Source organism: Lissotriton vulgaris, chromosome 7, assembly GCF_964263255.1.
Source record: "Lissotriton vulgaris chromosome 7, aLisVul1.2, whole genome shotgun sequence".
Classification (NCBI taxonomy): domain Eukaryota; kingdom Metazoa; phylum Chordata; class Amphibia; order Caudata; family Salamandridae; genus Lissotriton; species Lissotriton vulgaris.
This window is the reverse complement of record NC_141695.1, coordinates 318,937,881-319,082,059: the sequence shown is the minus strand read 5'-3', so window position 1 is coordinate 319,082,059 and position 144,179 is coordinate 318,937,881.

Below are 144,179 nucleotides of genomic sequence, written 5' to 3'. Positions count from 1 at the left end.
CCTGCAGCATCCCTTCTCCATACTCACACAGTCCTATGAGGAAGCTCACTCTTCCTGTCCCACCCAGCACTATCCACTCAGCATCCCCTTCTACACAGGGCCATCCCACAGCATCTCCGAGCCCCGCCAGTCTCCTCCTGCAGCATCCCTTCTCCATACTCACACGGTCCTATGAGGAAGGAAGCACACTCTACCTGTCCCAACCAGCACTATCCACTCAGCATCCCCTTCTACACAGGGCCATCCCACAGCATCTCCGAGCTCCGCCAGTCTCCTCCTGCAGCATCCCTTCTCCATACTCACACAGTCCTATGAGGAAGGAAGCACACTCTACCTGTCCCACCCAGCACTATCCACTCAGCATCCCCTTCTACACAGGGCCATCCCACAGCATCTCCGAGCTCCGCCAGTCTGCTCCTGCAGCATCCCTTCTCCATACTTACACGGTCCTATTAGGAAGGAAGCACACTCTACCTGTCCCACCCAGCACTATCCACTCAGCATCCCCTTCTACACAGGACCATCCCACAGCATCTCCGAGCTCCGCCAGTCTCCTCCTGCAGCATCCCTTCTCCATACTCACACAGTCCTATGAGGAAGCTCACTCTTCCTGTCCCACCCAGCACTATCCACTGAGCATCCCCTTCTACACAGTGCATCCCACAGCATCTCCGAGCTCCGCCAGTCTCCTCCTGCAGCATCCCTTCTCCATACTCACACAGTCCTATGAGGAAGCACACTCTACCTGTCCCACCCAGCACTATCCAATTAGCATCCCCTTCTACACAGGGCCATCCCATAGCATCTCCGAGCTCCGCCAGTCTCCTCCTGCAGCATCCCTTCTCCATACTCACACAGTCCTATGAGGAAGCACACTCTACCTGTCCCACCCAGCACTATCCACTCAGCATCCCCTTCTACACAGGGCCATCCCACAGCATCTCCGAGCTCCGCCAGTCTGCTCCTGCAGCATCCCTTCTCCATACTCACACAGTCCTATGAGGAAGCACACTCTACCTGTCCCACCCAGCACTATCCACTCAGCATCCCCTTCTACACAGGGCCATCCCACAGCATCTCCGAGCTCCGCCAGTCTCCTCCTGCAGCATCCCTTCTCCATACTCACACAGTCCTATGAGGAAGCACACTCTACCTGTCACTCCCAGCACTATCCACTCAGCAGCCCCTTCTACACAGTGCCATCCCACAGCATCTCCGAGCCCCGCCAGTCTCCTCCTGCAGCATCCCTTCTCCATACTCACACGGTCCTATGAGGAAGGAAGCACACTCTACCTGTCCCAACCAGCACTATCCACTCAGCATCCCCTTCTACACAGGGCCATCCCACAGCATCTCCGAGCTCCGCCAGTCTCCTCCTGCAGCATCCCTTCTCCATACTCACACGGTCCTATGAGGAAGGAAGCACACTCTACCTGTCACACCCAGCACTATCCACTCAGCATCCCCTTCTACACAGGGCCATCCCACAGCATCTCCGAGCTCCGCCAGTCTGCTCCTGCAGCATCCCTTCTCCATACTCACACGGTCCTATGAGGAAGGAAGCACACTCTACCTGTCCCACCCAGCACTATCCACTCAGCATCCCCTTCTACACAGGGCCATCCCACAGCATCTCCGAGCTCCGCCAGTCTGCTCCTGCAGCATCCCTTCTCCATACTCACACGGTCCTATGAGGAAGGAAGCACACTCTACCTGTCCCACCCAGCACTATCCACTCAGCATCCCCTTCTACACAGGGCCATCCCACAGCATCTCCGAGCTCCGCCAGTCTCCTCCTGCAGCATCCCTTCTCCATACTCACACAGTCCTATGAGGAAGCACACTCTACCTGTCCCACCCAGCACTATCCACTCAGCATCCCCTTCTACACAGGGCCATCCCACAGCATCTCCGAGCTCCGCCAGTCTCCTCCTGCAGCATCCCTTCTCCATACTCACACAGTCCTATGAGGAAGCACACTCTACCTGTCACTCCCAGCACTATCCACTCAGCAGCCCCTTCTACACAGTGCCATCCCACAGCATCTCCGAGCCCCGCCAGTCTCCTCCTGCAGCATCCCTTCTCCATACTCACACGGTCCTATGAGGAAGGAAGCACACTCTACCTGTCCCAACCAGCACTATCCACTCAGCATCCCCTTCTACACAGGGCCATCCCACAGCATCTCCGAGCTCCGCCAGTCTCCTCCTGCAGCATCCCTTCTCCATACTCACACGGTCCTATGAGGAAGGAAGCACACTCTACCTGTCCCAACCAGCACTATCCACTCAGCATCCCCTTCTACACAGGGCCATCCCACAGCATCTCCGAGCTCCGCCAGTCTCCTCCTGCAGCATCCCTTCTCCATACTCACACGGTCCTATGAGGAAGGAAGCACACTCTACCTGTCACACCCAGCACTATCCACTCAGCATCCCCTTCTACACAGGGCCATCCCACAGCATCTCCGAGCTCCGCCAGTCTGCTCCTGCAGCATCCCTTCTCCATACTCACACGGTCCTATGAGGAAGGAAGCACACTCTACCTGTCCCACCCAGCACTATCCACTCAGCATCCCCTTCTACACAGGGCCATCCCACAGCATCTCCGAGCTCCGCCAGTCTGCTCCTGCAGCATCCCTTCTCCATACTCACACGGTCCTATGAGGAAGGAAGCACACTCTACCTGTCCCACCCAGCACTATCCACTCAGCATCCCCTTCTACACAGGGCCATCCCACAGCATCTCCCAGCTCCGCCAGTCTCCTCCTGCAGCATCCCTTCTCCATACTCACACAGTCCTATGAGGAAGCACACTCTACCTGTCCCACCCAGCACTATCCACTCAGCATCCCCTTCCACACAGGGCCATCCCACAGCATCTCCGAGCTCCGCCAGTCTCATCCTGCAGCATCCCTTCTCCATACTCACACAGTCCTATGAGGAAGCACACTCTTCCTGTCACACCCAGCACTATCCACTCAGCATCCCCTTCCACACAGGGCCATCCCACAGCATCTCCGAGCTCCGCCAGTCTCACCCTGCAGCATCCCTTCTCCATACTCACACGGTCCTATGAGGAAGGAAGCACACTCTTCCTGTCCCACCCAGCACTATCCACTCAGCATCCCCTTCTACACAGGGCCATCCCACAGCATCTCCAAGCTTCGCCAGTCTGCTCCTGCAGCATCCCTTCTCCATACTCACACAGTCCTATGAGGAAGCACACTCTACCTGTCACACCCAGCACTATCCACTCAGCATCCCCTTCTACACATTGCATCCCACAGCATCTCCAAGCTTCGCCAGTCTGCTCCTGCAGCATCCCTTCTCCATACTCACACAGTCCTATGAGGAAGGAAGCACACTCTTCCTGTCCCACCCAGCACTATCCACTCAGCATCCCCTTCTACACAGGGCCATCCCACAGCATCTCCGAGCCCCGCCAGTCTCCTCCTGCAGCATCCCTTCTCCATACTCACACGGTCCTATGAAGAAGGAAGCACACTCTACCTGTCCCACCCAGCACTATCCACTCAGCATCCCCTTCTACACAGGGCCATCCCACAGCATCTCCGAGCTCCGCCAGTCTCCTCCTGCAGCATCCCTTCTCCATTCTCACACAGTCCTATGAGGAAGCACACTCTTCCTGTCCCACCCAGCACTATCCACTCAGCATCCCCTTCTACACAGGGCCATCCCACAGCATCTCCGAGCTCCGCCAGTCTCCTCCTGCAGCATCCCTTCTCCATACTCACACAGTCCTATGAGGAAGCACACTCTACCTGTCACACCCAGCACTATCCACTGAGCATCCCCTTCTACACAGTGCATCCCACAGCATCTCCGACCTCCTCCAGTCTCCTCCTGCAGCATCCCTTCTCCATACTCACACAGTCCTATGAGGAAGCACACTCTGCCTGTCCCACCCAGCACTATCCACTCAGCATCTCCTTCTACACAGGGCCATCCCACAGCATCTCCGAGCTCCGCCAGTCTCCTCCTGCAGCATCCCTTCTCCATACTCCCACAGTCCTATGAGGAAGCACACTCTACCTGTCACACCCAGCACCATCCACTCAGCATCTCCTTCTACACAGGGCCATCCCATAGCATCTCCGAGCTCCGCCAGTCTCCTCCTGCAGCATCCCTTCTCCATACTCACACGGTCCTATGAGGAAGGAAGCACACTCTACCTGTCACACCCAGCACTATCCACTCAGCATTCCCTTCTACACAGGGCCATCCCACAGCATCTCCGAGCTCCGCCAGTCTCCTCCTGCAGCATCCCTTCTCCATACTCACACAGTCCTATGAGGAAGCACACTCTACCTGTCCCACCCAGCACTATCCACTCAGCATCCCCTTCTACACAGGGCCATCCCACAGCATCTCCGAGCTCCGCCAGTCTCCTCCTGCAGCATCCCTTCTCCATACTCACACAGTCCTATGAGGAAGCACACTCTACCTGTCCCACCCAGCACTATCCACTCAGCATCCCCTTCTACACAGGGCCATCCCACAGCATCTCCGAGCTCCGCCAGTCTCCTCCTGCAGCATCCCTTCTCCATACTCACACAGTCCTATGAGGAAGCACACTCTACCTGTCACACCCAGCACTATCCAATCAGCATCCCCTTCTACCAGGGCCATCCCACAGCATCTCCGAGCTCCGCCAGTCTCATCCAGCAGCATCCCTTCTCCATACTCACACAGTCCTATGAGGAAGCACACTCTGCCTGTCCCACCCAGCACTATCCACTCAGCATCCCCTTCTACACAGGGCCATCCCACAGCATCTCCGAGCTCCGCCAGTCTCATCCTGCAGCATCCCTTCTCCATACTCACACGGTCCTATTAGGAAGGAAGCACACTCTACCTGTCCCACCCAGCACTATCCACTGAGCATCCCCTTCTACACAGGGCCATCCCACAGCATCTCCGAGCTCCTCCAGTCTCCTCCTGCAGCATCCCTTCTCCATACTCACACAGTCCTATGAGGAAGCACACTCTACCTGTCACACCCAGCACTATCCACTCAGCATCCCCTTCCACACAGGTCCATCCCACAGCATCTCCGAGCTCCGCCAGTCTCCTCCTGCAGCATCCCTTCTCCATACTCACACAGTCCTATGAGGAAGGAAGCACACTCTACCTGTCCCACCCAGCACCATCCACTCAGCATTCCCTTCTACACAGGGCCATCCCACAGCATCTCCGAGCTCCGCCAGTCTCCTCCTGCAGCATCCCTTCTCCATACTCACACAGTCCTATGAGGAAGCACACTCTACCTGTCCCACCCAGCACTATCCTCTCAGCATCCCCTTCTACACAGTGCATCCCACAGCATCTCCGAGCTCCGCCAGTCTCCTCCTGCAGCATCCCTTCTCCATACTCACACAGTCCTATGAGGAAGCACACTCTACCTGTCACACCCAGCACTATCCACTCAGCATCTCCTTCTACACAGGGCCATCCCACAGCATCTCCGAGCTCCGCCAGTCACCTCCTGCAGCATCCCTTCCATACTCACACAGTCCTATGAGGAAGCACACTCTACCTGTCACACCCAGCACTATCCACTCAGCATCTCCTTCTACACAGGGCCATCCCACAGCATCTCCGAGCTCCGCCAGTCACCTCCTGCAGCATCCCTTCTCCATACTCATACAGTCCTATGAGGAAGCACACTCTACCTGTCCCACCCAGCACTGTCCACTCAGCATCTCCTTCTACACAGGGCCATCCCACAGCATCTCCGAGCTCCGCCAGTCACCTCCTGCAGCATCCCTTCTCCATACTCACACAGTCCTATGAGGAAGCACACTCTACCTGTCCCACCCAGCACTATCCACTCAGCATCCCCTTGTACACAGGGCCATCCCACAGCATCTCCGAGCTCCGCCAGTCTCATCCTGCAGCATCCCTTCTCCATACTCACACAGTCCTATGAGGAAGCACACTCTTCCTGTCCCACCCAGCACTATCCACTCAGCATCTCCTTCTACACAGGGCCATCCCACAGCATCTCCGAGCTCCGCCAGTCACCTCCTGCAGCATCCCTTCTCCATACTCACACAGTCCTATGAGGAAGCACACTCTACCTGTCACACCCAGCACTATCCACTCAGCATCTCCTTCTACACAGGGCCATCCCACAGCATCTCCGAGCTCCGCCAGTCACCTCCTGCAGCATCCCTTCTCCATACTCACACAGTCCTATGAGGAAGCACACTCTTCCTGTCCCACCCAGCACTATCCACTCAGCATCCCCTTCTACACAGGGCCATCCCACAGCATCTCCGAGCTCCGCCAGTCTCCTCCTGCAGCATCCCTTCTCCATACTCACACAGTCCTATGAGGAAGCACACTCTACCTGTCACACCCAGCACTATCTACTCAGCATCCCCTTCCACACAGGGCCATCCCACGGCATCTCCGAGCTCCGCCAGTCTGCTCCTGCAGCATCCCTTCTCCATACTCACACAGTCCTATGAGGAAGCACACTCTACCTGCCACACCCAGCACTATCCACTCAGCATTCCCTTCTACACAGGGCCATCCCACAGCATCTCCGAGCTCCGCCAGTCTCCTCCTGCAGCATCCCTTCTCCATACTCACACAGTCCTACGAGGAAGCACACTCTACCTGTCCCACCCAGCACTATCCACTCAGCATTCACTTCTACACAGGGCCATCCCAGAGCATCTCCGAGCTCCGCCAGTCTCCTCCTGCAGCATCCCTTCTCCATACTCACACAGTCCTATGAGGAAGCACACTCTACCTGTCCCACCCAGCACTAGCCACTCAGCATCCCCTTCTACACAGGGCCATCCCACAGCATCTCCGAGCTCCGCCAGTCTCATCCTGCAGCATCCCTTCTCCATACTCACACGGTCCTATTAGGAAGGAAGCACACTCTACCTGTCCCACCCAGCACCATCCACTCAGCATCCCCTTCTACACAGGGCCATCCCACAGCATCTCCGAGCTCCGCCAGTCTCCTCCTGCAGCATCCCTTCTCCATACTCACACAGTCCTATGAGGAAGCACACTCTACCTGTCACACCCAGCACTATCCACTCAGCATCCCCTTCTACACAGGGCCATCCCACAGCATCTCCGAGCTCCGCCAGTCTCCTCCTGCAGCATCCCTTCTCCATACTCACACAGTCCTATGAGGAAGCACACTCTACCTGTCCCACCCAGCACTATCCACTCAGCATCCCCTTCTACACAGGGCCATCCCACAGCATCTCCGAGCTCCGCCAGTCTGCTCCTGCAGCATCCCTTCTCCATACTCACACAGTCCTATGAGGAAGCACACTCTACCTGTCCCACCCAGCACTATCCACTCAGCATCCCCTTCCACACAGGGCCATCCCACAGCATCTCCGAGCTCCGCCAGTCTCCTCCTGCAGCATCCCTTCTCCATACTCACACAGTCCTATGAGGAAGCACACTCTACCTGTCCCACCCAGCACTATCCACTCAGCATCCCCCTCTACACAGGGCCATCCCACAGCATCTCCGAGCTCCGCCAGTCTCCTCCTGCAGCATCCCTTCTCCATACTCACAGAGTCCTATGAGGAAGGACACTCTACCTGTCACACCCAGCACTATCCACTCAGCATCTCCTTCTACACAGGACCATCCCACAGCATCTCCGAGCTCCGCCAGTCTCCTCCTGCAGCATCCCTTCTCCATACTCACACGGTCCTATGAGGAAGCACACTCTACCTGTCACACCCAGCACTATCCAATCAGCATTCCCTTCTACACAGGGCCATCCCACAGCATCTCCGAGCTCCGCCAGTCTCCTCCTGCAGCATTTCTTCTCCATACTCACACGGTCCTATGAGGAAGGAAGCACACTCTACCTGTCCCAACCAGCACTATCCACTCAGCATCCCCTTCTACACAGGGCCATCCCACAGCATCTCCGAGCTCCGCCAGTCTCCTCCTGCAGCATCCCTTCTCCATACTCACACAGTCCTATGAGGAAGCTCACTCTACCTGTCACACCCAGCACTATCCACTCAGCATCTCCTTCTACACAGGGCCATCCCATAGCATCTCCGAGCTCCGCCAGTCTCCTCCTGCAGCATTTCTTCTCCATACTCACACAGTCCTATGAGGAAGCACACTCTACCTGTCACACCCAGCACTATCTACTCAGCATCCCCTTCCACACAGGGCCATCCCACGGCATCTCCGAGCTCCGCCAGTCTCCTCCTGCAGCATCCCTTCTCCATACTCACACAGTCCTATGAGGAAGCACACTCTACCTGTCACACCCAGCACTATCCACTCAGCATCCCCTTCTACACAGGGCCATCCCACAGCATCTCCGAGCTCCGCCAGTCTCCTCCTGCAGCATCCCTTCTCCATACTCACACAGTCCTATGAGGAAGGAAGCACACTCTACCTGTCCCACCCAGCACCATCCACTCAGCATCCCCTTCTACACAGGGCCATCCCACAGCATCTCCGAGCTCCTCCAGTCTCCTCCTGCAGCATCCCTTCTCCATACTCACACAGTCCTATGAGGAAGCACACTCTACCTGTCCCACCCAGCACTATCCACTTAGCATCCCCTTCCACACAGGGCCATCCCACAGCATCTCCGAGCTCCGCCAGTCCCCTCCTGCAGCATTCCTTCTCCATACTCACACAGTCCTATGAGGAAGCACACTCTTCCTGTCACACCCAGCACTATCCACTCAGCATCCCCTTCCACACAGGGCCATCCCACAGCATCTCTGAGCTCCGCCAGTCTCCTCCTGCAGCATCCCTTCTCCATACTCACACAGTCCTATGAGGAAGCACACTCTACCTGTCACACCCAGCACTATCCACTCAGCATCCCCTTCCACACAGGGCCATCCCACAGCATCTCCGAGCTCCGCCAGTCTCACCCTGCAGCATCCCTTCTCCATACTCACACAGTCCTATGAGGAAGCACACTCTACCTGTCACACCCAGCACTATCCACTCAGCATCCCCTTCTACACATTGCATCCCACAGCATCTCCAAGCTTCGCCAGTCTGCTCCTGCAGCATCCCTTCTCCATACTCACACAGTCCTATGAGGAAGGAAGCACACTCTTCCTGTCCCACCCAGCACTATCCACTCAGCATCCCCTTCTACACAGGGCCATCCCACAGCATCTCCGAGCTCCTCCAGTCTCCTCCTGCAGCATCCCTTCTCCATACTCACACAGTCCTATGAGGAAGCACACTCTTCCTGTCCCACCCAGCACTATCCACTCAGCATCCCCTTCTACACAGGGCCATCCCACAGCATCTCCGAGCTCCGCCAGTCTCCTCCTGCAGCATCCCTTCTCCATACTCACACAGTCCTATGAGGAAGCACACTCTTCCTGTCCCACCCAGCACTATCCACTCAGCATCCCCTTCTACACAGTGCCATCCCACAGCATCTCCGAGCTCCGCCAGTCTCCTCCTGCAGCATCCCTTCTCCATACTCACACAGTCCTATGAGGAAGCACACTCTTCCTGTCCCACCCAGCACTATCCACTCAGCATCCCCTTCTACACAGGGCCATCCCACAGCATCTCCGAGCCCCGCCAGTCTCATCCTGCAGCATCCCTTCTCCATACTCACACGGTCCTATTAGGAAGGAAGCACACTCTACCTGTCCCACCCAGCACTATCCACTCAGCATCCCCTTCTACACAGTGCATCCCACAGCATCTCCGACCTCCTCCAGTCTCCTCCTGCAGCATCCCTTCTCCATACTCACACAGTCCTATGAGGAAGCACACTCTGCCTGTCCCACCCAGCACTATCCACTCAGCATCTCCTTCTACACAGGGCCATCCCACAGCATCTCCGAGCTCCGCCAGTCTCCTCCTGCAGCATCCCTTCTCAATACTCCCACAGTCCTATGAGGAAGCACACTCTACCTGTCACACCCAGCACTATCCAATTAGCATCCCCTTCTACACAGGGCCATCCCACAGCATCTCCGAGCTCCGCCAGTCTCCTCCTGCAGCATCCCTTCTCCATACTCACACAGTTCTATGAGGAAGCACACTCTACCTGTCCCACCCAGCACTGTCCAATCAGCACTCCCCTTCTACACAGGGCCATCCCACAGCATCTCCGAGCTCCGCCAGTCTCCTCCTGCAGCATCCCTTCTCCATACTCACACAGTCCTATGAGGAAGCACACTCTACCTGTCCCACCCAGCACTATCCACTCAGCATCCCCTTCTACACAGGGCCATCCCACAGCATCTCCGAGCTCCGCCAGTCCCCTCCTGCAGCATCCCTTCTCCATACTCACACAGTCCTATGAGGAAGCACACTCTACCTGTCCCACCCAGCACTATCCACTGAGCATCCCCTTCTACACAGTGCATCCCACAGCATCTCCGACCTCCTCCAGTCTCCTCCTGCAGCATCCCTTCTCCATACTCACACAGTCCTATGAGGAAGCACACTCTACCTGTCACACCCAGCACTATCCACTCAGCATCTCCTTCTACACAGGGCCATCCCACAGCATCTGCGAGCTCCGCCAGTCTCCTCCTGCAGCATCCCTTCTCCATACTCACACAGTCCTATGAGGAAGCACACTCTACCTGTCACACCCAGCACTATCCACTCAGCATCCCCTTCCACACAGGGCCATCCCACAGCATCTCCGAGCTCCGCCAGTCTCCTCCTGCAGCATCCCTTCTCCATACTCACACAGTCCTATGAGGAAGCACACTCTACCTGTCCCACCCAGCACTATCCACTCAGCATCCCCTTCTACACAGTGCCATCCCACAGCATCTCCGAGCTCCGCCAGTCTCCTCCTGCAGCATCCCTTCTCCATACTCACACAGTCCTATGAGGAAGCACACTCTACCTGTCCCACCCAGCACTATCCACTGAGCATCCCCTTCTACACAGGGCCATCCCACAGCATCTCCGAGCTCCGCCAGTCTCATCCTGCAGCATCCCTTCTCCATACTCACACGGTCCTATGAGGAAGGAAGCACACTCTACCTGTCACACCCAGCACTATCCACTCAGCATCTCCTTCTACACAGGGCCATCCCACAGCATCTCCGAGCTCCGCCAGTCACCTCCTGCAGCATCCCTTCCATACTCACACAGTCCTATGAGGAAGCACACTCTACCTGTCACACCCAGCACTATCCACTCAGCATCTCCTTCTACACAGGACCATCCCACAGCATCTCCGAGCTCCGCCAGTCTCCTCCTGCAGCATCCCTTCTCCATACTCACACAGTCCTATGAGGAAGCACACTCTACCTGTCACACCCAGCACTATCCACTCAGCATCTCCTTCTACACAGGGCCATCCCACAGCATCTCCGAGCTCCGCCAGTCACCTCCTGCAGCATCCCTTCCATACTCACACAGTCCTATGAGGAAGGAAGCACACTCTTCCTGTCCCACCCAGCACTATCCACTCAGCATCTCCTTCTACACAGGGCCATCCCACAGCATCTCCGAGCTCCGCCAGTCACCTCCTGCAGCATCCCTTCCATACTCACACAGTCCTATGAGGAAGGAAGCACACTCTTCCTGTCCCACCCAGCACTATCCACTCAGCATTCCCTTCTACACAGGGCCATCCCACAGCATCTCCGAGCTCCGCCAGTCTGCTCCTGCAGCATCCCTTCTCCATACTCACACAGTCCTATGAGGAAGCACACTCTGCCTGTCACACCCAGCACTATCCACTCAGCATCCCCTTCTACACAGGGCCATCCCACAGCATCTCCGAGCTCCGCCAGTCTCCTCCTGCAGCATCCCTTCTCCATACTCACACAGTCCTATGAGGAAGCACACTCTACCTGTCACACCCAGCACTATCCACTCAGCATCTCCTTCTACACAGGGCCATCCCACAGCATCTCCGAGCTCCGCCAGTCACCTCCTGCAGCATCCCTTCCATACTCACACAGTCCTATGAGGAAGGAAGCACACTCTTCCTGTCCCACCCAGCACTATCCACTCAGCATTCCCTTCTACACAGGGCCATCCCACAGCATCTCCGAGCTCCGCCAGTCTGCTCCTGCAGCATCCCTTCTCCATACTCACACAGTCCTATGAGGAAGCACACTCTACCTGTCCCACCCAGCACTATCCACTCAGCATCCCCTTCTACACAGGGCCATCCCACAGCATCTCCGAGCCCCGCCAGTCTCCTCCTGCAGCATCCCTTCCATACTCACACAGTCCTATGAGGAAGGAAGCACACTCTACCTGTCACACCCAGCACTATCCACTCAGCATCCCCTTCTACACAGTGCATCCCACAGCATCTCCGAGCTCCGCCAGTCTCCTCCTGCAGCATTTCTTCTCCATACTCACACAGTCCTATGAGGAAGCACACTCTACCTGTCACACCCAGCACCATCCACTCAGCATCCCCTTCTGCACAGGGCCATCCCACAGCATCTCCGAGCTCCGCCAGTCTCCTCCTGCAGCATCCCTTCTCCATACTCACACAGTCCTATGAGGAAGCACACTCTACCTGTCACACCCAGCACTATCTACTCAGCATCCCCTTCCACACAGGGCCATCCCACGGCATCTCCGAGCTCCGCCAGTCTGCTCCTGCAGCATCCCTTCTCCATACTCACACAGTCCTATGAGGAAGCACACTCTGCCTGTCACACCCAGCACTATCCACTCAGCATCCCCTTCTACACAGGGCCATCCCACAGCATCTCCGAGCTCCGCCAGTCTCCTCCTGCAGCATCCCTTCTCCATACTCACACAGTACTATGAGGAAGCACACTCTACCTGCCACACCCAGCACTATCCACTCAGCATTCCCTTCTACACAGGGCCATCCCACAGCATCTCCGAGCTCCGCCAGTCTCCTCCTGCAGCATCCCTTCTCCATACTCACACAGTCCTATGAGGAAGCACACTCTACCTGCCACACCCAGCACTATCCACTCAGCATTCCCTTCTACACAGGGCCATCCCACAGCATCTCCGAGCTCCGCCAGTCTCCTCCTGCAGCATCCCTTCTCCATACTCACACAGTCCTATGAGGAAGCACACTCTACCTGTCCCACCCAGCACTATCCACTCAGCATCCCCTTCTACACAGGGCCGTCCCACAGCATCTCCGATCTCCGCCAGTCTCATCCTGCAGCATCCCTTCTCCATACTCACACGGTCCTATGAGGAAGGACACTCTACCTGTCACACCCAGCACTATCCACTCAGCATCTCCTTCTACACAGGGCCATCCCACAGCATCTCCGAGCTCCTCCAGTCTCCTCCTGCAGCATCCCTTCTCCATACTCACACAGTCCTACGAGGAAGCACACTCTACCTGTCCCACCCAGCACTAGCCACTCAGCATCCCCTTCTACACAATCAATCAATCAATCAGTGACACTTATAAAGCGCGCTACATACCCGTAGGGTCTCAAGGCGCTGGGGGGGGGGGTGCCGCTACTGCTCGAACAGCCAGGTCTTCAGCTTCTTCCTGAAGGAGAGGTGGTCTTGGGTCAGGCGCAGGTCGGACGGGAGGGAGTTCCAGGTCTTGGCGGCCAGGTAGGAGAAGGACCTTCCTCCTGTAGTCGCTCTTCGGATGCGGGGGACGGCGGCGAGGGCGTGGTTGGCTGATCGGAGGTGGCGTTTGGGAGCGTAGAAGTTGACTCGGCTGTTGAGGTAGCTCGGGCCTTGGTCGTGTAGGGCTTTGTGTGCGTGGGTGAGGAGGCGGAAGGTGATTCTCTTGTTGACGGGGAGCCAGTGAAGGTCTCTCAGATGTCCGGAGATGTGGCTGGATCGTGGGATGTCGAGGATGAGTCTGGCTGAGGCGTTTTGGATCCGCTGGAGTCTCTTCTGGAGCTTGGCGGTGGTCCCGGCGTAGAGGGCGTTGCCGTAGTCCAGTCGGCTGGTGACGAGGGCCTGGGTGACGGTCTTCCTGGTCTCTGTGGGGATCCACCAGAAGATCTTCCGTAGCATGCGTAGGATGTTGAAGCACGCCGAGGAGACGCTGTTGACTTGCCTGGTCATGGAGAGGGAGGAGTCCAGGATGAAGCCCAGGTTTCGTGCATGGTCTGTCGGTTTGGGTGCGGTGCCCAGGGCGGGAGGCCACCAGGAGTCGTCCCAGGCGGAGGGTGAGGAGCCCAGGATGAGGACCTCCGTCTTGTCCGAGTTCAGTTTCAGGCGGCTGGTCGTCATCCACTCGGCTACCTCTTTCATCCCTTCGTGCAGGTTGGCTCTGGCGGCGGCGGGGTCGTTGGTCAGGGAGAGGATAAGCTGGGTGTCGTCGGCGTAGGAGATTATGCTGAGGTGGTGTTTGCGTACGATGGCCGCGAGGGGGCTCATGTAGACGTTGAAAAGGGTGGGGCTCAGGGATGATCCTTGGGGGACGCCGCAGATGACTTCGGAGGCCTCTGACTTGTACGGTGGTAGGCGGACTCGCTGTGTTCTTCCGTCGAGGAAGGAGATGATCCATTCCAGCGCCTTGTCCTGGATTCCGATGTTGCTGAGGCGCCGTACTAGGGTGCGGTGGCAGACCGTGTCGAATGCCGCGGAGAGGTCTAGGAGGATGAGGGCCGCTGTTTCTCCATTGTCCATCAGGGCTCGGATGTCATCGGTGGCGGCGATGAGGGCGGTCTCGGTGCTGTGTTTGGCTCGGAAGCCGGACTGTGAGGGGTCGAGGGATCCGTTCGTCTCGAGGAAGGCGGCCATCTGCTTGTTGACGGTCTTCTCGATGACTTTGGCTGGAAACGGGAGAAGCGAGATGGGGCGGTAATTCTTGAGGTCGGTGGGGTCCGCTGTTGGTTTCTTGAGTCGAGCGCTGAGTTCGGCGTGTTTCCAGCTTTCAGGGAAGATGGCGGTGTCGAAGGAGGTGTTGATGATGTCTCGCAGGTGGGGTGCGATGACAGCGTCGGCCTTGTTGAAGACGTGGTGAGGGCAGGGGTCGGTCGGTGATCCGGAGTGGATGGAGTTCATCGTGCGGATGGTGTCTTCGGTGCTGATCGGGGTCCAGGCGTGGAGGGTGGTGGGGGGGGGGGGTGGCTGGTCGGTCGTGGTGTGCATTGGTTGGTTGTTGAAACTGCTGTGTATGTCCGTGATCTTGTTGTGGAAGTATGAGGCGAGGGAGTTGCAGAGGTCTTGCGATGGGGTGATGTCGTTGTTTCCTGCGCTGGGGTTGGAAAGCTCTTTCACGATGTTGAAGAGTTCCTTGCAGTTGTGTGCGTTGTTGTCCAACCGGTCCTTGAATGCTGTTTTCTTGGCGGCGCGGATCAGCTGGTGGTGTTTCCGGGTGGCAAGTTTGTAGGAGGTCCTGTTGTCCGGTGTCGGTTCCCTTTTCCAGACTTTCTCGAGGGCTCGGCAGTTCTTCTTGGAGCTCTTGAGTTCGTCGGTGAACCATGGGGCCTTCTTGCTGCCGGGTCTGCTAGGCGGGGTCCTCAGCGGGGCGAGTTCGTCCGCGCAGTTGCTGATCCACTTCGTGAGGTTGTCGGCGGCCTGGCTGGGGTTCGCTGAGCTGGCAGGAGGGTGTTGGCTCAGGGAGGTGGCGAGCTGGTCTGCTGTGATCTTGTTCCAGCTTCTGCGGGCGGTCTGTTGCTGGTGTTGGTGGGTCGTCGTTCTCTTGAAGGTGAAGTGGACGCAGCTGTGGTCCGTCCATTGAAGCTCTGTGGCGTGGCTGAAGTTGATGTCTGTGCTGGATGAGAAGACGGCGTCGAGTGTGTGTCCGGCGAGGTGGGTGGGGGTGGACACCAGTTGCTTGAGTCCCAGGTTGGCGAGGTTGTCGAGCAGGGTGCTGGTGTTGTGGTCGTTGTTGTTCTCCAGATGGAAGTTGAGGTCTCCCAGGAGGATGTAGTCAGCGGAGGGGAGGGCATGCGGGCTGATGAAGTCGGCGATGTCCTCGCTGAATTGCGTGCGTGGTCCAGGGGGTCGGTAGATCAGGGTGCCTCTGAGGGTGGTGTTCGGGTTGGTGTGGATCTGGAAATGCAGGTGTTCGGTGCTGGTCAGGGTGTTGTCGGTGCTGGTCGTGAGACGGATGGTGTTCCTGTGGATGATGGCGATGCCTCCTCCCATCTGGTTGGCGTTTCGGTCCCTCCGGACGATCTTGTAGCCCTCTGGGATAGCGATGGCGATGTCGGGAGCTGAAGAGGCGTTCATCCAGGTCTCCGTGAGGAAGGCAACGTCAGGGGCTGTGGCGTCTAGGAGGTTCCAGAGTTCGATGGCGTGTCTGTGGACGGAGCGGGTGTTGAGCAGGATGCACTTGAGGTGGGTGCTGCTGGAGTTCGACTTGGCGGGTGCTGGTGCGGGGCTGGTCCGGATGCAGGAGAACTTGCAGGCGTGGCAGCTGAAAGGTCCGTGGGTGCGTCTTGGAGTGGCTTGGTGGCATTCTGGGAGTCGGCCGGTGTTGAGAGCGATGAGGGTGGCGGCTGAGTACGTCAGGGGGGTAGGTCGAGGTCTTCGAGGTCCAGGGGTCCTGGCGCTGGTCGCGATCCGGTCGCGGACGGGCGCAGACGGGCTTACCTTTGGCGCGCCTTCGGCGCACAATCGGCGCGCCCGCTGCGCGTGACCGCTGCGCGTTCGCACGGTCGCCATTTAAGGCGAAGTGCGCGGGTGTGCGGAGCAGCTGGGAGGCGGGAGCGGGGAGGGTTACAGAAGACAAAAAAGGGGCGGGGACAAGCGGCGGTGGCGGGAAGGGAGGGCGGGGGGCGGCGCGGTAGGCGGACAACAAGGAAGGAGAGCAAACACGGGGAAAAATTCAAATACAATCAAACAGGCACAAATTAACGCAAAAACAGGGCAAAAAGAGAGTTAAACCAAGTTTACACAAGCAAGCACAAAAAACCGTCAAAACAAGGGCAAAAACACTCGCAGCGGCGGCAGCCGGCAAACGAGGCAGCAGCGAGGCAGAGGGCAGGCAAGGGGCACACGCAGCAGCTGGTGGCCGTGCGGCGCGGGGGTGTCCCACAAGTGGGTCACACTCACCTGCGTCGCACGGTCGCCATTTAAGGCCAAGTGCGCGGGTGTGCGGAGCAGCTGGGAGGCGGGAGCGGGGAGGGTTACAGAAGACAAAAAAGGGGCGGGGACAAGCGGCGGTGGCGGGAAGGGAGGGCGGGGGGGCGGCGCGGTAGGCGGACAACAAGGAAGGAGAGCAAACACGGGGAAAAATTCAAATACAATCAAACAGGCACAAATTAACGCAAAAACAGGGCAAAAAGAGAGTTAAACCAAGTTTACACAAGCAAGCACAAAAAACCGTCAAAACAAGGGCAAAAACACTCGCAGCGGCGGCAGCCGGCAAACGAGGCAGCAGCGAGGCAGAGGGCAGGCAAGGGGCACACGCAGCAGCTGGTGGCCGTGCGGCGCGGGGGTGTCCCACAAGTGGGTCACACTCACCTGCGTCGCACGGTCGCCATTTAAGGCCAAGTGCGCGGGTGTGCGGAGCAGCTGGGAGGCGGGAGCGGGGAGGGTTACAGAAGACAAAAAAGGGGCGGGGACAAGCGGCGGTGGCGGGAAGGGAGGGCGGGGGGCGGCGCGGTAGGCGGACAACAAGGAAGGAGAGCAAACACGGGGAAAAATTCAAATACAATCAAACAGGCACAAATTAACGCAAAAACAGGGCAAAAAGAGAGTTAAACCAAGTTTACACAAGCAAGCACAAAAAACCGTCAAAACAAGGGCAAAAACACTCGCAGCGGCGGCAGCCGGCAAACGAGGCAGCAGCGAGGCAGAGGGCAGGCAAGGGGCACACGCAGCAGCTGGTGGCCGTGCGGCGCGGGGGTGTCCCACAAGTGGGTCACACTCACCTGCGTCGCACGGTCGCCATCCCACAGCATCTCCGAGCTCCGCCAGTCTCCTCCTGCAGCATCCCTTCTCCATACTCACACAGTCCTATGAGGAAGCACACTCTACCTGTCCCACCCAGCACTATCCACTCAGCATCCCCTTCTACACATGTTCCAAGCAGCCCTGGTGGTTCGCATCCACGGTCGAACACAGTTAACACAATACTGCTCTGCAACATCCTTTGCTCAAAATATTCACACAATTCTGCAGCACCTTCTTTTCTACACAAGAGTTTCACTGCACAGCATACATTGTTGTAGATATTCACACAACCCTTCCATACATCATTCCCTCCAGTGCACACCCACACAGTGCTATCACTTCTCCACACTCCCACTCATAGCACCATCCTGCATCTTCCCTTTCTCTACACATCGTCCCATTCTGTGCCACTCCCTTCCCTACAGCTCACACAGTCCTGTCTACTTTGAAGAACTCACACAAACCCATCCTGTGACTTCCCCCATCTCTACACATGCAGTGCTATCCTGCATCACCACCTTTCACAGAGCTGTCCTGCATCATTGCCTTCTCTACACTTTTTACACAGCCCTATCATGGAGCAGCCCCTCCTCTACACACTCACACAGCCCCCACCCTGCAGCATCTCCAAATCTACCTATTGACAGTCTCAATCTGTAGCATCCGTTCTCTACACTCACACAGTCAAGATCCTGCATCATCCCCTTCTCCACACTCATAGTCAAGATCCTGCATCATCCCCTTCTCTACACTCATAGTCAAGATCCTGCATCATCCCCTTCTCTACACTCATAGTCAAGATCCTGCATCATCCCCTTCTCCACACCCACACAACCCCATCCTGCAGCATCTCCAAATCTACCTATTGACAGTCTCAATCTGCATCATCCCCTTCTCTACTCTCACACAGTCAAGATACTGCATCATCCCCTTCTCTACACTCACACAGACCCGCCCTGTATTATCCCTTTCTCTACACTCACACAGACCCCCTGCATATCCCCTTCTCTACACTCACGCAGCCCCCATCCTGCAGCATCTCCATATCTACCTATTGACAGTCTCAATCTGTAGCATCCCTTCTCTACACTCACACAGTCAAGATCCTGCATCATCCCCTTCTCTACACTCACACAGTCAAGATCCTGCATCATCCCCTTCTCTACACTCACACAGTCAAGATACTGCATCATCCCCTTCTCTACACTCACACAGACCCCATCCTGCAGCATCTCCATATCTACCTATTGACAGTCTCAATCTGCATCATCCCCTTCTCTACTCTCACACAGTCAAGATCCTGCATCATCCCCTTCTCTAGACTCACACAGACCCGCCCTGTATTATCCCTTTCTCTACACTCACACAGACCCCCTGCATATCCCCTTCTCTACACTCACACAGCCCCCACCCTGCAGCATCTCCATATCTACCTATTGACAGTCTCAATCTGCATCATCCCCTTCTCTACTCTCACACAGTCAAGATCCTGCATCATCCCCTTCTCTAGACTCACACAGCCCTATCAGGAAAGACACACTCCTTCACAAACCCAGCACAATCCTGACTGACGTCATTCCCTGTCATTCAGGTGTTAATCAGTCTTAGGGTTCCACGTCCCCTGCACAACACAACGAGGACCTTCCTGTCATGCAACATTCCTTGCCTGAAATATCCACAACAACCTTCCCCACACAGGCCCATCCTGCAGCACCTCCTTCTACAAACGTCTCTACACACACAGTCCAGGAGGATCAGATATTGAAACTCAACAATGGGACATTTCACAAACATAAAAGTAGCACGACAATATGCGTGGACTGAGCTGCGCAGCACAGAAAGATTGAACTGACCCCGCTCACCGACTAGGACAATGTGGCATTAAAGAGAATTCAATGCAAGTTTGAAACCCAATACTATCTGTGTTAACTAGATTGCTTTCCACTACAGGCTGCTCACCAAATCTGCACTAGGAGCCATGAAAGCCTGCCTCTTTCTGTGCTCAGTTGGCTGTCTCTGATTGCCGGGAAATGTACCAAATGTAGTGAAATTAGCTAGGACAAGTAGTAGAAAACAGAGACTGTCAAATCTGGGATGGTTGTTCACCCTGATGCAGCCTCACCCTGCAGCACTGCTTCCCCACACACTCACACATCTCTATCAGGAAGCACAGCCTGCCTCTCACCATTCCCTGTCATTCCTGTTGCTAAGTCTTGGCACTCAGCATCCTCTGCACCATAACACTTAGCACAATCCTGTCCTGTAGCCCTCCCTGCCCAAACATTCACACAGTGCCCTACTGCATTCCCTAATCCACACAGAGGCCACCTCTACCCTGCAGCAGCACCTGCCCTCATACACTCCATCAGAAGTCACTGCCATCCTCCACTCACCAGTATGGAGGGGCACAGAGGAGCTGTGACACCCTCAGTCCATGCCCTGTCTGTCTCATATTATACTGTGCCTATGCACATGAATACATGCGCGCTGCAAAGGGGTGCATGGCGGGACTTGTATCTTGCATATATTTATCTTGGAACAATAACACTTCCAATAGAAAGGTTGTACAAAAGGACATTACAAGTAGGTAGCAGGATGGGCAGGCTGGGTGGTTAACAAACACCAAGGTCAGCTTCTGAGGAAAGGAGCAAAGGTGGGTCTGGGTGACATTAACAGTGAATATAAACACTAACTACAGAATTATATATGTGTGGGAGGGTGACATCAGCAGTGCCAAGATTTTTGTTAATGCACTTAACAAGAATCACTTCAACTTATTTTTCACTTCTAGTGTTAGTGATCACACTGCTGAATTTCTTGATGTGTCTATCCGTATCACCAATGACCAAATTGTTACTGCTCTCCATAGAAAGTCCACGGCTGGAAATAGCATCCTCCATGCCAGCAGTGGTCACCCCAAACATGTTATCATGAGCATCCCGTTGGGAGAACTGCTACGCCTTAAACGTATATGTAACACCCAGGCGAAATTTGAGGAAGGGGCGTCTGCAATGCTTGCAAGATTAGAGGCAAGAGGATACAGCAAATCCTGTCTTGCCACTGCATTAAGAAAGAGCGAGGAAAGAACTAGAGACTCTTTATTAGTGCCTAAACCCCTTGAGAGTGACACAACCTCTAATTCTAGCAGACTCATAACAACTTACAGCCAACAGCACCGCAAAATTAAATCCATTGTAAACAAACACTGGCCAGTCCTAAAAACGGATGCAGTGCTGCGTGATTTAACCCCTGATAAGCCTACTATTACATTTAGGCGGGCGTTCAGTATGCGCAGCAAATTATCACGACCCAGCCCTGAATTACCGATAATTGATCAGTGGTTTGGGAGAAAGGGCTTTCACAAATGTTCCTCCTGTCGGGCGTGCAAGTTTGGACAGAACACCACTCATTACCGCACTCCGTTTTCTGATATCAATTTTCCTATTCAAGGCAATTACAACTGCCGCACGGAGTTTGCGGTATATGTCCTAACCTGCACATGTGGCCTACGTTACGTGGGCAGCACCGGAGCACAGGTGCATGTCAGGATACTGCAGCACCTTAGAGCTATAGTTAACCACGATGGAGCATATCCAGTGGCACGTCACTTTAACAGCAGACATAATAGGGATTTATCATGTCTAACCTATTATGTTATTGACGCGGTGGCTCCCCTGAGACGTGGAGGAGACCGCGAAAAAATATTGCGCCGGTTGGAAACACAATACATCATCAAGCTCGACAGCAAACAACCAAATGGGTTGAATGCAACGGAGGACTTGCACAACTTTCTGTAGGAGCATTCATTTTTGTACATATACTCTGCACAATAATGTATATAGTGGTTAGAACGTGAGCACATTAAATTGAATTGTATATAGTGTGTGTATATATATGAAATCCTGAATAACAGCACCTATTTTTAGGTATTCTGTAGTCCTGTCTTCTTAAAGGTCTGGCTGTTTTAGTTTTTCAAACAGCTCAGTTTTTTAAACAAACACTTGGAACTTTATCTTTTTCTCTTCATGGTGATTCATTTACACCGGTATTCAATTCAGCACTTTTATCAATTTTTTGGGATACACAAGATTTTGATGTAAATAGTTCCTATATACACATGATTTGGACATATGAATAATGTATAGATGTACATATACTTTGTCATATATAGGAATTCGGGACTATGCTATGTATATAATTGTATAGGACACTTGGGTGCTGTTTTTGGTATTTTAAGTCACTTATGTGATGATACAAACAACAAATGACAGTGCAAATGCCGTGATTTATATGAATTACTATATATTGCTTTGACTTGCATTTATATGAAATGAGATGTATCTTTATTTGCATTCATGCACATTATTAATTTTTGCTTAACCGTTAACCGTTAACAATGGTTAATATCGCATTCAGGCGGTTATTTTTTGATTCCGTTAACAAAGTGACACGGTTCAGACAATTAGCTGACTAATAATGAAATATAATTCATATCTCATTCCAATGGAAAGTACGGTTTACTGGATTTAAGGTTTTATGCATTTCGTGTTTGATTCACTAGCCGTAGCTGCAGATCTTTTAACCATTTCTGGGTGCTGGTTAGGCGGCAGGATGAGACTGGTCAGAGCTGGCAGAGACTCTGAGGTACAGCTAAGGCATAGAGAAGATACTAAACCCCTAATTCGTTAATACCCATTGGGGTGGGACCTTTGTAGTTGTGCCTCATACCAATGTGTTGTAGGTACCAGGAAATCGCCCCACTCCAGTTCGGTCCAGTGGTACCATGAACGCGACTCAGCAGACCGGCCAAACTCGTGCTCCACACACAGCAGTGCCTTGCTAAAATGTGGACATAAATGTGGCTTCCATTTTCAAAATGAGACTCAGGCAGCAGCAGGGTCTGCCTAGCCGAAAGGAAATGTTTTTGTCACTTAAAAGGCTAACCTTTCTTCATTGGCAAAATGTGTCCTAGTCTGTGTAGGTATAGCACCACTCCAGGCCTGCAGGATGCTGTGCTCAGTCCCTATCAACTCCTTGTAACCTGTGCATGTCTACACCTTCATGGTTGCAGGTTAGAGAAGGACATTTACTGAGGCATGTCAAGGTCCATTGACATAACTACTAATTATGGATTAGGTTTCCGAAAAGAAATATTGTCTAAAAATGATTTTGAATGCTCTTTAATATGTATATCATTTGTAGCCATTGCAGTATCAGCTACCTGCATTCCTGTTTAAATGCATATGTGATCTTCCAGTGATTACTCCCCCGTTATATTTGAGAGATAGTCATTTAGTTCCTAATCAGCCAGGATGGGTCTAGGTTTTGTCCCATGAACATATAAATATAGACAGGGCCATTTTAATGATTTTAGGGCCCTGGGTCAAACATATTTTCGGGGCTTCTGTTTGAAGCAGCTTTGAATTTAGGAACCATTTTCAGCTATTCCATTCACCTTTGGCCAGATCACTGACACACTGGTCCAAATTCTAAATGTGTTCACGTCTAGTGTAAAGGGATAGTGATATGTTTTCAATATTGTAACACTGAAGGTGTCCACTAATATTACTGCTAATAATCCATGTGACACCCTCCCATTTATCATATGTGCGGTCCTGTTTGATCTAAATTAAACTTTTTCCATGGAGGTTGCATGAAACATAAACTCATCATTTCTCTGCAAAATGTCTATAATAGACTCTCACACATCACCCACATTAAAAATAGAGTAAAGTAAAATGGTATTTAGAACAATCTGTGTAAGAATGATTCGAGGTCATTAGGGCAAAGCTGCAGAACAGAACTGGTTGTATCAGCACCCCCTGAAAGGCTGGGGCGCTGGGACAGAGACCCCTTTGCCCATGCCTTAAAACACCTCTGACAAATCCCAACAACTACCCACTCTGTTGCTCCCATCCCGGCTCACACTGGTGTAAGCATGACACGCAGACAAGCCAGAGGCTCCAGCATGCAATTTTAAATCATGGCTACACCATGACCTACCTGAGCACTGCCTACACGGTCACACACTAGGGCACTCAGTTATGCGAGTGCTGGATCCAACCATCACCAAGACATGTGGCTCCTGTCCTGAAAATTTTCAGGTGTTTTTTGATACCTAGCAGGCAAGAAGAGTGCATATAAATGCACATATAAGGATCAATCATTCTTCCACGTCCAAAGTAGATCCGTTTTCGAAGATGACTAGCTCACATCTTACTGGACCCTAGCATTCCAGGTTCTCATTCAAGAATACATTACAGGTATGCAGTAACACTTCTTTTTTTAAATCTTTTTTTTTTTTTTAATTTTGTATTGATTTATTTTTTTATATAAACAAGGCACAGCGTACAGGGGTACAGTTATCAAAGCCCCCGGGGGGGAGGTCTGGCATAGCGAAATACAACAAGAACTCGTGGGCCGGTTCGGTTACATGCGGCCTTTTGTGTAAACAGGGCGGCTGTTGTCTGTGTCCCCCTCGACGGTGAGAAAGGAAAGATAGAAAGGAGGAAGAAGAGGGTCTAGTGCTGGGTCGGTCACACTATTTGCATGAGTTCGGGTCGGGTCTCGGTCTTTTCCGCCTGCTGTGCGGGAGGGTATGGTTGGCCTCATGCTTGCCCTTCTAGGGTGGTTTGTGTGAGGACAGGTAGTTGTCTAGCCTGAGCCACATTTCGCTCTTTGTGTGCGTCAGCTCCTCGTAGGTAGGTTACCCAATTAAACCAGGCTTTGAAAGAGGCTTTCCCTGTGTCTTTCCAGTTGGTCAGGACCGTCTTGACCGCCGCAGTGAGTAGGAGGTCTAAGAGGTCCCTGTCTTCTCTAGTATGGATTGTTGGTGTCATGAAGGCCGTGGCTAGGCTGTGGAAGTCTAGTTGTAAGGGGATGTCTAGTGTTCTGTTTATGAAGTCAATTTTTCTGTTCCAGAATACTTTAACTCGGGGGCAGTGGAATATTAGGTGGGCTAGGTCTCCTTTCTGTTTATTACAATTCCAGCATGTGTCGCTGTCCCTTACTCCTATTGACGCCAGTCGTGAGGGGGTCCAGTATGGATTTTAGAGGTCCCTAGGGTGACCAAGAGAACTATTAGTGGCAGACTCATTCATGTCACAGTGGCTAGATTATTGCATGAACTCCATTTTGAAACTAAACCCCTCTGTGGGTTTGTCTGCTTTAACAAGAGATTAAAGATCTTTTTTTAAGAAGCTACTTTGTAGTTGTGTCATTGTTCCTGTGAATTTTGCAGAATATATGAATTGTAACAAATTGGTTGGAGGCACAGATCTTTTGCAAATGACTGGTTCTAGGAGTTTGTGAGCCTTCTTAATTGGGTTCTGCTTGTGAATATCTCTTTGGGCAGTGGACAGGCATGAGCAGATGCACTACCTGTTAAGCACAAGTTTTAATCCATTGCATGAGGGGGATGGTCTGCTCTGTTAGACGTTTTTGCGTGGTCTGGTTCAAAACATGATGCAAGGCCCAATGGATGTGTATTCCTTTTTAGGTCTCGCCTGGCATTGCAGCGAGCATGCGCTGCACGCTCTCCGCGCTCTGCGAGGGTTTCTTGGAATCAATGCGGTTTCAGAAGCGGACTTGAAGCCCCGCCAATCTTTTTCATTTGCAGGCGTCATCCTCCATGCTAAACGCTGGCTCACGATTAAAAAGGAGGCTTCTTAATACCTCCTTGTTACTGCCCTGTCCACTTTTGGCCCCACCCCCTGGACTGAATTGTGTATTCGCGGAGTTACACGCTCTCCTTTATAAGTCTGGAAGCACTCCTTCTGTGACATTTTGAGCGCTGTCTGCCTCGGCCAGGCTTGTTTTAATGTGCCTTGCTTTTTTTTCTGAGTGCTTATTTACTTTATTTCGAAGCACCGAGGGCCGCCTCGCAAGTGCTTGGTTTAATGTGCCTTGCCTTTATTTTTTCGAGCGTTTGTTTACTTTATTTTGGAGCGCGGCGCCCGCTTTAGGCACACCGCGCTCCGTTTATTTATTTATTTTTACTTTGATTCGGAGTGTGGTGCCCGCTTCAGGCACACCGCGCTCTTTCTTTTGTACAAAGCGACACCTAGAGCAGTGTCTCTTTTATTTTAACAAGAAGCCTTTTGTCCTACGATACTGTAAAAAGGCAATCTCTGCCTCCGGCTTCCACGTGTTCTAATCCAACCAAGTAGATGGGGATGAAATTCTAGTACTGTGAGATTTGTTGTTGGAGAAATTTCTCTTGTACGATTGGCTATGGGCTATTGTCATGTATTCATTGGCTTACAAACCCCGGATCCCGATCCTATACAAGGGTCTAGGAATGGCTGACGGCACTCTTGTTAGTTATTTTATTGGCTGCCAAAGCCCGAAATTCGTAGACTTGTCTAGGATAGATTGGAAGAAAACGTATTTGTTCATTGGCTGTAGAAAGCTCATGTATCCATCGAACAGTCTTTAGCTGCTGCACGTGCCCGCCTCTCGACTGTGGGTTGGCTAGAGCGAAGCAAGTGGGAAGCTGCTGTATATGTACTGAGCATTGTTCTCGATGGAAACTCAGGTGTTTATCGTCGACCTGGCTTCCTAGATTAAGGAAAAACGGAGCCACCCATGATTGAAATGGGATCCGTGTAGGTGAGTAGATTTGTTATCACCGCAGGCTTAGTCGGCTAGACCCAGTTGCACAACAGCCTCTGCGGTGCAGCCCAGGCGCCACCCGGGCCGTACTAGCGTCCCCTTCTTCTCTCTACTCACTACTCAGTCGATCCGCCCGAGCCCAGGTACTCCCTAGTCCCGGTCTGTGCGCCCCTGATACAGCTGAACTCTCCTAGTAGCTCCCAGTGCCAGGCAGCCTCTGCTGTTACCTTCCGAGACTCCTCAGCTGCGGTTCCCTTCTCTCACCTAGCTGCTGAGATCGCGGCCTCCCCCTTACCCAGAGACCACAAGCTTCCGTACTCCCGCTCATTTTAAGTGTTCCTCCTTATCCATACAACCTGTTATGCAGCCGCTCCCCTTGTCACCTTCGGTTTGCAGTTGGAAGCAATTTATAGTGCTCAGTTGTATTACTATGCATTGAAATGCATTAAAAAAAGTTTTCCTTAAAAGCAACGCTTCCTTAAAAGGTATTTGGTAGGTACGCACATTGTTAGGAAGACATGCATAGAAGCAGTAAGTACCCTTATTTTACGCGATGATAAAAACCCTGTCTGCAGACAACAGAATAACATTATTGCTGTACGAGGAAGAAGGGATTGATGTCATCGTCGTACATATTCTGTTATTCAGATTTTTTCAGGGGCCACCTGTTTGCCTGGGTTGTCTGCATCAGCTTATCATAAGTTTAGCAATCCACGCCTTACAGTAGCTAATGTGGACAAGTTAGACCAATTAACAATGAAAGCAAGTCCTAGACTCACTGCCGCAAGGAGGGTAGGTTTCACGGTGTTTGAGCGGTAACTTGTTGGTGAGGTGTCAAAGAATTTGGTTTTTTTTGGTTGTTGTGGGTGTGGAGACTACTCTCGACTGTAGATGAGGCTAGATTGATGCTAAATATGTTGATTTACTATTGTAAGGTAAATCGTGCGGTGGAATTTCCACCCTTGTGGTCGGAGTATGAGGAATGCAATGCACTATACGACTCATTGTTTTAAAGTGTAATCTTGCCTCCAGTTGTAAAAAAAAGTTTAATGGGTGTGTGTGTGGGGGAGGGAGGGGTGTGCCAGGGTTGAGAAGAGCTCCTTGAATGCCTATAAGGCATTGAACCTGTAAACCTTGATGTGGGGTTTAAAAAGTCCTTTTGATTTGCAACTCTAGAACTTTGTTGGCTGTAATTGACTGATTTTCATCTTCATCTTGCATCATACTTTCTCTCCACACTTTCCTTCATTCATAATAACGCTAATCTCCTCCACGCTTTCTTCCTTCTCCCTATGTGCTCTCCCCCCGCACCTTTCTTCTGCCTCATTAAATTCTACTCCTCACTATACTTCATTAACCCTCAAGCTATTGTTCTAATCATTCTCCTTTACAAATATTAAACACGGCTTGTCTCCTACTAACGATATGCTTTAAACTACTGCACAGCTAACAAAAACAATTCTAACAACATACACCCACAACATAACACAAACAAATGTAAATATTACACAACTATAATAATATATCTTTAGCAAAGCAAATGGCTTTAACTTAAACAAAGGCGAAACCTATTACATTTCCAATGCTTGTTTGATAGGTGTTGTAAGCACATTATTCCAGAAATAAACAAGCATTTACAATGCATTGGTTTTGCCTCTGACAATGTTAGAGCTATTGGCATTGTAAATGTTAAAATTTTCATCTATGCTTTTTTTGAGTAAACAGATAAATAAATGGTGTTGTTGTTTAGTAGTAAATAGCTTTATTTTTCGAAATTGTGAGACTTGCCATCCCAGAACAGACAGCACAGTATTAGTTTGTACTGCAAGACCAGGGTTTGCCATGGAAGTAGGTGACAGCCATTTTCCCAGAAGATGACCCAAAGCCAATTTTTACTGTCCTTTTATAGCACATCGTTGTAGTATTCTGTTAAGAATTATATTGGCTTCAGAGCGAAGGAAATCTTACACGCAAAGTATGGATACAGAACAGAAAGGCTGGGTAAGGTACCCCGCTCTCTCTATATACAACGCAGGAATAGCCATATTATGCCCCAAAGATTGGGCTAATGACTTGCTGATCAGAGCTATGAGGAGGCTAAAATGGACAACAACGCGGGTCAGGGGTGGGTATGACCAGCAAAAACGCATGCCATAATTCAGTCTCCCCGCATTGTACTAGGCAAAACAAAAAGAAAAACACACACGCTTCAGCCATTTTGTAACTATTTCCCATCTCCAAACTGAGAAAAATATTGTTAAACTATTCTCCTATCCACAGCAGATGACAGAATGTACCAACCAGGCAATGGAAAATTTGAAACCAACTCTAGTCTGGGAATCATCTGCCACGAATATCAGCTGAAGAGAGTCACACCTGGTCTAGCACTGTATTTGCGACCTGCAGCTCACAGACCACAGAGAGGAGAGTCAGAGGCCACACATCTAGCAGAGGATTAATTCGAAATGGGTAGAGTAGATTAATCCTCATTGCAGCAAAACACAATTATGTATAAGAAGTTAGACAGCAAGATAGTGTCAGAAACTAGCAACCACGATCTGAGAGTCACACTTGAGATCGTATCATCACCCCAGTTGTTTCTGAATCCCTACTTTCACCGACTCTCATTCTAGAGGGGCCAGTTATAATGCCCCTGCTATCTAGAACACTATTTTCCCTTACCACAAATTAGTATCATATTAAGGAAAAGTAGAGTCCAGGGTGCACCTACATGGTGTACATGCATGTTAATGTTAATGTGGGTGTACTTGTAAAGTGCACTGTGACTCCATGGAGTATCCTGGCGCTGAAGACCGCTGGGGAACCCGTCCTGGCTTTCCCTGTGAGATGGTCCCTTTCTGGGTATCTCCAAGGTGAAACCAGGCATCCCCGGCGTCTGTGGGGGGCCGTTGTAGAGATGAGGCAAGCTTAATGCCCAGAGTTTCCGAGTGTGATCCCTGGTTAGAGTAGGCACCGAGGCGAGAATTATCGAGTTTGTTGACCCTGGTCCACAACCCATGTATAAAAAGTGGAACTGCAGGTCCTGTGTTACAAACTTAAGCTATCTGTGCACTAGGAATTCTGGCAATTAGTCCTCTCCTTGAATGAATGTATATGCTTCAGAGTGAATGAGAACAAAAGTGAGTGAGAGAAGTGTCAGGGAACGCCCTTATAGGAAATCCTTCATCTTTCATCTACCAGCCCCTCAAAGCTATTTTGTTTACCTGTGCAGAAATTAACACATAGTTTGAGCAGCCATTACTTATCGAGGCAATTAATAGATGTTCCAAGAAACCCACACTGTAAATGTAAAACTCAATCATGAAGAATACATTTCCCATTCGAGTCACGGATTCAACAAAATGCAAGTAAAATTGTCGATTTTATGCTTTAACAATAAAATATATCCAAAAATATGTGTAATTTAAGGAAATCAATATCGTAGAAAAACCCATGTGCGACAAGTAAAAATCATATTGTCTGGATTCTGACATAACCTTAAAAGTGTCTTCTTACTGTAGTACAATGAAAACGATAAATCCTTGACATAATGACCAATAAAGGCTCATACTAAATGCAAAAGAGAAAATGGAGGTAGAGTGACATCAAGGTATTTGTAGGTTACTTAATGTGGTCAAGCAGAGATGGTACGACTGTGACCGTACTCCATGTTCCTCAGTTGACAATTAGGCAGTAGATTGCATAAATACTCCAGTTTACTTAGTGACATTTTAAAAAGTCATCACGCAACAGTAAATATGCTCTAGAAATGCACAATAAACACAGCACAATTAGAATCCTGAAATATCAAAAATCTGCTATAATCAGAAATACTCAATAATGAGAGAGCAGCATTCTCAAACGTCTACCATCATCAGAAAGCTGACCTAAGCATACACATTCAATGAATATCTGGGTCTGGTAGCTCAGTGAACTAATGCGTCCACTGCATGGGCCTGTGTTCGACCTAATCGTCATAGGTTCAAATCCAGGCGGGTCCGTGTCAGAAATATGAACTGATTGCTTTGCTTTTAATATAATAACTGTTTTAATGAAAAAGGACATAATGCACTTTTTGATAAAACTACAGTGGGCTTATAGTAATGTACCTCTCTTGTGTAGCAGCTTGACTACCGAATGTTATTTTTAGTACTGATATGGCCTGCCACTGCAGGGTGATGCGTGAAAAATTAGCCAAGGTTTTAAATATATGAAACATGCTTATATACGGATGTTGCGTTGGTTTTAATTAATTATTGCACTGATTAATCTCCAGCAGGTGCATTAGCCCCCTAAGCTATTGTACTAGTTTTATTCCCGGTGATCGATGGGTGCACAGATATCTCTGCGGTTTGTGATTTAAGTCCCTGGCTTTTTAGCTTGCTGTCGGTTTACTAAGGGTCAGAGTGTACAAATAGTGCACCTGCACTCTCAGATAGGCGGGTGTCCACAGACTCCCTGCTGCGCCTGACACCGCAGTCCCTCCTGACTGGGGGCCTCTGTGATTCCACCCCTTTTCAGACCACAAAGTTGTCGGTTCCCGGAGCATCATTTTTCCCATTTCCAGCACCGACGAGGAGAGGCAAACAACAATCAAAGAAAATGGTACTTAAGGGGAGAAAGGCGGGAGGGGGAAATATTAAAAGAAACCTTCAGGAGCATATGGAACGTGAGGAATAAGAAAGGAAGAAAGCAAATTAAGACCATGAAAGAGAAGCAAGCAGGAGGGTGGGAAAAGAAAGTAAGAGAAGGAGAAAATAAGCATTAAAAAACAGAAAAGAGGGAGAAAGAAGTAACATGCAGACAAGGACAGAAGAGAAAGAGGGGGGGTAAAGTGACAGAAAGTAACCACTGAAGCAGGCAGCAGGAGGAAGCGGCCTAACCTTGGGATGTTTGGACAACAGCGAGAAGACAAAAGCGCTCAGTGCGGGGACCATCATGTCCCAAACTAAGTGTCAAACCGCTCCGGGCGGGCGGGGGCGCTGGGCAAGCCGGGCGCAGAGGGGCCTGGAGCCCCGCGCCTCGAGGGAGGGCATCAGAGGAGCGGCCAGAGGCTGGCACTGCGCGCAGGGCCTCCATGGAGTGGCGTGAGAAGAGCGAGCCCCGCACCGGCAAGCTGGACACCGACATCACCTACGCCGAGCTCAACTTCCTGCGGGCCTCGCGGCTGAACGTGGGGAGCATGAGCACCGAGACCCCCGCCGTGCCGGCCAAGCCTACGATGTGAGTAGCCGTGGCGTGTGGGGGGGGGGCGGGCAGGCCTGCGTCACCGGGCATACAGGCATCGGTGGGCACTGCCGTCTGCAGGGGTAGGGGTCACAGTGCAGATGGGAAAGTTCAAAGTGCCTGCAGAGAACGAAGCGAAAAGTGCCTGTGGGGAGAGAAGTCAAAAGTGCCTGCAATGAGACGCTGGTTGCAAACGCTACAAGAGGCAACACGGCGAAAGGGGGAGGAGAGGCGAAGAGGAGACCACGGGTGCCATCAATGCCGGACCAGATTCGGGGGCGTTCCCGGCTTTTGGCTGACGTAGCGTGACGTAGCCAAAAGCCAAAAATTCTCGAGAACGCCCCCGAATCTGGTCCGAGATTGACGGACAGAGCCTTCTCCCAATGGCTAGCCTCCATTTATGGAGCTAGCCAATGGGAGAGTGGGGACGGTCCAGTCCCCACACACAGAAATCATCAGGTTTTTCCTAGCGCATGCGTACTTCGTACGCATTGGCTAGGCAAAACCTAAAAACCGGGACGTCTGGTCACCCTACCTTTGACCTATGAGGCCCGAAAATAGAGCCCCCTAGAGACCCCTTTCGAGGCAACCCTAAACAATGCAATGGTTTCGCCTTTGGAAAAGTTAGAGTTATTGGCATTGTAAATGACAAAATTTGTATTTATGTGTTGGTTTTGAAAACAGATAAATAAATGGCATTGTCATTTACATTGCCATTAGCTTAATCTCTGCAGTCACCACTCTGCACTCCCTAGTCACTCCCTAGTCACTCTCCACTCCCCAGTCACTCTCCACTCCCTAGTCACTCTCCACTCCCTAGTCACTCTCCACTCTCATTTTAAGCCTATATTTTCATGATGTCCACTTTATTGACTGGTCCGAAGTTACAATTAAAATGAGTACACAAGAATTACAAAGGTATGGAGAATTGTAGGCATCAGCAACAGGTACTGGATATCAGTTTGTGCATGAAGAATTCCGGAAAAGAGTAAGTTAAAACGCTACTCTACTGCCACTGAGAACTGTACCTAAACCAATAACGAGCACTGGCAAAGCCAAAGAGTCTGGCTTTATTATCCGGCCTTAGCGCTTTTGGCTTTTGCAATGATGGTTTTGTTTGATAGCACTTTATCAGTTTTCTAACCAGGTAAGCCAAAGAATTGTTTTCAACACGTCGGCCATCTAGGAACAGTAAAATAATTAAAGTACGGGGGAAAAAAACATTAGGAAAACCATGAAAAAAAGACCAATCCTGCATATGTACATACAGACAGCATGCTCTGAATACTTTGCTAACTTTACCATTCTTTACCCTTCCCAAGATGACTAACGTGTTATGGAGCCATGAGTGACCTATCCTAGAACGCAAAATAATTAGAAAGAATTTTAAAAAAAAGTATTCAAAGATAACACCCTATGTTTGCACACCGATGAACAGAGTCTTGATTGCCTGCAGGCTTTTCTTCAACAGTAAGCCTTGTCAGCCACTAACACATATGAAGTTGTAAGGCAGTGATCTATTTAACACTTTCCAATATGCCCGAACACATGTCTTTTCACTTTATGACTCACTACTGTGACGTATTAACTGGACCACTGCTGCTAACTCCAAGCTGTATTTCAACTAATATTGTAATCTTAAATGTAAATTAAGGAGTGAGGCCAAAAAAACGAACCAGTTATGAGGCTTGCAACCGTAGGATTATTGTGGATCGAGGACAGGACTGATGCAGCCTAGAAATCAGGCATGCTGCTTAATGGAGATGCTAGCATGGCAGTGAACAATCTGAAATTTAGAGACTGGAATGGAAATCCCGAATGCCATAGCTCTAAAACAAACACACAAAAACTATCCACTCGATCTATCAATGTTTTTGATTTGAGAAATAAGCTTTCAAGCGGCACCGATTTGGAAAAATGATACAGTGGTACCGTATTCCTTCTCAACTGTAACTCTCACCCCTCTGAAGAGTTAGTTCACTTTAGTCATGCCGACTATATAACGATGGCAAGGGCTGTACTGTGCGGGAACAGACATTCACTCTCATCAAGGTTCAAGGCTGCCCGCACAGCTTATGGGGTTTACTTGGACATGGGGGAGGGGTCCAATTTTTGTAAGCAAGGGGGTACAGATACCGGTGAGATGGTGCCAATCTTACAAGTGTGTCACTTTCGCGCCCTTAAATAAGTGTGTCTCATATGTGCCTAAAAATAGATTGGAACACCGAGGCTCAGTGTGTGTACAAACACAGGAAGAAACGCAGCACGCACAAGTGGCGCACAGAGGCAGCAAGCAAGCACGCCAGAACGCCCGAGGTGCGGAGAGTGACCACACGCCGGACAGCGCAGACACGGAAGAGGCGCCTGCACACCGTGGGAATAGGGGTCCGACGCCACAGAGACCAGGACTAAGTGATACCCTCCGTGCGTGAGCGCTGTAAACACAACACCGGGTTGTGACTGGCCTCTGAGCGGTTGCACCTTTGTTCATGCCGGGACCGTTTGACAACCACAACACAACACAACCCGCAAGGGCATAGACGAACTCCGCAGGGTCCTCCTCTCTGCCAGACAATTATTTATTATACCGAGCAATCTACCCTCTCATTCCCAACCCCCAAAATAATAAAACAGGGGGGGGGCAGGAAAGACACGGACAGCGGGAGGGGAGGGGGGGCGGGAAAGAAATGGATAGCGGGGGCGGGAAAGGACCGGACAGGAAAGGAAACACTCACCTGGACTTCCTCGGCCGGCCGCCAAATGGCCCAAACAAACCTCAACCAGCCAAAAAAAAGCCCGCCCACCGCCGCATGACGTGGCCAGAAGAGAAAAATTCTCGGGAACGCCCCCGAATCTGGTCCGGCCTTGACGGACAGATCCGGCACCCAATGGCTAGCCTCCATTTATGGAGCTAGCCAATGGGAGCCGGGGGACGTTCCTGAAGCACTTATAGTTAACAATGGATTTCGCCTGCGCCGAAAAGCTGCGCAGAGCGCAGCCTTCGGCAGGCAAAACCCAAAAATGTCCTCCAGGGAAAGAGGAACTATGGCTGCTAGGTATCCGTCACCATCTATGTAAGCTGCCTCGTTACTAAAGACAACAGTCTTGCTTTAACCCCTTCGATGCTGATGACGAGCTCAGCTCGTCATCAGCCACGGGGGGCGTGTGCGGATGACGAGCTGAGCTCGTCATCTAACGCAGCTTTTTGAAAAAAGCTGCGTAGCGTAAAAATTACCGCCGCAGCGATGAGGTTAAATTAGAAATCTATACATATATTTTCCTGCAGGAGCACAGGGCCCCGAAAAGCGTGCGCTGGTTCATAGTTCTCCTGACCTTCCTCCCTGTGACTGCCCTTGCCCTGACCCATAGCTGGCATTGTGTCTCTGAGTGGCAGTTGTGACACAGAGTTTACCCTGTATGTGTGTGTGTAGTAGCTTCAATACTGGCATGTGCGACAGGCTGATGCATATCTGATTGGTTTGTGCCGCTTGTGTTTCCTGTAAACAAGCCATTGCTTACATCAAGGTCGCACATAGCATTGTGTGTGAATGCACAGCTGCACACCCCACTGAGGTGCATGTCAAGAGGGTGACCAGAATTTTAAACCCAAAAACGGGGACATTTCACAAAAATAGAAGAAGGACTACCATTTTACTTCTATCGATGAGAGCACTCCTCAGCACAGAATTACAGAACAGGCAGTAAGAACATACATAAAAATGTATTTTTTAAACCCAGTAGCTTGCCTATTCATTAAATTGCTTTCTTGAAACAATTGCTAACTTTCCCTGCTTTGTAAAACATAAAAAACACCTCCCACCGTTTTCAGTCGACCCTCTCTAAAAACCGGGACATGAGCTAAATTTCTTGAAATTTGCTGGGACAGCTGGTTAAAAACGCGCCTTATTTATTTCCAGCATTCCTCCTGAACGTTTAGGAAACTACTCAATTAAACGATGTAGGGCCTCTCGGCTCATCGCACAGCTAGCTCTCTTCAACTGCAGCACTCTGAGTGGTGAAGGCGATGTCTGTCCCCCTCATATTTTTTTGCCCCACACACAGCTCTCATCAGCCGCCGAGTCCTGATGCCAGGGTACCAGCGGTTCATTTTCATGTTTGTGCACCCAGCAGTTCTGCACCCCAAGAACTCCTGCCCCTCCCCGGCTCTCCAGAACCCCCATCAGGGTGACCTGCCTCCTCCATCGTGCGCAGCACGGCCCTCTCGGCGAGCTTGCCTCAGTCCAGGCTGGTGCAGGGCCCACGGCCACCTCAGGCCTGGTCTCCGCACCACCCCCATTACAATCCTGCCTCTCTCCCCTCTGGCAGTCCGGCCCCCTCTCGCTCCCTCCACCCTGCAGCCCCGCAGCGCTCTGCCCCGCCCCCGCCGTGCCCTCTGCTGCTGCGGGTCAAGGTGTGGGCTCTCGGCTCCTTCTTCCCGGATCAGCAGTTTCTCTCTGCAGTCTTGTCGTCGCTATGTGATACTCTCACGGCTCTGCTGCGTCTGCAGCTTTCGTCTGCTGCAAAGGATGCGCCACCTGACCGGGTACCCGGCAGTGACGTCACTCTCTCCTCTTGTCACCAGCATCAGGGCCGGCCATTGGTGGGGTTGGGAGGAAACAGTAAAATAGCTCGCAGTTTGAGAAGTAACTGTGTTCGCGTGTATACTTCTAGCGAACGGTTTATCGAAATTAACTACATTTCGGGTAGTGGGGACCCGACAGGTGCAGCCCCGAGTTTGAGACTGCACAGTACCTAAGGCGCGTGTTCAAAACCTCTTCTAAGAGGTTGGCACCTGTGTGCCCGTCTGCAGCATGGTGACAGGCAGTGGCTGGGCTGATTTTAAAAAAGCAATGGCCTACAAGGGAATGGCTGCTTATGTGGAAGACCAAACAACACAAACAGATGGTCTCCGAGTGACACCGGAAGGACTTTCAGGATGCTGAGCCAGAGAATCCCCTAGGTGAGGTGGTCTCAGAACTTGCACCTTCACATACTCATCCACTTGTGCATTCATCTCAGTAAATCGAGCTACCCCTTCAGGGATCTTTCTCTAACATGCGTGTCACTTACTCCTTAACTATGCATGCTCTATGAGCGATGAAAGCTTGCATTTGTCTTCCCTGATGGATCTGTTCTGCCGGCTTGCGGGCAATGGAAGCTTGCACATGCTGCCTTCTCTGAGCTACCTGTTCTGTGAGGAAGCAAAGATGTTTGTGTACATGTCCTGTGGTGGGGGAAGATCCCACTGCCGTTGCCACCACCCTACCTGTCCTCTGAAGGATGGAAGCTTGTTCTGCTTCTCCACAAGGTGTATGTGTTGGGTGTTTTCACTGCTGTGTGACCCCAGCTTATAAAAAAACCAAAGGATTGATTGAGTCCACATACCCAAAAACATACCCTATGAACCAAGGACTGTTAGACAAAAATTGTATATTAGTCACTATTAGTGTAATAAAAACTAGAGCATCAGGTAAGTAAAAACTGTTTTTAAATGTATGTTGTGACATCCGTTGTACTGTGAGCCACCCAGACTGTACTCTCCACTCACCGATATCAAACGCTGGGCAGAGACAGGGCTCCCGAGGGCTTCAGAGCTTGGACACCGGAAATCACCAGCCCCCCCGAAACCGGCACTGGTAAATTGGAGGAGGGGGAGGCGTTGTGGTGCGGCCATGTTGTTTGCTAGGGCCGGTTTTGGCGATTTTGTTACAAGGCGGGTGTCGCCGGCACCAGTAAAAAAAACGACACCCACCCTGGCGGCCCACCAGGGAAACGCCTGTTGCTCGCTATGGCCAGTCCGGCCCTGGACCAGAGTTAGATTGAGCTCAGAACCAGGCGACATCAGGCGGGTCTGGTGAGTAGGCACAGCAGGGTCAGAAGGGCCGGGGTGAGACTGGCGGGGCGAGATTGGCAGCCCGGAAGTCAGGAGCGAACCGCCTGTGGTGTTCCTGTGGTGTGCTCGAGGACCCCCTGCCGCTTACCACCTGCACCTGAGGAGAAGCAAACTGTGGATCAGTAGTGAAAGGGGATCTGACCCTGGGGGCCTTGAGCCCTGGCCAAAGCCTGAACCAAAGCCCACCTTAAGCTCTACCGGAGGACCAGATCAACTTCAGTTGAGGGTAGGCCTGGTGACCTGTAGACAGTCACTGCAGAGTGAGTGCTCTGAGCCCCGTGCAGAAGCGACACAACTAAGTCTGGGTGGGGCATTTCTTTGAGCCCGCTCATCCCTCACTTCCAGCCCCCTGTCATTTGTCTGTGCCCTTTTTTAGCCACCTGCCTGGCCTCTGCTTTCAGGCTCAAGACCCAGCAGACCCCCTAGAACCCTGAGCACCACTAGCTGCAAAAGCTTAGCGGGCGCAGATTTTAGACACTAGCATCCAGTGGCCCGCATCACGCTCTACAGCAACCGGCAGCTTCAGCAAAGACAACTGCAGAAGTATTGGGGAGGTGGGCAAACTGTGTCACTGCAGGAGTTCCACTCGCCGTTTTCACCACTCCATCTCCTTGATTTGGAGTTAAATTGAAGGAGCTCCCCTGCATTGCTGTGGACCCCACAAAGCAAACAATGATTTCCACTGTGGGGTACGGCTGTGAGAGTGGGTGCACACGGAGGAAGCAGACCAACCAGCTCTGGGTGCAGTTCAGAAGGAGCTGGGGTGCCCCGCCCCACACTTGGACTCCTCAAACCTCAGAACACCTACATCTTAGCATCATATCATCTAACTGAAGTCACCATCCAAGTCCTTTCCCTAAGTCTAAACATACTGATTCTGTTTAGAAGGCAACCTTTTTATCAATAATGAGGTCTGGCAGAACAAGAGGAACGCCACTGCTGACACAGCGCCAAAAGAAGGATCAAAGCATCCCCAACCTCCCCTTTCAACTATCCAAGTCTGAGAACAGCTCACTGTGAGAAGTTGGCCTGATATATGATGTTCACTAGTTCTAGTGACCACCTTGTATCAGTCCAAACAACCCTTATGGTGATTGGTTGTAAGTCAACCGTATAGACCAGCTATCCTAGTGGTAGCGTGGACAAAGCAGTCTTAGGCTAAACTCTTTTGGCATGTGACGCCAGCTGTATTACCATATGTAACCCCCTTGAACACCAAGTGAAAGGACACCACACAGGATATGTATTCAAAATATATATGTATTTATTACTAAAAAGTGGCACAAATATGGATAGGCCCGGGTGGCCCCTAAAACCATATACTAAAGAAGTGGTATAAGTACCACGAGTCGAAAGGAAGTAAGGCCTAGGGCCTTGGGAATCGCTGGGTGCTATGCTGGACTAACTCAAGTTAGGAACTAGGAGGCCCACAGGATCTGGTTTGCAGTGTGCAAAGTTAGAAGCAGTTCACATTGAAGTCAATTGATGCGTAAAAGTTAAAAAGGTGAAGGTAGGAAGTCTTCCGGTCAGTCTGGAACTTAACCCTTTGGAATCTGGACACTAGGAGTGTTAAACTACTCGGGGACTCCGGAGTGCCAGCGTTACCTCACCCACAGGAAGCGGGTGCAGTGGAGCCAAAGTGTGTCAGGATTCTGCAGGAGTTCAGATGGAGGCTTGGAGTGTTGATGCTGCAGGCGACCTGATGTGAAGAGTTCCGGTGGATCCAAGGGTGGATCTGAAGAGGTGAATACCTGAAAGCAGAGGGGACAATGCTCGCAGTCACTAGCCAGTGACCGGCGTGGAACCAGGAAGGAACCAGGCGTTGTCGGGTGCCAACAGGTGATGTCTTGAAGTTTGTCTCTTCAGCAGCGTGGACTAGGCGATGATGACGATGACCAGGAGTCAATCACGAGCTGTCCCACGTAGGCTCTAGTTGATGGCGGAGTCGGCTTCTTGATTGGAGCAAACAGGCCTTGGCTAATGCAAGCCACGCAGGAAACAGAGAAGGCTTCTCACTCTGACCATCAGGGTCAGAGGGGTTGCTGCTTTTGGGAGCAGCAACGGCCAGTCTGGAGCAACCAGACCAGCATTGGAAAGTTGTCGTTTGGTCGCCAAAATGGCCACTAGCCAATGGACTAGTAACCGGATAGGCGCGTCGAGTGGAACAAAGCAGAAGGGCCCCACGCAGAGCTCGTGAGAGTTGGAGGGCTGGTCCTTGGTGCAAATGTAGCTCAGTGGTGGGGCTTCTCAAGACCCCAAGCACAGCGATGAGGGTGCCTCAGGTGCTGCGCAGTCAGCTTCTCGTGGACTTTTCAAGAGGTCCGGTCACACGTCTCAGTGCGCCTCCACTCGTCTCAGCTTAGCAGGGACTGTGGATCTGGCTGTTAAATGTCTGGGAGTCTGGTTCTTGTTTGGCTCTGGGCTCGGGCTCCGGCGGGAGGCGGCGGCAAAGCAGTCGTTGATCGCTGGATGGTGCCTGTGTTCACAGGGTGGCCACTCCTTGGCCACAAGGGAGATTCTTCAGTATTCTGAGCAGCAGAACGTCGAAGGTCCAGAGTTTCTTCTTCTTGTAGTCGAATTTCAGGATAATCTGCCGTCTTGGGACTCAGCTCCTACTTTTAAACCAATTCTAGGGGCTGGACTACCTACTAGGTCCCTCCTATGGGTGGGACCAGGAAGGGGGGTGGTTAAACCCCCTTTCCTTTGTCCAGTTTCGTGCCAGAGCTGGGGCTGGAGTGCCACAGCACCAGTTTGAACTGGTCTATGCACGGGGACACCTAGTGTGCCCCGGGCATGTCTGATTCTATTCAGCCCTACCTAACCAGATACACAAAATCCTGTCTGGGGTGGTGCTAGCACCTCCCAAGGCAGGAAACCCTTTGTCCAAGCCTCCCTCGCTGGAAGGACTCACAGCAGCAGGAGGTCAGACTTGTGTCTGTGGTGGCAGCATCCATTTTGTGATGCTGAGGCTCTGTTTAACTTTAACTGGGGTTCAGTTTCTGTACATGTCGTGTCCCTCTAGAAGGGTGGAATGCTACCCCCGTCGCCAGAATTGGCGAGGGGGTAGTATTCCAATTCGTATGACACCTTACTCGACATGTTTTGATAATGTCAAACCAGAGTTAGCATTTAACCCCGAGGTTCATAATGCACTTAAGAGTATATGGTATGACGCTATCAGGAAACAGCTAAAGGACATGCAGCCTGATTCATGAAGCAAAATTGCGCTCGCAATAGCTGCGAAAATGCTATCGCGGGCACAATTTCCCAAATCGGTATTCACCACGAACATAGCGAAATCGCAAACACAGAATTGCGAAATCGCAAAAAGATTAGCAGAATCCCGGCAGTATACCATTAGCGATTCGGAAATAGCGAGAAATCACGGAATCTGCGAAAATAATAGCGATTTCGCAATACAATCGCAATCGGGATTCATGAAATATCGCAATTAGTGAAAAACCCCAAAATCGCTGTTTGTGAGGCGCAATTTAAGGACAACCCAAAGCAGGTGGTAACCATCAAACCCATTGTAAAAAAAAATTCGAAACACCGTTGGCCAATCAGTAACTGGTGCAGGCCTGACCAAACACACTTAAGGAGAAGCAGCATCAGCATAAGGAGTGTCAGAATGCCAGGACTGTACATGGTGGTCAGGCGGCGAAGGCTACAGCGAGCAGCACGGAGGAGACGCAGAATCCAGGACAGGATATTCCGCCAGCGGGTCACCCTGCTGGGCCAAACCAGAGAGCAAATATACGCAAAGTACCGCCTGAATGGGGCAATGATCATCAAGCTAATTCAGGACCTTGACCCCCTGATGCAGCACCCAACAAGGCGGACCAATGCCGTGCCAACACATGTCCAGGTATTGTGTAGCCTGCACCTCCTGGCCTCCGGGAGCTTCCAGGGGATAGTTGCGGCTGCTGGGGGGATATCCCAGCCCACCATGTCCCGCTGCCTAGGGAGTTTCCTTGACGCAATGCTGACCCAGCTACACCACCACTTCAAATTTCCCACCAGCCAACAGGATTTGGATGAGACCAAGCTTCAATTACAATGTTGCCCATTTCCCACATGTGATAGGATGCATTGACTATACCCACATCCACATCTGCCCACCAGCTGCAACGGAGGACATGTACCGCAATCGCAAGTCCTACCACTCCCTCAACATCCAGATGGTCTGCAATGCTAAGACATACATCACGGACATAGTGGCACAGTACCCGGGGAGTACACATCACTCATTCATATTCCGGCACAGCGGCCTCCACACATGACTGGCCAGGGGAGACTTTGGGGAAGGACACCTACTTGGTAAGTACACTTTGCCCACAATGTCACACTGCGATGAAGTAGCTGCGCTGCACAGGCACTCACCCTCTGCTCCTCTCATTCAGGTGACAGTGGCTACGCCCTGAGTGAATACCTCCTCACCCCATACCTCAACCCTGCTACACCACAGCAACGGCGTTACAATGTAGCACACATACGCACAAGGAATTGCATTGAGAGGACTTTTGGGCTACTGAAGAGCAGATTCCGCATACTGCACAAGACAGGTGGGGCCATGTACTACAGTCCTGATGTGTGCTGCCGCATTGTGGCTGTGTGTGCAATACTACACAACATTGCTATCAAGCGCCAGATACCTGTAGACATCTCTGGAAGTGAGTCGGAAGGGGACGACCGGCCACCTGCACATGTGCGTCATGCACGCGGGGAGAACCCAGCTGAAGGCCACAGACGCCGCAACCACATCACAATGAACAGTTTCTAGTGCACCCACTCCCCTCACCCAACAATTCACAATTGCATGCAAATGGAAATAATGACAGGAGGCCGATGTATGATGCAAGAATAAATATTATTGTTGGATTCACAATAATAGTGTTAAGTTTCTATCCTTTCTATGCAATCAGTATTGCCCCATACTGCTGCCAACAAAACACAGGACGGGCTTGTAGTGTCAGCATGTCCCTGCAAAAGTACATGTAACTCAAGTGGGCCTCCGGCGCGCAGCACCCAAGCGCCTCTCCGGCTCCTCCTCTGCCTCGGCACGTGACCCTGCAGTGGGCCTGGTGCTGCGTCGTAACCTGAGGCAGACAGGCTGCTCACACTGGAGGTGCCCTCGCTGGTATCGTCCCCCCGACATTGCCTGGGCCAGTGGGATGGAGTGCCAGTACGGCAGTGGTGACCTGCTCCAACACTCTGGCCACATCCTCACAGCATTGGATCAACTACTGCTGCTGCGCCAGGGACCGTTGCGAGAGCTGGGACGTCGCATTCCCTATCACATAGTTCGAGCGGGTGTATGCGGATAGCCGCGTCAGTAGCTGCCGGTGGCGGCGGCGGGCGGTGTTGCGCTGCGATATGAGCACAGCAGTGTTGGCCTCCATGGCTGCCGTCATGCGGTCCATCCTCTCTGCCACATTTGCCACATTGCGGCCAATGTTATGGAGCTGCATTTGGATCGCCCCTTGCCATCGTGCCTGCAGTTGGTCTATGCGTAGCATCTGACGCTCAATGCTCAAGCCTGGCACGCGCACATCCATCCCCCTCCTGCCGCTGCGTGCATTGTTCTGCAGGCGAGCCCTGCCATGCCTGCTCTGCTGGCTGGCCACAGTGGGTGTGCGCAGTGTCACCGCAGTCGCTGGACCAGATGTAGAGGGTCCAGCTGCTGGTGGAGTTGAGGTAGGCAGAGGTGCTGCACCTGATGGTGGTGGCGCAGATGCTGTGGCCCTGGCTGGCGGGATAGGTGCTGCGCCTGATGGTGGTGGCGCAGATGCTGTGGCCCTGGCTGGCGGTATAGGTGCTGCGCCTGATGGTGGTGGCGCAGATGCTGTGGCCCTGGCTGGCGGGATAGGTGCTGCGCCTGATGGTGGTGGCGCAGATGCTGTGGCCCTGGCTGCGGGGGTAGGTGGTGCGCCTGTTGGTGCAGGATGTGTTGCTGACGGCACCTCCTCGGCCTCCCCTGGTTGCTCGTCGATGAGCAGCCTGTCACTGTCGCTGCTGTTGTCAGCACCACCTGTGAGGGGAAGTGGACGTTCATTAGTTGCATGTATCTGTCACACGTGCAGTTGCTTCATGCATGCAGGATGACATTCCCTGACTGGCTGTGGCATTGCGTACTTTGGGACATGTCTGGCTGCATTGGGGTACTTGTACATTGTGGGCAGACTACATGTCCCACAATGCTTTAGGGCATTACCTAATGTGCATGGATGGCATGACTTTGGAAGATTATGGGAGGCTATAGGGTCATGGCCATTTATAGGGGACAGGGTCGCAGTCGCATTCCACTTACCTTGGCTCTCTTGGGTGGGGCGGGATGAGTCCAATCTGATGACCCCAATGCACGCCTCTGGCTCTAACGTATCCTCAACGCGGTCCTCCATGGGGGTGTTGGGAGGGACTGTAGGTTCTCCCCCTCCAGTAGCCATGGTCTCGCCCAGCCTCTCTGCCACCCTCTCCTTGGCACGACCTCGGAGGTCGTACCACCTCTTCTTGAGCTCCTCCAGCGACCTGTGTGCCCCGCCCACAGAGTTGACTTGGGCCGCTATCCCAAGCCAGATTCGCCGTTTCTACGGCTCAGGCACCCTCCTGGATTCTCTCCCAAAAAGTTTTGGGTGGTTCTCAACCACCCCATCAATGAGGTGCTCCAACTCCTGTTCGGAGAATTTGATTTTCCTCTTGCGCCCGGTGTTGCTGGGCCCTGGTACAGCCTCCTCTGCCATTGCTGCAGTAAGATTAGGTGAGGATTAGCAAGTTTGCTGGTGTCCTGGTAGGAGCTCAGTAAATTGCAGCCTCGAGATCAGCCTCACTGTTTTGAATGGGGGTGGGAACTGGCTGCTTCCTGGTTGTGATGTCATCACTGTGCTCGAAATGCGACTTCCCGTTTTTCCGATCTCGCGATTTTGCGATCTCGCATTTAGCGATCTCGCAATTAGAGATATCGCAATTTGCGATATCGCAATTCCTACACGGATGTTGACGAAAATAGCGATTATTCTGCGATTTCCTCAAATCGCTAACGCTTTTTGCAGCCACGTGCAAATCACATTATTTTGTCGGTAAATTTGATGAATACCGATCTGCGATTTCTAAATTGCGATTCGCTGTAAATCGCAATTTGAAAATCGCAGATTATGGTTCCGAAAGCTGCAGACAGGCTCAGCTCATGCTAGAGCACCATCTCACACATAACCAAGCACTCTGCCCCCAGGATTGATAAGGCCTGCCATAGGAGTGACTTATAGGTTACTGTGTGTCCTTGTATGTGTTAGATATAGAGATACTATATCTAAAGCAAAGGGTGATTACACCACCTTGCCCCAGCTGAGTGATCAGCCAGTTGTGTCAAATAGTAAGGCCAGGCCAGGGGTGGCACAATACGTGCTGCAGCCCCTGGTAGGCCTTGGATGCACCTACGCCCTGGGTCCCTTGAGTACACTGAACAGGGGCTCACAAGGTGATCCATGTTCCAATTGGTAAGGCACCTAAAGTGCCTTGGCATAAATTTAGAGAGAGAACAGCAGGCTGTGGGTCTGATTGGCAGGCCCACAGCCACATTAAGTCATAAACCAGTGAAGCAAAAAGCAAAAATTTGGGGTGACCATAGGATAGCAGACCCTACTCTCCTACACAACCCCCCACCAAGTGCAGGGACAATAGACTAACCTTGACCAGTTGTGTCTTATTGTTCTAAGTGGAAGTACCTGGATAGACCATTTGCATTACCATGGTCAGTCCCTGGGCGGTGCTCCACTGTAAAGTCCATCCCCTGTAGGGAAATGGACCACCTGAGCAGCTTGGGGGTTTCACCCTTCATCTGATTTAGCCACAAGAGGGGCTTATGGTCGGTCTGAATCTTGAAGTGAGTTCCAAATAAGTATGGTCTCAACTTCTTCAGGGCCCACACCACAGCAAAGGCCTCCCTCTCATTGGCTGACCAACGTTTCTCTCTAGGGGTCAGTCTTCTGCTAATGAAAGCAATGGGCTGGTCTTGACCATCTACATTAAGTTGTGAAAGCACAGCTCCCACCACCAACTCAGAAGCATCTGTTTGGACAATGAACTCTCTGAAGTAGTCAGGACTCTTCAAGATAGGTGCAGTGGCCTGCTTCAGGTCATCAAATGCCTTTTGACAGTTTCCTGTCCACTGAACCTTTTTGGGCATCTTCTTGGATGTCAAGTCATTAAGAATAGTCACAATGGACCCATAGTTCTTAACAAACTTTCTGTAGTACCCAGTCAGGCCTAAGAAAGCTCTGACCTGAGTCTGGGTAGTTGGAGGAGCCCAGTCCTTGATGGATCTTACTCTCCAGTGGTTGAACCTGTCCTTCACCTACAAGGTGGCCCAGGTATACAACTTTACTCTGCCCTATCTGACACTTAGTAGCCTTGATAGTGAGGCCTGCCTTTTGCAGAGCCTCAAGTACTTTCCTCAGGTGGATCAGGTGATACTCCCAGGTGGAGCTAAAGGCAGCTATATCATCTAGATATGCTGCACAAAAGTCATCCAACCCAGTAAGGACTTGGTTCACCAACCTTTGAAAAGTGGCAAGTGCATTCTTCAGACCAAAGGGCATCACCACAAATTGGTAATGACCTCCTGGGGTTGAGAATGCAGTTTTGGCCTTAGACTCCTCAGCTAACCTGATTTGCCAATAGCCAGCTGTCAAATCAAATGTGCTCAAAAACTTGGCAGAAGCCAGTCTATCCATGAGCTCATCTGCCCTTGGAATTGGGTGTGCATCTGTCCTGGTGACAGCATTGAGTCCTCTGTAATCCACACAGAACCTCATCTCTCTCTTGCCATCTTGGGTGTGAGGTTTGGGGACCAGAACCACTGGGCTAGCCCAGGGGCTCTCTGAAGGCTCAATGACACCTAACTCCAGAATTTTCTGCACCTCAGTCTTTATACAGTCCCCGACGTGGTCCGGTTGTCTGTAAATCTTGCTTTTCACAGGAAGACTGTCACCAGTGTCCACCACATGGGTACACCAGTTAGTTTGACTGGGTGTCAATCAGAACATATGTCTGAATGACTGTAAGACTTATCTGCAGTAGGCATGGGCGGAAAATCCGTTCCGCTCGCGGATTTTGCGGATTTTCGGGAAATCCGCAATCCGCGAGATTTGCGAATTTCCTGCAAAATCCGCAAATCCGCGAGCAGCGGATTTTGCTCGCACTGCTCGCACTGTTCGCGTGAGTTCGCGCCCCGCGAATAAGTGCGAAATTGCAGAAATACGATCTAAGCAAAACTGAAAGTAACTACTTACCAGGTTCAAAAGTTCAGGCACATCATTAGTAGCCATTTCCTGTAGTGCTTCCTGAGGGGCCCCTCCAGAGTTCAGTTGCCAGTTGCAACTATTATGTGACCCTGCTCTGAACCTCAGAATAGTTACACATATGCCACAAAGGTCCTGAATTACAGCTAAGGGAGACAAGCAGGAGCCAGGCTGGAAGTTAAAATCCATTAATCAGCCCCTAATTCATTATTGTCAGTTGGGGCAGGGCAGGTGTTGTAACTAATTTTGCAACAATGAAAGCACTTAGCAAGTGCAAAAGATCACTAATCAGGGCGCACTAAGGAAGCAGGTGCCAGCTAAAAAAATATTCTGTGACACATTAATCAGCCCCAAATTAATTCAGGTCACTTGAGGCAGGGAAGGTGTGCTTTGCTTTGCCGAAAATAATGTACACTGGACAACCAGAGGGTGTGGTGATGAAACAGAGGGTGGCATGGGTGGGCCAGAGGGTGGCATGAGTAGTCAGAGAGTGGCAGTGGTGACAGAGAGTGGCAGTGATGAAGAAGAGTGTCCCAAACAGGTTGGACACGTAGAAACAACAAGTTCGCAAAACTTGCGACCCGACAGGTAAGTTCGCAAATTGCGAAATTGTAAAAACCCTCGCGAAATGGCAGAAACACGGGCGAACACAAAAAAAAAAAAAAATCCGCAAATTCGCGGGAATTCGCGGATTTTGCGGATTGCGAGTTTGCAAATCCGCAAATTCGCGGATTGCCAATCCGCAAAATCCGCTCATGTCATTTTGCTGTTGGTCAGTGAGGCTGCCACCTAAGGCCACACCATCAACTGACCCATTTCAGGGTTCTGAGACAACAGGTCTGGGAGAGGGTCACTCTCTTCCTCCTGCCCCTTATCTGTAGCCATGAGCAAGCCCATGTCTGCCCTGTCGACATATGCTTTTAGTCTGTTGACATGGAGCACCCTGAGGGGGCTCATGGGAGTGCCTAGGTCCACCAAGTACGTAACCTCTCCCTTCTTTTCAACAATTGTGTGGGGTCCAGACCATTTGTCTTAGTGTGCTGCTGGGGCCAATGGCTCCAGCACCCACACCTTCTGTCCTGGCTGATACTCAATCAAGACAGCCTTTTGGTCATGCCAGGCTTTTTGGAGTTCCTGGCTAGCCTCAAGTTTTTTAGTGGCCTTCTTCATGTACTCAGCCATCCTGCAGCGGAGACCAAGTACATAGTCCACTATATCTTGTTTAGGTTGTTTGAGAGGTAACTCCCATCCTTCCTTCACCAGACATAGGGGTCCCCTTACAGGATGCCCAAACAGAAGCTCAAAAGGGCTGTAGCCAACCCCCTTCTGTGGAACATCTCTGTAAGCAAACAGAAGGCAGAGTAGAAGGATGTCCCATCTTCGCCTAAGCTTCTCAGGTAACCCTTTGATCATACCCTTCATGGTCTTGTTAAACCTTTCAACAAGGCCATTACACTGTGAATGATAGGGAGTGGTGAATTTGTAGTTAACACCACACTCCTTCCACATTGCTGTTAAGTATCCTGACATGAAGTTTGCACCCCTGTCAGATACTACCTCCTTTGGAAAGCCCACTCTTGAGAATACTCCCAGGAGGGCTCTTGCCACAACAGGTGCTGTTGTGGTCCTTAGGGGAATAGCCTCTGGATACCTGGTGGCATGATCCACTACCACCAGTATAAATCTGTGCCCAGATGCTGTGGGAGGATCCATTGGTCTAACAATATAAATTCCCACTATTTCAAAGGATACCCCCACCACAGGTAGTGGTATCAGGGGGGCCTTTGTTGTTCCACCTGCTTTGCCACTGGCTTGGCAGGACACACAGGACCGACAAAACTACTTGGTATCTTCAGACATGTGAGGCCAGTGAAAGTGAGGGACAAGCCTGTCCCAAGTCTTGTTCTGGCCTAGGTGTCCTGCTAAAGGAATATCATGGGCCAAGGTAAGAAGGAAGCCCCTAAATTTCAGAGGTATGACCAACCTCCTGGCTGTACCAGGCTTGGGGTCTCTACCCTCTGAATAAAGGAGCCCATCATCCCAATATACTTTATGGGTACCTTGAGCATTCCCAGCAGCCTCAGCAGCAGCTTGCTGTCTGAGGGGTTCGAGAGAGGGGCAGTCTAACTGTGCCTGCCTCAAGTCTGCCCTTGAAGGTCCCCCTGACCCAAGAAACTCAACCTGGTCAGGTTCATGCTCTTCTGGGACAGTTCCTTCAGGGGTCTCACAAGCAGCTTCCTGTGAAGGCTGACCATCACTTGTAGGTAGGAGGGAAGGCACTGCCTTAACCCTACTGCTCTTTCTCTTGGTAGGCACTTGGTCCATTGTTCCAGGATCCGAGACCTGAGGTTCAGTGAGGCACTTTTTGGTGTGTGACCTGGTCACAGCAAGGACATGTGATGAAATCCCTAACATCTCAGCATGAGTCCTGTACTCCACGTCTGACCATATTGAGGATTCTATGTCATTGCCTAAGAAACATTCAACTGGGAGGTCTGCACTTACCACAACCCTTTTAAACCAATTCTAGGGGCTGGACTACCTACAAGGTCCCTCCTATGGGTGGGACCAGGAAGGGGGGTGGTTACACCCCCTTTCCTTTGTCCAGTTTCGCGCCAGAGCTGGGGCTGGAGTGCCCTAGCACCGGTTTGAACTGGCCTATGCACGGGGACACCTTGTGTGCCCCGGGCATGTCTGATTCTATTCAGCCCTACCTAACCAGATACACAAAATCCTGTCTGGGGTGGTGCTAGCACCTCCCAAGGCAGGAAACCCTTTGTCCAAGCCTCCCTCGCTGGAAGGACTCCCAGCAGCAGGAGGTCAGACTTTTGTCTGTGGTGGCAGCATCCATTTTGTGATGCCGAGGCTCTGTTTAACTTTAACCGGGGTTCAGGTTCTGCACATGTCGTGTCTCTCTAGAAGGGTGGAATGCTACCCCTGTCGCCAGAATTGGCGAGGGGGTAGTATTCCAATTCGTATGACACCTTACTCGACATGTTTTGATAATGTCAAACCTGAGTTAGCATTTAACCGCGAGGTTTATAATGCACTTAAGAGTATATGGTATGACGCTATCAGGAAACAGCTAAAGGACATGGTTCTGAAAGCTGCAGACAGGCTCAGCTCATGCTAGAGCACCATCTCACACATAACCAAGCACTCTGCCCCCAGGATTGATAAGGCCTGCCATAGGAGTGACTTATAGGTTACTGTGTGTCCTTGTATGTGTTAGATATAGAGATACTATATCTAGAGCAAAGGGTGATTACACCACCTTGCCCCAGCTGAGTGATCAGCCAGTTGTGTCAAATAGTAAGGCCAGGCCAGGGGTGGCACAATACGTGCTGCAGCCCCTGGTAGGCCTTGGATGCACCTATGCCCTGGGTACCTAGAGTACACTGTACAGGGGCTCACAAGGTGATCCATGTTCCAATTGGTAAGGCACCTAAAGTGCCTTGGCATAAATTTAGAGAGAGAACAGCAGGCTGTGGGTCTGATTGGCAGGCCCACAGCCACATTAAGTCATAAACCAGTGAAGCAAAAAGCAAACATTTGGGGTGACCATGGGATAGCAGACCCTACTCTCCTACACAACCCCCCACCAAGTGCAGGGACAATAGACTAACCTTGACCAGTTGTGTCTTATTGTTCTAAGTGGAAGTACCTGGATAGACCATTTGCATTACCATGGTCAGTCCCTGGGCGGTGCTCCACTGTAAAGTCCATCCCCTGTAGGGAAATGGACCACCTGAGCAGCTTGGGGGTTTCACCCTTCATCTGATTTAGCCACAAGAGGGGCTTATGGTCGGTCTGAATCTTGAAGTGAGTTCCAAATAAGTATGGTCTCAACTTCTTCAGGGCCCACACCACAGCAAAGGCCTCCCTCTCATTGGCTGACCAACGTTTCTCTCTAGGGGTCAGTCTTCTGCTAATGAAAGCAATGGGCTAGTCTTGACCATCTACATTAAGTTGTGAAAGCACAGCTCCCACCACCAACTCAGAAGCATCTGTTTGGACAATGAACTCTCTGAAGTAGTCAGGACTCTTCAAGATAGGTGCAGTGGCCTGCTTCAGGTCATCAAATGCCTTTTGACAGTTTCCTGTCCACTGAACCTTTTTGGGCATCTTCTTGGATGTCAAGTCATTAAGAATAGTCACAATGGACCCATAGTTCTTAACAAACTTTCTGTAGTACCCAGTCAGGCCTAAGAAAGCTCTGACCTGAGTCTGGGTAGTTGGAGGAGCCCAGTCCTTGATGGATCTTACTCTCCAGTGGTTGAACCTGTCCTTCACCTACAAGGTGGCCCAGGTATACAACTTTACTCTGCCCTATCTGGCACTTAGTAGCCTTGATAGTGAGGCCTGCCTTTTGCAGAGCCTCAAGTACTTTCCTCAGGTGGATCAGGTGATACTCCCAGGTGGAGCTAAAGGCAGCTATATCATCTAGATATGCTGCACAAAAGTCATCCAACCCAGTAAGGACTTGGTTCACCAACCTTTGAAAAGTGGCAAGTGCATTCTTCAGACCAAAGGGCATCACCACAAATTGGTAATGACCTCCTGGGGTTGAGAATGCAGTTTTGGCCTTAGACTCCTCAGCTAACCTGATTTGCCAATAGCCAGCTGTCAAATCAAATGTGCTCAAAAACTTGGCAGAAGCCAGTCTATCCATGAGCTCATCTGCCCTTGGAATTGGGTGTGCATCTGTCCTGGTGACAGCATTGAGTCCTCTGTAATCCACACAGAACCTCATCTCTCTCTTGCCATCTTGGGTGTGAGGTTTGGGGACCAGAACCACTGGGCTAGCCCAGGGGCTCTCTGAAGGCTCAATGACACCTAACTCCAGAATTTTCTGCACCTCAGTCTTTATACAGTCCCCGACGTGGTCCGGTTGTCTGTAAATCTTGCTTTTCACAGGAAGACTGTCACCAGTGTCCACCACATGGGTACACCAGTTAGTTTGACTGGGTGTCAATCAGAACATATGTCTGAATGACTGTAAGACTTATCTGCAGTCATTTTGCTGTTGGTCAGTGAGGCTGCCACCTAAGGCCACACCATCAACTGACCCATTTCAGGGTTCTGAGACAACAGGTCTGGGAGAGGGTCACTCTCTTCCTCCTGCCCCTTATCTGTAGCCATGTGCAAGCCCATGTCTGCCCTGTCGACATATGCTTTTAGTCTGTTGACATGGAGCACCCTGAGGGGGCTCATGGGAGTGCCTAGGTCCACCAAGTACGTAACCTCTCCCTTCTTTTCAACAATTGTGTGGGGTCCAGACCATTTGTCTTAGTGTGCTGCTGGGGCCAATGGCTCCAGCACCCACACCTTCTGTCCTGGCTGATACTCAATCAAGACAGCCTTTTGGTCATGCCAGGCTTTTTGGAGTTCCTGGCTAGCCTCAAGTTTTTTAGTGGCCTTCTTCATGTACTCAGCCATCCTGCAGCGGAGACCAAGTACATAGTCCACTATATCTTGTTTAGGTTGTTTGAGAGGTAACTCCCATCCTTCCTTCACCAGACATAGGGGTCCCCTTACAGGATGCCCAAACAGAAGCTCAAAAGGGCTGTAGCCAACCCCCTTCTGTGGAACATCTCTGTAAGCAAACAGAAGGCAGAGTAGAAGGATGTCCCATCTTCGCCTAAGCTTCTCAGGTAACCCTTTGATCATACCCTTCATGGTCTTGTTAAACCTTTCAACAAGGCCATTACACTGTGAATGATAGGGAGTGGTGAATTTGTAGTTAACACCACACTCCTTCCACATTGCTGTTAAGTATCCTGACATGAAGTTTGCACCCCTGTCAGATACTACCTCCTTTGGAAAGCCCACTCTTGAGAATACTCCCAGGAGGGCTCTTGCCACAACAGGTGCTGTTGTGGTCCTTAGGGGAATAGCCTCTGGATACCTGGTGGCATGATCCACTACCACCAGTATAAATCTGTGCCCAGATGCTGTGGGAGGATCCATTGGTCTAACAATATCAATTCCCACTATTTCAAAGGATACCCCCACCACAGGTAGTGGTATCAGGGGGGCCTTTGTTGTTCCACCTGCTTTGCCACTGGCTTGGCAGGACACACAGGACCGACAAAACTACTTGGTATCTTCAGACATGTGAGGCCAGTGAAAGTGAGGGACAAGCCTGTCCCAAGTCTTGTTCTGGCCTAGGTGTCCTGCTAAAGGAATATCATGGGCCAAGGTAAGAAGGAAGCCCCTAAATTTCAGAGGTATGACCAACCTCCTGGCTGTACCAGGCTTGGGGTCTCTACCCTCTGAATAAAGGAGCCCATCATCCCAATATACTTTATGGGTACCTTGAGCATTCCCAGCAGCCTCAGCAGCAGCTTGCTGTCTGAGGGGTTCGAGAGAGGGGCAGTCTAACTGTGCCTGCCTCAAGTCTGCCCTTGAAGGTCCCCCTGACCCAAGAAACTCAACCTGGTCAGGTTCATGCTCTTCTGGGACAGTTCCTTCAGGGGTCTCACAAGCAGCTTCCTGTGAAGGCTGACCATCACTTGTAGGTAGGAGGGAAGGCACTGCCTTAACCCTACTGCTCTTTCTCTTGGTAGGCACTTGGTCCATTGTTCCAGGATCCGAGACCTGAGGTTCAGTGAGGCACTTTTTGGTGTGTGACCTGGTCACAGCAAGGACATGTGATGAAATCCCTAACATCTCAGCATGAGTCCTGTACTCCACGTCTGACCATATTGAGGATTCTATGTCATTGCCTAAGAAACATTCAACTGGGAGGTCTGCACTTACCACAACCCTTTTAAACCAATTCTAGGGGCTGGACTACCTACAAGGTCCCTCCTATGGGTGGGACCAGGAAGGGGGGTGGTTACACCCCCTTTCCTTTGTCCAGTTTCGCGCCAGAGCTGGGGCTGGAGTGCCCTAGCACCGGTTTGAACTGGCCTATGCACGGGGACACCTTGTGTGCCCCGGGCATGTCTGATTCTATTCAGCCCTACCTAACCAGATACACAAAATCCTGTCTGGGGTGGTGCTAGCACCTCCCAAGGCAGGAAACCCTTTGTCCAAGCCTCCCTCGCTGGAAGGACTCCCAGCAGCAGGAGGTCAGACTTTTGTCTGTGGTGGCAGCATCCATTTTGTGATGCCGAGGCTCTGTTTAACTTTAACCGGGGTTCAGGTTCTGCACATGTCGTGTCTCTCTAGAAGGGTGGAATGCTACCCCTGTCGCCAGAATTGGCGAGGGGGTAGTATTCCAATTCGTATGACACCTTACTCGACATGTTTTGATAATGTCAAACCTGAGTTAGCATTTAACCGCGAGGTTTATAATGCACTTAAGAGTATATGGTATGACGCTATCAGGAAACAGCTAAAGGACATGGTTCTGAAAGCTGCAGACAGGCTCAGCTCATGCTAGAGCACCATCTCACACATAACCAAGCACTCTGCCCCCAGGATTGATAAGGCCTGCCATAGGAGTGACTTATAGGTTACTGTGTGTCCTTGTATGTGTTAGATATAGAGATACTATATCTAGAGCAAAGGGTGATTACACCACCTTGCCCCAGCTGAGTGATCAGCCAGTTGTGTCAAATAGTAAGGCCAGGCCAGGGGTGGCACAATACGTGCTGCAGCCCCTGGTAGGCCTTGGATGCACCTATGCCCTGGGTACCTAGAGTACACTGTACAGGGGCTCACAAGGTGATCCATGTTCCAATTGGTAAGGCACCTAAAGTGCCTTGGCATAAATTTAGAGAGAGAACAGCAGGCTGTGGGTCTGATTGGCAGGCCCACAGCCACATTAAGTCATAAACCAGTGAAGCAAAAAGCAAACATTTGGGGTGACCATAGGATAGCAGACCCTACTCTCCTACACTCACAATCAATACCTCTATCCCTATTGGCTAAGATTAATACATTAGTTTCACCTCTCACTGCATAAGCAACCAATGCGTTCGACTTATGGCCCAAAGTCCCAACAAACAACTTATCAAAATTCTCCTTCATGAAAGATGAGAGAGCCATTCTTTCTCCTTCTCCAGGGAAGGTTAGAAAGGTATTCCCTGTGCTAAAGCCCCCTATGACCTCTCAACCGGGCACATTAGATAAGGATATCAATTTTGTGCCACAGACACAAACAGTTAATCTAACAGACCAGTAGTCTTCGTCTTACCTCTCTCCACCTAACTCAAATGTATGTTCAGAGCATCAACCACCTAGGTTCTCACATGCTTCTCTAACTCCAGCATTAACTTCCCAACAAACCATCCCAGTATATCAACCAATTTTGCAATCAAGCCTCTATTTGATGACATCCAAAGCTTCAGAAGAACTAAAGCACAGTAATAAATATGACGCATCTGATGTTGTTCCTCCATCCCAACTTCTTTCCACGTGACTTGAAAAGGACCGCTTACAGTCAATCACAGCCATCCTTTTAAGTTCCAAGTTGATCGTAAACCAGCCTATCTCTTACCCCGTGAGGACTTTGCTCTTGCTTCTTTTTCACACTACTCAACATTTATCAGCGACTTTTGTGTTGAATCTCCAATTCAAAATTATAGATGGAACTCACCCTTCGACGCAAAGATTTGGCAACAACTTATCAACACACTTGAGACCACCGTTAGGGCACTGGAGTACAAATCAACCAAGTTTGATATACAAATCTCCTTGCTGGAGGCACTAGCTCAGTACACTTCATCCATTGATTCACACTTTGACCGTCTGAACGCACGGTCAGTAGTCTGGTATCAGACACCCACAACTCCATTGACCCACTCTCACATACTTTAACCAAGCATAGTTCCCAAGAATGCGCCTGCACATTTCAGTTAGATAAGTTATTCGCCATACCAGTCATAGTCAGTGACCTACTTCAGGAAGCCAAACTGATGGGTAAAGCCAAGACTCCGTCCCCTTGTTCCCAACTAGCTGTGCCACTAACAGACCACTCACATCGAGCCGCATCAACACAAACGCTGGCAACTACAGCACCATTACAAACAGCACCGTCCTTGAATAAGGCAGTAGAACTCATAGTGGAAGTTCACCTGATCTCTCAGAATTTTGAAACTTCAGATACAGTCAAAACATCACATAAACATAAATGTAAGCCAGCAATTCAATGCAGCAGTTTAGTTCTGAAAATGGCACCAGCAGCGCCCCTGGCTCCCCTGTAAGACAGTGGGTCTATATACACTGGACCAAAGCAAGGTACAGTGTGTATAGAGTCCGCAATACCCAGAGGATTAACGGAGGTCAAAGTCAGAGTTGACCTTACTCTCTATAGTGGTAGCTTGGTCGAGCAGTAAGGCAGTATCAGAGGACAGTGTAAATCATTTGTTGTACCCACTCAGTCAACAAAAGGTTTCACACACTCAAGAACTGAACTCTAGGCCAATTGTTTTTATATCAAAAGATATAGTTGTTTTATTTTAGAACCAACAGGTGTCAAAATATACTTTTCTCAATATGAGTAACTTTAGGTATTTACTTTGCAGAAAGGCAATAGACTTTGTAAGTACAATTGCTACAGTGGTTGCAAGTGGCAACACAGTTCTAAACACAATTAAACATTGAGCTCAATGGGTTTTTCTATAAAAATGCAATAGATTACTTTCAGGATTACTTTGCTAACCACAGGACTGGATCCTGGATTCAGTCCCGGGACCTAAGCTGAAACCTAAGTAAAAGCGTTTTAGTTACAGTTGTACTTTTTAAAGGACATAAATGTATTTCAAAGTTGACACTTAGACATTTTTCAGAGAAAAACTAGCAATGTTATCCTATGGAGGAAATTCAAGTCATAGGTAAAGTAGGTTCTCGTTTCTTTTGTAATCCTGTACTGGACTCCTAGATCCAGCACTGGGACCTCTACCTAAGGCAGGTAAGTATGTACGTTTCAGCAGTTGGTACGATTTTTAAGAAATATTTGTAATTTCCAAAAATGGACACTTTCAGAGAAAAACAGTCAATGGTTTCCTATGGAAGAAAATGAAGGTAACTGGTAAGTACAGTTAAGATTACTTTTGCGGTTCAGCACTGAACTAGAAAGTACAGCACTGGCTTCTCTCCTGATCCCAGGTGAGTATTTCGGAAATCGTTATTCGGCTGATTTTAGAGGAATATTTTAGAGTTGCAAATATCGACACAGAAGAAATTTCAGTGAAATCCAGTCAATGTTAGCCTATGGAAGGAAAGTAAGCTATCGGCTTTCAGGTGAGTACTCGACTGATGGAATTAAGGTTCTGGGCATAGACTCAGAGGTCTCCCAGGGTTGGAAAGTTACAGTTGTTACACCCTCAGCGGCACAGGGGCAGCCGGGTCCAGAGAGAATAGGCCCAATGCAACCCAATGGAGGGTTGGGGGCGCTTGGTTGGTGGCTGCAATCAAGCAGGCCACACGGCTGTGGGAGCTGAGCTCCTGGTCACTTACTCAGGGAAAGTGGGGAAGTAGTCTAGGGTAGTAGTGGCACTTCCAGCGGCACTCGGGCGGCTGGGTGCAGGGTGCTTTTGAGCCGTCGGGTGCTCAATGTTATCCAATAGGAAAGTTACAAAGTGAACAAAGGCTGCAGGCTCGGGGACTAAGATTTTTCAGGTGCGACCACCACTTCGAGAGGAAAGTTGGGATCTTGGAGAAGAGGTAGGTACCCCAAAGGAAGGCACAGGGGACCGTGGGGCGCCGGGAGCAGGGGTGTCTTTTGGCATCAGGAAATCTTACCCTCAGCTGGTCGCAGTCAGAGGGGTCCCTGGCTCTGAGGCTGCAGGCGTCGTCTGGGTCATTGAGGAGGGTCTTTGGGCACTGGACTTCGGGTCCCAGTCACCGGGGGGACGTCCTCATGGTCTTGGATCACTCGGGCACAGGCCGGGCTTAGCGGGAGCAGCGTGGGCTGGATTCGCGGTTCCTGGCTGACACCAGGGGTATTGCTGTTGGAGCAGAGCCTCTGCTCAGAGGAGTTCCAGTCTGTTAGAGGGTCAAGGCAGGCAGGTCCTCCGGGTTGTCCAAGGTTTCTGTCCGCAGGAGTCGCCGGGATTTAGCAGGAGCAGGTTCCAGGATCGACAGGCCGGTAGGGCTGGGGGCCAAGTCAGTTGGTGTCATCCTGTTGTTAGCAGATGCACGGCGGATCTTCTTCTTCTGGATCTTCTTTCGGGTTTTCTTATCGGGATCAGAGGAAGGAAGGTTCCAGATGCCCCTAAATACTGAATTTAGGGGCGTTACAGGCAGGTCAAGGGCAGGGACCAATAGGTCTCTGTCCTGGGGGGTACATCCCCTAGCCTGCTCCTCTCCTGTGGGAGGGGGGCAGGAGCCTAGCTGTGATTGGGCAGGGCTCCCTATCTTCAAGATGGCCGGAGCCCGGGGTCATGCTGCACCTCGCCTCTCCCACCTGAGGGGTGGGGTTGGCACAGGCTGGCACACCCCCCCTTCCTGACGTAGGATTTCCCACCAGTTTTCCTGGCAGAGTGGGGGTCAGAACTGGTGGGGGCCAGTTGCTGAGTACAGCAAGTGGCCTGAAGAAGCTCACAAGGACGGCAGGCCTTTAAAGCTTCCCCCTGCCCATCCTGGGGGAGGAGACCTAGCACCTCGCCCTGGATGTGCATTGTTGCAGGTCCAGGAGAGCGGGGGCTCTCCACCCAGGGGTCCTGCAACATGTCTGCTGTGTGGCAGCCTAGGCAACCTCTCAGTCCAGACGTGGATTGTAGGTTAGGTTTTCAGGAGGGCATCTCTAAGATGCCCTCTGGTGCATTTTACATTAAATCCCACACTGGCATCAGTGCGGGTTTAATGTGCTGAGAAGTTTGATACCAAACTTGTCAGTCTTCAGTGTAGCCATTATGGTGCAGTGGAGTTCGTAATGACGACCTCCCAGTACCATATACTCTTAATGTTATCACTGCACTTACAGTGCCCAGGAATGGCCCTGGGTACTTTGGGGGCACAGGACTCATGAACCTGTGCCCACACCACTGGCACAAGGCACCCAGCTAGAGGGGTGACGGAAGTATGCCAGGGCAGTGGGTTTTGTGGGCATGGCACACAGGGATGTGTGCCATGTCGACTCTCTGTTTAGTTCTGCACCTAGACACTCAGCCTGCAAAGGCAGTGTGTGGGTGTGAGGGTCCAGGGCCCTTAAGGGTGGCACAATAAGTGCTGCAGCCCTTAGGGGTCTTCTCTGGTCACCATGCCCTGGGTACCTAAGGTACCATTTACTAGGGACTGACAGGTGGCCAGAGATGCCAATTGGGTTTTGGTTTCACCACAGTTTTAGGGAAGGAACACAGGCCCTGGGCACCTGGTTGGCAGGAGCCCAGGGCACACTCAGTCAAAGCACATCAGCAGTTTAACAAAAAGTGGGGGCATACCAATGCAAGAAAGATGGCACTTTCTCACATCCCCCACTTCTCAACTAACGAAGCACAGGAGAAAGCGTCTTAGAAAACAAAACAAAAAACAGGACAAATTTCCAAAGGCGGCTGACCACACTTCCTAGATAAAGAGCTTCTTCCCCCTTTAAGGAAAGAGATCCATGCTGAATCAGACACGCCTATTACGAACGTGCAGAGCAGGAACATTGCAACAGCTCCCTGCCAAACCAACATTACTTCAAGCACCTGTCAAGACATGGCTTTTGGATAGCTCAGAGACCAAAGCTCTAATCACATCTACCTCGCAGGTCTTGCCAGACCGAGAACTTCAGCCCAAAAGCAATCCTCTATCAAGCAGGGCAATGGCTGCACTCCCCCCACTACAACAAACGTTGTCAATCCCCAAATGGGACTGACCCTTCGATCGCAACTGTAAGTTCCAACGCAAACCAACAATTGAATGATGGGACCATAAATGAGCAACTGCATCACTTAACAATGCCTTCGCCCCACTCTGTCATCATTCCCATTCAAAACAACTCACTGCCAACTGCCACTATTCTAACCACAATCTTGCAACTGGAGGATTCCTCTCAAAGACATAGGGCCAGATGTAGGTAATCTCGATTTACCTACTCTTAAATACCGAATCATACCGATTCGTTATTTAAGAGTAGGTAAATGGGATGTAGGTAATTTCACTTTTGAAATTACCGAATCGGAATGATTCGGTAATTACCAAATCGGTATTTACCGATTCGGTAATTGGCATTGATTCCTATGGGCCTTGAGGCCCATAGGAATCAATGCCAATTACCGAATCGGTAAATACTGATTCGGTAAAATTACTGAATTTGCAAGGGGGACAGGGTGTCACTTTGACACCCTGTTGCACCCCTCAATTGTGCATGGGTGCACATGTTGCTGACATACATGCCCTTAGGGCATGTATGTCTGCAACATGGCATGTTTTTTAAAGCAAAAAAAATGCGTTTTGAAGGGTTTTCATTATTTACCACCAGCTTCTAGTTGGTGGTAAATAACGAATTCTTAAACTCTTGTAGCACTGATTACAGTGCTACCTACATGTTGAATTACAGAATCGGTAATTTTACCAATTCGGTATTTTACCGAATCGGAAAAATTACAAATTCGGTAAAATTACTGATTCTGTAATTTAACATGCCCCTACATCTCAATATCCAAATACCGGTCGGAAACGGCAGAAAATCGGTATTTTCGGCCGTTTCCGACCGGTATTTAGATACCTACATCTGGCCCTAAATGACATATTGAATAGAGGAAAAGTTATTCATTTATTTATTTATGTGCTGGTTTATATCGCGCTTGAATCGACTCCCGGAGGAGTTATTAAACTCTTAGCTTCCCATTCTAAATTCCGGCATCTCAACTCCACCAAAATTGGGATAATTCAGTTCATCCTCTCACTGGGGCATATTAACAAGCTGAAGTATCGCCGCTTTCTCTGCACAATTCGCAGAGAAAGCGGCGATACTTCCAGCGCCCTATTAACAAGGGCATTGCAACGCCTGCCTGAAGCCCACTTTGCATGTCAGCTAGAAACATCGCTCATGACATGCAAAGTGGGCGTTCCCACGTCCAACCACATGTAAAATGTGGTTGGAGGTGGGAACACCCTATCACCAAGGCAGGCGTTGGGAGGAAAAGACCTGCAATAAACTTGTTTATTGCAGGTCTCCCAACGCCTCTCTGACCAGGCGTTAGGCATTGATAACATGGGGTGTGGATCATAAAGCTGAATCCACCCCCCCATATTATCAAGGCACACATTAGCGCGTGAAAACAACGCTTGTTTTCACGCGCTAATGTTCACTATCGATGGCTATTGCAGGATTTACTATCGCCTACGTGTTGTGCGTTGATAATAACGCGCTAACAAGGCAAAAAAATCCGGCGATAGCTGGCGATAGTGAAATGTGCGATGTGCGTTTTTTAACGCACATCTTGTTAATATGCCCCACTATTCTTCCAATGGACGCAACAGCCATGACTTGGACCACACAATCGGCAGCCAGCACCAGACACAAAAATTGCAAACTTTTAGAAGAATGAGGGATTCGGATAACATTGCCACCAAAGTATCGCTAACCTCCCGCCTCCATTCAGCAAGACTCAGAGTGCATTATTTCAGGTCTTTCCACTAGATGAGGGTGAAACTAAAAGCTGCAGTAAACTTGCCAGCCTGCCAAGAACTACATCTTTACTCAGAAACACAATAAGGCCTCTCCACTCAAGTGCCAGCAACAATAGGCACGCTTTAACCATCTCCACACACAATCTAGCAGGAAGACTGTGCAATTTCGCTGTACCATCACAGGAAAATCAGCACGAGGACTGGGGTTGGCCGACCGCCACTCTGGCGGGCACACCCTCAAACTCATTCCCAAGAGGCGCTTAACCTCATCCTCTGGCCCAAAGAATGAGCCCAACCCAATGAGTTTGCTATCCTTGAACATGGCTGGCCTCGAAAACATTTTAACAGATCCGGACACAAAGTCTTTCCTAATAACGCATGACATCCTTTGTATTCAGGAATCCTGATGTGAAGAGGGGTACATCACTAGAAGGATATTGTGAGTTCTTCATCCCTGCCTTGAGACAATCCACCAAGGGCCATGCGATGGGTGGTCTATCTATTTTTCTATCGCTACACTGGACCACACTACTGGTCAACACAACTTCCTATGCATCAAAATCAAGGGCAGACTAATTCTGCTAAATGTGTTCATTCACCCGGTAGCCCAGGAAAATAAGCAAAGCGTCAAGGACCTGGAGCTCTTGATCTCAGACTGACATTAGGTCCACCCATGACCATGACCATGACTGGCGACTTTAACTTAAACCTACTTCAAAAATCCTTTCACAACCTTTCCTCCACAACAGCGGACTTCTGGTGGTTGATCCCTTTGAAGATAACAACAGAAAGAACTGTCTCCGCAGGACAAGCTCTGCAAGCTGCTCCAGAGGGCATGTCTCTGGGTGCCCTGAACGGTCGCTATTCTGAGGAAATATGAATTTTTATGATCAATTGTGTCCCCTATCTTAGACCCCAACGACTCCGTGTACGCGTTACAAGTACATGTATGTTCCCTCCACTTCCAGTTATGAAGACGCAAATACATTTGCGTCCAACGTTAACATGTCCTCTTTCAGATCCACCATGAATGGGTCGGATATTCCGTTCCTAAGTATGCCTTGCCAACGTCTTTATGTGGTGTACTTTACACGTTTTCTTGCCCTGGCGAAGTAGGCCCTGAATTCTGCCATCGAGCCTTTTCCTGCCTCCTGACTCTGAATGCTTCAGCCTGGGCCTGCATCTGTACCCGTGACCTCTGCCTTACTCCCTGCACGGCTAACGGTGCTTGGTTCAGCCTGTTGCCTGCCAAGACTGTATTCAGCCTTCAAGTTATCTGCTCCACTCCTCGAAAATACATTCCTGTCTAGTAGTTCAAGTAAACGTCCTTCCAGCTGCATAGCAAAGGGCCCGGCCTCACTGTCTCCGTGCAAGTAATTCATGGCTCCTGTTACCATGGTAGGCCCATGCCCCCTCGCATCTCATGCAGACACGTAGACGCTTATACACGCACTCACAGTCAGTATAGACTAGCCTCTGTCCGAGAGACCTTCCCTTCCAGATAATACAGTTCCTTAAACACAAGATATTAGATACGATTTGGGATTAGGTTGTTCTGACATCCCAGACTTCTGTCTCCTCATGATGGGCTAAATGTCAAGTCCCCTTCACACTCCAGTTACACGTCAATCACACGTCATGCTGCCTGCGCGCGCATCCCTGCCATGTATTTTTGCTGACACTGCAGGATTCTCTTATGGATCCACCTACTTGTGACATCATGTTAATGACGTTTCTAGTACACGCCTTCATGCACGCCTATTGTAACGCCTTTTCATTACGTATGTGTATTCTTATCTCTCTTCTCAGCTGTTACGCCTTCTGCATATGCCTTTACTGTAATGCATTGACTATATATATGAATGATTGTCAATAAAGTATTGTCTGTCAGTCCCTTCCCGAACCTACGTGGTGACGGAATGGTATGCCACCTTGGCTCGAGCCAAATACCCAATTCCTTTTTAAGGAATAAAACCCCTTTTGAAAACCTCAAATATCACGGATTTTGCCTCTTATTTTTCTGAGTTATTCTTATTGAACTTTACCGCATAAATTAAGTATAGGTAATTTAAATTTACCACATAATTGGCGCCCGAATAGGGACCCCTCCCCCACCTCACGCGCCGGCGGTGCGTTGCAGGCCTGGCCCCCTGCCACAGCGCTGACGGACAACTACGCGTACCCGCAGGATTTCCTGTATCTCCCTCAGGCCAACGGAGGTGACTGAGGCTGCGATCGACACCCAGACGAGGCGGTGAGGAGTGCGGAGGATCCCGACCACAGCCTAGCTGAGAGAGCAAAGTCCGAGGTATCCGGAGGCCCACCAGTCCCGAAGTTCCGAAGTGCTTACGTCACGAGTCGAGTCCAGTCGAGTCCAGTTCAGTGTCAAGTTTTCCGAGGCCTTCTGTTCCGTGCTTCCCGGTGAGTACCGTTGCTGGGGACGCATCTAGACGAGCGCATTAATTTGTGCCGGTCAAGACGCGTTTGGGTACACAGACCTGGTCTGCACTGTTTAGCGGTGTATCTGTACTGTTTTAGCAGTATATCCTGTCTGCACTGTTTAGCGGCGTATCTGTACTGTTTAGCAGTACATTCAGTATCATGCCATTAGCTAGTTTTATTCTAATCATTATTGTTCGCTCTGAAATGTTTTAGTATGTTTTAATGTCGTGGTATGAGTGATTGTTGGATCTGCATTATTGTGTTTATTGTATTAGTTGTGTCCGAATTCGAGTAAGTATCAAGTCAAGTATCAAGTTCAGAGTAGCACGACTGAAAGATGCCGTTATTCTCCAAATTAAGACAGATAAAAACTAGAAAAGGGATACTCGAGGAAGCGGTTCCCATTCCGCCTAGGGACACTCCAGGGTACTTTATGTACCACAAACATGGCCTAGATGCCGTTTTATATCTCGATTTATGGGTGGACTACACCAAGGATCTAGCAGAGAATCAGAGATGGCCCGCTGCTGGGACATGGGATGCAGATTGCATCATGAGAGTAGAAGAAGCATTATGGAAAAAGAAAGCCAGACAGTCACAGAAAGATGCCATTGAATTATGGCGTAAAGAATCGCATAGGCGTACAGAAAAAGCACACAGAAAAGAAGAGAAAAGTAGAGAGGATTCAGAAAAGGCCCGAGAAAACGTGTTAGTTGAGGAAGGTACCCGAGTAAAATTAGAACAAGTAGATAGACAACGAATCACCCTTATGAATGGTATGTATCCTCTTCTGGCCGAGGGTTTACCTAAGGCCACCCCGGAAGTACCAAAAGATCTGCCACCCCCATTGCTCCCGACTAAAATGCACCAGAAAACTGCAAAGGACATTTTCCTCTCCTCCTATCTAGACGATGTAGCCCCCGAATATGTTAATACCGTACCGCCGCACACACCCCCTACTGGCGGCGCTCGACCCCGAGATAGTCAGCCCCCGCCTCCGCGACAAGCTACTCCTCCTCCCGTCCCAACCCTTCCAGCGGTCCTTCCATCACTGCCTGCACCTATTCCTCCTACTTTACACCCAAACAATCCTTTCGGAGCCGGCGCCTCGGAAGGCGCGTCCGGAGGGGCGACAGTTTTCCAAACCCCGCCACCAACACATCGGTGGACTTATAGAGAACTAGCACAACAACGTACACCTCGAGCAGCCGGTTTTGACATATATGGAGACCGTCTTGCAGACTGTAGATATGATCCAGTACCTGGTAAAAAGAATGACGAGGAAATGTTGCTCGCATCAGTACGATTGCGACGAGTCACAAACTTTTTGTTGACACTACCTGGAATGGTAGATCATCTAGATAAAATATATCATTTTGTTCAAACAGGGGCAGGGCCTGAAAGTATTAAGGAAGCATTGGCCTACCAGAAAGTTGATACTCAAGGCAAGATACTACGGTTTCTTATAAACTGTCTAATAAGAGAAGCGGATAGGCCGGGCACAAACCCGGAGGACATAAAAGCACTTCATAGATGGGGTCAGAAGATAGCAGATGGGAATCATGATAAACAGGCTTGCATAGAAAATATGTACCGAAGGATCAGGAATGTAGTAATAAAGATGCATGAAAGAAGACAGCCAGTACCAGAAATAGATTCAGACAAACTTGAATCCTCAGGGGAGGAGGACGAACCAGAAGAAGTAGCAGGACAAGTACATTTACCAGTTAGAGAAACGATAGCTTATGTAGGTAAAGGAAGACCTTTTAATAATTCAATGCGTCCAGTACGTCCAGAAAGTAAAAGAATTTTTCAGGAAGCCATGTGTAACCCGAGAACTCCTGAACACTTATTTCAAGCCACAGATAACAGACTTCGAGAACGAATGGGGTACCATGTACTCGATTCTATGGATGAACAGGAATTAGCTAGGTCAGCAGTACAATGGGCTGACAATCCTGAGAAATATAGTGATGATGCGTTAGCACACACATTTTTTAATATGACACCAAGCGAACAGCGTTTAGCTGGTACATACATGATACAACACCTACTCCTATTGTATAGAAGCCAACATTCCGATCCAGGTCCCCTGCCTGATATATTAGCAGAACTACTCATGAATAAATGGAGAGGTCTAGGTACCGATCTAATTAAAGTAATTCTAGAACATCGGCACCGATATAGTGCCTTTCTATGTCCACAATCTGATTCACCACACTCCTTGGAAAGAAAAACGTATTACATAGACAGACAGAATCCGTTACGAGAAGTGCACCCAGTTCAGAATACCGACAATACGCTTAGACGTGTGTTTGTGTACACGCCCCTAACTAAAATAGAATTATTGGAAATGAAAAAATTAGTACCTAGCCATGATAAAGATCCCGCAGGTTTTCACCGTGAAATAAAAGACATGTTACTCATGGGTGATTACACTTATCCAGACCTTATGAAAATATTGAAAGTACTACTGCCTGCTGGTATTTACGAGAAACTTAAAGAAAAAGAATGGGAAGTGGGAAATGCAAAGATTGATTGGACTGCATTAGAAAACGAAGAAAATACCTGAGTTCCAGGCCTAGGGCTTGGAGACAAAGTTAAAGCATTACTAGGATTGTTAGTACAAGTATTGCCACGTTTATTAAGTACGAAAAAGGAAGATTGGGGTGCAATCTCAGCCTGTAAACAGAAACCTGATGAAGACACTAGTGATTTTTATTCTCGATTTGAAAAATGTTTTGGTATTAATAGCGGCCTGAAAGCAAGTAGCGAGTCGTACCCACATCTTTTTGTAACGAAATTAGTCGAGAATTCCCTGCCCCAGGTTAAGAACAGAGTACTGAAAGTCGAAAGCACTTGGCAAGCTAACACCCCTTCACAAATGTTACAAATGTTACAGTACCACCAGAATAGAATTAGAGAAGAACAAGAACACGAACAAAGACGTATGAAAGACACAAAAATGAAAATGTTAGTTGCTCAGTCAGTTCCAGCTGACGGTCACAAGAAGGGTGCGACCCAGCCCAGTAATTCGACGGCTCCTGTTAAAGGAGTATGTAACTATTGTAAACAGCCAGGTCATTATATAAACGATTGTGCAGTTCTGAAACATAATATCTCCACGGGTAAGACCAAGGAGAGACCGCGTCCACCTAGACAAGATCAAGTCCAACAGCAAGTACCCCAGAATATACAGCATATACCACCTATACCAGCCTCACAGCAGACCGTAGCAGTACCACAGCAACAGCCTATTGCCGCAACACAAAACACGACACAACAGATGTACCAGTATGCACAAAATGACTACCCCGATTACCAGCGATACACATGAAACAGCCTAGAGAGGGAGGTTGGCTTGCCTCTTATTGAGGTCCCTGTAGATCAAGAGGGTCCTTATGTACACAGTCAAGTATTAGGGAAAGACAGAAAGTTTCTAATTGATACAGGGGCAAGCCGTACAACGATTAGTCATGATGAGGTCCCAGGGGCACCCCTCTCAGGCTCACAGAATGTTTCCCTTGGTTTTTCAGGAAAACCTATTATTAACGAAGTATCACAACCTCTTCCTCTTGCAGTCGGTCCTCTGACACGGACTACAGATTTATTGCTTACAAAATCATGTCCAGAAAACTTGCTAGGTATAAAGACACTGAAAGCTCTAGGAGCTATAATATGCTGTTCTCCGGAAGGAGTACGATTATTCTTGCGAGATTTTAAAGGTCACTATGTATTGAGAGACATGGATCACCGATTACAGAATGTCCCTGCACATTTGTGGGCACAAGGCCCCACTGATGTAGGTTGTATGCACATTACACCATACCGAGTCACACTCAAAGCAGGAGTGGTATTACCACGAATTCGCCAATACAAGTTACCCCCAGATGCGGTAGTGGCTTTACTGAAAATCATTGACGAGCTCATTGCACAAGGAGTGGTTGTGGAAACCGACTCCAATGTATGTAATTCTCCTATCATTCCAGTCCTTAAACGTACTGATCCAAAAGCACCACCAGTTTATCGATTAGTTATTGATCTGCGCGAATTAAATAAATGCATTGTACCACAGTATCCCGTGGTTCCAGATATCTCTTCATTACTGACAGCTATTGATCCAGAGGCAACGTTCTTTACTGTAATTGACCTCAAGAACGCCTTCTTTAGCGTCCCAATCGATCCGGAAAGCCAATACTTGTTCTGATTCTGTTTAAATGGACGAAGTTTCAAATTTGCACGCGCACCTCAAGGATTCACAGAAAGCCCCAGCATCTATAGCCAAGCGCTGAAATGACAACTCGACAGTATCCACATGCCTGTTAACACCGCCCTACTTCAGTATGTCGATGATCTGTTGATCACCGCCCGAAGTGAACACAAATGTGAGAAAGCATCACTGACGGTTTTAAATTTCCTGGCTGATAAGGGGCACAAGGTATCCCCTTCGAAGCTGCAATTCTGTGTTCAGCAAGTTGTGTACCTGGGTCACTTGCTGTCCAAAGTGGGGAGACAGCTCACACCTGATCGCATCCAGTTAATTGTAAACATGACACCACCCAAGACACAAAAGGAGGTGCGGGCCTTTATAGGCCTCACTTCGTACTGTAGACAATGGATTCCCCAATACGCATACCTAGCAAAGCCACTCATTCAGTTGACAACACAGGAGGCAGCAACATTGACTGTCCTCCCTTGGACTCAAGAACATACACAAGCTTTTGAAGACTTAAAGAAAGCCTTATGTCAAGCACCAGTTTTAGCAACACCATGTTACAGTAAGCCTTTTACACTTTTTGTCACAGAACGTGAAGGTACTGCCTTGTCAGTACTCACTCAGGAACAAGCAGGTTCACACAAACCGTGTGCTTACTTTTCTAGCACATTAGATCCAGTAGCCCAGGCTCTGCCTGCGTGCTTGAAATCAGTTGCAGCGACAGCTTTAGCAATCAGACAAAGCGATTCCATAGTACTAGGACATCAATTGACAGTGCAAGTTCCACATTCCGTGGAAGTACTTTTAAATCGTACACAGACCCAACACTTGACTATAGCAAGACTAACAGGTTATGAATTGACATTGTTTCAGCCACACATAGAAGTCAGACGCTGTAGTACGTTAAATCCTGCCACACTTTTGCCATTAAGTGGTGTAGACCCATTGTCACATGATTGTATTGAAGTCATTACTATTACGACGAAACCCAGACAAGACTTGACAGATGTTCCATTACCAGATCCAGGCCTGACACTTTATGTGGATGGTTCATGTATGAGAACAGGTACAGGTGAATTAGTGGCCGCCTACGCAGTCACGACAGACACCGAAGTTATTGAAACAAATTGTATCGACACCCTGTCAGCTCAAGCAGCAGAGCTCATCGCTCTGACACAAGCCTGTATTCAAGCCAAAAATAAGAAAGTTAACATATACACTGATTCACGTTATGCATTCGGAGTTGTTCACGACTTCGGAGTCCTCTGGCGAGAGAGAGGTTACTTAACTTCTCACGGTGCCAACATTCAACACGGTCCTCTCATTCAAGCCCTGTTAGATGCAATACATCTGCCTACTGTAATATCTATTATGAAGTGTAAAGCACATACAAAAGTCACCAATACCATTTCCCAGGGTAACGACCTGGCAGATCGAACAGCTAAGCAAACTGCTCAGAATCGAACTCATGTAACGAACTCGACAAAGACAATAGTTTCGACATCAACACACTGCATGACAGTTAGAGATCCCGCACATGATGTAATCGACATACAGACACATGCTACACCAGATGAAATCAAGAAATGGACTGAACTAGGAGGGATCCAAACAGATCAGGGATGGATGACGAAGGGAAAATCTATATGGTTTCTCCCCGACTCTATGGTTCAAGTCATCATTAACACGATACATAGCCCAGCGCACCTAGGAGAAAAAGCCATGCTAGACAGTATTCAACATATATGGTTCAATAAAAACTTACGAGCAGCAGCCAAACAAAAAGTGCGTACTTGCATGATATGTTGTCAGTTCAACCCAGGTAAAAGCATTCCCGTAGAGCAAGGTGGATTTCAGCCTCCCGATCACCCTTTTGAAGTCCTCCAGATGGATTATATCCAGATGGAACGTTGTCGAGGTTTCAAATATGTCCTCGTAGTCGTATGTGCACTTTCCCGATGGACAGAAGCATATCCAGTCCAAGATTACACTGCTCCGACCACTGCCAAGCAGCTGGTTCGTGAATTTTTCCCACGGTATGGTTTGCCCCGTATCGTGTACTCAGATAACGGTCAGCCATTCTCGTCCGAACTTGTGAAACACATTACACTTCTGTTAGGCTATCAGTGGAAATTCCACTGTGTCCGGCATCCCGAGGCAGCAGGTCTCGTGGAGCGTCATAATCAGACTCTGAAAATCCGACTTTCTAAAATCTGCAGAGAGAAAGGCGTTGACTGGATAGTAGCCTTGCCAGTTGCCCTTTTCTATATGAGGATGGTAGCGCATTCTCGAACCGGGCTATCCCCGTATGAAGTGGTCTTTGGTAGGCCGCCAAATATGTGGGGGACGCCTGGGAGTGGTGGACAGGGCAGTAACAGGCAAACAGCAAGGAGGGTGAGGGGCAGGGCTGGCAACTCAATTGGAAAGCAATGAAGCAAGGGGAGGACAAGCAGCGACAACAGGGAATCAACAAGTGAGGAGAGAAAATGAGGATTAGGGGGGAGCACTGAGGTGTGTTGGAAAAAAAGGGCTGTGAACCCAGGCAACACACAACAAAATGTAGACACCTAAATGACCAGGTTTGAATATTGAATTGCTGATTTTGAAATGAACCCTGGTGAGGACTTTTTTCATCCTCTGCATTTATTTAAAATCACATCTTCTCCCTCTGAGCTATCGGATTCGGTGTGTCGGTGCTTTACCTGATTCGTTGATTCATGTAGGACATGTCCATGGCCAAATTTTATTACCACTTTAAACTTTTGTGGTCAAATTTTACACAATCACGTGTACTGTTGAAATAGTTGTAAGCTTTGAGAAAGGTTTGGGAAGAGAATGCGAGGACTGGGGTAAGTGTACAAGGTTTGTAGCAGTGTGGTAAGAAGTGTTACACATCAGCAACATAAAGAAAAAATGCACAATTATGCATGTAAAAATTGTTCACTGTCTGGGTTAACAGTAAACCCCCTTCTGTCCTCTATACATTTCTTGAGCCCTTATAATGCTCGTTGTGGTGCTGTATCCAGCAGTAGACAGTACTGCCTGTCATATTAATGAATCAACTGCATTAACACCAACAATCGGTAAAAAAGAAAACAGCAAGCCACTCATGCCAGCACACACCTGATTGCATAGAACAAGCATTTGCAATGCAATAGGTCTCGCATTAGGAACGTTTGAGCTATTTGTCTTGTAAATGACAAATATTCTATTTATGTGTTGGTTTTGAAAATAGCGAAATTAATAGCTTTGTCATTTACAATGCCAATACTTTTAACTTTTGCAAATGTGACACCTATAGCATTTGTAATGCAACATGTTTTGTATGTACGTGACTTAGATGTATTGATATTACAAATAACAATGGCTTTTAATTTGTTTAAATAATTCATACTTAAAGTTATTGTAATTTATAATGGCAATAGCTTAAACTTTAGTAAATAACTTTTGTGAAGATTATGTTCAGTGTATTTTATTGTGACGATAATCCAAGTGAAGTGAAATATTAACATCTTTTTGTGACATTTGTAATAAAGCTTGAAACATTGAGAGAACACATTTGAACCAGTTACACAGATTGATGCTGTGGTGGCGACGAGTGATGTTGTGGTGGCGACGAGTGATGTTGTGGCGTTCAGTGATGCTGTAGTAGCGCATAGTGATGTTCTGGTGCCCCTGAGTAATGCTGTGGTGGTGCGATAGATAGATAGACTGAGGGCGATAGATATCTAGAGGGAGGGCGAAAGATTGATAGATAGAGTGAGGGCGATAGATAGATAAATAGAGTGAGGGCGATAGATAGATAGATAAATAGAGTGAGGGCGATAGATAGGGTGACGGCGATAGATAGATAGAGTGAGGGCGACAAATAGATAGAGTGAGGGCGACAGATAGATAGAGTGAGGGCGACAGATAGATAGATACAGTGAGGGCGACAGATATATAGATAGAGTGAGTGGAAGAGAGCAGCAGATCAGCACAGGAGAAGAGACCAGGGAGTTAAAGACTGAGGGGGGTGGAAGAGAGCAGCAGATCAGCACAGGAGAAGAGAAGAAAACTGGGAGCTAGAGAAGAAGGCAGTTGGAAGAGAGCATCAGTTCAGCTCGGGAGAAGAGACTAGGGAGTTGGAGAAGGAGGTGGGTGGCAGAGAGCAGCATAACATCACAGCAGAAGAGAACATGGAGTTAAAGAAGGAGGCGGGTGGAAGAGAGCAGCAGATCAGCACAGGAGAATAAAACAGTGAGTTAAAGAAGGAGGCAGGGTGGAAGAGAGCAGCAGATTAGCACAGGAGAAGAGAACAGTGAGTTAGAGAAGGAGGCAGAGTGGAAGAGAGCAGCAGATCAGCATGGGAGAAAAGAAGAGAACAGGGAGTTAGAGAAGGAGGTGGGTGGAAGATAGGAGCAGATCAGCACAGCAGAAGAGAACAGGGAGTTAAAGAAGGAGGTGGGGTGGAAGAGATCAGCAGATTAGCACAGGAGAAGAGAACAGTGAGTTAGAGAAGGATGTGATGTGGAAGAGAGCATCAGATCAGTGAGATTTAGAGGGTGGATTTGGAGGGTGGATTTTGAGGGTGGTGTTGGAGGGTGGATTTGGAGTGTTGAGTTGGAGGGTGGAGTTGGAGGGTGGAGTCGGAGGGTGGATTTGGAGGGTACTTGGATTGTGGTTTTGGAGGCTGTAGTTGGAGTGTGGAGTTGGAGGGTCATTTTGGAGGGTGGTGTTGGAGTTGGAGGGTGGATTTGGATCGAGTGGTGGGTGGTTCGAGTGGTGGGCGGATCGAGTGGTGGCACTAGAGTGGTGGTGCTAGAGTGGTGGCGCTAGAGTGGTGGGCTAAAGTGGTGGTGCATAGAGTGGTGGATAGGGTGGTGGCGGATAGAGTGGTAGAGTGTTGGTGGTAGAAGGCTGTACTGTGTGTGAGAGAGTGTGTGTGAGAGAGAGTGTGTGTGAGAGAGAGTGTGTGTGTGAGAGAGATAAAGAATGTGTGTGTGTGTGAGAGAGAGTGTGTGAGTGTGAGAGAGTGTGTGTGTGAGAGAGTGTGTGTGTGCGAGAGAGTGTGTGTGTATGTGTGAGAGAGAGAGAGTGTGTGTGTGTGTGTGAGAGAGAGAGAGTGAGAGTGTGAGAGAGAGTGTGAGAGAGAGAGTGTGGGAGAGAGTGTGAGAGAAAGAGTGTGAGAGAGAGTGTGTGAGAGAGTGAGTGTTTGTGTGAGAGAGAGAGTGTGAGAGAGAGAGTGAAAGAGAGAGTGAGTGTGAGAGAGTGTGTGAGAGAGAGTGTGTGAGAGAGAGTGTGTGAGGAGTAGAACTGGGGTACGATGTCGGTCACTGGTTTAAGTCAACGAGACCTAAAAAAACTTTACATACTCTTTTCACATGAAGATCAACAAAATACTATTAGGTTTCATGAACACAACCCACTTTAAATATTTCTGCCGCACTCGAGGTCCTAGGACAAAATCAAAGTCATGTTATAATCCCTGTAAACTTGAAATTTGACATCATGAGGATTGCCATCATTACACAGGGAGGTAAAATAAAAAGATTAATTGAATAACGTGATCGCCTGGAATGAGGAAACTGAGAATATTTTACATATTTTTTTCCTTATAGGAAATGGTGCACTGATTGTTCATATTAGCCGTATTTGAACAAGAAATACTTTATTTAGGTGCTTGAAGCAAATGGAGGACAAAGAACTAACTGTGACTCTCGAGGTGCATTTCCTTAGTGCGCACTGGGATCTTTTTGAGAGAAATATTTTGTCAAAAGTCTGTGATATTTTTAGCTGGAGGACAGTGATCGTAAACACTGGAATGTCGACAGAAATAGGCTTTACTAATTGCGTCTTTGGAGCGTGTGATAAAAGTATTCAAACGTACCATGCCCTCTCAAAGTAAAAGTGGCATAAGATCTAACAGCCCGCTAGAACCTGCTACCACAAAGCTGTTTTGCGCGATGCGAGCTATGTATATAAATAGTAAATGGGGCATGACATATTACATGTTTTCATTGTCTCCCTTCCGTATTTGTGTTTAAGGGTCCTAGTGATGCATGCTTCCATGGTTAAGGATTCCAGTAGCATGTTGTTACCCACGAGTCCTTTATCAGTGGTACAGGTGGCTAGCAGCCTGTGCAGTCTTCAGCAAATCCATCTCAATGTCGTGGGATCCCAGGTAGAGTCAGCTTCTCGAAGCAGTACATTGCTATGCTGTAAAACCCCAGCAATGGACTCTTCCACAGGCAATGTGTCCTCGGTGCTGTAGTCGCATGTACTCATAACAGCATGGAATTAATATTGTTGGGGATTAGGGGGTGGGATGGGTTGGGTTCATTCTTTGGAGGAAAGCAGCAACCGAAACCGAATTGCTTACAAGCAGTATAATTATAGTTACAGGCCCCAATAAACTTTACAAAATAAGAACAACCGAACGGTTTGGAATGAAATCGTGAAGCAGGAAAACACAGCGTAACTATCGATGGCTTGTAAACCACTGCTGTATCACAGAGAAGGCAATGCTGAAACAAGCAATGTCCTGAGCAAATGGTGGGGGCCTGAAGCAGTGGAGTGGGAGAGGTGAGGGGGGAATCACGGGGAGATTAAGGGACAGAAGGCAAGCAGATGAAGCGACAGGGCAGGGGCTGCGGCTGTGAATACGTGATGTGAATAATTAGGGGAGGAGAACTGGCAGGCTGATAGGCAGAAGGCTCAGGCAAGCTTGTGCACGAGGCGTGCACTTCCCAAAATCCGCTTTTGGGGAGAGCCCTTTGGTTTAGCTGCATTAGGGCTCTTTTTCCTATTCCTGCGGAATAGGAAAGGGGCGAGCCCTAAAAAAACGCAGACACACAGATAACACACCCACAGACACACAGAAAAACATACACAGAGCTAAACATATAGAAATATTTAAAAAGGAACACACACAAACCACACACAAAAACACAGAGGCATGACCATATACAACCAAATACACAGACACACAGAAATATGGAAATTTATATATATATATGCTAGCTTACCTGTCGCGCGTTGCTGTAATCTCAGAAGAAAGGAAATTTAAGGAAACTTGTTATGATAACATTCAATTTACATTGTGTCATTTTTATGGAAGCGTATTCATTTTAATATGGAAAACATTTTAAAGTGTTGTTTTAATTCTGTTTATTTATTCGAGTGCTTGTGGATACACTGTATTTTTTGTTTTTCTGTCTGGTGCGTACACAAATAAATCAGAAGGTTTTGCGACGTGCAAGCTGGCCACATACAGTTGTCCATGTGAGAAGCACGGATTCTCCAAATCTAGTCCACATACTTGCAGCGATTGTCCTTGTGCTTTGTTGATGGTCATTGCAAAAGCAAGTAGCACCGGAAACTGTAAACGTTCAGTATTGGAAAGATTATGAGGGCCCTGGGGCGCCGGGGGCTGATATTTAACAAATGTTTAAAAAAACATTTTTGCCAGAAACCTTCGCGGTAGTGTACTCAACAACTTCCCAAAGTTTCATGCCGATCGGATGAATGGTGTAGTAATGCATAAAGGACAAACAGCCTTCACCCTTTGGGGTTGTGTCCACGATATAAAACTACTAATGTATGAGGTAATGCCCAAGGCTTTGCGTGGGATGAAAAAACTGGGGGTCTCTCAAATGTGCGTGGCCAATGTAACTAAGTGCGTGGCTTAAAACACATAAACAAAAAATCTGTGCTTAGCATATTGTGCCGCCCGACTTGTATTTTTCTGTTTCGGTCACTGCATCCAGATACATGATACAACAAGTAACATCATACCTAAAACAAGTCAGGACTATTGGCTTTGTCAATGGTTGTTAGTTGCATAAGATAAATAAGCAGCAACTATGGCTTGGTAGGTATAATATTGAAAAAGCTTCCACTTAAAGCCCTGGTGATACCAGGACAATGTTGCTGCTCCTGAGTTTCAAACAGAGAGGGGAAATCCACAGAGAAAATGACTCTTTAAAGGATTTCCCTTCCCCTACAACGCTCACCTGGCATGATGTCATGCCGTAACTTCACTAGTGAGAAGTGAGCAGTGTAACTAGTGCACATCGATGTGCCTCCTGTCACTGCAGTCCACGAAAAAAACAGACTGCCTGTGCCAGGGCACAAAACAGAGCCCAATAGTGACCCGTTTTGAGGCCTCCCTAAAAAAAACTGCTGTTGCTCAGCACCAGTGAGACCCGGCACACTTAAAGCCATGGAAATGCCAGAGAAAGAAATATTATGTGCTCTAGGACAGTAACCCCTTCCCTCACACATGACATCGGTGCCTACTGATGAAGAACTCCAATTCAACGTTTCTCTTTTTCAAACAGGCCTTTTACATTTCATGTTGTAAATGCTTGCCCCTAAGTCTTCCACAGTCTTCACCCCATGTCAATTTCAAGTGTTATCAAACAGAAAATGACTGCTGTCTCAGCAGTCTGCAATATAGTTGGTTCTGGCTGCTGCTTCTGTGCTCTGAACAGACACCTTTAATAGCAATAATGTATTTAAAAGACAAACATGGCGGCACAGGTGTCTCTTGTTGGAGGTTTGGTAGGAAATGGTAAACCACACGTCATGAAGCTGACATTTTTTGTGCAATGTGATATGCGGCTTCCAGTGACGGACAGCGCGAGAGAAGCTGCGCACTGCATAGAAGGCCTCTTGTGAGCTGGTGCCGCTGGAGGCTGAGGTGAAGGGGGAGGTGGCAGTTATGTTCATGTTATATGATGAGCTCTACTGTAAACATTCAATGACAGAGTGAGGGGGCGGACAAGCAGCAACGTTTTGATCTGTCTTTAAGTTGGCCGCCGTGCGTGACTAAGTCACCATGCATGCGCAGTCCAGTTTGGCTGTCCAGTTTGAGGTCCTGTGCGTGAGGGTGCCAGTGTTTAACACCTGTTGATGACGTTGACGTACTGAGGTAAAGGAAACAAGCTTACCTAACAAAGACGCATGCTTTACCTGTGCCTTTGTTTTATCCCACTACATTGTCTATTCACTAATAAATGTTGTGCATAACATTCGGCTACAGGTTAAACCAGCAAATGTGCAGTTTAGAATGAGACTGACAGTCTTATATGTAGAAGAAGGGGAAGGCCGGTGTGCGATGGCATTTGTGAGAGTGTGTTTTGTAGCGCTGACATGGCAGCGCTCAGACGCACTTGTGTTCAGGGAGCTGTGCTGTAATCTGAGACTTGCCAGTCTGCTGAAAGGGCGAGTCACTTCTGTGACACAAGCGTCCCACAGAGGAGAAATGAAAAGTTACGCTGAAGTGTGACTCGGAGCCAGGCGGTCATGCATTAAAAGTGACGGCTGTTACGAGCTCCATTGGGTGGGGGATAATAAAGTACAGACGCATTGTAGAGTAAACAATGCAGCGCCATTTGGAGCACAGGAAATGAAAGTGCGCGATCTTGCCGGCCATCAGCTCGCTATTAGGCGCATGCACGCGCGCTTTTGTGCACGTTCTAGCAAGCTGGTCGCCGACAAAGAGCATTTCTCAGAGCACCTAAATGTCTCGGCCAGACCAGCGCATGATGCGCTGGATCAGGCCGAGACCTAAAAAAGCAGAGCTGACTGCGCCCCAAGTCCAAACAGCATCCCTTCTTGAGTCTACAAACAGGACATTGAGTTTTGGTCACAACTGATGGAAAAGCTGTTTATAACTTGCCTCACCACAAACACCGTCCCTCCATCCTGGTAATGGGTCAATCTTGCACCCTATCCACAAAAAAAGCCCAGTGGCATGTCCCGAGAGCTATCACCTCATAGCCCTCTTTGCTGTCGTACCAAATATTTTGCCTCTTTATTACTGGAAGATCTGGATGCATGAGTAAACTCAAAAACCTGATTCCCCCTTAATCAAACCAGCTTCTGGCCCATGCTTGGCACCACTGACAATCTAGTAGCAATCAGGATACTCGTAGCAAGCAGATAGAGAAAAAACAGCTTCTCTATAGCTGCTTTGTAGACTACAGCGAGGCCTTTGACCATGTTCATTGTGAGCTACTTTGGTCAAAACTCAAAGCCTGGTTTTTGGCCTGGTGTTCTACGGGCCAAGATGTTTTTGAATGTTAAAACCAGGTACTGTATGTCTTCTACACCATATGTAATGTTCTGGCAGGGCCTTGCCCACTTTGTACCTTTCAAAACGAAAAAATGTGTTGTGAAAAAAAACTCAAAGTCTGGGAGATTTGTGAGCCACTGTTCCAATGTATTCAATTACTCTATTCTAAAACATGGGCAAGAGTAAAACTAGATAACAACTCATCTGTGTTCGACAAATCTCAAGATAGAACAAGGAGTCAAGCAAGGATGTGTCTTAGCGCCAGCCCTCTTTAACCTATTATTGAGTTATTTGGTCCCAGCACTGGATACGGTAGTCGGCGACGCACCTAAATTAGGAAACCGTCCTATAACTTCCTTGCTTTACGCTGATGATGTTGTTCTCTAAAGTCAAAGAGCAAAGGGTTTACAAAGGCTGATCAAACGTCATACATCAACACAGCAGCATGAACAGAATGACCGTGAACTTTGAAATGACTAATGCCCACGTGCATCAAACTCCCGTTTTGCGTTTCCAAATTTGCGATTTTTACCGAATCGCAAATAAGGAATCGCAAAACGGGATGCATTATTGAAAGTGCATAATATTTGCGATTCGGTAAAAATCGCAATTTTTACCGAATCGCAAATATTATGCAAATTCAAATTTGCGATTTCGCAATTCCCATTGATTCCTATGGGCCAAAAGGCCCATAGGAATCAATGGTAATTGCGAATTCGCAAATTGGAATTCGCAAATGTTGATGCAATCCATGGGTGCAGGGGGGGTCCAAAGGACCCCCCTGCACCCCTGAAATGTATTTTAAAATGGATGTTTCACACACACATGTCCTAAGGACATGTGTGTCTGTAACATGACAGTGTTTAAAATGCAAATTAGAGCATTTTAAACATTTTTCGCAAATTACCACGAGGTTCTACCTCGTGGTAATTTGCACTTGCAATCTTCAAGATCGCAATTTTTTAAAGAATGATGCATTGCATTTAAGGAATCGCAAAATTGCGATTCCTTAAATGCAATCGCATTTTAGAAAATCGCAAAATTAGCGATTTTCAACTAAAACCAATGATGCATCTCAAAAAGCATTTTTGGAATCGCAAACGGCCGATTTTAAGGAATCGCATTGTTTGCGACTCCAAAAATGCTTGATGCATGTGGGCATAACATTGTTATTTTTTGGCTAAAAAGGAACAAACCTGGAACATGGCACCTCAACAAAAGTTGCTTGGCAAGAGCCCCCAGATACAAGTACCTCGGATGTTGGCTAAACGATAAGGTAGGGCACTAAACCCCCTTGAATTCTTTAAAACCTAAAGCCTCCTTACTGCAATTTGTTTTTCAAACTATCTTCAAACAAACAAAGCAGCCTACTATAGAGCGCTGCTTAAATTCCGGTAAAGAGCTGGGTTAAAGGGGAAATTATAGTTTTTAATTTGTTTAATTTGTTGCTGCTGTTTTAATTACTAGCTTACCAACCCTCCAGCTCCATAGGCTTGGCTGGGTTCCTGCAAGTTACAGCAGGGCCGCCATTATTGTCAGCATACTAGTTGTTTTTCCTGCACGCTATAACTGGACATGTTATCGCGACCGCGCAGCGCTGCTTAAATCCCGGTAAAGAGCTGTGTTAAAGCTCAGGGGGGAAATTATCGTTTTTAATTTGTTTACTTTGTTGCTGCTGTTTTAATTATTAGCTTGCTGATCCTCCAGTCCCGTGTGCTTGGCTGGCTTCCCACATGTTAGAGTGGGCCGCCATTTTGGTCAGCATACTAGTTGTTTTTCCTGCACGCTATAACTGGGCACGTTGTCGCAACCGCGCAGCGTTGCTTAAATCCCGGTAAAGAGCTGTGTTAAAGCTCAGGGGGGAAATTATCGTTTTTAATTTGTTTACTTTGTTGCTGCTGTTTTAATTATTAGCTTGCTGATCCTCCAGTCCCGTGTGCTTGGCTGGCTTCCCACATGTTAGAGTGGGCCGCCATTTTGGTCAGCATACTAGTTATTTTTCCTGCACGCTATAACTGGGCACGTTGTCGCAACCGCGCAGCGTTGCTTAAATCCCGGTAAAGAGCTGTGTTAAAGCTCAGGGGGGAAATTATCGTTTTTAATTTGTTTACTTTGTTGCTGCTGTTTTAATTATTAGCTTGCTGATCCTCCAGTCCCGTGTGCTTGGCTGGCTTCCCACATGTTAGAGTGGGCCGCCATTTTGGTCAGCATACTAGTTGTTTTTCCTGCACGCTATAAATGGGCACGCTGACGTGCATGCACAGTGCTGCTTAAATCCCGGTAAAGAAAGAGCTGTGTTAAAGCTGAGAGGGAAAATTATACTTTTTAATTTGTGTACTTTGTTGCTGCTGTTTTGATTACTAGCTTGCCGATCCTCTAGTCCCGTACGCTTGGATGGCTTCCCGCAAGTTAGAGCGGGGCTGCCATTTTGGTCAGCATACCAGTTGTTTTTTGCTGCACACGATAAATGGGCATGTTGACGTGTCTGAGCAGCGGTCCTGCACAGCAGGTGTGCCAAAGAAAAGACTGTCTACACCCGGCGGCAGCCGGAATGCACCATGCGCCAGAACCCCTGCTCAGTTTTCACTTTGAACCTACTCAAGAGATCCTCTGATGAATATCAGAAGACAAGTACTCAAAGGAAGTGCACACCATTGAATTCTCAAGAGCACACTTCCAAATGGCAATGCTCCACGTGCGACTATACTACCCATATCAATCAGACGGTTGCCTCAAATCTTGACACTATGGAGACAGATTCCCAAGCTGCTCACAGTTATAAACCATCGGTTCCCTCACTTACATGAGTGTTACTAAACACTAGGTCACTCCCTAAACACAAATACGAATTCTCTGAATTCCTAGACCATTATCCCCCTGATCTAATTTTTAACAGAAACATGTACCAATAACGCCTCTGAACCAGATTTAAAAATTTCCATCCCAGAAGGATATGAGCTCTTCCGATTTGACAGGGAAGGGCAACAGGGAGGTGGGATTGCTATCGTCCATCGCAACAATATCTAGGCCAAATTCGCAGCTATCCCTCAGTTAGTGGAAGAAGCTAGTATGTTTCATCTTAAAATTAACAACAAGGTAACATTCAACGGGGCTCTAATCTACTGTACTCATGAGTTTCATTTCCTCAATACAGACCTTCCTGGAATCCTGTATGGAATTCCCCGATTTCACAGTAATGGGTGATTTTAATTTCCATTTGGCGTCCAGAGTTTGCAGAGACTCAATTAACCTAACTGACTGTTTTTTTAACTTTGACCTGGGCCAGATTGTCACCGAGCCAATCAACAAAGGCAAGCATACTCTTGACGGTATCTTCACTAACAATCCCTGGATCTCTTTCAAGAGAGTTCTACCCCTGACATGGACTGATAACAGTGCAGTGCTCTTTGAGTTAATCACCCCTGGTGAGACCCCTAAAGTACGATCTAGGGAGAATGCGGTCACAATACGCCCTTGACGAATGATAAATACACCAATCTGGATATAGCCTTACACTCTCATAAGCCATGCCTGGATACATACTCTGATTGAGCTGCCTGCAATTTTTCCGGCTTGATCAAATCAGCGGTTACTAACCTTGCTCCTGAAAAACACATACGTAATCGTAGGAATTAATTATCAGCTCCGTGGTACGCAGTTGAGCTGAAGGATCTAAAAAATAAATGTAGAGTGCAGGAAAGAAGATGGAGGAAAGATTACTCCATTTTTTTGTAAAACAATTTTTATTGCAGATATCAATGTAAGCATTACAGTACATCCGTAAGTGTATTTAACGCGGGACATCTGATACTCACATTTCTTCGAGGTAGGACATACACAGCCTCACAACCCGCATCCCTGAGGCCGGGTGGCGACTATCACGATCAGTGCTTCCCCCTCCTTACTAAAGGTCGGCATGTCCAGTGGTCAACCGATATCTGCTTTTAACTTTTATCAACAAGTCCCCCCCCTCCAGCATCCAATCATTGCATACAGTACTTCCTGGTATCATTGGGACGCTACATCCCCTTCCCCCAACGTGTGTCCCTCCCCCCTCCCCTCTGGTGTTCTGTGGTGTCCAGTGCCTGTGTCAAGGAAAGATTACTCCATAGGAGAAAAAAAAACTACAAGATAAATATTGAAGAATATAAACAGGTAATCGTCCTAGCACAATCCTATCTCTTTACCCAATAAAATTAGTTCACCAAAAAACTGAGTTAGAGAACTTTTCAAAACAGTTAGCTCATTATCTAACTTTGATGAAAGAAAAAAATCCTCCTGACAGCCGTTCTATAATAAACTGGCAGATTTCCTCTACAACAAAGTAAACACTGTAAATGAAGAGTTTTCTAACCATTATAAGGACTCTAGTTAAGACGAGCAGGCGTGCTTTGAGAATAGCTCATCCTCTTCCTCACCAAAGAACCACACACCGCCAAAACCAACCTCCACAAGGGAATGAAGGCTGTCACGCCGACTGGATGAGGAGCAGCCGTCTGAAGCTGAACTCGGACAAGACAGAGGTACTCATCCTCGGACCCACCCCTCAGCCTGGGACGACTCCTGGTGGCCGACCACACTGGGAACAGCACCAACACCCATCGGCCATGCACGCAACCTAGGATTCATCCTCGACTCCTCCCTCACCCTGTCTAAGCAGGTCAATGCCGTCTCCTTCTCCTGCAACTACACCCTCCGCATGCTCCGCAGGATCTACAAGTGGATCCTGACCGAAACAAGAAGAACGGTGACACAGGCCCTTTTCAGCAGCAGACTGTATTACGGCAACACACTCTACGCAGGAATCCCAGCCAAACACCTACAACGACTACAACGCATCCAAAACGCCTTCGCCCGACTGATCGTCAACATCCCTCACCGCAGCCACATCACCCCCCACCTGAGAGACCTACACTGGCTCCCTGTCGACAAGAGGTTCACCTTCAAGCTCCTCACCCACGCACACAAAGCACTCCACAATGCCGGACCAGCCTACCTGAACAGCAGACTCAGCTTCTACACCCCCACCCACCAGCTCCGCTCTGCCAGCCTCGCCCTCACCGCTGTCCCCCGCATCCAACGAACGACCTCCTGCGGCAGATCCTTCTCCTATCTCGCCGCCAAGACCTGGAACACCCTCCCTACCCACATACGGCAGACCCAAGACCTACTCGCCTTCAGAAGACTCCTCAAGACCTGGCTCTTCAAGCAATAGCAGCACCCCCCTCCCCTCAGGGCCTTGAGACCTTCATGGGTAAGTAGCGCACTCTACAAGTACTCTGATTGATTGATTGATTGATTGATAACTCTGAAACCACACAGGCATGTTTAGAAAAATTTCATCAGTTGACCTTGGAAAGAGTAGAAAGGTTTATACTAATACAAAATCCGGATCTCCATTGGACCCATGTCTGGCTTCAGTACTCCACTTGGTTCCTACTACCATTGCAAGCCAGCTTGCACCACTCCTAAATAATATTCTTGACTCAGGGTCTGATATCTGGAAAAGATCACTGGTTCGCCCTATTTTGAAAAAACCCTCACAAGACCCTATGCAGGTCAGAACCTACCGGCCAATCTCCTGTCTTCCGTTTCCATTTAAGGTCCTGGAAAAAGCCCTAAACAAAGACCTGGTACATTTTCTAGAGTCAAACCATAAACTGGACTCCTCTGAATATGGCTTCTGGCCACAACATTGTACAGAGTCAGCACTAATTGCAGCCACTGAGTAGATTCACATATTGGCTGATGATGGAGGGAAAGCTATACTTATTTTGCTGGACTTCTCGACTGCTTTCGATATGGTGAACCATCAAGTACTCATGCAGCGATGAACTGAAATGAGGATTACAGGTATTGTTTCAAAAATTATCAGCTCATTCTTAGTTCATAGAGAGCAAACCCTAATGTTGGGATGACATAAATCACATCTCTTCGCGTTGCCATGTGGGGTGTCCTGGGGTCCTCATTATCTCCAACCCTATTCAACATTTATGTTGCCCCACTTTTGGCGTGTTTCTCCCGAGTTTTTGCTTTCTGCCCTCCGGATTTGGACTCTGTTTTTGCTGGTATAAGGTTTCTGCATGCTTTTCGCACTGCTGATCAGTGATAAAGTGCTGGTGCTCCTGTGGTAAATGGTGTTATGATTAGATGTGCGACTTACTTGTCAGCCCCCAGTAACAGGCACTGTGAGTGCCGGGGCTTGTGAGTCCACCGCTGCTCTTGGGCCTGCAGCACAGATTGTGCCACCCACATACGTAGCCCGAAAAAGGTATAAGTGAATGAAGTTTGGTATGCCTGAATTCAGCATCTAAAGACTCAGCCTTTAGCAAGGGTGCCCTTTTCATTCTGAGTTCATAAAGGCCACTTTTAGAAAGTGGGTACTATTTTGCTTGGTCATCCCATGTGTCTCTGCTGGAATGTGGATTGCCTGTCTGTTTTTTGGACGACAGATGGCTAGGGAGCAGGGTGGCTCCCGATAGTCTAGGTAGTTCAGGAAAGGGCTAAATAGACCTGGGTTACGATGAGGGAACAGGGAGGAGATTTCCTTGCTCCTCAAAGGGCCTGGTCAGCCTCTGAGAAAGCCATCTCCACCTCCTGCCAGGAATTCATGCCAGAGAAGACCCAACTGGTTCTGGCTGGCTACCAACACCCTCTGCTTGGCAGATCAATGGATTTCTGTGTACAAATGCTGGGTCCCAGACCCCTGAACTTTAGAACTCATGTGGAACAAGAAGACTGCCAAGAAGAAGCTGCGAAAGGAATGACTGCTTTGCTGGGTGCTTCGCTGGGCTGGCCTGTAGTGGCTGCTTCTGTCTTGGGCAGTGAAAAGCCTGGACTGGACTTTCTGCAACCGAATTGGTGAGACTCTCCAAGGGCTTGAGGTAGAGCTTGCCCCCTGTTCACAAAGTCTCAGGAACAGCAAAGACTTCAGGGTCTTCGACCCGCAGCACTGGGGACTGTGTGTTTTGTGCTGCACTCCGTAGAACGCCCCTCGATGACGTCTACGACGACCCTGCCAAACCCGTGTCCTGGAGGTACCACAGAGGGCACAACTGGAACGCCGCACCGCGACCCTGGTCTCACCGACGACACCTGCTGATGCCATCACCGAGCTACTGCTTGCACCGCGACCTGTGGGCATCGCACTCTGCAAAGCCTTGCTTCACACCGAAGCTTTGGCAACGCAGAGGGCACCGCTGCAACACAGCACCGCCACTCTGGTCTCACGGACAACGCCTGCTGACGCCATCATCGAGCTGCTGCTTGCACCGCGACCTGTGGGCACCGCACTCTGCACCGCCTCGCTACACGACGACACCGTGGCCTTCCTGACGCCGCCACTTCCTGCCAAAATCTACGCCGCTGCCTGCACGTGGGTCGGAGGCACCGCTCGTATGTAACACGACGCACCGCCCTCATCCCACACCACAGCCTTGGCCTACCGACGCCGGCGCCATCGACTCCAGTTCGTCAGCAGACGACAGCACTTCCGCAACGACACAGGCGCTGCTTGCACCGTGACCTGCTAGAGCTGTGACAAGCACCGCCTCCACCTCGCACCGTGACCCTGGTCTCACCGACAACGCAATCTGACACCGCCACCGAGCCGCTGCTCGCACCACGAACTGGGGGGACCGCACGCCGCACCGCTTCACACCAGAGCACCCGATGCCTGTTGGAGCCAGCACTCCAAATCCCATCAGGAAGGAGCTCGACCTGCAATGCGAGTGCCTTCAAGGGCCCACTCACCTGCATCTCTGAAAGGTACTGTTTGCGGGTCTTCCCGACACCGTAGTTGGCCTGCGACCTCACGGTCAGCCAGAACTGTTTTTGGATTTGTTGTTCACGATGCCGTGATAGCCCCGGACGGAGCTATCGACATTAAGGAACTATTTTTGAAAAGCATATTTTGATAAGGGAAGATTTTGAAGTATAGTATTGTGGATTTTTATCGTATTGGGTCTTGTCTTAAGTATATAAAAATTGGATATTTTTCTAAACTGGTGTGATGTCCTTTTGTAGTGCGTACACTGTATTACTGTGGGTTATGTGCAAATGCTTTACACACTGCCTCTAAGGTAAGCCTGACTGCTCGTGCCAGGCTACCAAGGGGGTGAGCAGGGGTTACTTTAGAAGTGTAACTCCCTTATCCTGACGAGAGTGGTGGTTTCTGCCTCGCTTTGGCTCAAGTCTCAGCTAGCCAGAAATCCCATTTCTAACATTGGTTGTCTGCTGTGAGGATCGGACTTGCGTTTACACTTGACTTACAGTGATTGGTGTGCACTACGGCCATATCGCAGACTATTACGTGCCACATACTAACCGGTGTTCTTTTTGGCCGATTTTCGTGATCTTGCCAGGTGAACTTTTAGCTTCATCATGCCAGAATCAGTAACATCATCTGTTGCATCCATGGACATTGCCAATGAGGATAGGTTGGAGCTCTACACGGTGAGAGAATTGAATTCAGTGTGCAAAAACCTCAAAGTCCAAGTCAGAGGTCTCACTAGGAAGGACGAGCTACAAAAGGCACTGAGGGTCTGGGTAGCAGCCAGAGACACAAGTGGGCAATCTGGTGACCTTAGTGGAGAGATGGGGGAGTCTAGTCCTAGGAGGAATGTGGTTTTGGGAGGGGAGGAACCCTCCTGGCCAGGCAGCAGTGGCCTGTCCCCAGAAGAGCTGGAGGACAGGCGGGACACAAGGAAGTTCGAGTTGGAAAAACTCAGGATAGAAAGTGAGAGGGAAAACAATAGAATGGCCATGGAAGAAAAGAAAATAATGTTAGACCATGAGCGAGGTCTTAAGGAGCTGGAGCTAAGGAGTAGACCCGGCTCAGATGGTGGCAGCAACTCGTCAAGACAGGCATATAGGATCGTACACATCCCTAAGAATGTGGGCAAGGAATTCAAGAAGGGGGGTGACATAAAAAGGTGATTTCAGGGGTACAAGGCAGCAATCTACATGAATATGGGCCCTGGGGAAAATTAGGAGCAGGATTGTGGCCTCTCTTCCCTGAAGAAGCGAGGGACACTTTAAATGTTTTGGGTAAGGGGTATCACCTCACCTATCCAGACATGAAGGACGTCCTCCTCACTAAGTATGGTCTTAGTCCTGAAAAGTACAGGGACCAGTTTAGGTCAAGGGAGAAGTACGATGCCAACACATGGTTGGAGTGTGTGGATGTGTTTTGCCGATCGTTGGATGGCTGGGTAAAGGACAGTAATGTGACAGATTATCTGGGGCACTACAATTTGATTGCAAGGGAGCACTTGTCCTGTCTATGTTTTGCAGATCTGCGCCAGCACCTAGTTGATAGTAAGCTGACTGACCCCAGGAAGCTTGCTATGGAGGCGGACCGCTGGGTGAGTACCAGGGTCCACAAGAAAGCGTTTGGGGGAGACTCAGCCAAAGGTGGGCAGGGTCACTAGCAGAAAGGTGGGGGGACAAGGGTAAAACACAGTAGTTCTCTAAAGGGCCCCAAAATAACACCCAGGGTAAAAGGTTCCCATCCAGTGGTCCCAACCAGAAAGCGGGCTGAGACGGCCCCCGCTGATGTTTCGTCTGTGACCATGCGGGGCACATGAAGGGGGACCCCAGGTGCTCAAAGGGGGTGCAGCCATCCACCAGTGGGCAGTCCAAAGTGTTGGCTAGCGTAGCCTTTGGGGAGGAGGAGGAATACCGGCAGGAGGGTGGGGACCCCACAGAAATGACCCTCATCTCACTAGGGGACAGTGAGATGGTCCCAGGAGCCAAGGTGCCCCCTAACACAAAGAAATACACCACCTGGGTGACTATCAACGGGAAAAGGGTAGAGGCTCTCAGGGATATTGGAGCCAGTGGGACCTCAGTTCGGTGTCACCTGGTCCCTGAGAAGCAGGTAGTCCCAGGGGCATTCCACCAGGTTATCGCAGTCGACAATTCAGAGCGCCAGTGTCTAGTGGCGCAGGTTCCCTTCGAGTGGGGGGAGGGGGTCACAGGTCCCGTGAGGGTGATTGTGAGCCCTTCCATGCCTGTGGATTGTCTGCTCGATAACGACCTGGAGCAGTCCTTATGGAAGGATGTTGAGCTCAGGTCCCATCTGGAGATGTCAGTGTTGCCAGAGTGGGCATGCGTGTCCACTCGGTCGATGGCGGCCCAAGAGGGTGATCAGAGGTACCCAAAGCCTGAAACAGTGGCCCAGGTCCCTGCCAAGAGAAAGGGCAAGGGGCTCGGGAAACCGGCCCTTGAGACTCCTATGGCCCGAGAGGAGGCGGACCTCGAGGTGGACGCCCCGGTGCCTACAGGGGAGCAGGTAGCCGAAGTGGGGGACATCTCTGAGCTGACCCATTGGCAGCAAGAAGGGGGTCCCACCAGGAAGGAGTTCTGCAGAAAGAGTGCCCTTCTCTGGAGGGTCTGCGGCGGCAGACCGCAGCCCAAGCGACTAGTGATCAGTCCGGAACACATTGGATCTATTGGGAGAACGATCTCCTGTACAGCGAGCCGAAGGTCGTGGAACCTGGATCAGCCCGTGTGCTGGTGGTATCCCAGCGCTTCCTAACCTTCCTACTGGATCCAACACCGTTTTTTGATGGTGCAATGAGCAAGGGTCTCACATCTGAGAATACCCTTCCACGCTTAGGGTGGACAAAAATATTTACAACAAGGGGTGGTGAGGGACAGAGTCTCTGAATTAAGCAGAAAGCTCTCACCCAGTCAAGAGATCAGGGCTAGATCCAACACCGTTTTTTAGCTCACTGCACCATCCCAGTTTCAGAACCCGGCTGTATGCAAATTAGTCTGTTCCTGTCCCAGTGCATGATGGGAACAGGGCAAACCAAACTACAAAAGCCAATTCTTACACTGGGAAGGAAACAAGCTCCCGGGGACCGGTTTCTGGCATTACAGCCGTCTTCGGCCCGGTTTGCTTGAATCCTGATGGTGCAATGAGCAAGGGTCTCACATCTGAGAATACCCTTCCACGCTTAGGGTGGACAAAAATATTTACAACAAGGGGTGGTGAGGGACAGAGTCTCTGAATTAAGCAGAAAGCTCTCACCCAGTCAAGAGATCAGGGCTAGATCCAACACCGTTTTTTAGCTCACTGCACCATCCCAGTTTCAGAACCCGGCTGTATGCAAATTAGTCTGTTCCTGTCCCAGTGCATGATGGGAACAGGGCAAACCAAACTACAAAAGCCAATTCTTACACTGGGAAGGAAACAAGCTCCCGGGGACCGGTTTCTGGCATTACAGCCGTCTTCGGCCCGGTTTGCTTGAATCCTGATGGTGCAATGAGCAAGGGTCTCACATCTGAGAATACCCTTCCACGCTTAGGGTGGACAAAAATATTTACAACAAGGGGTGGTGAGGGACAGAGTCTCTGAATTAAGCAGAAAGCTCTCACCCAGTCAAGAGATCAGGGCTAGATCCAACACCGTTTTTTAGCTCACTGCACCATCCCAGTTTCAGAACCCGGCTGTATGCAAATTAGTCTGTTCCTGTCCCAGTGCATGATGGGAACAGGGCAAACCAAACTACAAAAGCCAATTCTTACACTGGGAAGGAAACAAGCTCCCGGGGACCGGTTTCTGGCATTACAGCAGTCTTCGGCCCGGTTTGCTTGAATCCTGATGGTGCAATGAGCAAGGGTCTCACATCTGAGAATACCCTTCCACGCTTAGGGTGGACAAAAATAGTTACAACAAGGGGTGGTGAGGGACAGAGTCTCTGAATTAAGCAGAAAGCTCTCACCCAGTCAAGAGATCAGGGCTAGATCCAACACCGTTTTTTAGCTCACTGCACCATCCCAGTTTCAGAACCCGGCTGTATGCAAATTAGTCTGTTCCTGTCCCAGTGCATGATGGGAACAGGGCAAACCAAACTACAAAAGCCAATTCTTACACTGGGAAGGAAACAAGCTCCCGGGGACCGGTTTCTGGCATTACAGCCGTCTTCGGCCCGGTTTGCTTGAATCCTGATGGTGCAATGAGCAAGGGTCTCACATCTGAGAATACCCTTCCACGCTTAGGGTGGACAAAAATATTTACAACAAGGGGTGGTGAGGGACAGAGTCTCTGAATTAAGCAGAAAGCTCTCACCCAGTCAAGAGATCAGGGCTAGATCCAACACCGTTTTTTAGCTCACTGCACCATCCCAGTTTCAGAACCCGGCTGTATGCAAATTAGTCTGTTCCTGTCCCAGTGCATGATGGGAACAGGGCAAACCAAACTACAAAAGCCAATTCTTACACTGGGAAGGAAACAAGCTCCCGGGGACCGGTTTCTGGCATTACAGCCGTCTTCAGCCCGGTTTGCTTGAATCCTGATGGTGCAATGAGCAAGGGTCTCACATCTGAGAATACCCTTCCACGCTTAGGGTGGACAAAAATATTTACAACAAGGGGTGGTGAGGGACAGAGTCTCTGAATTAAGCAGAAAGCTCTCACCCAGTCAAGAGATCAGGGCTAGATCCAACACCGTTTTTTAGCTCACTGCACCATCCCAGTTTCAGAACCCGGCTGTATGCAAATTAGTCTGTTCCTGTCCCAGTGCATGATGGGAACAGGGCAAACCAAACTACAAAAGCCAATTCTTACACTGGGAAGGAAACAAGCTCCCGGGGACCGGTTTCTGGCATTACAGCCGTCTTCGGCCCGGTTTGCTTGAATCCTGATGGTGCAATGAGCAAGGGTCTCACATCTGAGAATACCCTTCCACGCTTAGGGTGGACAAAAATATTTACAACAAGGGGTGGTGAGGGACAGAGTCTCTGAATTAAGCAGAAAGCTCTCACCCAGTCAAGAGATCAGGGCTAGATCCAACACCGTTTTTTAGCTCACTGCACCATCCCAGTTTCAGAACCCGGCTGTATGCAAATTAGTCTGTTCCTGTCCCAGTGCATGATGGGAACAGGGCAAACCAAACTACAAAAGCCAATTCTTACACTGGGAAGGAAACAAGCTCCCGGGGACCGGTTTCTGGCATTACAGCCGTCTTCGGCCCGGTTTGCTTGAATCCTGATGGTGCAATGAGCAAGGGTCTCACATCTGAGAATACCCTTCCACGCTTAGGGTGGACAAAAATATTTACAACAAGGGGTGGTGAGGGACAGAGTCTCTGAATTAAGCAGAAAGCTCTCACCCAGCAAGAGATCAGGGCTAGATCCAACACCGTTTTTTAGCTCACTGCACCATCCCAGTTTCAGAACCCGGCTGTATGCAAATTAGTCTGTTCCTGTCCCAGTGCATGATGGGAACAGGGCAAACCAAACTACAAAAGCCAATTCTTACACTGGGAAGGAAACAAGCTCCCGGGGACCGGTTTCTGGCATTACAGCCGTCTTCGGCCCGGTTTGCTTGAATCCTGATGGTGCAATGAGCAAGGGTCTCACATCTGAGAATACCCTTCCACGCTTAGGGTGGACAAAAATATTTACAACAAGGGGTGGTGAGGGACAGAGTCTCTGAATTAAGCAGAAAGCTCTCACCCAGTCAAGAGATCAGGGCTAGATCCAACACCGTTTTTTAGCTCACTGCACCATCCCAGTTTCAGAACCCGGCTGTATGCAAATTAGTCTGTTCCTGTCCCAGTGCATGATGGGAACAGGGCAAACCAAACTACAAAAGCCAATTCTTACACTGGGAAAGAAACAAGCTCCCGGGGACCGGTTTCTGGCATTACAGCCGTCTTCGGCCCGGTTTGCTTGAATCCTGATGGTGCAATGAGCAAGGGTCTCACATCTGAGAATACCCTTCCACGCTTAGGGTGGACAAAAATATTTACAACAAGGGGTGGTGAGGGACAGAGTCTCTGAATTAAGCAGAAAGCTCTCACCCAGTCAAGAGATCAGGGCTAGATCCAACACCGTTTTTTAGCTCACTGCACCATCCCAGTTTCAGAACCCGGCTGTATGCAAATTAGTCTGTTCCTGTCCCAGTGCATGATGGGAACAGGGCAAACCAAACTACAAAAGCCAATTCTTACACTGGGAAGGAAACAAGCTCCCGGGGACCGGTTTCTGGCATTACAGCCGTCTTCGGCCCGGTTTGCTTGAATCCTGATGGTGCAATGAGCAAGGGTCTCACATCTGAGAATACCCTTCCACGCTTAGGGTGGACAAAAATATTTACAACAAGGGGTGGTGAGGGACAGAGTCTCTGAATTAAGCAGAAAGCTCTCACCCAGTCAAGAGATCAGGGCTAGATCCAACACCGTTTTTTAGCTCACTGCACCATCCCAGTTTCAGAACCCGGCTGTATGCAAATTAGTCTGTTCCTGTCCCAGTGCATGATGGGAACAGGGCAAACCAAACTACAAAAGCCAATTCTTACACTGGGAAGGAAACAAACTCCCGGGGACCGGTTTCTGGCATTACAGCCGTCTTCGGCCCGGTTTGCTTGAATCCTGATGGTGCAATGAGCAAGGGTCTCACATCTGAGAATACCCTTCCACGCTTAGGGTGGACAAAAATATTTACAACAAGGGGTGGTGAGGGACAGAGTCTCTGAATTAAGCAGAAAGCTCTCACCCAGTCAAGAGATCAGGGCTAGATCCAACACCGTTTTTTAGCTCACTGCACCATCCCAGTTTCAGAACCCGGCTGTATGCAAATTAGTCTGTTCCTGTCCCAGTGCATGATGATGCCAGAAACCGGTCCCCGGTAGCTTGTCTCCTTTCTGGTGAAGAATTGGCTTGGTAGTTTAGTCTGCCCTGTTCCCATGATGCACTGGGCCAGGGACAGACTGATTTGCATATAGCCAGGTTCTGAGCTGGGATGGGGCAGTGAGATAAATAACGGTGATGGATCAAGCCCTGATCTTTGGACTGGGTAAGAGTGGTCTGTTTAACTCAGACACTCTGTTCATCACCACCCCCTTTTCTAAATCGTTTTTGGCCACTATAGGTGTGGCAGGGTATACTCAGACATGAGTCCCTTTCTCACTGCTCCATCAGGATTCAAGCAAGCCGGGCCGAAGAAGGCTGAAATGCCAGAAACCGGTCCCCGGTAGCTTGTCTCCTTTCTGGTGAAGAATTGGCTTGGTAGTTTAGTCTGCCCTGTTCCCATGATGCACTGGGCCAGGGACAGACTGATTTGCATATAGCCAGGTTCTGAGCTGGGATGGGGCAGTGAGATAAATAACGGTGATGGATCAAGCCCTGATCTTTGGACTGGGTAAGAGTGGTCTGTTTAACTCAGACGCTCTGTTCATCACCACCCCCTTTTCTAAATCACGACGTGCCTTTGGCAGGACATTTGGGGCAGGACAAGACCTTTGACCGGCTTGGAGTTGTCACCCACTTTTTCTGGCCTCAAATACGATGGCAGTCAGATGAGCATTGTCGGTTTTGCCAAACTTACCAGGCGAGTGGCAAGAGTGGGAGAAAGGTCCAAGCGCCTCTCCAACCATTCCCTGTGGTGGGGACACCCTTTGAAAGGGTAAGGATGGACATCGTGAGGCCACTGGATCCCAAGACAGCCATGGGCGACAGGTACATCCTGGTCTTGGTGGACCATGCCATCCGGTACCCGGAGGCAATCCCTCTCAGGACAACGACGACGCCAGTGGTAGGCGGGGCATTAATGGGGATCTTTTTCCGCGTGGGGTTCCCCAGAGAGGTGGTTTCCGACAGGGAGACCAACTTTGTATTAAAGTATATGACATCCCCATGGAAGGAGTCTGGTGTTACGTACAAGTTCACCACTCCTTACCACCCCCAAGGTAACTGTCTGGTGGAAAGGTTCAACCGGACCTTAAAGGGCATGATCAAGGGTCTCACGGAACCCATGAGGCGTAAGTGGGACGTCATCTTACCATGCCTGCTCTTTGCATACCGGGAGGTACCCCAGAAGTCTCTTGGGTTCAGCCCCTTCGAGATTTTGTACAGTCACCCTGTGCGAGGACCGCTCAGCTTGGTGAAGGAGGGCTGGGAGGCCACTTCCACGAAGACACCCAGGATGTGTTCAGCTACGTGCTGGCCTTCCCCAACCGAACGGCCCACTTCAGGTAACTCGCTCAGGTGAACCTCGAGGCCAGCCAGGAAGAAATGAGGAAGTGGCATGACCAGAATTCCACTCTGGAAGAGTTTCAACGTGGACAGAAAGTGTGGGTTATGGCCCCTGTGGAATCTTGTGCCTTGCAAGACCGGTGGATGGGGCGCTTCGAGGTGGTGGAGCGCAAAAGTGAGGTCACCTACCTGGTGGATTTGCAGGCTCCTCGGACCCCTTTGCGGGTCCTCCACATGAACCACCTCAAACCCCACTTCGAGAGGTTCGAAGTGAGCATGCTCTTGGTGACAGTCGATGGGGAGGAAGCGGAGAGTGAGCCTCTCCCTGACCTCCTATCCACCCAAAAGAGGGATAGGTCGGTGGACGATGTGACCCTCTACCCGACCCTGGCCGCGGAGCAACAGAGCGAGTATCGCCAGTTTTTGGAACAGTTTTCCTCCTTGTTCTCCCTGACCCCCGGTGTTACTCACTGGTGTACCCACGACGTGGATACCGGTGACTGCTCCCCGGTGAAACTTAAGATTTACAGGTTGACTGACCAGGTCTAGGCCAGCATCAAAGAAGAGGTCTCGAAGATGTTGGCATTGGGGTGGTTGAGCCTTCCAGCAGCCCCTTGACCAGCCCCGTGGTCTTAGTCCCGAAGGCAACGGCCCCCGGTGCCGCACCGGAACTGCAGTTCTGCGTGGACCATCGGAGGCTCAATGCCGTCACGCGGACAGACTCACAGCCCATCTTCTGAGCTGATGAGCTCATCGACCGCCGGTTGGGAGGCGCCAGATTTCTGAGTACGTTTTATTTAATGTCAGGGTACTGGCAGATCGCCCTAACCGAGGGGGCCAAAGAAAGATCGGCATTTTATACCCTGGATGGGCATTACCAGTTCCGTGTGATGCCCTTTGGCTTGAAGAATGCCCCTGCCACATTTCAGAGGTTGGTCAGCCAGGAGTTGGCCAGGCTGGAGGAATTCAGCACCGCATACCTGGACGACATAGCAGTGTTCAGTTCCAGTTGGCTCGGACACCTGCAACACCTCGGGGAAGTGTTGAGGGCACTGCAGACGGCAGGCCTCACAATTAAGGCCAGTAAGTGCCAAATTTGGCAGGGGTCGGTGGTGTACTTGGGGCACCAAGTAGGGAGCGGCCAGGTGGCAGCCCAAGGTCAACACCATTCTGGCTTGGGAGCCCCCCAAGACCCAGACAGAGGTGAGGGCCTTCTTAGGACTCATCGGATACAACCAGAGGTTTGTTAATGGATATGGCACCATCGTGGTCTCCTTAACTGAGCTGACTTCCAAGAAGCAGCCGAAAAAGATGATCTAGACAGAATCCTGTCAGAGGGCATTTGATATCCGGAATGCCGCCATGTGCATGGCCCCCGTGCTCAAGGCCCCCGACTTCACCAAGGAATTTGTTGTGCAGACCGACACGTCAGAGCATGGAGTGGGAGCGTTGCTCTCACAAATGAACGAAGAGGCCCTAGACCAGCCTGTAGTCTTCCTTAGCAGGAGGCTACTCCCCAGGGAGCAAAGGTGGAGTGCCATAGAAAGGGAAGCTTTCGCAGTGGTCTGGGCACTGAAGAAGCTGAGGCCCTACCTATTTGGAGCTCACTTCCGGGTTCAGGCCGACCACAGGCCACTCAGGTGGTTAATGCAGATGAGGGGGTAGAATCCAAAACTGCTGAGGTGGTCCATCTCCCTACAGGGAATGGACTTCACAGTGGAACACCGTCCTTGGACAGAACATGCCAACGCAGATGGCCTGTCCTGGTTCTTCCGTCTTAGTGAGGAAAACTCCCAGGAGTGTGGGTAGTGCCCCTACTTTCAACTGGAGGGGACATGTGTTAGACTTGGCATCTTTTGGTGTGTTTCCCCCGAGTTTTTGCTTTCTGCCCTCCCAGTTTTTACTTTGTTTTTGCTGGTATAACGTTTCTGCTCGCTTTTCGCACTGCTGATCAATGGTAAAGCACTGGTGCTCCTGTGGTAAATTGTGTTATGATTGGATGTGCGACTTACTTAACAGCCCCCAGTAACAAGGCACTGCCAGTGCTGGGGCTTGTGAGTCCACCGCTGCTCGTGGGCCTGCAGCACGGATTGTGCCACCCACGTACGTAGCCCGAAAAAGGTATAAGTGAATGAAGTTTGGTATGCCTGAACTCAGCGTCTAAAGACGCAGCCTTTAGCAAGGGTGCCCTTTTCATTCTGCGTTCATAAAGGCCACTTTTAGAAAGTGGGTATTATTTTGCTTGGTCATCCCGTGTGCCTCTGCTGGAATGTGGATTGTCTATCTGGTTTTTGGACGACAGATGGCTAGGGAGCCCGATAGTCTAGGTAGGTCAGAAAAGGGCTAAATAGACCTGGGTTACGATGGGGGAAGAGGGAGGAGATTTCCTTGCACCTCAAAGGCCTGGTCTGCCTCTGACAAAGCCGTCTCCACCTCCTGCCAGGAATTCACGCCAGAGAGGGCCCAACTGGTTCTGGCCGGACACCAAACACACAAGAAAAAGAGGGGTGAGAGAAACGAGAACCATCTTCGACCTCCCGCTCAATATTTTAATCTCACAAATAGAAGAGGGATAATAACACTGCATAAAGGTGGATGAGAGTATAGGAATGCACCACATATATAAAAACTGCCCTTACACACAGCAAGCTGTGTCATGCTTCATCATTGGGCTGCTAGCACACCTCCGCATCAGCCCAACACTGGAGGTGGAGCAATAGGGAGGGGAAGACAATGCAACATAAAGTGTAAGATCACAGGTGAGAAATGGTGCAGAAAAAGTGATATAAAACTGGTATCAGGGAGTCCTTATCGTAGTTTTAATATTAGGTACCCTGTCCGGTTTAAAATGAAAATGTGGATGCTGGGTTGGGGAGCTTATAATGAGATGCCAACCCCTCCACTCGGCATAAGTGTCGACATATTTCAGCCAGCTAAACTAACACCCCGGCTTTCCTCAGGACTCTCACCACTGTGATCCCTGGGTGTTAACCGTCCCTCCTTTAAATCCAGAAGTAAAGGGGATGTCATCTTTAGTAGAGCCCCTCACTCTTGGAGAGGAACCTAAAATGATTAAAAAGCATGGAACAAGTGAAGTGTTATGTGAAGTGCCCTTCTTACAACATTTAATAAAAATCATTGCGGTGCACCACCCCCACTCACTCGCCCCCCTCAGCTGAGATATATGGGCACCCCCTCCCCCCAAACAATATTCAGGGTGTGGTGGTTATTTCATAGTTTTGTAACTCTCAAATTTGTCTAGCTCAATAGCGTTTATGACAAAGAACACAAGCACTCTGTTGCAAGATTTTTAAAGTGCTCGCTTTCAATTTCCCAAAGGTAAAGAATTAAGTAAAAATGCACTTGGGCATTTGAAAAACACTTGGACCACACTGACACCCTCTGCCTGGCAGATCAAAGGATTTTTGTGTACAAATTCTGGGTCCCAGACCCCTGAACTTTAGAACTCATCTGGAACAAGAAGACTGCCAAGAAGAAGCGCCGGAGAAGCTGCGAAAGGAACGACTGCTTTGCTGGGTGCTTTGCTGGGTGGACCTGCAGTGGCTGCTTCTGTCTTGGGCAGTGAAAGGCCTGGACTGGACTTTCTGAAACCGAATTGGTGAGACTTTCCCAGGGCTTGAGGTAGAGCTTGCACCCTGTTCACGAAGTCTCAGGAACAGCAAAGACATCAGGTTCTTCCAATAGACAGACTTCCAGGAAATCCCTGAAAACATGGCTATTCCTACCTAGGTCTTAAGTCAGCACCTGCCCTCACTGTATGACCATACTGGCAACTTCCAGCGATAAGACGCCTAGGCATTCACATGCTTTATAAAACTCCTCATCCATTAATGTATTCTTCTGAAGATAGTAAAAGCCAAACTCCCCCCACGCTGGGATGCAGCTCGGAAGCTTTGCCTGGAAAATTGGGCAAATTTTTCAAACAAATCCCAGATCTCTGTTTTAAGGTCAATGTTTAAGCTCCCACAACACTCTTCTGCAGCCCAGATTCCACTGGAATATGTGCTGTGCAATCAAGTCCTGGCACAGAAAGCCTGCACCCTTAAATACTTACATTCAACACGTGCTGCAAAAGCAAGTACACTGAAGAACTTAATTTGGCTGTAATTATCTTCAGGGAATAATCCAGGTCCTCAAAACCCCTGGAATCTTGCCTTTCTGGAAGCTCTGGAACTAAAAATGGCTGAAGTCTTTGGAATCAAAAGTACCCTCATCAGATTTTCAAAATAGCGCTAAAAAAGCGCTCCAAAAAGAATCTTTTGAACAGGATCGCCGGGCCTTTATGGGCAGAAAGCACGCACACCTTGTGCTGAGAAATTACAACAAAAGAGGGTTGTAAAAATACATCACTGACAGTCTGAAACTCTCTGTGCACCACAAAATTAATTTCTGTTTCATCAGGATGGGAAACTCTTCTTTAATAGATTTCCTCCAGCCATGGTCGACTCGTCCACCCTCCACCTCCTTCGTAAGACCTTCAAATGGATCCCCCTCGAACACCGAAAGACAGTCACTCACGCCCTGGTCACCAGCAGACTCGACTACGGCAACGCACTCTACGCCGGAATAAACAAAAACCACATCCACAAGCTACAGAACATCCAGAACGCCGCCGCAAGACTGGTCTTCAACCTGCCAAAACACTGCCACATCACCCAGCACCTGCGCACACTCCACTGGCTCCCCGTCGAGGCGAGAATCACCTTTAAGATGCTCACCCATGCACACAAGGCCCTCCAGGGCACCGGACCAGCATACCTGAACATCCGGCTCAAATTCCACGCACCCCAAAGGACCCTACGATCAGCCTAGCTCTCCTACGCCAAGGTCCCCCGCACCAGAAAGACCAGATCGGGAGGCCGCTCCTTCTCCTTCCTCACGGCCAAAGCATGGAACGCCCTTCCGCTCCACCTCAGACAGACAACATCGCTCCCCATCTTCGCAAGAAACCTCAAAACCTGGCTCTTCGACAGACCCCCTCCTTGATGGAATGGAACCTGCACCCCCCCACCCCTAGCGCCTTGAGACCCTTATGGGTGAGTAGTTGCGCTTTAACAAACTTCTGATTGATTGATTGGTCCCCCTCCACCAGGTCTCTGTGGTCTGCTCCAGGAATCCAGGAATGACATAGAACACTTCTTCGCCACTTATTGATCAAACAGGGGACTGGGACAATAAAGTGGGCTGTTGACTTCCTTCTGAATAACTCCCATCCCGAAGCAATGTCTCTCCGGGTTAGTTACATTCTTGACCAAAGTTGATAAAATGTTAATAGACTCAATCCTACATAAGATGTCATGCATGGTATCTGTCCTATCATGAGCCTGCATGTGCAAACGTACACATTCATTGACAGCATTACCATGTAATTGCTGGAACGCTCGCAGTCCTGTTCATTTCTTCTTTGCACTATACTTCCACACGCTATCTATAGCTTAACCTTTTTACGAACTGTCTCCTTAACTTGGGAAGCGTTCCTTTTTAATGTATCAAATGCATTTATTATAATTCTATACTTTTTTTTGTAAGCTTTATTCGATTATTAAGCTTTATTCGATTATTTCAAAACAATCATAAAAGCACATAAAAACAGTTAAATCGTTTACAGTTCATTACGTGTGAATAACAGCATCAAAGCTAAATATTAAAAAAGCTTACTCCTTCTAGCAGCAATTTATTTTAAAATATATGTAGCAGTAATAATTCTATACATTTTAATATGCTTCATAATTTGATGGACTTATTTGCTTAAACCAATATTGTTTAACTTTAACTTAACAGTAGGCACAAGCACAGGTCATTGCACATCCCCTTTCCAACCTCCCTTGCTTCTTTGCACACCCCCCTCCTAATCTCCCTGGCGGCTACATTCTCAGACTTTGCAGATCCCATCCCTCAGTTTACTCAATATATTGCACATTTAGGGGCAAGACTTCACCACTGCAAGCCCTGGGCCCGCCTCGAAGACCGGGCTCGGATTGCACTTTAATAGGATTTTACGGCGTTTCACCAAGGCTGACCCTGCATGCCTCCCAACACAAGCGGCTGAGTCTGCACTTCATTTGGAATCGTTTTAAGGGCATGATTACACCCCTGCTCGGGTCACGCATGGAAGATCTATCCGGCGAGGTGTAGGATTAACCGCAAAACACAATTATTACTTTTTGAATTAAAACAAACTGCTAGAACGCATTTTCGAAAGGCTGCAAATATTTTGTGTGTGGTTTTTTTTAAATTAAAGTATCACAGGATATACATGCAGAACGTAGATACATGGTAGTAGGTTTTAGCGGTCAGTCACAAATATAACATGACCAATATCCATCAATGTAAGAGAGCCACAAAGGACTATTAGCTGCATTGTATGAACAGAAAACTTTGTTTGCCTTTAAATGGAGAGTGGGGGGGGGGGGGAGGCCATAGGAGAGGGGGCAATGGAGGGGGTAAGGGTGTGAGATGGTCCGATACATTTTGTGCTGCCCCATCAACCTCCTGTGTCCGTGGGGTTGGCCTCTGTGAGCCGAGGGGTGGATATCGCTTGCGGTGGCGGCTTAGTGATCCTCTGTGGGTCAGGGTACCACGCCGAGCGTAGTACTCATGGGATTGTCCAGAGGGCAGCACGATTCTCTATAGGGTGTGGGGGGGATGTGTCCCGTGCTGTATGGATGTGTTAGGTTGTGTGTCGGGGTGCGGTACCGTGAATGCGGTGGGAAAGGGCGCAATTTTAACTGAGCCAAATTAAATATACCAGGACCCTGGACGCTGCTTTCTGCCTTTCCATTCTTTAAAATGTGATCGATATTTGCCAACTGTGCATGGAATCTTCATATAGTGATGTACTGACACTTCATCTATATTGTAAATCGGGCTATGGCAGTGCTTACTTAGTACTGTATTAAGGTATGTGGTTTTATTTTTTTTAACTGTTTGCAATGGTTTTAATTAACCACACAATAAACAAGCATTTACAATGCAATGGTCTCAGCATTGTTAAAGTTAGACCTATTGGCATTGCTCATGACATTATTTTTATTTATGTTTTGGTTTTTAAAACATATAAATAAATGGCATTGCCATTTACAATCCCAATAGCTTAATTGCTCGCAAATGCGAGACCTATTGCATTTGCACCCACACAGAGCCACACATACAGAGCCAACCACACACACATACAGAGCCACCCACACAGAGCCTCCCACACAGTCATTCACATAGAGCCACCCACTCATACACAGAGCCACCCTCACACAGACAGAGCCACCCACACATAGAGCCAACTACAAAAAAAGCTACCCACACAGAGCCACACACACAGAGCCACACACACACACACAGAGCCACACACACACACAGAGCCAGCCACAGAGCCACACACACAGAGTCACAGAGCCACACACACACACAGAGCCAGCCACAGAGCCACACACACAGAGTCACAGAGCCACACACACCGAGCCCCACACACACCGAGCCACACACAGAAAGCCACACACACAGAACCCAACACACACACAGCCACACACACACACAGAGCCACACACACACACACAGACACACACACACACACACAGAGCCACACACAGGGAACAGAGGCCAGAAAAAATGATCACAACGAGGGAACCAAGCATTGGTCCAGATATAGAGGATATTTATCACTGCAAACACTTTCTTTCTTGGTGCTGGCAAGGTGGCCCGTGGCATTCTCTCGTGAAACTGGACTTTTGGGGTTCGAGACTTGTCACCATCCCGCTGCACCTGGGTTTCCCCGACTGGCGCTGCATACAACATGGCGACGAAACCTGAGGCGGAGAGACGCAAGAAGACCACTACTCGCGGGGGGTCGATCCAGTCCAACATGATCGAGCGCTATACCCAGCCGAGAGGTTCCCCCGGCGCTGCCAGTCGTGGCTTGGAAGACCCGAAGACTGACATGTCGTCTTCCTCAGAAGTGTCCCTTCAGGACCTGTTGGCCGCCATTTCAGGACTCAAGGCCGATATGAGTCAACAATACGAGGCCATCGTGTCCAAGATAGACACGGTGGCGGTTGATGTTACTCTTATTCGAGCCGATTTGGCCAAGACGAACGAGAGGGTCAAGGCATTGGACTTAAAGGCATCGAGTTTGGTGACGGACATGGCGGAGGCACAATCCGAGATAGGGAACCTGCGTTCCTCGCACGACCTTTTGCTCAAACGCATGGAAGACTACGATAATAGGGCCAGGCGCAACAACATACGCCTGGTCGGAGTGCCGGAAGACAATAGTGCCGCCTCGATCGATTTACTGGTCGAGGAACTCATTGTCGCTAAACTCGCTCCCGCAGGTCTCAGCAAGTTTTTTGCGGTTGAGCGTGCCTATCGCTTCCCAGGTGGCCAGGTGAAGCCGGGGGGCCCTCCGAGGCCTATCATCGCTAGACTGTTTCATTTTCGGGACAGAGACGCTATCCTGCAGGCCGCTCGCAAGCACGGCCCGTTGAAGTACGATAATAACTCTGTCTCGATCTATCCTGATTTCACCCCCCAGGTGCAACGACAACGTTCTGGCTTCCTTGGAGTGAAGCGTCGTCTAAGGGATCTGGGACTGAAGTACGCAATGCTGTTTCCTGCTCGCTTGCGGATTGAGTTCAGAGACCGAGCCTATTTTTTCGAACAGCCTGATCGTGCTATTGACTGGTTGGACTCATTGCCGACAGATGACACCGAGAGTGGAGGACCCGGCGGCGCATACGGTGGTGCGACGGCCCAGGGTTAACGTGGGCCCCCAGTGGTCCGGTTTGAGACTATGAACTTTACAGAGTAACTTATATTGTATGCTTTATGGTTGTGCCCGTGGTGGTGCGGGTACGGGTGGTTTCTCCCTTCCTCCTCGGGGGGTTCTTTGTGTAAATCAGATGGGGCGACAGGCACACTGCAGTTTGGGGTGGCTTTCTAGTCAGCAGGGGTGCAGGGTGGGGGGTGTTGTAACGGGTTCGTGGTTGGGGGGTGGTTTCTGGGGACTTGGTTGTGTTTTATGTTTTCTGTTGTTTTCCTTTTTTCATGGTATATTACTGATTACGAGCATTCTGGATCTGTGGTTGTGGGAGGGGACTGGGCTGGGTCGTTTTTCCTGGGATGGGGGGGGGTGAGATGCAGGTTCTTTCTTGGAACATCAACGGTTTGGGTGACAGGATTAAACGCGGCATTGTGTTGCAATTTATAAGGCGCCATGCCCCTGATGTTGTGTTCCTTCAAGAAACCCACTTGATCGGTAATGCCTGTAAAGCTCTTGACCGCCGGGGCTACCGCTTGGCCGCCCACTCTGGTTTCACCTCCGGGTCCCGGGGAGTGGGCATAATGGTTAAATCCTCCCTGGCCCTTGAGATTGATGATGTTGTCCTGGATGATCGGGGACGGTATGCTGCTGTCTCCGGGAGATGGGAGGGAAAGCCTATTGTGTTGGTAGTTTTGTATATTCCCCCGGGGCTGCAGGCTACCACATACGCCGATCTTGGCAAGACTCTTCTTGGTCTCCCTGATGGTCTGCTGATCATGGGCGGAGACTTTAACTCCGTGATGTCTGGCGAATGTGATCGACTGCCCCCAAGAGTTCTGTCTCAGTCCCAGATGTGGCTCACTGATATGACTGAAACTTTTGGTCTTGTGGATGTTTGGCGTTCGTTACACCCTACCCAGACGCAGTATACTTTCCACTCTGGTGCGCACGGCAGCCTCTCTCGGATAGACTATTTCTTTATGCTGGCTTCCACCCTATCCTTGGTACGAGAGATTCGTCATCTTCCCCGGGGCATCTCGGACCATTCCCCCTTGCAGCTTAAGATATCAGTGGGTGGTCTTTTTGGTAACAGAGTTCCCCCTGTTCCCCCCTGGCACTTTCGGAACCCCCGGCTCCGCTCAGAATTGGTGAAGGCTATTGACTGTTACTTTGATGAAAATGTGGGTTCGGTGACTTCCCCTACGGTTCTCTGGGAGGCCTTTAAAACGGTCATTCGGGGGTCCGCACTGTCTCTTATTGCTGCTGAACGGAAGGCTGAGAGGGAGGCCGTTCTGGCCCTCGAAACTGAAATTACAGCGCTTGAAAGTGAACTGTGTGGGGATGACACGCCTGCGCTATTGCATACTTTGGAGCTGAAACAGGCGGACTACAGGGCCTGTGTTACCGATGCTGCTAAGTTGATGCGAGAGAACCAATTGGGCCGGCTATATGATGTGGGTGACAAGGCTAGCAAACTCCTGGCGTGGCTGGATAAGGCTGAAAGAGCGAATCGCGTTGTGCCCGTTATCGTTCGTGAGTCTGGTGAAAGTGTGTCTGACCCCGGTGCGATTGTTGACTGTTTTGTTGATCATTTTCGGAAGGTTTATACCCCGGTGAGTGATCGTGACGAGGCTGATTCCCGTCTACTATTGCGTGATATAGCTCTTCCTAGTGTCTCGGAGGAAGAGGGCCTGGCTCTGGAGGCTCCCTTTACGGTGGATGAGATTGCCCTTGCTATCCGATCTCTGCGATCGGGGAAGGCGATGGGACCCAACGGTTTACCCATCGAGCTTTACAAACTTCGTCCGGACAGGATGGCCGCCCATCTGCGCACCATGTTTCTAGACGCGTTCGAGGCAGGAGTCCTTCCGCTTGAACAGCGCCTGGCTACTATAGTGGTCATTTATAAGGATGGCAAGCCTCGTGATCGATGTACCTCCTACCGCCCCATTTCCCTGCTCAATGCGGAACCTAAAATCTTAGCCAAGGTCCTGGCCAATCGGCTGTTGACGGTGATCTGTGACCTGATCCATCCGGATCAATCCGGCTTCATACCGCATAGGAACACGTCCCTCAACCTGCGTAGGCTTCATGGTGTTCTCGCGAAAGCTGCAATGCTCACGGAGCCTGCGGTGGTGGCGTCCCTAGACGCCACGATGGCTTTTGACACCATTGAATGGCCTTATCTTTGGGCGGCCCTCTCCAAGTTTGGCTTCGGCCCTAACTTTATTGCGTGGGTCAGGCTTCTTTATGAACAACCGCTAGCTCAGGTCATGGTAAATGGCAGAAGTTCTGACCCCTTCCCGTTGGGCCGTGGCACCCGCCAGGGATGTCCGCTTTCCCCGCTTCTATTTGCGTTAGCACTTGAACCCCTTGCGGCGTGGCTCCGGTGGGAACCCTCGATTAAGGGGATCCGGTGGGTGCCAGATCTTGAGGATCGCGTCTCACTGTATGCCGACGACATCCTTCTTTATCTTACTTCCCCTCAAAAGTCCTTGAACGTGCTCTTCGACGTTCTTACATCCTTTGGTAAGAACTCCGGATTGGTCATCAATTGGACCGAATCCTGTGTTTATGTCATAGCCGGGGTTCTGCCGCCATTGCCTCGTAGATTTCCAATTTTGGTTGCGGGTGACGGTTTTAAGTATTTGGGGATATATGTCTCTACGGTTTCCGCGGTGCGTTATGAACAGAATTTGTATGCTCCGCTCCGACGTCTCAAACAAGATGTGCGGCGATGGCGCGAATTGCCCTTGTCTCCGCTGGGCCGAGCGGCCCTTTTTAAAATGATGTCGCTCCCCCGATTTCTTTATGCGTTGCAGAATTTCTTTGACCCGGTCCCTGCTCGCTACTTTCGCGAGATCGAAAGTTTGCAGCTGCAATTGATCTGGGATGGTCGTGCCCGTATTGCGCTGTCTGAGCTCACCCTTCCCTGGTACGACGGCGGTATTGCATTGCCAGATATCAGACGTTATTATTGGGCCTCGCACCTGAGCACCATTAATCACGTGACGTACTCGCCAGAACCCGCTCCTGCCTTTGCCCTTGACAAATTTTTACTGCCCGGTGGCAACTTTAATAGGGCTTTGTACTCGAAGTCGCCATTCCGTCTCCTCACGGGTCCTACGAAGTGTGCAGTGCGGGCCTGGAGAGAGGCAACTGTGGCTACGGGCTGGAGTGGCAAGCTGACGCGTATGACCCCATTGTATGACTCTGATCGATTGGGCAACCTTTGGCAGACGAAAGGGTTTGATAGGTGGGACATGATTGGGATCAGTAAGGTGGAGGATCTTTGGGCTAGGGGCGCTGTGAAGTCCTTTGAAGCCCTGAAACTGGAATACCAGCTTGATGATAGGGAGTACTTTCGGTATATGCAGGTTCGACACGCCTTGTCCTCCGCCTTTCCCCCCGGGACTGATATTCCACAATCCTCTCCCCTAGAGGATCGTATGCTAGACGGTCACGTCCCCGATAGTACAATTTCCTTAATATATAAGAAGCTCATTAACAACAGGGCTGACCAGCTGGGGAAACTTCGTGCTTCCTGGACAGCTGATGGGCTCGAACTAGACGATGAGGACTGGCAGTCGGCTGTTTCTTCCCCCAAGGAGGTGGCTATTCCGGCTCGGCTTCGCTTTGTCCAGCTAAAGATCCTCCACCGTGTGTATGTGACTGGTATGCGACTGGTGCGAATGGGGCTTGTGACGGATGGACGGTGTAGGCGTGGGTGTGGTATGGATGGTACTTTTCTCCATGTTCTGTGGGAATGTCCGATAGTCTCGTCCTTCTGGTCCAGGGTGCACGATGTAATAGGACGTGTCACTGGAGTCCCCCTTCTTCCTGAGGCACGGCGTTGCTTGCTCAATGTGTGGGAGCCCACGGATTGTACTGCTGCTCAGACGTTCTGGGTCACTCTGGGCAACATGGTTGCTAAGAGGGACATAGCTCAGCTCTGGGGCTCCGCCAGACCACCACGACTTAGTGCCTGGAAGCATAACACGGACTGGTGCATGTTTCAAGGGAAGACGGTGTATGAGGCACGGGGTCGTCCCAGGAAATGGTCCAGGGTTTGGGCACAGTGGAATTCATACCGTGGCGATATTTGTTCCCCTCCACTTGATTATGAGGTTCCTGTCCCCTCTTCCCCATGATTGGCGTTCCGTTTTCTGTTTTCCACATCATCTGTATCCTTACTTCCTTCATGATCGCCCCCCCTGCCAGATTCGTTCCTTTCCATATTCACTCCTTTTCCCCTTCCCGCCCCCTCTTATGACCCTTGCCAGTATGATACCATGTGTTTGTGTGTTGTTGTTTTTCTTCGACAAAATCATAAAATTAAACCTTTAATATCCTTTCAGTGCGGTTTTGTGCTCCACACTACAATGTGCGCTCAGTGATCGTTTAACAGTGTACTGTCTTGCTTTATTCTTTAGATATGTGTCATAGCGGCCGGCCCTAAGGGGTTGTAGGCAGACGCTGTGTAATGTGCATTTCATAAATAAAGGTTTAAAAAAAGTCACTACTCCCTTCACCCCAGAAGACAATTGTACAGATGTCCTCCTTCAAAAAATGCCCAGTCTTGAGGGATTCCGGGCTGACGTCTTGAGGAGGGATGGTAAAATGCCATGCCTGGTGATAAATAATAAAGTTCTCCAAAAAGAGACAAGAATATTATCGCCTCAAATCCTTCCCCTTTTTTCTTTCCTCTCTCCATCAAGACCTCTGACCAATTGCTATGGGAAATCACTACCCAGGTCTTATAAGACACAATTTACCCACATCCCAGGCCCCTCACTCACTGTTTGCCGGGAGACACCATCTTTCCGCTCCAGTACCATAAACGCAGAGGAAGGACAAACGCAACAACTGTCGTAGAAAGCCTGTACAGAGCGCGGCGGCCATCGTAGATCGGGCATAGTTTCTTACTAATGAAGTCTGTGTATTACCAAAGGTTTTAGATGCGCGTAACGCAGAACCAACATTTAAGAATTGGAGTATTATATAATCAATCAATCAAGAGTATTTGTAAAGCGCGCTACTCACCCGCTAGGGTCTCAAGGCACTGGGGGGGCTGCTACTGCTCGAAAAGCCAGGTCTTGAGTTGCTTCCTGAAGGAGAGATGGTCCTGGGTGAGTCGTAGGTGTGTGGGGAAGGTGTTCCAGGTCTTGGCCGCCAGGTAGGTGAAGGATCGTCCTCCGGTGGAGGTTCTGCGGATCCGTGGGACGGTGGCGAGGGCGAGGCTGGCAGAGCGGAGCTGGCGGGTTGGGGTGTAGAACGTGAGGAGGTTGTTGAGGTATTCGGGGCCCAAGTCGTGGAGAGCCTTGTGTGCGTGGGTGAGGAGTATGAACATGATCCTTTTGCTGACGGGGAGCCAGTGCAGGTCCCTCAGGTGGGCGGAGATGTGGCTGTGTCGGGGGATGTCCAAGACAAGTCGTGCTGAGGCGTTCTGGATGCGCTGGAGTCTTTTCTGTAGTTTGGCAGTGGTCCCAGCGTAGAGGGCGTTCCCGTAGTCGAGACGGCTGGTGACGAGGGCCTGGGTGACCGTTTTCCTGGTTCCAGTGGAGATCTAGCGGGAGATCTTACGGAGCATGGGAGAGTGTTAAAGCAGGAGGAGGTAACGGCGTTAACCTGCTTGGCCATCGTGAAGGAGGAGTCAAGGATGAAGCCCAGGTTGCGTGCATGGTCTGTGGGCTTGGGTGGGGGGCCCAGAGCAGGGGGCCACCAGGAGTCGTCCCAGGCGGAGATGAATGGGCCGAGGATGAGGACCTCCGTCTTGTCTGAGTTCAGTTTCAGGCAGCTGAGCTTCATCCAGTCTGCGATGTCTTTCATTCCGTCCTGGAAGCTGGCTCTGGCCAAGGTGGGGTCGTTGGTGAGGGAGAGGATCAGTTGGGTATCGTCGGCATAGGAGATGATGTTGAGGTTGTGCTTGTGTGCGATGGCTGCGAGGGGGCTCATGTAGACGTTGAAGAGGGTGGGGCTGAGCGAGGAGCCTTGAGGTATGCCGCAGATGATCTAGGTGGCTTCTGCGAGGAAGGGCGGGAGACGGACTCTTTGGGTTCTGTCGGAGAGGAAGGAGGTGATCCATTCCAGGGCCTTTCCTTGGATCCTGGCATGGCGGAGGCGGATTGTCAGGGTGCGGTGGCAGACCGTGTCGAACGCAGCCGAAAGGTCGAGCAGGATGAGGGCGGCGGTTTCTCCGTTGTCCAGCAGGGTCCGGATGTCGTCGGTGGCCACGATGAGAGCGGTCTTGGTGCTGTGGTTCGCTCGGAATCCAGACTCCAATGGGTCGAGGGAGCCGTTCGTCTCCAGGAAGGCTGTCAGCTGTTTGTTGACGGTTTTCTCTATGACTTTTGCAGGGAAGAGGAGGAGCGAGATGGGTGGCAGTTCTTGAGGTCTGAGGGGTCTGCGGTGGGTTTCTTCAGGAGGGCGCTGATCTCTGCGTGCTTTCAGCTCTCCAGGAAGGTGGCGGATATGAAGGAGTTGTTGATGATGTCCTGAAGTTTGGGTGCGATGATGTTGTCGGCTTTGTTGAAGATGTGGTGTGGGCAGGGATCGGCTGGGGAGCCCGAGTGGATGGTGTTCATCGTGTGGGGGGTATCTTACGTGCTGACCTGAGTCCAGGCGCACATGGTGGTGGTGGGGGGTGTAGGTTCGGTGGTGGGGTACGTGTTCTGAGCGCTGAAGCTGTTGTGTATGTCGACGATCTTACGGTGAAACAAGGTGGCCAGAGGTCTTGAGAAGGCGTGATGTTGTTGTTGCTGGTGTTGGGGTTGGAGAGCTCTTTCATGACGTTGAAGAGTTCCTTGCTGTTGTGGGTGTTGTTGTCCAGTCGTTCTCTGAAGGATGACCTTTTGGTGGTACGGATCATCTGGTGGTGTTTGCGGGTGGCGTTCTTGAGGGCTGTCATGTTTTCCGTTGACTGGTTGTGGCGCCAGGCTTTCTTGAGGTCACGGCAGGATTTCTTGGAGTCTTTGAGCTCGTTGGTGAACCACGCAGCTTTCTTGCTGTTAATGTTGCTGGGAGGGTTTTTCAGTGGAGCAAGGGTGTTGGCGCGGTCGGTGGTCCACTGTGTGAGGTTACGGGCTCCTATAATAAGCTGAAAGCATCAGTTATTTAAAATATATATATTGCATTTAACCAAAATTGATTTTAACAATAACTTCCAAGCATGACAAAAATATACACTATATCTAGAAGTGGACACCATCATAATGTACAGTGTTTGCCTATTCTCCCAGCAGAATGCACTGGGATGTTAAATAAAAATCCAGAACTACTACTAGAGCTCAGCATCCTTGTGAAAAACTGGTAAGGTAACCTTACTACTACAGGCCATGTACTACTGGGAGGCCTCTGTAACTGCTCTGCAATAGCCAGAAAGAACTCTCTGTAGTTTGCATATGGTTCAACGTTCAGCACAGAGGCCGTTTTGAATTACAAAACTACGTGGGAGGATTTTGAAATGGTTATATCTGTGGCTCCAACTCCTAACAGGATTTACATCAGAGCAAAGATGTGGCAAGCATGGGAGAATTTACTCATCAGCAAACCACGCCCACGAAAGGCCAGCGCAAGCACCAGTTCACATGCCTGCCACCACGCAGATATAACAGGAGGATGTGTTGAAAAACAATGTCCTGCAACAACAAAAAAATCACTACAGCAGAATGAAATTAACAGCTACCCACAATGCTTGCTGACTGGTAAAAGATCATGTAAACACACAATATTTCACTTTAACACCATACTACCAGGTGAAGCTCCACGTGCACCTTGGGCGCAGTCAGAGGCATTACAGGAGGGCCGTGTTACATGTTGGAGCTTGTGACAAGAAAGCATTATTTCCAAATGGAGACCACTACCGTAGTGACGGTTTGGCTAGTTTAAGCCTTCATTTGCGGAAAGTACACCCAGGTAGAATTACAGTAAAGTTTACTGCTGCTGTAGGCTTTGACGTGTGCTTAAATATAATTTAGTTAAATGCATTTAGTATTTCAACTTTGTAATCGTTTCACATGAATGGGCCGTTGAGCGCATATTTTCGACTATAAAAACTGTGAGAACTGCAAAAATTATGTTCTCTGCCACATGGTGGTGTTCTCCAGAGTTATCCCTCTTAAGTTAAGTTCTAGTTTGTCCACGGTACAAAGTACCCCATGTTGTCCAAGTGGAGATGACCCGACTAGTACTCGATCAATGCCTAGTGGTCTTGAGGATTTTATTTTAGCAAAACTAGAAGAGAAACTTGTAGCTTTGCTAAATCCCTTAATTTTGCAATCGGCTGGCATTGACTCAAGACTGTCTAAGATAGAACAACACCTTACTACCCAGATAACTCCCCTGCCCAATAGAAACAGTGCTAGTACACTTGAACCTGCTCTCGGTCAAATGTCTTCAGTAATTCACCCAACCATTGAGTCTTGTTGTAATACCAGCACGGCGGTGTCAGTGCCATCTCTAAACGCATGCAAAGCACCAGCTGCAACATCTAAGTCTGCTCAGAGGAGGGAACATGTAGGGCAACAAAATCAGGGGAAATCACAGGGTGGGCATTAGAGCCATAGTGCCCCTCTCAATTTACCGCCAGATGCTATGCCCTCCTACACAGTTTTTTTTTGAAAATCTGTTTATTAGCATAGTAATTGGAGCAGTTGCATACATATTCAGGCATAGCAATAATCAGAATTGCGCAATCATATGTCTGCTCAGTATTTACAGATGCTTAGTACCATTGATTTTACAATTTCGTGCAGAACCATTGCAACTGAACAATTCCTTAACCTACCCACCCCCTCCCCCACCCGCAGATATCCCTCCCGGCACTCCACAAACATGCGCATAATTGCGATATTTACATCCTGGTCACTAGTCGCTCCGTATATTACAGTTCCTTGGTGTTCGCTTTTTCCCACACACTTGGGCAGGCTGGGATAGAATCGTCAATGGTACGGGGTTCGCCGTACCTCAGCTCAGTGCACCTTATATCATGAATGTCCTGAAGGGTTGGGCCCAATCAGCCCGTGTGTATTGAGTTATCCGTATCCCCTCCGCCCTCCTCCTCCCCAGCCTCAAAGGTCCCCAGCACAGTGAACCGGTCTAGGGAGATCAGTGTTTTCCTGAGACCTCTATGTTCCTCTCGCTGCAGCGCCTCGCCTTCTGCCTTGCCCCACCTTATTACCTCTGCTTTCCATAAGTCCGGGTCAGGGGGTCTGGGGGATTTCCACCTCATTGTGATTGCTCGCTTCGCTAGCAATAGGGCTAAGTCTGTGAAACGTGTCGCCACGGTCCTAGTGCGTGTCGACGGTCCCAGGCCTAATAGTGTATGTTCTATGGTGAGCGGTTGGGACCGGGCGCCAGCACACTCAAGCGTGTCAGCGATGGTGGCCCAGTAATGGCCCAACTTGGGGCATTGCCATAGCATATGTAGTAGTGATGCGTCGTCAGCGTCGCATCGGGGGCAGTTGCTACTCGCGTCGGGGAACATCACGTGCAGGCGATGTGGAGTCAGGTACGCCCTATGTAGTACCATCAGCTGGATAAACTTGTACTTGGGGTTTCTGGCTACCCTCTTGGGAAACTGGAGGATGCGTTCCCATTCTTTGTCTCGCAGTGGCCTACCAATGTCTCCTTCCCATGCTGCCCTGAGTGGTGCTAGCGGCCCTCCTACACAGTTATACTTTCTAATGTGCCAGTACTTTCACCAGGGGAGGGAGAGCATTGGAGTTCCCTCAGGAACAAGGCACTTCACATATTGAATTCTGGAACTGGGCTGGGTAACCATCTTTTCTGGGAATTCAAAATGATACGTAGAATTCCATGGGTAGGGAATTCACAGAAGTATTATAGAGGTGATTGTGTTGTGCTGAATTTTGGGTCACCACAGATAGTTAAAACGATCCTGGATAGAGCAGGGGCCAGGTACCATAGTAGGGACTCCATTAGCATCTTGCCTCTAGGGTTCTTCTATCGCAATAACGTTATGCAGGCAACACGTAGGGAGGGGTGCAGGGACACTGATTTGGTACAAGGCACTTATGATTATAATGTGCCAACTCTAAACATATTTGAGTTCCTTTCTAATCTGGAAGATATAGATTGACTCTCCACCTCCCCCATTTTGCCTCCGATCTTGCCCCCAATAGTTGGAACGGAAGTGGGAAAAGTGCCCAGTGGCTCCAAGAATATAGATAATTCTCAATTATATTTACATAACACAGGTAATTATACAATGTCCTCAGGATCATTAGTGAGCGGTACGGGTAGAGACTGCTATTTAGAAACAGTAATGAACCACCCACTAGAAGTGGTTGCTCCGCCCCCTGTGCAATGTGTGCTAAGACAGCAGCCAAGTCCAAGACCTATTATAGGTGATACGACAGCCACCAAATTATTGTCGTGAAACATCGCGGGGCTATCTCAGAAAATAGCCACTGCGGACTGGTCCACGTTTGTTGAGGAACAAGATACATTGTTCTTCCAAGAGACTTGGGCTGTGGACCAAGTGTTCCGCCTTGGCTACCTGGTTAACTTGGCTAACTGGAGCAGCACTCCAGTTGAAAGTTTTTGCCTGGAACGGGATAACAGTCTCTGACAAACAAGGCATGCATACCTTTAACTTCGGGCAGCGTGTAAGCAGAATAGATTTTTATTTAATAAACATGATGTTCTGGTCATATATAATTGATATGGTGGTCTGTGAACGACCCGAAAGTGACCACAACCCACTTTTGTTGTCCATTTGCACAGTGTTCTTGCTGCATGGAGCAACGCGAGCTCCCCCAACAGATTATGTTGAGGTGGAATTGTCTAATGGTTTTAGGCGGGTAAAATGGGCAAATGTTAGGACCAAGACAGAGCACATGGAACAAATAGGTAAAATGGTTAATAAAGCTCTGGGCACGTTACAGAGTTGTGAAATTCAGGAAAATTTAAATTCTACCGTGGTCCAAGTCCACGATGACCTTTTTACAAAGCTTAAAGCTTATTTTACTACGAAAAGCAAGAAACCCATGATCAACCGCTGCATGGTATAATTCCCTTTGTTGCACCGCTTATAGGGAACTAGTAGTGGCAGTTAGATCAAAGGACAGGGAGAAAATTTGTAAAGCCAGGGCAAAATATAAGGCCATCCAATATTTTGCCAAAAAGGACTGAGACGAACACCACTGGGCAGAACTGCTCAGTGCATGTTCAGAAAGAAATATGACCGCTTTTTGGCACTTGGTTAAGTGGAGCAGAGGGCCATCTAGTAAGGAGCCCACGAATCATGTAGAGCCAGACAAGTGGGTCTCTTATTTTAAAGCACAATTTGCAAGTGCTGGTGAAACACAAGTCCAGTTTGCATTGCCTTTTCCTACTTCCACCCTTCACTTCAGTAAGAAAGAAGTGGAAAACATTTTATTGTTAGTGCCAAGAGGTAGGGCGCTGGGGCTCGACTGCATCCCCGCTGACTTGTTTCTCTATGACATAAACCTGTGGGCATCTTATATTCAATTATTAGCGAACACCATCGCTGATGGAGCACCCATACCGGATACTTGGGCAGGTGCAATTATCCTGCCCATCCACTAAAAGGGCGATCAATCCTGACCTGGGAACTATAGACCAATAAGCCTCAGAGACTGTATCCAAAAGGTGTCAGCAAGGCTATTGGGTAGAATCCAGGCATTGTTGGAAGAACGAGAAATGTTATCCCATCTTCAGGCAGGGTTTCGTCTGTGCACGAGCACTATAGATCAGGTGCTAAGGCTGATTTTAATATACTGGTGCACCATAGTGCTAGGGAGAGGTGTAATCTACGCAGCATTCATCAATCTTTAGTCGGCCTTTGACCTCGTCCCTCGCACTAAGATGTGGTGCTGTTTCTTGAAGATCGGTATGCCTTTGGATATCTTGGCCCTATTGATTAAGCTACATACTGAAAACTTTGCACAGGTTAGATGGAATGCACGGGGTAACATTACGGACAAGTTTCCAGTTGAGAGGGGCTTGAGACAAAGGTGCGTGCTAGCACCAGCCCTCTTTTCAATTTACATCAATGGGGTGGTGAAGTTTTTTGAGAATTTTTCCACAGATGCACCAACCCTAGCCGGATCCAAGATCCCCCTTTTAATGTTTGCTGACGACACCCTCATTCTTTCAAAGACAAGACAGGGACTCCAAAGAGCCCTTACGAGGTTCGAGGAGTTTTGTGAGGATCAGGATCTCACTGTTAACGTGGATAAAACTAAGTATATAGTCCTAAAAAACACAAAGAATTCTGTGGGTACAGTCAAAATGAAGGGGGGAATCTTGGAGCAAACAGAGACTTTTTCATACCTAGGAGTTACCATTGATAAAATAATTACTTGGAAGCCTCAATTAGATCTGCTTACGGTTAAGCATGCACAACTATCTGGTGCTCTCCTGAAGAAGCATAGGTTATCTTACACCAAACCGATTGCTCCCTTGCTACAAATTTATAACACTAAAACTACTGCCTCAATCTGTTATGGGGCTGAGTTGTGGGGTTACGCTAATCTCGACAATTTGGTGGTGGCCCAGAATAAATTTTTGAGATCGATAATCGGCCTTCCGCAGTCTACCCCGCTACTACCCCTGTATTTGGATCTTGGCTGTCAATCGATCAGTGATGTGGCTCACTATAGGCCGATAGCCTATTGGAGGAGGCTTTGGGTCACTCCCGAGTTATCACGCTATGCATAGGCCCTACTTGAAGTTAGAGATCTGGATGTTTCCAGGAAAATCACATGGCTATGGCGTGTTAAAAATACACTTAGCAAGATGGGGATGAGTCGCCTCTGGACAGCACCTACCGAAAGTATTTTTCCATTTAAAACTGAGCTTAAGGCAGTGTACTGGAACATGTTAGTTACGAGGCGCTTCTCAGCTAACAACACTCCCTCACTAACACATTTCTTGATGCCAAGTACGAGGCTTTTTATGAGAGTTACTGGAATCTAATTACTTCCACAAGGGATAGGAAACTGTACCACCAGTTCAGAGTGGGATCGCTACCAACAAATGTTTTTATGAATAAATGGTGTATATCTCATTGTAGCAATTGTCCCTCGTGTGAGGATATAAAGGAATCCATGCTACATATATTTTTTTTATGTCCATTGTATCATAAACCAAGGTCTAGATGGTTGAAACCTATTTGTTTAAATATAGGGACCAGGTCCAGCAGCGAGGCATTTAGGATCCTAAAATCATCTTTGGAGGGTCCTATTGTCATCGCTGTTGCAAAGTTCTTGGGCTGGGAATGGGTGATACGCTGGAAAATTAAAACGACTGAGTAATAGTTATTTGCCCAGGTCTTATAGTTTCCCTTTAATAATTTAGCACTATGCATTTTACTGTACAAATTGCCTAATGTGGAAATGAAAATTTAGAATGTGTTGTTAATACGGTGCGATGTAAAGATTTTAGATATTTATTGTTATATCATGAAATTTCAGGGCGATTGTTGTAATGCTGGACAACCTGTACGTGAAAACCCTCTGTTTTTATCTTTTTGTATGTTATATAACTTTTATGATTTTTTTAAAAATCAAAATAAAATTTTTGTCTGACTGACTGGTATGTTGGTGGTGGAGACTGAGAAGCCTCCACCGTCTACAGACTGAATGTACACCCATTTGTAAATCAGGTATTCCTTCTGGTTGGCGGAAAGGGGGCTCGGTTGCTATTGCAAGCGAGTACCCTTTCCCCCAATATTTAAATCAGACCCTTAATGTGATTTGGGCAAAATCAGCATATAAGCACTTCCCAGATCAAAAGCAATTGTTGGGTCTGATGTATCAACCTGGTTACAAGGTGTGATTGTCCACCAAAAAACCCTAAATTCAAACATCATACTAAGTTATCAATCAAGTTCATAGATCCTTTTGAAGTGATAACTTGTATCAATCCTATCATCTTCACATTGAAACTACCCCCAATCAATGAAAATTCATCCATGAAAATGAATTCCACCTTTAATATATCACTTTGGAAACAAGCACCATACAATCTACGCTCTCGCCCACTACTAATCCTGGTGCAAGATCACCCTGAGCATAAAGTGTAAGCCATTAGGGGCATGAAACGGTGCAATGGAAGGATTTGGTACCTAGTCTCTTGAAATGGCTATGTCCCAAAGGAAGATTCCTGGGAACCTGTGACTGCAAACCATGCACTCGTTTTGCTCGATTATTTCTATGCTCAGCACCTTTATCTGGTGGTCACTTCGGCCTTGAGAGGGGATGTAATGCCAGCGATTCTACAAAAGCTCTCCGTGACCACAATTATCTGAGCAACAGTCTGGACTCCAGTCGTGCTCATTTTCAACCTACACAAACATCTTGTAATATACCTCATTGCTTACATAGCTGGGCGCTATCTATGAGCAGAAAGGTTTAATTCGTAAACAATGCAAAATTAAAATTTCCATGGATCACCATAAGACACTTGCTTATTGAATACTGACAGTATTACTAACTTGATTGCTCTATTGTATTAAAGGTTGCATTGCCATTGTGTTGTGTAAAATCTTCACGGATGTTTACTTGAAGATGAGGACCAAGTAATGTTGTTTTGGACCTTAATAAAGTTGTATCTCCTTGCAGGTAGTAGCCCACTTCCTGTGCAGAATTTTAAAAACCAACGCTGGTGAGATTTCCAAGAAGACCTTCTACATTTAGACCGTAGAAAAGAGAAAGAGTTAGGTAGGAATCAATCACTTCATGCTTCTTCTGGAAAGAAAAACACAGAGTTCAGGTTCATATTGCGGTAAGATATTCAATTTTAGTTTTTGAATTGATCATCACAGACTGGCATTGTAAAATAAGAGAGAGAGCTTTTTTTCATAATTGTGTGTATTTTATGGTTGACATTAAAGCTGTGGTACTGTAACACATCATTTTAATAACATCGACAGCAGAGAGCTCAAATATGACCACCCTGAGGAAAAGTGTTCTTCTGATCGGCATCATTTGTACTGGGACTCCATTGCTTTTTCATTGCCATCTCATGTCAACACTTCCACACGACCCACCTGGTCGTTTCTGCTGTTGCCTGAGGAAAAACTAACTAACACGACAACAGCCATCTTGCAGCCTGCATTTCTGCCCAGGAACTGTCGCACACCCAACCCCCTGTTCTTTGCAGTTCAACTCAAAGTCACAAGGCACTCACACCCTGAGTAAATGATTTGTTTTCCATCTCCTGCTCCCAGCCTGGTAAACATCCTTGACACCGTGATCAGGTTATCTGGACAATGGTCTGCCTGCTGGGCCTTGATCAGGGTGACTAAACAATGACTTGAAAGACCGGGCTTTGATCAAGGTGATTGAACAATGACCTGAAAGACTGAGCCTTGATCAAGCCAAGTGAATAATGATTTGTGTACCAAGCCTTGACCAGGTCACCATCTACAGACGTTGTCTGGATCTGGTTATCAACTGCAAACCCTGCCCTGATTGAACAATGAACTAACAGCCAAAAGACTGGAATGAAAAAGTATAAAAGGCTTGTAAGCTGCGGAGTAAAGCAGCAGCCTCCTCTGTCTTGTCTGTGACTAGCTTGGGACTCTGTTCCATAGCCCGGGCTATTGAATAAATCTGGGTTCCTCCTGCAGACGAAGGCTTCTGTGTCTACTTTTACTACGTATGAAGGGTACGGAAGGCTTGGGCAGTTCCCCCTCCGCCGAGACCCAGTAAGTGGGTGAATCCGGTTCTTCAAACCTGTCTTCCCAAAATTATTTAGCGTTCCTGAGAAAGAATGTGGCATTTTAAGTTACACAATTCTCCAGCTCAGCCAGTGGGCCGTACTTTCCCATTGGTGACTTGAGCTTGTTTGGAGTTTCGGAAACGTTTTGGGTAATTTTCACTGGGGAAGCTGTGCTCACTATACATAGATCTGGTACAGTAAAAGTATCAACACATACACAGGATGAACTCAGATGGGAAACATGGCAGCTATGGCTGGGCTCCCAGAACAGAGGAGCTGACACTTCATAGTCTACTAAGAATATATGCATTCATGATAGACAAAATGAAGTCACAAAAAACGATAGGTGATCCAGAATAGTATAAAAATGTGACCAATACACCAACTTAGGGGCAAATTTACAAGCTCCTTACGCCAGATTTGTGCCACTGTTGCGTCACTTCTGTGATGCAGCGGTGGCGCAAAGCCAGCGCCATGCTGCGGGCTATTTACAACATGACGCATCTGGGAGATGCATCACGTTGTAAGGCCCTGCGCCACATGTGGGCGTTCCTGCGCCGGGGGGGGGGTGGCATTCCGGTGCAGGAGCAGGAACGCCTCCTAAAAGTGGCTGCGTGAAATCTACAAGATCTGAACTTTTAACTGCAGAGTCGGTGCGTCCAAAAGGTGTGCATTTTGAGGGTACTGCTATTGAGGAACATGGGATCCTGTCACGGCTGGGAAGGTTGCTGGGGAGATGGATGAGATCGGGGTGGGTATGGGGATGGAGCTAATAGGTAAAAGTCCCTAGGAGTAGGCATGATGGGGACACAAGTCCGATGGGGTCTCTGAGTGGAGGGTCTTCATTGTGGAGGCAGTTTCATACGGGGTGATGGTGGGCCATTAAGTTGAAGATGAGGTTGGGAGCTGATTAGTGAGGTCATTCAGGTCCAGCTGTGGGTTGAAGTTGCTGTACATGGTGTTAATGTTGTTGATGAAGAATGGGGAAAGGTGACTGCATAGGTCCTGAGAGGGGGTGGTTGAGTTGGAGGTGGCCAGAGGTGAAGTGTTGGCGAAGATTTTCTAGCATCGATTCAGTCTACCAGGATAGTGCTCTTAGCAGTCTGGATCATTTGGTGGTATAAGCAGTTGAGCATGCCCCTATTCTTGTTGTCTTTGCTCAGTCCCCACCTATGCAACAGTTGTTTGCAGTGAAGCTTCATCAGCAGTTCCTCTATGTACCAGCTAACTTGTGGTAGGGATCTTGTTGTGCCATTGTGCTTGAGGGGTGCAAATATGTCAGTGCAGGAGATGATCCAATTCTTGATGGCATTGTTGTAAGTTGCTGCTGTGTTTGGGTCAATAGGTGTTGAGAACAGAGGTACAGTCTTTGTCCAGTACATTGTTCCAGTAATCTGGAGGAGGTGGATTTGCACAGGAGGGTGACAGAAATGCTGAATTTGGCATAGTCGCTTTCAGTCATGGTGGCAGGTTTCTTTTCTTTGACCTGGATGTTGTCAAATGAGGTGACAATGGAGTGAAGGAGACACCCAGAGACATAGGCAGGTCCTTTGACTCATTGGATGTGGCCCAGGTTTCCAAAGTCTTCGAGGAATGCTCACGAGTTGCGGTCAATGAGGTCTTGCAGGGGTAAATTCAGTTTGTGTGGAGGAGGATGTTGTTGCTTACGTCGAGGAAGAGCGACGCAATAAAGTCTGCAATAGTGCTGGAGAAGTTGGTGGAGGTCCCAGTCTGTAGATGAGACTGGCTCTCAGGGGGAATTTGGTGGTGTTATGCAGCTTGAACAACATGTGTTCCATGTTGGTGGTAGGTGTGTCTGTGGATATGGTGCAGCTGTAGTATTTCTTGTGGATGGTGGTGACTCCAGCTCAGGGTTTGTACAGTCTGTCTTGCCTGGCGACCTTCTAACCAGAGAGGATGGCCATGGTGATGTCAGCACTGCTACAAAGTTCAGCCAGGTTTCTGTGAGAAACAGCAGGTCTGGGATGTGGTTCTGCTGCACGTCCTAAATCTCAGTGGCATGTTTGGTGCATGAGCAACTGTTGAGAAGCATGCATGAGAGCTCGGAGTGCTGTCGGTGAGGAGAGGCGGGGGTAGAAATGTGCATGAGTATTTGTAAGCAGCCATGGGAAAAGCTCCTTCAGCGTTATGTGGTGCGGATTATTAGCAATGCAGCGAGCGGCAGTCAGGGTTGAGAGTGAGGAGGGTCATAAGAGAGGGTGGGAGTAGGATCAGAGTTCCTGTCGCTGGGCGCGGTCCAGGTACCGGCAAGCTTGCCTTAGATGTGCTCTGGCGTCCCAGTGGCGTGTCCACTGGGTGCGCGTCTGTGCTGCTCCCATTAAGTAGGTCCTGAGAGGGGAGGAGCGCAGGAGGTGGTAGGTGGGGCTGAGGGGTCACAGGAATGGGTAAGCAGTCCAGCGGGACAACAGGAATAAGGTGAGGATAGCGAAAGGCACATAAACAGAACAATGAGGTGCAAAAACGGAGCAAAGAGGCACAAAACAGGCCAAAAATGAAGCAAGAAGGCACAAAACAAAGGAAACACAATACAGAGCAAACAGACGCAGAATAAAAGGGCGTAAAACAGGTTGATGGCACAAACAGAGTACCAAGTGTGGCGCAAACCTGAACTCTGAAATAAAAATTTCAGCACAAACCTGTAAAGCAAATCCGAGCAAAAACGTACATTATTGTATTAATAATAAGTATGAAAAAATGTATGTGAAGAGCAGCCACATCAAGATAACCAAATTGGCTGAAGGATCTGCAAAAGAAATGCAATGTGAATGAAGCACAAAGATTGGACAAAGGCTAAATATGGGGGGTGGGGTCGTTGGAAACAACATAGGGCCAACAGGAATAAGGTGAGGATAGCGAAAGGCACATAAACAGATCAATGAGGTGCAAAAACGGAGCAAAGAGGCACAAAACAGGCCAAAAGTGAAGCAAGAAGGCACAAAACAAAGGAAACACAAAACAGCAAACAGACGCAGACATAGGGCCTTATTTATAGCCTGGCAGACCAGGTACTCCACTAAAAATGTGGCAGAGTACCGTGTCCAGCAAACGCGTAGTTGCCCTGCTTTACTGTAGGGAGAACAGCCATTTTTCCAATAGCAGAGCCAGCGCTTGCTCCACTGGTGGAAACCTTTGACCAACGGGCCAACTGGCACTGGTCTGTCATGGACATCAAATCATCCGCCCTCCCAATGGAGAACATTCTAACATTATTTTCCAGTACAGGAGCTCCAGGGAAAGCCTGCCAGTCTCGAACAGGAATCGGGATATATGAACCCCACGTGAAGTAAAGGATATGTTTTAAGGCATAGGCAGAGTGGTCTCTGCCCCAGGGCCCCAGCCTTTCAGGGAGGCCCTGATACAAGCATCTCTATGCAGCAGGCAGTCTTGTCCTGATGACCTTGAATAATTCTTAAACAGATTGTTTTAAATACTTTTTTCCTTTACTTTATTGTGAAAATGGGTGTTGTGCGAGAGTGTATTATAGATATTTTGCAGTGAAATGTTGTGTTTATGTTTCATGTTACATCCATAAAAAGGTTTATTTTAGATCAAAACAGGACCTCACATATGAGAAATGGGAGGGTGTCACAGGGTTTTATTAGAAGTAATATTAGTGAGCACCTGCTATGTTACAATATTGAAAGCACAAGTCACTATCGCTGATCACCAGATGTGAACACATTTAGAATGTGGACCAGTAAGCCTGTGCACTGTCAGTGACCTGGCCTAAGAAGGCATGAAAGAGATGGAAACGGTTCATAAATTAAAGCTGTCTCAAAGAGGGCCACCCAAAATAAATTTTGTCCAGGGCCCCCAAAATCCTTAAGATGTCCCTGTGGAAGAACACAGGATCACTTACTTTTGCCTTGCCATGGGTCCATGAGGAATTTCACAGCTGTACTATTAAACAGAATTTTAAAGAAAACTATTTCAAAACAGAACCTATGGGCATGTTTTTACATGTTTAGTTCACTTGTAGTGTGTACAAAGTGGGACCTAAATCCTAGAAGCAAAGGGGAATCAAAAAGAAAACAGGATAAATACACATTTGCTCAAAAGCTCATAATGTGAGTTTTTCAAAGCATCTATAAAGTATTCAGTATGCTCTTTGTAAACAGGACCAGGGAGAAGAAGGGATAAGGAAGCTCCAGGCTGCCAACGCCACACATCCCCGCAGGAGCTCCAGCACAGCAGCTTCACATGACAAGCACCTCGGCCATTCCCACGACAGGCACCAGCATGGAATCAAAGAAGCCATAAGGCATGAAAGGACCAGCGGCACCAGGGCTTTAAGCAGGGCGGGTTCCTCCGGCCCGAGACCCGGCAGTAGTTGTCAGATGACATTGAAAAGTGTCCCTACTGGGCACTATATTCTGTCCTTAACTTTACGACGAAAAACATTGATAGATCACGGAAAAATGGCTGGTCTGGCACTACAAAGTCCAAACCATGGCATTAAGATCATGACGAGTGTGGATTTAGAGATGGTGACAGAGCCTTGAGACCCTCCCGGGTGAGTAGCGCGCTATACAAATGGCAAGATAGATAGATAGATAGATAGATAGGCAGTGGGGCCCGGGCCTCCCTCCTTCCGAACACACCAAGGAAAAAAACAACAGTCACACGCACAAAGGCATGCCTCCTGTCCTCAGCACCAGTCACATGCGTGGGGGCAGATTTACTAAGATTTTGCATTGGGGTTACATCACTTTAGCAATTTGCCGCACACATAGAAATAGGAAAACGCTGTTATGGATTTAGATTTTGTGCAGGAAGATGTCCTTTCCAACACGAAAACAATCCGCATCTAACACAGGCACCATGGTGCAAGGGTGCATGTTTTGGCGCCAGGCCGGCCACAGTGCTGCAGCACTGGGAGGCAGCAGAAATGCTGCATATCTTGGTTGATAAGGCACATTTCTGCTGTCTCCCTTTCAGACAACTTTGCTTGCTGCTCTGCATTGCGTAAACAAACAGTAAATCTGCCCCAGAATCCAGAGACTATACACATTGGGGTGGGCCTTCCTCGATTGCAAGATAACCACATTTTTATTAAGAGGTTACATTTTCCATAAGTAGGAAGCAGAACAACTCTCTGCTTATGCCGAAAGCGGAAAGCCCGCATGAGCAGATAACGTGCACCGGCAAGAGGAACAGTGGGGGGCAGGTGGTATTTAAAGGAGGGTATTGGCGGTCACCACCTTTCCCCATCTCAGGACATTATATGTGGAAAAAAGGCACATGCAACTTTGTTATTTTATGTGGAACACTTGCCAATGCAACCCCATAAGGTAATGAAGACACACATGCCTCTTTTCCACTTAAAATGTGGGAGAGTAGCCAGAATAGAAAGATGGCGAGAGTCAAGTGATAAAAACAGAAAGATGCTATGCAATCAAATGATGGAAGGAATGCTGAATAAATAATACATTCACCCCCAGTCAAGAGATCTGCGTTAAATCCATCGTTGCTCGACATGCCACCCCAGTTTAGACCCTGCCATATGTAAATCAGTCTTGACCCTGTGCCTCATGGGAACAGTCCAGACCGAACTGCCAAGCAAGGTCCTTCCTGGACCGGAAACATGCATCCTGGGAATGGTTTCTGGGTATTACCTTTCTTCAATCAGGCTAGCTTGAATCCAGTGGCACAGTGAGCAAGGGACCCATGTCTGGGTATACCCATCCCACTTAGGGTGAAAAGTGCTATGCAGACAAATGATGGACGGAATGCTGAATAAATCATACATTCACCCCCAGTCAAGAGGAATGGGTTAAATCCATTGTTCTTTTTCTCCACATGCCACCCCAGTTTAGACCGAACCATATGCAAATCAGTCATGACCCTGTGCCTCATGGGAACAGTCTAGACCGAACTGCCAAGCCAGGTCCTCCCTGGAACGGAAACAAGCATCCTGGGACAGGTTTCTGGGTATTACCCTTCTTCAGCCAGGCTAGCTTGAATCCAGTAGCACAGGGAGCAAGGGACCCACGTCTGGGCATTCCCATCCCACTTAGGGTGAAAAGTGCTACGCAAACAAATGATGGACGGAATGCTGAATAAATCATACATTCACCCCCAGTCAAGAGATCTCGGTTAAATCCATTTTTCTTTTGCTCACCATGCCACTCCAGTTTAGACCCAGCCATATGCAAATCAGTCTTGACCCTGTGCCTCATGGGAACAGTCCAGACCGAACTGCCAAGACAGGTGCTCTCTGGCTTGGCAGTTCGTCAGGGAGGACCTGGTCTGGTAGTCCGGGCTGGACTGTTCCCATTGGGCGCTGGGTCAAGATTGATTTGCATATGGTTGGGTCCAAACTGGAATGGTATGGTGAGCAAAAAAAATCGATGGATTTAGGCCCATATCTTCTCGTAAATCTGGGAATGCGGCAGAAGCCATGAGTATTGCATGGGAACACCCACAGCAACACCCATGGCATGCCCCTTTCACGCAAAGAGCTGCGTGTAAAGGGGCTGTATGTACCAGGTCAGGAAAAGCCACGCAGGGTGGCTTTTCGTTTCCTTGTAACTGTGGGGCAGCAAAATGCGCAGCCGAAGCATCACAAAAAGTGACGCACTGGTGGTGCAAGGGGCTTGTAAATCTGCCTCCACATTTTTGTACAGAGTATCATCCAGCAGAACAGAGGGCCCGATTCACAGAACTAACTTAAAACAAAATCCTAAAATTTCTACCATTTTGGTATTCACAGAAAGGAACTTACTAATTTCAGTATTCACAGAAGTTAGGACTCCTAACTTTAGGACACCTAAATGCCTTCTGTGAATACCAAAAGTCTTAAAGTTAGGATTTTTTTCAGTTTAGGAGTCCTAAAGTTAGGAGTTCTAACTTTACTACTCCTAAACTGAGAAAAATCCTAACTTTAGGACTTTCGGTATTCACAGAAGGCATTTAGGAGTCCTAAAGTTGGGAGTCCAAACTTTACGACTCCTGAACTGAGAAAAATCCTAACTTTAGGACTTTCGGTATTCACAGAAAGCATTTAGGATTCCTAAAGTTAGGAGTCCTAACTTTACTACTCCTGAACTGAGAAAAATCCTAACTTTAAGACTTTCAGTATTCACAGAAGGCCTTTAGGAGTCCTAAAGTTAGGACTCCCAACTTCTGTGAATACCGAAATGAGTAAGTGCCTTCTGTGAATACCAAAAAGGTAGTAAGTTTAGGATTTTGTCTTAAGTTAGTTCTGTGAATCGGGCCAAGAGTGCTCTTCTGAACTGCCTTGCCTTTCTTGATACTTTCATACCCCTTCAAAGAGTTGGTTATCAGACCTGATCTCTTTTGTACAGTCATATCAATATAAAAACTGACAGCTCTCTGTAGATAGGACTTCGATATTCTTGACATCGATATTCCGCCTCCGATATTTTTGATGTGGATATTTTTTACGTCGATATTCTGTCAGTGATTCGTTCACCTCCATATTAAACTAATAAATCTGCAAGATATGCTGATAGGATATATATATTTGAATCCTCTAAACTAAGAACTTGTTAAACAAACTGCTATCAATATAGTATAGCTGCTGGGCCTGGATATGTGCATCTTGCACATGTATATTATGTTAGCTCGCCAGGGTGGCACCTTGGCTCATGTATACAGTTAAATGCCGGGTGCGCCAGGTGATCGATTAGGGTCTTGGGTAAGTTTGCGGAAGTGGGTGCAGGTCATAAGTGTGTTTCGTTATAGGTCCCAGCTGAAATGTTCGATGGCGTGAGCCAATTGACTTGAGGCTGTGGTGTTTGTTCTAGCTACCTTTGGGGGAGGTGCTGCCATCATCAGTATTGTTTCCGTGTGTGAATGCCATAAGGATGGCGTCCCACTGTTGCGCTATCGGGTACTTGTGGAGCCCTGCGGTTTCTTCCCTGTGCAGTGTTGTTCTTTCTGCTTGTGCCCATACCATAAGTGATTTTTTCCAGCTGACTATTGTGAGAAATTGGCCTGATATGCAGTGCTCACTATTCTAGTGATCACGATGTATCAGTCCAAATGACCCTTATTGATGATTGGTTGTAAGTCAACCGTAGACCAGCTATCCTAGTAGCATGGACAAGAGCAGTCTTTAGGCTAGACTCTAGAGGGCGTGTTAAGCCAGCTGTTATACCATCACATATACCCCTTGAACACCAAGTGAAAGGACACCACACAAGTTGTTATGAAAATAAAAGGATATTTATTTAGAACACAACATCCCTGGACTCTTTATGAGGACAGGGCGCTAAGCACAATACAAAGCTCTTATGAAAATACTTAAAGTCGCACAATTTACACAAATGCCCGAGGGGCACGAAAAACCATATACTCTAAAAGTGGAATGCGAAATTACTAGCAGGTAAGTACTACTCTAATAGGCTTTAGGATCGCTAGGACTTGACTACTGAACCTTCAGATTACTAGCAGGAGGCCTAGGGAGATCGGGTGCAGAGTGTCCACTCTCACGCGGGATGCGGGACAAAGTCTATGGATGCTAGATTTCGTAAAGTTAGTGTTATCGGACGAATCCTAATAGGTAGAGCTGAAACGAAAAAGGATCTGGACCTTTGGATAGTTAAGCTATGCTGGAGCACCGAAATGCTCAGGTTACCTAGCCCAGGGGCTGCGGCTGCATAGGTCTGAAAAGACGTCGGGAATCCTCGTTGCAGTCTATGGAGCCTGAAAGAAGAAGTTGCTGGCAGGCGACCAGTGTTGAAGTTCGATGGGATCCAAGCCTGGATCGGTGATGGAGGATACCTGTAAGCAGAGGGGACCAAGTTCTGAATCACTAGCCAGTGATTAGATGGGCACCAGGATGGCACCGGATGAAGTCACCTCGACCAGGTGAGTGGGCGATGCTAGGCTCTGCAGTCTCTCGGACCAGGAGGCGTTGTCGGCGACCAGGATGGAGGTGCGAGCTGTCCCACGACGGTATCTGCTGTCGACGTCGCTGGACCCGGTATTGGGGCAACAACTCTTGGCAAATGCAAGCCCACGCGGTGGACTCAAAATTGCGTCTGGAGTGGACCAGGAGGGTCCGGGGTGCTCCTCTGTTGGAGGGGAGCAAGGGCCAGTCTGGAGCAACCAGACCAGCGGTGTTGTCGTCGTGGTGCGTTGTCAGGAGGGCCACAAGCCAGCAGGCAAGTAGCCGGACAACGCGGTGAGCAGCAAAGAGCAGAAGGGCCCCACGCAGATCTCGTGGATGCTGGGGGGCTGGACTTCGGTGCTGGAGCTGCTCAGGGTTAGGGCTTCTCGAACCCCTAAGCACTCACTCGAGGATCCCTCAGCGGTCGTGCTGGATAAGCTTAGTGCAGTTCTGAAGATGGTCAGTCCCTCGAGGTCTCGTCACACCCACGAATCTCAGCTGAGCTGATGATGCAGGTAGAGGTCAGAGGTGCCAGGGAAGCCGGGTCTCGTTGTGCTGGTCGGTCGGATTCCGGAGGAAAGACGTGCAGCAAACCGCAGGTTACTTAGTTGGTGCCCGCAGATGCAGGGTGACTACTCCTTAGTCACAAGGGAGAAATCTTGAGAAGAAGTCTTGAGTTCCTTTCGTAGAAAGTAGCTTCAGGATTCAAAGATGATCTAATTTTGGAAGGGGGCCCGCTCCTATCTTTATACTAAGGAAAGGGGCTGGCACGCGACTAGGTCCTGCCCATGGGTGGGACCAGGAAGGGGGGTGGTTACACCCCTCTCCCATGCCGGACTTTCCCCAGCTCAGGGGCTGGTGTGCCCCTGGAACTGGTTCCAGCCGGCCTATGCATAGTGAGCACCGGGGTGCCACTTGCAGTCACCTTCCTCTAAAGCCCTGCCTACCCAGGATACACAAAACCCTGTCTGGGATGGTGCTAGCACCGCCCCTGACAGGAAACCCTTTGTCCAAGCTCTCCTCGCTGGAAGGACTCCCAGCAGCAGGAGGTCAGACTTGTGACTGTGGTGGCAGCATCCATTTTGTGATGCTGAGGCTCGAGTTAACTTTAACCGGGGTTCACAGTTACATACATGTCGTGTCCCTCTAGAAGGGCGGAATGCTAACCCCGTCGCCAGAATTGGCGAGGGGTTAGTATTCCAATTCATATGACACCTTACTCGACATGTTTTGATAAAGCGATACCAGAGTTGGCATATAACCGCGAGGATTATAATGCACTTAAGAGTATATGATATGCGTTATCATGGAACAGCTATTAGGACTTGGTTCCGCAAGCTGCAAACGGGCTCAGCTCATGCCAGAGCACCATCTCACATGATTCCAAGCACTCTGCCTTCAGGATTGTTAAGGCCTGCCATAGGAGTAACTGATAGGAATCTATGTGTCCATTTTAGGGTTAGATATAGGTATACTATATCTAAAGCAAAGGGTGATTACACCACCTTGCCCCAGCTGTCGTGCAGCCAGTTGTGTCAGATTTAGATGGCCAGCCAGGGGTGGCATAATACATGCTGCAGCCCCTGGTAGGCCCTGGGTACACCTATGCCCTGAGTTACAGGGTCTGATAAGGTGGCCCAGTACCAATTGGTAAATGCACCTAAGGTACACGTGTCAATTTAGTGAGAGAACAGCTAGGCTGTGGGTCTGATTGGCAGGCCCACAGCCAGGGAAGTCGTAAACCAGTGAAGCAAAAAGCAAAAAATCTGGGGTGATCATAGGATTGTAGACCCTACTCTCCTACATGACCCCCCCAAACTTTGGGACAATAAACTAACCTTGACTAGGTGAGTCTTCTTGCTCTAAGTGGAAATACCTGGAGAGCCCATCTGCATTGCCATGATCAGTGCCAGGTCTATGCGCCACTGTAAAATCCATCCCCTGTAGGGAAATGGACCACCTAAGCAGTTTGGGGTTTTCACCCTTCATCTGATTTAGCCACAAGAGGGGCTTATGGTCGGTCTGAATCTTGAAATGAGTGCCAAACAAGTATGGCCTCAGTTTCTTCAGGGCCCAAACCACAGCAAAGGCCTCCCTCTCAATAGCTGACCAATTTTTCTCTCTGGGAGTCAGCCTTCTGCTAATAAAAGCAATTGGCTGGTCATGACCATCAAAATTCAGCTGAGATAGAACAGCTCCCACACCCAATTCAGAAGCATCTGTTTGGACAATGAATGGTTTGGAGTAGTCTGGACTCTTTAGGATAGGTGCTGTGCACATGGCCTGCTTTAGGTCATCGAATGCTTTTTGACAGCCTGGTGTCCACTGAACTTTCTTTGGCATATTTTTACTTGTCAGGTCCTTAAGTGGAGTCACAATTGATCCATCATTTCTGACAAATTTCCTGTAATAACCAGTCAGGCCCAAGAAAGCTCGAACCTGAGTCTGGGTGGTTGGAGGAGCCCAATCTTTGGTGGATTGTATCTTGCTCTCCAGTGGCTGAACCTGGCCTCCACCTATAAGGTGGCCCTTGTGCCCATACCATAAGTGATTTTTTCCAGCTGACTATTGTGAGAAATTGGCCTGATATGCAGTGCTCACTATTCTAGTGATCACGATGTATCAGTCCAAATGACCCTTATTGATGATTGGTTGTAAGTCAACCGTAGACCAGCTATCCTAGTAGCATGGACAAGAGCAGTCTTTAGGCTAGACTCTAGAGGGCGTGTTAAGCCAGCTGTTATACCATCACATATACCCCTTGAACACCAAGTGAAAGGACACCACACAAGTTGTTATGAAAATAAAAGGATATTTATTTAGAACACAACATCCCTGGACTCTTTATGAGGACAGGGCGCTAAGCACAATACAAAGCTCTTATGAAAATACTTAAAGTCGCACAATTTACACAAATGCCCGAGGGGCACGAAAAACCATATACTCTAAAAGTGGAATGCGAAATTACTAGCAGGTAAGTACTACTCTAATAGGCTTTAGGATCGCTAGGACTTGACTACTGAACCTTCAGATTACTAGCAGGAGGCCTAGGGAGATCGGGTGCAGAGTGTGCACTATCACGCGGGATGCGGGACAAAGTCTATGGATGCTAGATTTCGTAAAGTTAGTGTTATCGGACGAATCCTAATAGGTAGAGCTGAAACGAAAAAGGATCTGGACCTTTGGATAGTTAAGCTATGCTGGAGCACCGAAATGCTCAGGTTACCTAGCCCAGGGGCTGCGGCTGCATAGGTCTGAAAAGACGTCGGGAATCCTCGTTGCAGTCTATGGAGCATGAAAGAAGAAGTTGCTGGCAGGCGACCAGTGTTGAAGTTCGATGGGATCCAAGCCTGGATCGGTGATGGAGGATACCTGTAAGCAGAGGGGACCAAGTTCTGAATCACTAGCCAGTGATTAGATGGGCACCAGGATGCCACCGGATGAAGTCACCTCGACCAGGTGAGTGGGCGATGCTAGGCTCTGCAGTCTCTCGGACCAGGAGGCGTTGTCGGCGACCAGGATGGAGGTGCGAGCTGTCCCACGACGGTATCTGCTGTCGACGTCGCTGGACCCGGTATTGGGGCAACAACTCTTGGCAAATGCAAGCCCACGCGGTGGACTCAAAATTGCGTCTGGAGTGGACCAGGAGGGTCCGGGGTGCTCCTCTGTTGGAGGGGAGCAAGGGCCAGTCTGGAGCAACCAGACCAGCGGTGTTGTCGTCGTGGTGCGTCGTCAGGAGGGCCACAAGCCAGCAGGCAAGTAGCCGGACAACGCGGTGAGCAGCAAAGAGCAGAAGGGCCCCACGCAGATCTCGTGGATGCTGGGGGGCTGGACTTCGGTGCTGGAGCTGCTCAGGGTTAGGGCTTCTTGAACCCCAAAGCACTCACTCGAGGATCCCTCAGCGGTCGTGCTGGATAAGCTTAGTGCAGTTCTGAAGATGGTCAGTCCCTCGAGGTCTCGTCACACCCACGAATCTCAGCTGAGCTGATGATGCAGGTAGAGGTCAGAGGTGCCAGGGAAGCCGGGTCTCGTTGTGCTGGTCGGTCGGATTCCGGAGGAAAGACGTGCAGCAAACCGCAGGTTACTTAGTTGGTGCCCGCAGATGCAGGGTGACTACTCCTTAGTCACAAGGGAGAAATCTTGAGAAGAAGTCTTGAGTTCCTTTCGTAGAAAGTAGCTTCAGGATTCAAAGATGATCTAATTTTGGAAGGGGGCCCGCTCCTATCTTTATACTAAGGAAAGGGGCTGGCACGCGACTAGGTCCTGCCCATGGGTGGGACCAGGAAGGGGGGTGGTTACACCCCTCTCCCATGCCGGACTTTCCCCAGCTCAGGGGCTGGTGTGCCCCTGGAACTGGTTCCAGCCGGCCTATGCATAGTGAGCACCGGGGTGCCACTTGCAGTCACCTTCCTCTAAAGCCCTGCCTACCCAGGATACACAAAACCCTGTCTGGGATGGTGCTAGCACCGCCCCTGACAGGAAACCCTTTGTCCAAGCTCTCCTCGCTGGAAGGACTCCCAGCAGCAGGAGGTCAGACTTGTGACTGTGGTGGCAGCATCCATTTTGTGATGCTGAGGCTCGAGTTAACTTTAACCGGGGTTCACAGTTACATACATGTCGTGTCCCTCTAGAAGGGCGGAATGCTAACCCCGTCGCCAGAATTGGCGAGGGGTTAGTATTCCAATTCATATGACACCTTACTCGACATGTTTTGATAAAGCGATACCAGAGTTGGCATATAACCGCGAGGATTATAATGCACTTAAGAGTATATGATATGCGTTATCATGGAACAGCTATTAGGACTTGGTTCCGCAAGCTGCAAACGGGCTCAGCTCATGCCAGAGCACCATCTCACATGATTCCAAGCACTCTGCCTTCAGGATTGTTAAGGCCTGCCATAGGAGTAACTGATAGGAATCTATGTGTCCATTTTAGGGTTAGATATAGGTATACTATATCTAAAGCAAAGGGTGATTACACCACCTTGCCCCAGCTGTCGTGCAGCCAGTTGTGTCAGATTTAGATGGCCAGCCAGGGGTGGCATAATACATGCTGCAGCCCCTGGTAGGCCCTGGGTACACCTATGCCCTGAGTTACAGGGTCTGATAAGGTGGCCCAGTACCAATTGGTAAATGCACCTAAGGTACACGTGTCAATTTAGTGAGAGAACAGCTAGGCTGTGGGTCTGATTGGCAGGCCCACAGCCAGGGAAGTCGTAAACCAGTGAAGCAAAAAGCAAAAAATCTGGGGTGATCATAGGATTGTAGACCCTACTCTCCTACATGACCCCCCCAAACTTTGGGACAATAAACTAACCTTGACTAGGTGAGTCTTCTTGCTCTAAGTGGAAATACCTGGAGAGCCCATCTGCATTGCCATGATCAGTGCCAGGTCTATGCGCCACTGTAAAATCCATCCCCTGTAGGGAAATGGACCACCTAAGCAGTTTGGGGTTTTCACCCTTCATCTGATTTAGCCACAAGAGGGGCTTATGGTCGGTCTGAATCTTGAAATGAGTGCCAAACAAGTATGGCCTCAGTTTCTTCAGGGCCCAAACCACAGCAAAGGCCTCCCTCTCAATAGCTGACCAATTTTTCTCTCTGGGAGTCAGCCTTCTGCTAATAAAAGCAATTGGCTGGTCATGACCATCAAAATTCAGCTGAGATAGAACAGCTCCCACACCCAATTCAGAAGCATCTGTTTGGACAATGAATGGTTTGGAGTAGTCTGGACTCTTTAGGATAGGTGCTGTGCACATGGCCTGCTTTAGGTCATCGAATGCTTTTTGACAGCCTGGTGTCCACTGAACTTTCTTTGGCATATTTTTACTTGTCAGGTCCTTAAGTGGAGTCACAATTGATCCATCATTTCTGACAAATTTCCTGTAATAACCAGTCAGGCCCAAGAAAGCTCGAACCTGAGTCTGGGTGGTTGGAGGAGCCCAATCTTTGGTGGATTGTATCTTGCTCTCCAGTGGCTGAACCTGGCCTCCACCTATAAGGTGGCCCTTGTGCCCATACCATAAGTGATTTTTTCCAGCTGACTATTGTGAGAAATTGGCCTGATATGCAGTGCTCACTATTCTAGTGATCACGATGTATCAGTCCAAATGACCCTTATTGATGATTGGTTGTAAGTCAACCGTAGACCAGCTATCCTAGTAGCATGGACAAGAGCAGTCTTTAGGCTAGACTCTAGAGGGCGTGTTAAGCCAGCTGTTATACCATCACATATACCCCTTGAACACCAAGTGAAAGGACACCACACAAGTTGTTATGAAAATAAAAGGATATTTATTTAGAACACAACATCCCTGGACTCTTTATGAGGACAGGGCGCTAAGCACAATACAAAGCTCTTATGAAAATACTTAAAGTCGCACAATTTACACAAATGCCCGAGGGGCACGAAAAACCATATACTCTAAAAGTGGAATGCGAAATTACTAGCAGGTAAGTACTACTCTAATAGGCTTTAGGATCGCTAGGACTTGACTACTGAACCTTCAGATTACTAGCAGGAGGCCTAGGGAGATCGGGTGCAGAGTGTGCACTATCACGCGGGATGCGGGACAAAGTCTATGGATGCTAGATTTCGTAAAGTTAGTGTTATCGGACGAATCCTAATAGGTAGAGCTGAAACGAAAAAGGATCTGGACCTTTGGATAGTTAAGCTATGCTGGAGCACCGAAATGCTCAGGTTACCTAGCCCAGGGGCTGCGGCTGCATAGGTCTGAAAAGACGTCGGGAATCCTCGTTGCAGTCTATGGAGCCTGAAAGAAGAAGTTGCTGGCAGGCGACCAGTGTTGAAGTTCGATGGGATCCAAGCCTGGATCGGTGATGGAGGATACCTGTAAGCAGAGGGGACCAAGTTCTGAATCACTAGCCAGTGATTAGATGGGCACCAGGATGCCACCGGATGAAGTCACCTCGACCAGGTGAGTGGGCGATGCTAGGCTCTGCAGTCTCTCGGACCAGGAGGCGTTGTCGGCGACCAGGATGGAGGTGCGAGCTGTCCCACGACGGTATCTGCTGTCGACGTCGCTGGACCCGGTATTGGGGCAACAACTCTTGGCAAATGCAAGCCCACGCGGTGGACTCAAAATTGCGTCTGGAGTGGACCAGGAGGGTCCGGGGTGCTCCTCTGTTGGAGGGGAGCAAGGGCCAGTCTGGAGCAACCAGACCAGCGGTGTTGTCGTCGTGGTGCGTCGTCAGGAGGGCCACAAGCCAGCAGGCAAGTAGCCGGACAACGCGGTGAGCAGCAAAGAGCAGAAGGGCCCCACGCAGATCTCGTGGATGCTGGGGGGCTGGACTTCGGTGCTGGAGCTGCTCAGGGTTAGGGCTTCTCGAACCCCAAAGCACTCACTCGAGGATCCCTCAGCGGTCGTGCTGGATAAGCTTAGTGCAGTTCTGAAGATGGTCAGTCCCTCGAGGTCTCGTCACACCCACGAATCTCAGCTGAGCTGATGATGCAGGTAGAGGTCAGAGGTGCCAGGGAAGCCGGGTCTCGTTGTGCTGGTCGGTCGGATTCCGGAGGAAAGACGTGCAGCAAACCGCAGGTTACTTAGTTGGTGCCCGCAGATGCAGGGTGACTACTCCTTAGTCACAAGGGAGAAATCTTGAGAAGAAGTCTTGAGTTCCTTTCGTAGAAAGTAGCTTCAGGATTCAAAGATGATCTAATTTTGGAAGGGGGCCCGCTCCTATCTTTATACTAAGGAAAGGGGCTGGCACGCGACTAGGTCCTGCCCATGGGTGGGACCAGGAAGGGGGGTGGTTACACCCCTCTCCCATGCCGGACTTTCCCCAGCTCAGGGGCTGGTGTGCCCCTGGAACTGGTTCCAGCCGGCCTATGCATAGTGAGCACCGGGGTGCCACTTGCAGTCACCTTCCTCTAAAGCCCTGCCTACCCAGGATACACAAAACCCTGTCTGGGATGGTGCTAGCACCGCCCCTGACAGGAAACCCTTTGTCCAAGCTCTCCTCGCTGGAAGGACTCCCAGCAGCAGGAGGTCAGACTTGTGACTGTGGTGGCAGCATCCATTTTGTGATGCTGAGGCTCGAGTTAACTTTAACCGGGGTTCACAGTTACATACATGTCGTGTCCCTCTAGAAGGGCGGAATGCTAACCCCGTCGCCAGAATTGGCGAGGGGTTAGTATTCCAATTCATATGACACCTTACTCGACATGTTTTGATAAAGCGATACCAGAGTTGGCATATAACCGCGAGGATTATAATGCACTTAAGAGTATATGATATGCGTTATCATGGAACAGCTATTAGGACTTGGTTCCGCAAGCTGCAAACGGGCTCAGCTCATGCCAGAGCACCATCTCACATGATTCCAAGCACTCTGCCTTCAGGATTGTTAAGGCCTGCCATAGGAGTAACTGATAGGAATCTATGTGTCCATTTTAGGGTTAGATATAGGTATACTATATCTAAAGCAAAGGGTGATTACACCACCTTGCCCCAGCTGTCGTGCAGCCAGTTGTGTCAGATTTAGATGGCCAGCCAGGGGTGGCATAATACATGCTGCAGCCCCTGGTAGGCCCTGGGTACACCTATGCCCTGAGTTACAGGGTCTGATAAGGTGGCCCAGTACCAATTGGTAAATGCACCTAAGGTACACGTGTCAATTTAGTGAGAGAACAGCTAGGCTGTGGGTCTGATTGGCAGGCCCACAGCCAGGGAAGTCGTAAACCAGTGAAGCAAAAAGCAAAAAATCTGGGGTGATCATAGGATTGTAGACCCTACTCTCCTACATGACCCCCCCAAACTTTGGGACAATAAACTAACCTTGACTAGGTGAGTCTTCTTGCTCTAAGTGGAAATACCTGGAGAGCCCATCTGCATTGCCATGATCAGTGCCAGGTCTATGCGCCACTGTAAAATCCATCCCCTGTAGGGAAATGGACCACCTAAGCAGTTTGGGGTTTTCACCCTTCATCTGATTTAGCCACAAGAGGGGCTTATGGTCGGTCTGAATCTTGAAATGAGTGCCAAACAAGTATGGCCTCAGTTTCTTCAGGGCCCAAACCACAGCAAAGGCCTCCCTCTCAATAGCTGACCAATTTTTCTCTCTGGGAGTCAGCCTTCTGCTAATAAAAGCAATTGGCTGGTCATGACCATCAAAATTCAGCTGAGATAGAACAGCTCCCACACCCAATTCAGAAGCATCTGTTTGGACAATGAATGGTTTGGAGTAGTCTGGACTCTTTAGGATAGGTGCTGTGCACATGGCCTGCTTTAGGTCATCGAATGCTTTTTGACAGCCTGGTGTCCACTGAACTTTCTTTGGCATATTTTTACTTGTCAGGTCATTAAGTGGAGTCACAATTGATCCATAATTTCTGACAAATTTCCTGTAATAACCAGTCAGGCCCAAGAAAGCTCGAACCTGAGTCTGGGTGGTTGGAGGAGCCCAATCTTTGGTGGATTGTATCTTGCTCTCCAGTGGCTGAACCTGGCCTCCACCTATAAGGTGGCCCAGGTATACAACCTGTGTCTGCCCTATCTGGCACTTTGTGGCCTTGATAGTGAGACCTGCTGCTTGCAGTGCCTCTAACACTTTCCTCAGGTGGACCAGGTGATCCTCCCAGGTGGAACTAAAGACAGCTATATCATCAAGATATGCTGCACAGAAGTCATCCAGCCCAGTGAGAGCTTGATTCACCAGCCTTTGGAAGGTGGCAGGTGCATTTTTCAGACCAAAGGGCATTACCACAAATTGATAATGTCCACCAGGGGTTGAAAATGCTGTCTTGGGCTTGGCTTCCTCAGCTAACCTGATTTGCCAATACCCAGCTGTCAGGTCAAATGTACTTAAGTAGTTGGCAGAAGCCAATCTATCTATAAGCTCATCTGCCCTTGGTATTGGGTGGGCATCAGTCTTAGTGACTGCATTGAGGCCCCTGTAGTCTACGCAAAACCTCATCTCTTTCTTACCACCCTAGGTGTGATGTTTAGGCACTAGAACTACTGGACTAGCCCAAGGGCTATCTGAGGGCTCAATGACTCCCAGCTCCAACATTTTCTGCACTTCAGATTTAATGCAGTCTCTGACATGATCAGGCTGCCTGTAGATTTTACTCTTGACTGGCAGACTGTCACCAGTGTCAACCTCATGGGTACAACAATTGGTTTGACTGGGTGTCAGAGAGAACATATGTCTAAAGGATTGAAGAACTTGTTTGCAATCCTTTTGCTGATGTTCAGAGAGGCTGCCACAAAAGACAACACCATCTACTGACCCATCATCAGGGTTCTGAGTGAGCAGGTCTGGGAGAGGGTCACTCTCCTCCTCCTGTCCCTCATCTGTGGCCATGAGCAAGCTCATGTCCTTCCTGTCGACATATGCCTTGAGCCTATTCACATGGAGCACCCTGAGGGGGCTCCTGGGAGTTCCAAGGTCCACCAGGTAGGTGACCTCTCCCTTTTGCTCAATGATTGTGTGGGGCCCAGACCATTTGTCTTTGAGTGCTGCTGGGGCCACTGGCTCCAACACCCACACCTTCTGTCCAGGCTTGTACACAGTCAGGACAGCCTTTTGGTCATGCCAAGCTTTTTGGAGTTCTTGGCTTGCCTCAAGGTTTTTAGAAGCCGTTTCCATATACTCAGCCATCCTGGAGCGGAGACCAAGTACATAGTCCACTATGTTGGTTGCAGGCTTTTTGAGAGGTCTCTCCCATCCTTCCTTCACCAAACACAGGGGCCCTTTCACAGGATGCCCATACAGAAGTTCAAAAGGGCTGTAGCCAACCCCCTTCTGTGGGACCTCTCTGTTAGCAAACAAAAGGCAGGGTATCAGGACATCCCATCTACGCCTGAGCTTTTCAGGTAGTCCATGAATCATCCCTTTTAGGGTCCTGTTGAACCTTTCAACACGCCCATTGCATTGTGGATGATAGGGTGTGGTGAACTTGTAGTTGACACCACATTCCTTCCACATAGCAGTCAAATATCCTGACATGAAGTTTGCACCTCTGTCAGAGACAACCTCCTTAGGGAAGCCCACTCTGGAGAACACTTCAACTAGGGCTCTTGCCACAACAGGTGCTGTAGTGGTCCTAAGGGGAATAGCTTCAGGATACCTGGTGGCATGGTCCACCACCACCAGTATAAACTTGTGCCCTGATGCTGTCTGGGGTTCCATTGGACCAACAATGTCAATCCCCACTCTTTCAAAGGGCATCCCCACCACAGGCATTGGTATAAGGGGGGCCTTTGTTGTGCCACCTGACTTACCACTGGCTTGGCAAGTGACACAGGAGCGACAAAACTTCCTGGTATCTTTATTCATATGAGGCCAGTGAAAGTGTGAGACAAGTCTGTCCCAAGTCTTGTTCTGGCCTAAGTGTCATGCAAGGGGAATCTCATGGGCCAAGGTAAGAAGGAAACCTCTCTGTGACAAGGGGACGACCAGCCTCCTGGTTGCACCAGGTTTGGGGTCTCTTGCTTCAGAGTACAGGAGTCCATCATCCCAGTATACCTTGTGGGTACCTGTGGCGTTCCCTGCAGCCTCAGCAGCAGCCTGCTGTCTGAGGGGTTCAAGAGAAGGGCAGTCTAACTGTGCCTTCCCCAGGTCTTCTCTGGAGGGTCCCCCTGAACCCAGAAACTCAACCTGATCAGGTTCAAGTTCTTTAGGCTCAGTTTCCCTCAGCTCTTTGAGGTCAGCCTCCTCTGAGACTTGATCCACAACCTGGGGCAAGGAGGAAGGCAATGCCTTAACCCTACTGCTCTTCTTCTTGGAAGGTGTCTGGTCCATTGTTCCAGGATCCAGCACCTGTTCAGTGGGGCATCTTCTGGCCTGTGATCTAGTCACAGCAAGGACATGTGCTGACACACCTAACATCTCCATGTGAGTCCTCTGCTCCACTTCTGACCATAGTGATGACTCAAAATCATTGTCCAACAAACATTCAACTGGGAGGTCTGAACTAACCACAACTTTCTTTTGGCCACTTACCCCTCCCCAGGAGAAAGCCACAATTGCCATACTATAGTGGGTAGTGACATTGCTGGCATTGGTCACTAGGTAGTCTGTACCTAGTATGATCTGTCCAGGGTCCACAAAGTTAGGTGTCACCATTGTGACACTGGCACAAGTGTCCCTATAGGCCTGAGCCATCTTTCCATTTATAAAAGGTGTCTGCCTGTATTTGCCCAAAGTATTGGGACTTGCATCAGGGGATATATCCATATCCCCTGTACAGACAAGGACAGCCTGAGTGAGTGTGCCAACTAAGTTGTCATACCCCTCAGATCCCAAGGTTAACCCAACTAATCCCTTGGGAGGTGCACTACCACTGCTGACTGTACTAGGGGGTGCAGGTGCCTTAGGGGCTGCAGTGGCAGGAGTTTGCCCTCCTTTCTTGGTGCACTCACTAAACCAGTGAGTTTTACTTTTACAGTATTGGCACCACCTTTTAGACTGGCCTTCTTGAGTCTTCTTTTTCTGCTGTGAAGCCTGACCCCCACCCTCTTTGGTTTGTTGGGGGCCTGTCGAAGACTTCTGGTCATTTTGTTCACTCTTAGTATTACCCTTTTGGTCTGCTTTCTTCTGACCACCCTGGTTCTGGCCCTGGTTCTGCTTAACCCTTGTTCTGACCCATCTGTCTGCCTTCTTTCCCAATTCTTGGGGAGAGGTCAGATCTGAGTCAACAAGGTGCTGATGCAACAACTGGTTCTGACAATTGTTTAAAATGTGTTCCCTCATGATCAGATTGTACAATCCTGTATAATTGGTAACCTTACTGCCCAGCAACCAGCCTCCAAAGCCTTAGTGGCACAATCCACAAAATCAGACCAATCCTGAGACTGAGTTTTCTGGGTATCCCTGAACAGCAACCTGTACTGCTCAGTGGTTAGGCCAAACCCATCTATCAGTGTATTTTTCAGGACTTGGTAATTGTTAGCATCCTCAGCTCTAGTAGTGAGGAGCTTATCTCTACCTTTGCCTTCAAAGGAGAGCCACAAGACAGCTGCCCACTGACTCTGGGGGATGCACTGGACAGTGCAGGCCCTCTCCAAAGCAGTTATCCATTTGTGGATATCATCCCCTTGTTTAAAGGGGGGCACTATCTTACTCAGGTGTCTAGTGTCTAAACTCCTGTCCTTTTCTCTAGGTAAAATGCTGCCACCAGTGGGATCTAGCCCACACAATTTTTGCTCTCTAGCAAGGGCAAGTCTTTCTTTGGCCAGGGCAAGTTCTTCCCTTTCAATCCTCATGTTGACTTCCCTCATCTTAGCTTCATGCTCTCTTCTCTGAGGGGATGTCATCCCTCTGTGAGAAGAGGTCTGAGAGCCATTGGTTTGAATGGATCTGTTAGAGCCTCTGGATAGAGACCTAACTCTTCCATTCCCAATGTTAAGCCTGCCGGAGAGTGGCCCTGGGGGTCCCCCAAATCCATTCTCATGCATGCTTAAGTTGGTCCTGGTTAGTCTACTGACTTCTACCTGACCTTTTTGTGCCTCATCTCCTGACAACTCCTGATCCTCCTCCTCTCCTTCACTAACTGTTCCATTGAGTTGGAGGTCAGGGTCACCAGTGGTTCCCTCTAAGGGAGGCATGTTCCCATCTGGATGAGAAGGGTCTGTGTTAGCAGTCCTCCTGGCATCATAAGTCTCTAAGAGACCAATCTGAAATGGGATTGTAGGGTTAGAACCCTGTTTTAGCTTCCTGGATGTACAGATTTGTCTCATCTCCTGGAAGCTAAGAGCAGCATATCTTGAAGTGACCTGTGGAGGGTCAACTGACACAAGGGGGGCCTCTGAGTTCCCTCCTTTGTCTGACATGCTTCTAGTGTGGTGTAAGTGATGCACCCACCTACACTATTTGTTTGCCTACTGATCCCTTGCTAAGAGTTGTAGTCAGGGTGTGCTAGACCCTGTTGAACTACAACAGCTGGTTCAGTAGAACTCAGAGTATTCTAAGCTAAGTTATATGTACCTTGGTACTTATGTGATCTTTCAAATGATATTCTTAGGATACGTGTGGTAAAACAACAGCAAGCTCAAATCCCAACCGCTGCTCACCAATGTGAGAAATTGGCCTGATATGCAGTGCTCACTATTCTAGTGATCACTATGTATCAGTCCAAATGACCCTTATTGATGATTGGTTGTAAGTCAACCGTAGACCAGCTATCCTAGTAGCATGGACAAGAGCAGCCTTTAGGCTAGACTCTAGAGGGCGTGTTAAGCCAGCTGTTATACCATCACATATACCCCTTGAACACCAAGTGAAAGGACACCACACAAGTTGTTATGAAAATAAAAGGATATTTATTTAGAACACAACAGCCCTGGACTCTTTATGAGGACAGGTCGCTAAGCACAATACAAAGCTCTTATGAAAATACTTAAAGTCGCACAATTTACACAAATGCCCGAGGGGCACGAAAAACCATATACTCTAAAAGTGGAATGCGAAATTACTAGCAGGTAAGTACTACTCTAATAGGCTTTAGGATCGCTAGGACTTGACTACTGAACCTTCAGATTACTAGCAGGAGGCCTAGGGAGATCGGGTGCAGAGTGTGCACTCTCACGCGGGATGCGGGACAAAGTCTATGGATGCTAGATTTCGTAAAGTTAGTGTTATCGGACGAATCCGACTAGGTAGAGCTGAAACGAAAAAGGATCTGGACCTTTGGATAGTTAAGCTATGCTGGAGCACCGAAATGCTCAGGTTACCTAGCCCAGGGGCTGCGGCTGCATAGGTCTGAAAAGACGTCGGGAATCCTTGTTGCAGTCTATGGAGCCTGAAAGAAGAAGTTGCTGGCAGGCGACCAGTGTTGAAGTTCGATGAGATCCAAGCCTGGATCGGTGATGTAAATGTATGTAAATGTATTTGAGCTTATATAGCGCACAGCTACCCGTAGTGGGTTTCCCGGCGCTTGCTTAGGGAACCCGTCCTGGTATACCTGTAAGCAGAGGGGACCAAGTTCTGAATCACTAGCCAGTGATTAGATGGGCACCAGGATGGCACCGGATGAAGTCACCTCGACCAGGTGAGTGGGCGACGCTGGGCTCTGCAGTCTCTTGGACCAGGAGGCGTTGTCGGCGACCAGGATGGAGGTGCGAGCTGTCCCACGAAGGTATCTGCTGTCGACGTCGCTGGACCCGGGATTGGGGCAACAACTCTTGGCAAATGCAAGCCCACGCGGTGGACTCAAAATGGCGTCTGGAGTAGACCAGGAGGGTCCGGGGTGCTCCTCTGTTGGAGGGGAGCAAGGGCCAGTCTGGAGCAACCAGACAAGCGGTGTTGTCGTCGTGGTGCATCGTCAGGAGGGCCACAAGCCAGCAGGCAAGTAGCCGGACAACGCAGTGAGCAGCAAAGAGCAGAAGGGCCCCACGCAGATCTCGTGGATGCTGGGGGGCTGGACTTCGGTGCTGGAGCTGCTCAGGGTTAGGGCTTCTCGAACCCCAAAGCACTCACTCGAGGATCCCTCGGCGGTTGTGCTGGATAAGCTTAGTGCAGTTCTGAAGATGGTCAGTCCCTCGAGGTCTCGTCACACCCACGAATCTCAGCTGGGCTGATGATGCAGGTAGAGGTCCAAGGTGCCAGGGAAGCCGGGTCTCGTCGTGCTGGTCGGTCGGATTCCGGAGGAAAGACGTGCAGCAAACCGCAGGTTATTTAGTTGGTGCCCGCAGATGCAGGGTGACTACTCCTTAGTCACAAGGGAGAAATCTTGAGAAGAAGTCTTGAGTTGCTTTCGTAGAAAGTAGTTTCAGGATTCAAAGATGATCTAATTTGGGAAGGGGGCCCGCTCCTATCTTTATACTAAGGAAAGGGGATGGCACGCGACTAGGTCCTGCCCATGGGTGGGACCAGGAAGGGGGGTGGTTACACCCCTCTCCCATGCCGGACTTTCCCCAGCTCAGGGGCTGGTGTGCCCCTGGAACTGGTTCTAGTCGGCCTATTCATAGTGAGCACCAGGGTGCCACTTGCAGTCACCTTCCTCTAAAGCCCTGCCTACCCAGGATACACAAAACCCTGTCTGGGATGGTGCTAGCACCGCCCCTGACAGGAAACCCTCTGTCCAAGCTCTACTCGCTGGAAGGACTCCCAGCAGCAGGAGGTCAGACTTATGTCTGTGGTGGCAGCATCCATTTTGTGATGCTGAGGCTCGAGTTAACTTTAACCGGGGTTCACAGTTACATACATGTCGTGTCCCTCTAGAAGGGTGGAATGCTAACCCCGTCGCCAGAATTGGCGAGGGGTTAGTATTCCAATTCGTATGACACCTTTCTCGACATGTTTTGATAAAGCGATACCAGAGTTGGCATATAACCGCAAGGATTATAATGCACTTAAGAGTATATGGTATGCGTTATCATGGAACAGCTATTAGGACTTGGTTCCGCAAGCTGCAAACGGGCTCAGCTCATGCCAGAGCACCATCTCACATGATTCCAAGCACTCTGCCTTCAGGATTGTTAAGGCCTGCCATAGGAGTGACTGATAGGAATCTATGTGTCCATTTTAGGGTTAGATATAGGTATACTATATCTAAAGCAAAGGGTGATTACACCACCTTGCCCCAGCTGTCGTGCAGCTAGTTGTGTCAGATTTAGATGGCCAGCCAGGGGTGGCATAATACATGCTGCAGCCCCTGGTAGGCCCTTGGTACACATATGCCCTGAGTTACAGGGTCTGATAAGGTGGCCCAGTACCAATTGGTAAATGCACCTAAGGTACACGTGTCAATTTAGTGAGAGAACAGCTAGGCTGTGGGTCTGATTGGCAGGCCC